The following is a 144,179-nucleotide window of genomic DNA, read 5'->3' as shown; positions in this document are numbered from 1 at the left end:
TATCTGCAAAACGAATTGCCAGAGGGAACAGTAAGTGGGCATAGAAGTGGGAAATATTAGCATACCATTGCCACACAGATTACAACCAAAGTCATTGAAATGTAAAGTAACACTGTCCTACCTGTGTGTCATTGGAAGTATTGTCGGATCACATATGTTCTGTCGTCCTCATCCTCATCCTCTGCCTCCTCATCCTCACTGTCCACAGGGTCCACTGATGGCACACGGGCATCTCCAGCCTCTTCCTCCTGCATCAATGGGACATGGCATCTGAGGGCCAGGATATGCAACATGCAGCATGCCACCACTATCTGGCAGACCTTCTTCGGTGAGTAGCACAGGGAGCCACCTGTTAGAAGAAGGCACCAGAACCTGGCCTTCACGAGGCCAAAGGTCCTTTCAATGATCCTTCTGGTTCACCCATGTGCCTCATTATAACGTTCTTCTGACCTTGTCCTGGCATTCCTCACAGGGGTCAGCAGCCATGATAGGTTTGAGTAACGAGAGTCACCTGCAAATATTGAGGGGCAACATTTAGCCACACACTATCCTATATGGCCCACACCATACCCATACACCAACATCTACTGGGTGGGAACCAGGGCTTACCTATTAGCAACACACTGTGTCTGAGTAGTTGGGCCATCACATTTGGGATGCTGCTATTCCTCAGGACAAAGGCATCATGCACCGGAATACTTAGCATTGACGTAGGAGAGGTACTGGTCCGCCAAGCACACCATCTGCACATTCATGGAGTGGAAACTCTTACGATTCCTGAACACCTGTTCATTCTGCCGGGGCGGAGGGGGGGCGGACAAATGCAATATGTGTTCCATCAATTTCCCCAATTGCAATATGTGTTCCATCAATTTCCCCAATTGCATAAAACGCGGCCTTCACTGTGGCCAAATCATCAACCGGGGGAAAACAATGTAGCTGCACATATGTTTCATCAGGGCAGACAACACTCGTGTCAGCACGTTTGAGAACATTGGCTGTGACATTCCTGCTGCCAAGCCCAATGTCACTTGGAAAGAACCAGTTGCCAGTAAATGGAGTACTGATAGCACTTGCACAAGAGGGGGGAACCCAGTGGGGTGACGGATAGCAGATATCAGGTCAGGTTCCAACTGGGCACACAGCTCTGTGATTGTGGCCCTGTCAAGTCTATAGGTGAGGATAATGTGCCTGTCTTCCAGTGTTGCCAAATCCACCAGGGGTCTGTACACAGGGGTATGTCTCCATCTCCTATTCATCTGCAGCGGTAGGAATCTAAGGGACAAAAGAGTGAGGAGCCGGTCACAAACTGAACAATGGAGCAACAGCAGTAGTTTGTATCCAGTAAAAATGTAATGGGTCAGTGTAATGGGTCAGTGTGATTTGTCCAGTATGTGCTAATATCTCTTGTGACGCAGCATTATTCCAGGGCTCCCCCCTCCTGAAATGGCATCCGCCTGTCCTGTGTGAAGGGACAGGTAGAAGTGAGGTAATTCCGCTGACGTTGTGCGCCGTTGCAGGAGGCGGTCTGGAACTGCCGTGCAACTCCTCATTGGACATTGGGCACTATGGGGTACAATGACCAATGGTGATCTACACCAGCGGTGACGGTATGCACCGCCATGGACGTGACCACCATTTTCTATCATATTCCTCACTTCCTACCTGACCTTCCATAGGAGAGGACCTAAACTGCATGTGCTGCAGTGACCTGTGTCTGGAACCTACCATGGCCCGTGTGACCGGGTAAAGTGCCCCAGCCTTCACGTCAGAAGAGTTGGAGAGACTGGTGGATGGGGTCCTACCCCATTACGGACTGCTGTATGGGCCTCCAGCCCAACAGGTGAGTACACTGTGGGCATATGGTACAAAAACTAGGTAAAGTCCCACTCAAACAGTTCTTGACGTTATCAAATTAGAGATTTATTTCATTGTTGTGCTGACAGAAGTATTGATTCCATGTGTTCAACAAGTATTTTTGTTCAAAGCAAAAGCATTATCCAAAACGATGACAGAGAAAAATGGTGATCAGCCGACACGTGTTTCGCCCCCTCTGGCTATATACGCCGGGGCTTTCTCAAGGCGTTAAAGATAAGGCAACCATTTATGATTTCAATAATAAGTTAGACATGTTCTTGAAAAGTGCATAGAAAAGCGGAAAGCCGCATGTACGCGGCAATCCTCTGGAAAAACTGGACGGGCGCGTACGCGTCGGGGTCACGTTTAAGATACCTGTGGCTAAAAGTACACTGTGGGCAGGATGGCATGAATGTATGGAGTTGTGTGTGTGTGAAGGCCTCGTATAAGGGGGGTGGGTGGATGTCCTCTTGGCGGCATACAGGTTGTGTGCAGGGCCACGTCTGTGGCAATGGTGATGGGAACGGGTATGGTGGGCCATATGTGTAACAGGCAGGACTGTTTGTCTATTGGTATTTTCCTGTGTGTATTGCCTCTGCAGGTCAGTGCCCATCAAAAGAAGGGTATATGGCGTGCCATCGCCAAGGAGGTGCGGACCCTGGAGGTCTATGGCAGGCGGAGCACACACTGTCGCACACAGTGGGAGGACCTGAGACGCTGGGCTCGGAAGTCGGCCTCCCAACCAGAAAGGGGTGCCCTAACCATCTTGATGGCCCGCATGTTGGCGGTGGCCTATCCAGAGCTGGATGGGCGCTTGAGGGCAACACACCAGCCACAAGGGGGTGAGTACAGTGGTCATCATTAAAACTTACGCATGGTAGGGTGGTATCCGGGTGGTGGTTGTGTGTCAGTGGGTGCCCCTAGGCCAGGCCAGACATTGCAGCGTAGGTCCCCTGGAGCTAGGGTTCTGAAGGGATAATTCTGCTACCTAGCTCGTACGCATCCACTACTGGTCAGGGCTGCGTGGGTCCCAGGTGTCCTGCATTTGGCGGTGTGTGCCCCTCCCCGTGCGTTGGTGGCTAGCAATTTCTCTGGCAGTGCAATGCATAGTGCGTAGGGCTGTTCCCTGTGTGTGAGTGTGCGGTGTACGCCAACTGTGGTGTTCGTTCAGTCATTGACCCAGTGTATTCTTTGTCTCTCTCTTCACCTTTCTTGTTTTGTTATCCTGTCCTTATGTGCATTAGCATCATTTGGCAGAGGAGCAGAGGCACCGGCAACGGAGGGACCTGCATCCTACAAGGACCCAGGAGGCAGAGTCCACCGACGGTGAGGGCACCAGTGGGACGGAGGGTGAGGGGAGCACCAGGGCGGAGACTGGAGAGGACACTTCTGACACAGATACCTCCTCCGATGGAAGCTCCCTGCTACATGTACAGTCACCACCCCCATACCAGCACCACCCTCCCAGCAGCCCCTCATTGAGTTGCCCGTGCCCGCTCACCCAGGAGGGTGGGCATCGCCTTCGCCCCAGGCACCTCAGGCCCTGTCCCAGTGAGCCCTGCTGCCCTCAGTGAGGAGGCTATTTAGCTCCTGAGATCCATCTCTGTAGGGCAGTCAACCATTGTGAATGCCATCCAGGGGCTGGCAGCCCAGATGCAGCAATCTAATGCATTCCTGGAGGGCATTCACACTGGATTGGTGGCCCAACAGAGATCGATCCAGGCTCTGGCCTCCTCTGTGATTGCAGCCATTGTCCCTGTTTCTACCGTCCCCCCCTACAGCTTCCACTGCCCAGTTCCATTCTCCTCAACACCAACCCATCCCAGGCACACATACAGATGAGAGATGAGCATGCACACAGGACAACACCCAAAAGTGTCACAGGCAAACACAAGCACCACACTTCATTCCACAGGTACTCACACAAACAGCATCCAGTTGCAGACACAACAACATCCACTATTTCCATTGTCTTCCCCTCCTCCCCCTTCACCACCTCCCTCCCAACCATGTCCACACTCACACCTGCATGCACTACATCATCATCCACAACCAGCATCACCACACCAAGCAGAACACACAACTCACTGGCAGACACTGCCACAACATCCATGCACACGTCCCCTGTGTCCTCTTCCACTGTGTGGCAGCGGATGTGCAGGAGCCTCCCCCACCAGCAGCACCACCACTGTGCATCCATCTGAGGGTGCAAGGGATGTGTAGGAGCCTCCCCCACCAGCAGTACCACCACTGTGTATCCATCCGAGGGTGCAGGGGATGTGCAGGAGCCTCCCCCGCCAGCAGCTCCACCACAGTGCAGCAGTCACTGCCGGCGGAGGCAATGTAATCTGCCTCCATGGGCTGCTGTGCGGGCTGTCCCCTCCAGGACCAGTGGACAATGCACCCACTCGAGAGACTGTGGCACGTCACTCCCCAGGATCAAGCACAGGGCATGTTGCCCCCTCCAGAACCAATGGTCTTGTTTCATCTCCCGGCTGAGGTGCTCCCCCTGTTCCCCCTGAGGTGCCTTCCTATTTGCCAACTGATGCCCCTGCAGTGTTCTCTCCGTGTTGAAGCAGGTGACAAGTGGGGCCTTGGACTTTGGCCTGTGGCCATGTGGCCCACGCAAATTGAGGACTATGCTGTGTCACTTTTTCTGTAAATTTGTATATATCTGTTATATTGCCTACCTTATTATTTCTATTGTGTTGATCTTATTACAATTTGGCGAAATTGTTTTGTCCTTGCATTTTTTAGCCGGTTTAGGGGGGTAACTTGTTTTCTTGTGCATTTGGTTGTGTGTATGGGGTGTGTGTGTTGCGTGTGTGTGTCACTCTCCTTTTCCTCCCCCCCTCCTTTGTGTGCTAGGCGGCTGTACTCACCATTGTCGTCTTCGCAAGCATTGGTGTTCGTGGTGGAGAAGAACAGAGAATATCATCGGAAAGACATGCAGTTCAGTTTCCATGGCGGCGTGGTTCTTCCCTGTGTCTCCAATGGTGAGTCCTTTCACTTCTGTGCAGTGTTTCTGTCAGGCTTTTGATGTCATTGGTACCGCCCTGGAAAAGGTGGCGGATTGTCTGGTCATAATATGGTGGACGGAAAATTGACTTCCGCCTGGTTGTAGGCGGCTACCGCCGTGGTGCCTGTTGTTTCCGCACTGGCGGTCGATGTGGTACACTGGCTGTCTTTCGGAGATCTTTCTGCCATGGTCATAATTTGGCGGTAGTTAGCGCCAGCCTGTTGGCGGTATTACCGCCACTTTATCACCGACCGCCTGGTTGTAGGCGGCTACCGCCGTGGTCCCTGTTGCTTCCGCACTGGTGGTCGATGTGGTACACTGGCTGTCTTTCAGAGATCTTTCTGCCATGGTCATAATTTGGCGGTAGTTACCGCCAGCCTGTTGGCGGTATTACCGCCACTTTATCACTGACCGCCAGGGTCGTAATGAGGGCCTATGTATTTTTTCACCATTATGAATGGGTGATCCTGAAGAGGTCATAAAACCTCTCTGGGGCCATAACTGCCTGAAGTCATGTACAACACTAAATCCATATTGTGGATATTGTTACTTTGAGCCGCTCAGAAACTCAGCTACTTGGGCAGAAATTACTCCCTGAAACAATGAAGCTTCGAGTACTCCTGAGATGGTGCAACTGCATAACCATCTCTCAGAGTTCTCTCATTGTCTCTTAAACAGGAGCCATCAACAAATACAACTTGATCATTCTCCTCTAAAAGGATATCCTGAATATGAGGTCTGGGTTTGATGCATAGCTCAGTGACATCGAGGCAGTCATGTTCCATTTCATTAACATCATTTGAACCATCAGCATTCAAGATTGAGCATCTTCTGTTAGTCACATTTGAAGAACCAAGAATTAATAACTCATAACGGGTAAGACGGGCATTTGTCAAGTATTGGGTTTTTGTACGGGTCAAAAAGACCTCAACTGAATGTGGGACATAGACAGTTAAAGGATGTCCTATCACAGTGCCTTCTCATTGACTCACACCAGTGGCAGCCACATTCTTTAAGCAGCAGGGCAAAGCTGCAGAGACATGATCCAGTGTGGCAGAAAAATATGCCACAGGTCTGTTCATTCCTCTATGCAACTGTGTCAAAACAAAATGAGCACAACCATCACATTCATGACAAAACAGTGAAAAACATTTAGTGTAATCAGGCACTCCCACAGCAGGGGCTCTGCACAAACTCTCTCTCAACTCAGTGAAAGTTTTCATGCATTATTCATCAAATGGGATTGAGTTGGTAATGTCTTTGTGCGTTAATCTCTGCAGAGGTTTAGAGATTACTGAAAAATTTGGGATCCATTGGTGACAGTAGCTCACCATGTCTAAGAGCATTCTGACATCTCTCTGTGCAACTGGGGGATTCATCTACACAATAGTCGCAACTCTCTCCAGGGACACTTTCCTTGCACCTTTCTCAAACTGGTGACCCAAAAACTTTACTTCCTTCTGACAATACTGTAATTTAATAGGAGAAACCTTAGGTCCATTTTTGCCCAAAGATTCAACAATGCTATGGTATCCTGTCTGTAAGCTTCACACATTTTGGACACGACCATCCAATCGTCAATATATTGTACCAAGGCAGACTGATATGTCATATTTAAGGACTCTAAGTTAGTTTACAGGATCTGATTAGAAATGGACGGTGATTCTGAGAATCCCTGTGGAGTACAGCACCATGAATACACATGGTTGCCAAATTGGAATGAGAATAGAAATTGGCTTTCTTCACACAAAGGCACTGAGAAGAAAGCTTGGGACAAATCAATAACAGAAAAATGTTCTGATTCACATGGAATCTCAAACAGTATTACTTGTGGGTTTGGTTCCACGGGACAACATGATACCACAATTATGTTCACCTTTCTCAAATCCTGAACTATGCAGCATTTTCCACTGGGCTTTCGCAGTCTCATAATAGGAGAATTACATGGGTTGTGCATCAATTCTTTTAGAACTCCATGCTCAACAAAGTTTGCAATTATCGGAGTGATTCACTCATTCACTTGCGGGGTCATATTATATTGTGGCGTTCTGGAGAAGACTGCATTTGGCTTTATAGACACCTTGACTGGATCAACACCTCATATGAGTCCAATATCCTTTCCGAAGAGATCCCAAACTCTCAACATTACTGTGTCTGATAATTCATCAGGCAAGTCTCTGACTGTCATGGCAGGAAACAATGAAATGAGAGGATACATATCATTAATTTGGCTGGATGTTTCATCATCACTATTTGTTTGGATTGCTATCCCTTCATCAGTGCAAGTAATGGAGCATTCTAATTTGCATAGTAAGTCTCTTTCTAACAGACTCACAGGGCTTGAATCACAGCCCTCAAATTGTAATTGGTGTAAATCTTCAAAGGTCCCTATCTTGACTGGGATGTACTCTGTAATGGGGTTTACCAGATGCTGATTTGCTACTCCTACTACTTGAACTGTCCTTCCAGAAAAGGGCATTGTAGGAACTTTTGCAGATCTGACAGTAGAACGGGTTGCTCCAGTGTTATCCAGAAACGAGACATCATGACCCATAATATTTTCATTCACAAAGGGACAACGCTGATCTACCTCCAGTGAGGCAACCAACACACATTCTTCCTCTTCTGAACTCAGATATTCATCACTCATTTTATTATCACTGAAATCCATTAGTGGGTATTGTGTGATTAACTTATTTACATTTGCATTTGTTCTCTGGTTTGTGTTGCTGTGCCATCAAAGCTTGTGGAATCTGCATTTGCTGTGGAACCTGAATCTCCAGTAGGAACATTTATGTTTTGATTTCAGGGCCTTTGAACTCTTTCAGTTTGAAATTGACTGTTGTCAACCATCTGCACAACACCACCACCTTGCACCAAATTATTTACACCACTGTATGGGCACTCCTGTTCCTAGTGTCTAATGTTGCCGCATGCATGACACGGAAGCCTTCTCTTCATATTCTGAATATCAGGCACATTGGCATCCTGATCTGCTTGAACTCCACAGCTTCTATCCCTAGACTGAGGCACAATATTGCCCTGCTGTTGTACACCCTGCATTCCTACTGTGCTCATCCTCCCTTGAGATCCCTGCCTTGCTGCTGCTTGGGCAGACTTAATCTGCATCACCATCACCTTAACCTTTCATTTCTTATGCTTCAATTCAATTTCATCACTATAGTATTTTGTGTACGCGGTACTTCATCAGTAGGTTTACCCTGCCAACAAATGAAATGATTTTGAATCCTATTTTTTATTTCAGGCCTCAATCCTTGAACAAATTTGAACACAAAATGAATAACATATCTTGGTTCAATAATCGCTGCACCACTGTATTGTTTAAATGCTTACAACAGTCTTTCCTAATAAACTTGAATGGACTCCTTTGATACCTGAGCTATCCTGTTAATTCTCTGCCAATCAACATGTTTAGGAGAAACTCTAGTTTTCAGAAATTCAGTCACCTTATAATACCTTTTCATCACGTCTTCAGACGGCGCACCTTTCACTAAATCTCTTGGTGGCTCACGAGTTGGCCAATCAACACTCGACTTCCATTCAACCCACAAATCTGCTGGAACCACAGTTTCAAATAGAGTTAAAATCTTCCGCCAAACACTATGCAAGCTTAACAAACCCCTCTGTTTGTTGGCACCATTCTACTGGCTTCTGCCTCAACTTTGGGAAATCATTATTAAATGACAATATGTCACTCCTACTCCATGGGATGAAAACAAAATTCCCTACCCGGAATTTCTCTCATTGGCATCATTTTTACAGCTCTCCCAGGATGCTGCACACTATTTGAGGGTGCAATTGGCTTTTTCTTCTGATATCTTTTATTTGCCCATTTGCCTTCCCATTTATCCAATGCCCCCCCATGCCTGGATGCTCTGAATCAATTCTCTGTGAATTTTCATACCAGGTGATCTAATGTTTGCAATCTCTCTAGAATCAAACTCTAATCTATAACTCCTTTTCAACTGTTTGGATTTATTCATCTCAATTTCATATTTCTCTGCAAATCAGCTAATTATTCATAGATCTGTCCTGCACGATGTGTGACATCCTTGCACACACAGCGCTACTCATTTTAAGAATCCAATCAGTCCAATTCAAGTGTTCCCTTAATTATTTCATTTTAGTCTAGCCATGTTCAGTTTCTTCTCTCCCTCTGGCATGTTTCTTGAAGCTGATGCTTCACCCAAACTGTCTAACCTTTCAGTTAGCTGTTGTGCTGTTAATCCTTGCAATAACCTGTAGAGCATAGGGGACATATCATATCAATACGCAGATCTACTTTATCACATATCTAGTTAAAACCGGAATTATTCATAGGGGTCATTGCTGGCACAGTGGTGCTCACTCTTTCCATCTCTGCATTAGTTCCCAAAGGAGAATACACTGCTGATAACGGATTTGGAGTCTGTTGACCACTCCCATTATTTCCCTGGACATACAACGGGATGACTGGCCCTATTGTCACAGGAACTGTCAATGCATCTTGTCCTGGAAAATCTGTTTGACTTGGTAGGAACATCAGTCCTGTACCTTGACCAGTTAGTACTGTACCAAAAGTCTGATTAGACTGGTTAGGGACAACATTCTGCAGTGTTGCTACTGGAGAGTACATAGGTATTGTCTGTCTCTGATTCATAATTTGTGTAGGTATCATTACATTAGGCATTGACTCTATTTGGGTTGTTCCTGAATTCTGAATTGGTTGTGGCATAACTGGAACTGTGACATTCTGGATTGTATCAACAAATGGAACAATCGGATAAACGGCTAGCACCTGTGCTACAGTAGCAGTAGGTACATTAGGTGCTGCTTGAACCTGTCTTTGCACAACTGGAGCTGTGGCTATAGTCTGGGCTACATTCTGATTTACTAATTCAACTGCATTATATGGTAAGGGACGATTCTGCAAACGCTGAGTCATATATTTATCATCTGAATCACTTTCAGTAGCTGTTGTCCTTTTTTGCTCATCTGACTTTTGCTCTAGGTCTTCTGTGGGCTCTTTTTTTGGATTTAGGTCTAATACATCACCCGCCTGTGTTAATGCTGGGAATAATTTCACTTCATGTAATGTTTCTGCTTGCCACATTTTCTGTACCATATCCCATCTAGCTTCTTCCAATGTATTTTCTGCTTTCCTCATTCTCTTCTCAAATTTCTGAGCTTCTTTCTGTCTCACAACTAATTCCCAAATGGGAAGTGTTTCAAATTGTGCAGGTCGAGGAAAGGGTTTTGACTCATACAACACCCTTCTCAGATTCTCTAATACCCTTAACTTGAAAGTTCTATAACTGGAAAAAGCTAATTTACCTTACGTCTTGGTGAGTTTGCACCACTGTTTTATCCAAAGACATGCTGAAACTCTTCTTTCCTCTAATATTTCAAATGCTGGTGTGCCCTGAGGGATGTTCATCCTCCCTAACTAGAATAAAAATATCTCCTCTCACCACACTCCTTAAAGATTTGATAAACTTAATTTTAACACAAATGTAATTCACAAACACAAATTCTATGAAACCAGGAAGTACTTTTCAATTCCACAATCCTTTTCAATAGCTGTCCTCAGCCTATAGCAGCACAGTCCTGTCCACCAATCCATAAGCAGCTCTTTTGACTAACCATGCTATCCCAGCACGGACCAAACTACATCACACTCACTTCACTCTACAGCTGCGACTCACTTCAGAGCCGTCTCATAGACTACTCATGCATACACCCTAAATGCAAATATTGCAAGCATAAAAAAATAACAAACCTGTCTGCTCACTACGGGTAGGACTAAAACGCTTTGAAAGCTGCACAGCTACACTTCCGACTGTCGCTTTCGCACATATGTAAGTAAGATTTGTCTAGCAAATGTCACTCCAGTTGATACGGATTCTCCCTGTGCATTCAGGATTCACCTAATATCAACCAACAACTTACACACTCAAGGAATTTACTGGTATTTTCAACAGCGCTCAATCGACTAACATCCCACTGCAGACAATAAATTAACCAAGTGTCTCCATATACTTGTGCAGTACTCCGGAGTCTTAGGCCCCGCAGGACCCGTAAACAACAACAACCACGTGGGCAATTTTAAGCGCAAAGCACAACATTCACTTTGAGTATCACGACTTCTCAAAAATCTCACACATTAACGCAATTTACCCAAAAGCATTGCAAGCACAATCTGACTCCCCTCCTCATGAGGCAGAACCATAACTTTGCTACCAAAACTGCTGTAGCAGAGGTCTTCTTCCCTCCTCGGGCTTGGAAACCACGAGCACACAGGTGAGACACCACAACTCATCTCACATATATAGAGGTCGACCAGATCTTTGAACTCAGTGAGAAGTGTGGTAATTAGATTCAATCAACATAAACCAATAACATGAGAAACACAAACAATGTTACACACCATGGCCAATTTGGCCACGGAATTAAGACTCCAAACTGAATAAAATTTCAAAGCTTTATTGAAAACACAAAGCCAAAATAACATAAATATGTGTGCAAGACTAAATTATAAACATACATAAAAATAATAACCTGACTAAAACATCTAAATAGATTGAGCAGAGGTTTTCTTCCCTCCTCGGGCTTGGAAACCAGAAGCACACAGGTGAGACACCATAACTCATCGCACATATATGGAGGTCAACCAGATCTTTGGACTCAGTGAGAAGTGTGGTAATCAGATTCAATCAACATAAGCCAATAACATGAGAAACACAAACAATGTTACACACCGTGGCCAATATGGCCACGGAATTAAGACTCCAAACTGAATAAAGTTTCAAAGCTTTACTGCAAACACAAAGTCAAAATAACATAAATATGTGTGCAAGACTAAATTATAAACAGACATAAAAATAATAAGCTGACCAAAACATCTAAATAGATTGAGTCTATTAAGCAGCAATACTATTAGAAACCCTAAAAGAATAACACAAACCAATAGAACAATAATATGCACATCAAAATCAGATTTCAAAGTAGATTATGGTGAAATCAGTGAATCATCAACGTCAATGACAATCAATAATTGGGCTGGGCCATCCTTATCCCTAATACAAATTTGAACTTGGATGTATGGGGACACACTAGCACATGCAGGCAAAAACAAAGGAAGAGACAAAAATAATTTGGAAAATCTTCTAACTTGGTTAACAACAATACAAAATCCACTGGTGTAATTATCTAAAGCTCAAAGGAAAACAACATTGCGAAATATGGGGGTTATTCCAACTTTGGAGGAAGTGGTAATCCGTCCCAAAAGTGACGGTAAAGTGACGGATATACCACCAGCCGTATTACGAGTCCATTATATCCTATGGAACTCGTAATACGGCTGGTGGTAAATCCGTCACATTTGGGACGGATTACCACCTCCTCCAAAGTTGGAATAACCCCCTATATCTCTTCTTATGGGACAGGAGACAGGAAGGATTTGTCAGTCAGAGTACTCACAGCATTACAGTGTCAGTATATAGCAGCATCAGAGGCAGTGCAGAACATGAGCTGCACACAAGGGCAGCAGTTCAGAGTAGAGTGAACATATAGCACTGAACAGCACTAGTACAGGGGCAACGAGGTTAGGTGACAGAGGCTTAACATTGAGGATGGTTCATAAGGAGCACCTGTGAACATCTCAAGGCAAGGGCAGAATAAAAATCAGAGGATGGTTAAGAGGGAGAGACAAAGAGTAGAACTGGATCTTAGGATGGTCATCAGCAGACTCTCAGAAGACTCACTCACAGAAGACTAACTCCTAATTTCAAAAGTCTCCCCCCAACTATAAATGTACGTTACGTTCTGATTGGACCTCAGGGTGGACTCATCTTGCGTAGACTGCCCCTCCAGTTTGCAACTATTCAGAATTTTCTCAGGGATGGTGTGATGTTGTCTTGATGAGTTCATACAGTTTTGCCAAAGTATTACATTTACGATTTTTGAAACATGGAACATCTTTCCCAAGTTTCTACACGGCATGATTCTAACAATTCTCATGTTACTACACCAAAGCTTTCTGTCTTGTTCAAAAGCTAGAACAAATACTGTTACATTTGTTATTAACTAAACGTCTCTGCCTTCAATACAATAGGACATTCACAAACATATCAGCAGCGTAGAAAAAATATTCAGGTCAACGGAAAAAGAATGAATTAGGACTTTTCCATTACTGCTGCAAAATGTATTTTCAGGCCTAGTCTGGTTAAGAAAGCCTAAATACATATTAAGGAAAATAAATACATATAAAACCTATTGTGCACCTTACAATTTAAAATCAAATATGCAAGGCCAATTATTTAATTGCAATAATTGTTATGCCTTTCAGTTTAAACAGTTTAAGCGTGCATTTATGTTTCTGCACACGTGTAACTCATGTTAATGAACACATTTAATTCAATATAAGTATGATTAGTGTACATTTAATACTCATAATTTTCTTCCCTACCGTTTCTCTAAAAATAATGTTTTTACTATTAATTCATGTCAGTAATTAATTAAAATCTAAATGTGCAACATTTTTCATGGTAAAACGTGATGTCGAAAATAAGTGGAGATCACAATGTCCATCATTATGCAAAAGTGCACATTTTTACATCTCGTTAATTTCTCAGTTAGGCTTTTAAATGAACCTTGTAAGTCACCATATGCTAACTTCTATGCCACTAAGGTATTAGTAAAACTCTAACAGGGTCCTTGAGGAATTCACAGATGTTGTTGATGCTGAATGGCTGGCCACTGTCTGACTCTACAACAGTCTTTCCCAAACGTTTTAGAACCACAGCCCAATTTTCAGAACAAACTTTTGAAACACACCTAACTTTAAAGGACATGAGGCTGGGCAATCTTTTTAATGTAATAACAGTATATGTTTGTAAACATCACAACCTTGACCATGCCCTTCAGTATTAGGTCGTGGCCAACATATTGATCTGCTCATAAAACTAGCAGATGGTGAACTGCACTGAGTATATATAAAATCTACTGCCAGTTGCCAGTAGGTAGTATATATATATATAGGTAGTTATAGTTAGGATCATGTTTAAAAAGAAAATTCATTTTTTGACTTGCCTATATCTTTGGCACTGTTTGACGAATCCTCACAAACGTTTCCCAAAAAAATTGTGCTGGTGATTCTTGTTGCACGTGGGAAGTTTCGGAGTGATCCATCAAGCGGGGGCCAAGAAAAAGGCGGGGTCAAAAACTTGCATTTCCCATGTGAATTCCCATAGGACGATTAGACACGGCTATAGCACGAACCGCTAGGCGGAATGACATGAAATTAGGCAGGAAGGTAGGTTTTGGTGCGCAGATTATGCTTTTGCAAATCTGTTGTAAATCAGTTCAGTAGTTTACCAGAAACTCAAGAAAATCCAGATTTGTGTATCTGAGATAATTCATGAATTTTCGCGACAGTGAACTGGCTGGCCACAAGCTGAACAGAAAGTTGTGGCCTCCATTTTAACGTCCCTGGAGACGGTCCCTGGGCCCGTAAACTTAAATGAAAAGTAGCATAAGGGTTCAGGGTGGAGGTACCCTGACCCCAATGGTGTGATATAGGAGTGTTTGAGGGTCAGTTTAAGATTTTAAAATGCTTATTTTTCTTCACCCTGTGTGATATTCGTGATTAATCAACATTAATTGAGATTAATCAAGATTAATCCAGATTAATCACGAATAAGCAAACAAAAAATTAAAAACCTTTCACAGACTCATTCATTTACTAATTCTTTCACTCATACCTGCACTGAGACTCACACACCCACCACAGACACTCATGCACCCACTCAGACCTACTAAAGAGACTCCCACACCCTACTCAGACACTGACACACCACTCACAGATCCACTCAGACACTGATGTACCCACTCACAGACCCACTCAGACATTCATGCACCCACTCACAAACCCACTCAGACCTTCATGCACCCACTCACAGCAGACACTGACGCACCCACTCACAGACCCATTCAGCCACCAACGCACCCACTCACAGACCCAATCAGATACTTATGCACCTACTCACAAACTCACTCAGACACTGATGCTCCCACTCACAGACCCACTCAGACACTGATGCACCCACTCACAGACCCACTCAGACCCTCATGCACCCAGACACAGACCCACTCAGACACTCACACACCTTCTCACAGACTTACTCAGACCCTCAGCCACCCACTCACAAACCCACTCAGACACTCAGACACCCACTCACAGACCAACTCAGACACTGATGCACCCACTGACAGACCCACTCGGACCCTCCCACTCACAGACCAACTCAGACACTGATGCACCCACTCAGGCACTGACACACCCACCCAAAGACCCACTCAGACACTTATGCACCTACTCACAGTCCCACTCAGAGCCTCATGCACCCACTCACAGAACTACTCAGACCCTCACGCACCCACTTTCACACCCAGACAGACACTCTCACACCCAGAGACACACTCGAACACGATTCTCACACAAAGAGTGAGAGGCTGTTCAGCTGTGCATGGTGCGAGGTTGGGTGGTCATGGGGAGTTGCAGGGCCTGGCTGCGGCCAACCCCCAGGTTTGGGTGGTTATCAGGGGTTGGCCGCAGGCCAGCCCTGCGGCCAACCCCCAACGCACATGGCCTTCAGCCATGCGCAGCATGGGGTTGGGTGATTACAGGGGTTGGCCTGTTCAGGCCTGGCCACAGGCCAGGCCCTGCGACCAACTCCTGCTGCACATGGCCAAAGGCTGTGAGCAGCATGGGGTTGGGTTTTTATGGGGGTTGGGTGCAGGCCCTGCAGTCAACCACCGCAGCACACAGGCAAAGGCCGTGTGTGGCCGTGGTTCGATTAATGTATAGTAATGAAAATTACTTTACGTTAAAAAAAAAATAGAAATTCACAGAAAAAAACAAAGGTTACAGGGACACTATAGCTAGGAAATAGAATTAAAAAAAACATAGAAATTCCCTGAAAAAACAAAGGTTACAGGGACGTTATAGTTAGGAAATAGAAAGAAAAACATACAATTCAATTAAAAAACGAAAGGTTACAGGGACGGTATAGTTAGGCTCACATTTCACACATACAAAACCATAGAAATTCAGCATTTATAGTTACCTCAGCTAACTATAACTTGCACTTCCGTAATGTACTGCTTATGACCTCACATATTACATCACTCATGGCATGGTCAGTGACATCACTGATGACATAATTGATGACATCTCAAATGACATCACTGATGAGATCATCCAGTGAGTGTAATTGGTTGCATGGATGTGTGAGTGGGTCTATGGGTGAGTGAGTGGTTGAGTCATTTGCTATATAGGAGACTGAGTGAATGTGTAAGTAGCACTATGGGTGAATGGCTATGTGAGTGGCTGCATTGTTTGAGTGAGTGGGTGTGTAAGTAGGTGTACTGTGACTAAGTGGGTGTGTGAGTGCTTGTGTGGGTGAGTGATTGGGTGTGTTAATGACTGTATGGGTGAGTGAGTGGGTGTATGAGTAGCTGTATGCATAAGTGAGTGGCTGTGTCAGTGACTGTATGGGAGAGTGAGCGGATGTTTGAGTACCTGTTACAGTGAGTGAATGGGTGTGTGAGTGGCCACATAGGATTAGTAAGTGAGTTTGTGAGTGCCTGTACAGGTGAGTGAGTGGGTGGCTTTTGTGTCAGTCTCTGTTGCCTTACTCCTATTTTATCTTATCTGAGAACAGGAACCGTTTGATTTTGACGTCAGTAGATCAGTCAATCTTCCTAAGACAAATGCAACATTGCGAAGTCCATGGTTAAATAACATCAGTTTGCTGCCTTTTAGTGCCACCTAGTGGTCACAAGAAACATTTCAGCAGAAATGTGAAAGGAACAACATCGATTTGACTACTAAAACAAGTATTGGCAGCGTAAATCGGTCTCACTGGTATGAATAGTTAAGCGTGACTGATTAGCATTGCTAGTGATTGTTCTTATAATTTGAAGCAAAGCAACCTGCGTATTTAAGATGAATTGATCCAGAAGCTTGAATGTTCGGCAACACGGCCTCATCACGATGTTCTCCCTTATGTACATCAAAATAATGTATTAGCTTTAAGTGTCACTGTCTGTAAATCGAAGCTTTAAATCATCTAATTTAATTCACATCATACAAAACATTTAAAATTAACTATTGCTTACCAGACAGCCTGCAGCCATGGAGCGACTCACATCCAAGATGTGCAGCTGAATGTCTTTCTTCATCCTCACCACTTTCACATTTTTCACTTTTTTCACCATGATTTACTCTTGGAATATCCCAGAAAGAACTGCATTTCAAACTACGCAGAAGCTGGGACATAGCTACCACTACTACAGCAGATGCAGTCACACTGGGGCCCGGGGATGCGAAGGACTCGCTGCACCTTAATTAGGACTGTTTTTGTTCATTGACACCAAGAACCTCGGGATCATCAACAGCAAACTCGGCAAGACCGCTCAAGTCAGTTCTGTCACCGACTCATCCTGCTTCCTTGCGCTCTATTACAATGCTGTCCTCTGAGGGTTGTAAGCCAAAGTATAATGTTTACCATTTTAAATAATTTTAAATAATTTTACATATTATATACTGTTTTCATTTACTTGAAACCTTCATGTTAGTTTGTCACGGTTAAATTCATTGTGCTTTTGCTGAGGATTGTAATAAACCAGACCTTTCTTCTACTTGTCTGTTTTCTTCAAACTTTGGCCCATATTTATACTTTTTGATGCAAAACTGCGTTTGCACAGTTTTGCGTCAAAAAGTATAGTGCAGACTTGCGTCATTCCAGGACGCCAGCTGGGCACCAAATTTATGGGATGATGCAATCTGGAGCAAAGGGTGGGCTAGCGTAAAAAACAAATGCCGTTAGCAGGGTGGGGTGTGGCGGTATGAGAGATGGGTTTTTGCACCAAAAAATTATGTTAGGCTGGTTAGAGGCAAAAAATGCCTCCAACCAGCCTAGTGTCCTTTTCAGATGCAAAACCTTCCATACCACATTGCCCACCACCCCAATGGCCAACACACAAGGGTCCCATGGTGATGGCCTTTGCACCCTGCGTCATGCAGAGGGCCCCAATTATGGGCCCCCAATGGCACTTTATTTAAAAAAATAAAAAATACTTGCCTATACTTACCTGAGATGGAGTCCCCCATCCTCTGGTGTCCCTCTGGCGTGGGCAGGAGTGTTCCTGGGGCTTGAGGAGGGCACCTGTGGACCCATTACATGGTGTTCAACCATGGAAATGGGTCCACAGGTCCTCTAACGCCAGGAATGACCCAGGCGTTAAATAATGATGCAAAGCAAGCTTTACAACATTATTTAGCCCCTCCTCCCATCCGTGCGTAATTTTAGCATGGGGGATGACTATGGGGCTATGGCAGTGGTTCCCAAACTTTTGACTCCCGAGGACCCTCACTGAATCACTTTTGAAAGCCAGGGACCCCCAAGCAATTTGTACAATTTAAATTTCAAGAATTAAAACAGTAATTCGCAAAAAATACACAAACAAGAACACACCAAACAAATACTTAAATTACTACAGATATAATTATTTTAATTTGAAAATATGCACAAAAATCGAAACATTTTAATGGAAAGGTCGATACTGCATCTCGATGACTAACTTTTCAATGTTTGGTTTTATGTAGGGAAGCAGAATCCTCTGGTCAGATTCTACATTTCCCAAGCCATTTGTTTCTATTTTTAGGTACATAAGATCTGAGAAGCTGTTTCACATATAAATGTGGTGGGGAAAGGAAGTAAAACCATAAGGGCCTCTCTTCTCTCCTTAACCTCTCTGTCACATCTAATTCAGTTGTTTAATAGCACCTCTCATACCACTGTAGTGTGTTGGAGCACTTTACAGTGGACTACAAAGTGTAGGATTCACATGTCATCTATACTGGTAGGCATTTTCTAAGCGTGCTTGGTTTGGAGACGTGCAAACTCGGTATTCAGAACATAACACTGTGGTTAGCATTGACTTTAATAATAAGAATGTATGTCTATGCAAGCAAACATTTTTTACAAGCATTAGGATAATGAAAGACTGGGTAAAAACACAACTTACTAATTTCTGCCATGCAGGTTGCATGCAGCTCTTTGACCGCAGTTCATAGCTCACTGTGCTACATTACGATTGTAATTTATGAAATGCACAGTGACAAAATAATCTGTCACAAAAGCAGTAACCCACTGTGCTATGCACATAGAATACTGTTCTTTGCATAATATCCGTTCTTTGCAGCAGGCATGTTAACACTCTGCACTACCTTAGATGAGTCAAAACTGCCACTAGTCAAACCTCCCATCTCTCTCCTGCAGGAACATTAATCACATGAGTTCTCTTGACGCTTTTATAATTTGCATTTAAGTTGGTGGATGAATTTGCAGTGCTTTTTAAACTGCTGCATAAATGAAGTAATGAATAGAAAAACACGCTCGTGTTTCTGAGAGGCCCCAACTGGAGAGGTGTCTTCCTGCCAGCTCAGGCCTGCGGACGCCCTGGGAATGTATCACGGACACCTGGGAGTCCGCAGACCACAGGTTGGGAACCACTGGGCTATGGGGTTAGCACCAATTTTTAGAGGGGAACGCCTAACATGCATCTCATTGACACAAGGTAGGTTCAAGCATCTGAAAAATGATGCAAACTCTAACATTTTGGCGTTAAATGGGTCTAGCGTCAAAATATAAATATGGAGTTAGTTTTGAGCTAAATTTGTGTTAAAAAAGACGCTCCCCTACTGCACCTGGCCACACCACACGCAAGTGCTATGACTGACTAATTTCCAAATTGCACAAAGAATTTTATGAGTATCCGCATTGTTTTGACCACAATCTGGTTTTGATGCAGGATTTGAAGATGTTCAATAAATGTTCCTATTGTTAATATATTTATCAAACAACATAACAAATGTTACAAGTTACTTAATTAACTCTTGAAAATGATCATGTATTTATTGTATTCATATCTTTTGAAGCAATAAACTCCACTCTTACTTAGCAGTTGTGATGCACAAACATATTATTATTATTATTATTATTATGATTCGTAATGTGCAACGCTACCATAAAAGGTTTCCCAGCACAAACAGCATAGCAGGGGTGGAAAGAGATTACAGCTTAAAGAGTAAAGTCTTCAGACCTTTACAAAAATCAAGCAGTGATGTAGAAGCTCTAAGATGCTCAGAGAGAGAGTTCCATAATTTCGGGCTCAGGTACAAGATGGAGCGCTCTTTCATGCACACGCGGCGGAAGCTGGGTACTGAAAAAAGAGCGAGAGGAGGGTCTCAAGGGCCAACAGGGATAAGGAGCCACCAGTTTTTTTATATAGTGGGAGCCAAGGCCCACTGTAGCTTTAAACATATAGCATAAAGCTTTGAAAGTGATGCGTTTAGAGATTGGGAGCCAATGCAGCTCTTGAAACAGATGGGAAACAGAGGCACATTTCTGTAAGTGTAAGAGTAGTCTAGCGGCCACATTCTGTACCAATTGCAAATGGTGCATGGAGGCCTTGTCAATGCCCAAGTATAGAATGTTACTGTAGTCCAATTGGGACAGCACCAGGGCCAAAATCATAGTTCTTAAGGCAGAAAAAGGGAGTATCCACCTTATTTTCCCAAGCCATTAAAGCCCCAAAAAGCAAATAGAGGTTACTACCTGGGGCAGCATTGATAAGGTGCCATCCAATACAAAACCTCAGAGAAGGGGTGGGAAGAGGCCAGAGAGGACTTAGAACATAGAAGTCCTAATTCACATAACTGTAATTTGCTGATCCACCCACCCTCATTTTGACTACTGTGAGGACCCCAAACTTAATTCTCTATAGAAGTGCATAGTAACAGTAATTTACTATTGCATTTGGAACAGTGCTTCAACAGAGAACAATGCTCACAAACTGGTTTTGCCAAAGAACATCCATCAACATATATAGTCCAATTTTCCTTATGAGACGCTATAGTGTAGATGTGTATTTTCTCATTAAGAACTTCACGCAATTAACATTGATATTCAGTGATGTTTAAATCTTTTTCTTGGGTGAATTGAGAATTTGAGTATGAGCCACATTGTTAGAAATTGGGTCTTTGGTTGGTAGTCAGGTTACCCCCTGAAAAAGCAAGGATCCTCACTCTAGTCAGGGTAAAGGAGAATCACCCTCAGTTAACCCCTGCTCACCCCCTTGGTAGCTTGGCACGAGCAGGCAGGCTTAACTTCAGAAGCAATGTGTAAAGTATTTGTACCAACACACAGAGTAACTCAGTGAAAACACTACAAAATGACACAACACAGGTTTAGAAAAATAGGTAATATTTATCCAAAGAAAAGAAGATCAAAATGACAAAAATCCAAAATACACAAGTCAAGTTATGAATTTAAAAAGAGTCTTAAATCCTTAGAAAACAGTGAGAATGCTGTTATTGCACAAAAGTACCTGGGTAGCATCAAAATAAAGCTGAACAGACGAGTGTGCATCGGAAAAGGCCAACAATGCGCTGATTTCTCACTCGCAAGCAAGACCGTTCCTTCTCCGGTTGGCTCCGCGTGCGTCGTTTCTTCTCTCCCGCAAGAGAGCGATGCGTCGATTCTGGATGGGCACCTCGAGTCTGGGTAGGCTTTGCGTTGATTTTCCACACCCAGCTGCACCTTTCAAGGGCCCAGAAACAGGTTAGGGCACCACTTGGCAGGCAGGACTCTCAGCATAAAGCCCAAGAGCTGGCAGAGAGAAGTCTTTGTTGTCCCTGAGACTTCAACAACAGAAGGCAAGCTCAGTTAAAGCCCTTGGAGATTCTTCACCAGTGGGAAGTCACACAAAAGTCAGTCTTTGTCCTCTCGCAGGCAGAAGCAGCTACTGCAGACCAACCCAGCAAAGCACAGTCACAGGCAAAGGGGCAGTACTCCTCCTCCAGCTTCTCCAGCTCTTCTTCCGGGAAGAGGTTCCTCTTGGTTCCAGAAGTAATCAGATTTTCAGGGGTTTTGGATGCTCTTCTTATACCCCTTTCTGCCTTTGAAGTAGGCCTACTTCAAAGAGGAGTCTCTGTTGTTTTTAAGATCCTGCCTTGCACAGGCCAGGCCCTAGACACACACATACACACACCAGGGGGTTGGAGACTGCATTGTGTGAGGGCAGGCACATCCCTTTCAGATGTGAGTGACCACTCCTCCCCCGTCCCCTCAGCCCAGATGGCCCATCAGAATATGCAGGCTACACCCCAGCTCCCTTTGTGTCACTGTCTAGAGGAGAGGTGCAAACAGCCTAACTGTCAAACTGACCCAGACAGGGAATCCACAAATGGGCAGAGTCACAGAACGTTTTAAGCAAGAAAATGCCTACTTCTAAAAGTGGCATTTTCAAACACACAATCTAAAAACCCACTTCACTAAAAGATGTATTTTTAAATTGTGAGGTCAGAGACCCTAAACTCCATATTTCTATCTGCTCCCAGAGGGACTCTGCACTTTAATAATATTTAAAGGCAGCCCCCGTGTTAACTTATGAGAGAGATAGGCCTTGCAACAGTAAAAAACATATTTGCCAGTATTTCACTGTTAGGACATGTAAAATACACAAGTATATGTCTCACCTTTAACATACACTTCACCCTGTCCATGGGACTACATAGGGGCTACCTTAGGGGTGCCTTACATGTATAAAAAGGGAAGGTTTAGACCTGGCAACTGGGTACACATGCCAAGGTGAATTGGCAGCTTAAAACTGCACACACAGACACTGCAGTAGCAGGTCTGAGCCATGTTTACAGGGCTACTAATGTGGGTGGCATAACCAGTGCTGCAGGCACACTAGTAGCATATGATTTACAGGCCCTGGGCACCTCTAGTGCACGTTACTAGGGACTTACTAGTAAATAAAATATGCCAATCATGGATAAGCCAACATACACATATAATTTATACAGGGAACACTTACACTTTAGCACTGGTCAGCAGTGGTAAAGTGTCCAGAGCAAATAAAAACAGCAAAAACAGAGTCCAGCACACAGAAGCGACCTGGGAAGTAGAGGTACAAAGTTAGAGGATATCATGCCAATGATGCCAAGTGTAACACACATGGTTGTGTTATTGTGGCAATGGCTGTGCATTTGCATTGGTGACAGTGATTGTACCCTTGCTATCTAGGATTGTGTCCTGATTAATGTCCAGAATCAGCAGTCATACTTCAGTATATGCTCCTATTGTTGTGTATTTACTTATAAGATTGCAAGACAGTGGGATGGCTCAACCGCAATCAAAATGGCCAGCTGCCACTTGTGCTTTCAATGATTCCACCACCCATTAGCTAGTAACTATGGCTACAAGTCAGACGCTGTCCAACAGACAGCCCTGAAAGGCTTCCAACATGAGGTGTGCACCCTAGATATTGAATCAACAATATAGATGCAACAGAATATCGAGATCAGAACATCGAAATAAAATATCGGAAGTTAGGTAAGTCAAGATTTTCTATAAGTAATTCCACATATATGTACATATGCTGTACATTTAACTTCACAATACATAGATATGGAGTGAGAAATAGTAAGTCTATATATTTCTATATGCAATTAGGTTTCGATATTTTGTCCCTCGATATTCTGTCCTTGATAATATTTTGCTACCATATTGTTGGTATCAATATGCAGTAGTACAATCCCAACATGAAACATGCTGGACATGCAGTGTGGAGTTTGATGGCCAACCATCATCCTTGGTACAGAGGTGTGACCTGTTCTGCGCCCTTCTAACTTTAATGCTTATTACTTTCCTGTCCATGAAACTTTGGGCCATATTTATACTTTTTGACGCACAACTGTGCCAATGCAGTTGTGCATCAAAAATATCACCGCCGGCTAACGCCATTCCAACGCACTTTGCAGGAGCCTTATTTATGGAATGACGTTAGCCGGTGCTGCGGACTGGTCTGAGTAAAAAAATATGACTCACACCAGGCAGCGCCAGCATATGGGAAAAAGGGGGTTGTGTGTCAAAAAATGCAAGTCAGGTCTGAGGCTAAAATCAGGCCTCAAACCGGACTTGCGCCATTCTTTTTGACGCACAATCCCCATTGACATGACTCCTGTATTAGCAAAGACAGGGGTCATGCCCCCTTGCCCAATGGCCATGCCCAGGGGACTTATGGGCATGGTCATTGGGCATAGTGGCATGTAGGGGGGCCCAAATTAGGCCCCCCTATGCCACCTTAAAATAAAAAAAAATTAATTACCTGTACTTACCTGGGATGGATCCCCCCATCCATGGGTGTCCTCCAGGGGTGGGTGAGGGTGGCAGGGGGTGTCCCTGGGGGCAGGGGAGGGCACCTCTGGACTCCTTCCGAGCCCACAGATACCTTAACGCCAGCCCTGACCCAGGTGTTAAAAAATGGCGCACATCAAGCTGTGCGCCGTTTTTTAAGGCCCACCCCCTCCTGTGCATCAAAATGACGCTGGGGGATAAATAAGGCGCACAGGCCTTAAAGTAATTTTTGGGAAGGGAACGCCTACCTTGGATATCATTAATGCAAGGCAGTTTCCCGCTTCCAAAAATGACGCAAATGATGGAATTGTGACGTCTGCGGGGTCGGGCGCCAAAGTATAAATATGGGGCATGGTTTGCGCCGAATGTGTGTCAAAATTTTTGACGCACATTCGGCGCAAACAGAGTATAAATATGCCACTTTGTGTGTCTTGGGGCACCACCTTTGATTTTCCCCTTGCACTGAAGAGCACCATAATTTGTTAAGAGATGGCTGAAATTGCTCCTATTGCCACAAAGGCTGCAGGCAGAAATGTGAAATCTGACATGCTTGATGTCCACCTCTTCAGTGTCTTCATCCCTTCTAAACTGCTTTGGGCCCTGCCTCTAATTTGTGGATTTCTTGAGCAGTACGCCCAGAGCATGTTACACACAGAACATTCACTCAGAAAGTGGCAGAGGCTCCAAAGCCCATTTCCCATTTTACATGTATCCTGTGACATAGCACATAGAGTTGGCCGAGCAACTTCTGCCTCATGTTCAAGCCTATATTGACCCACCAACTTCTCTTTACAGAGGTGGTCACAGGGAGACCTGCCATTACTGCACAAGCAGTCCTGTCAAAAGATGCGAAGGAAACCACGCTGGAGACTCTGCTTAAGCATACATCAAATATGACCATTATGTGAGTCAGGGAGGAAACATAGATGACAGCATAGGTGAGGTCCATGCACACTGATCTCGTATCCTTTTAGAATTTTCTGGAATACTCAAACAGGATGCTCGTCCCAGGGAAAGACCACATAGAGCTGATAACCAAAAGCCCGCACCAGGATCAGGAACTGTAGGATCTGCAGAGAAACACAAATTAACTTAGAACAAAGAAACCACCAAAATAACTTATGGTTCTCAAGGATACCTATGAACGCCAAGAAAGATTGATGTATGCTTTTTTGGCTGCTTTTATTTACACCACATTTTACACCAGTCATCAGAAAAATACACCTTCATTCTGGGGAAGTAAACTGCAACTATTTTTTGCACCCACAACCCTAGTACATGTAGCCCCAATTCCCTTGACAGTGTTTTTGAACTGCGAGGTTTATCACACAGTACATGCAATGCTGCTCTGTTGAATAGTGGCAACTACCACTGGATTAACGTTCTGCAAAATGTATCTTCAAATTTTATTCAGCTCTTTAGCGTCAGACAAGTAAGGTTTGTGCGCTGTCACCACCTCTAGTGCTTAAATTGAGCCAATGTTTGTGGGTAGGGACCCAGAACAAGGGGCAGAAAAGCAGATAAGAGGTAGAGAAAACAGGAAGGCGTCACAAGGGGAGAAAGCAGGGATGAAAATAATCCGTAAGAGTGAACTAAATGTGCAGGGAGAGTCTGGTGGTGGAAGAACGAGGCATGATGCAGAATCAGGACCATGCAGTCTTGGTACTCAGCAACTGGATATACAGCAGCACGGTTCGTGGGCTTTGAGAAAAACTTTGGGTAGTGGCACCTATTGTTTCACTAGTTAAGCACTGACAACCCTAACAAATATTTTCAATTGTTTTTCACCTTCAATATTCCCGTTTTAAACGCCATTGTAGAAATGTGAAGTCATGGACCAAAATAGACGTTTGTCAGCTTTAGAGAACTTTAGGTACTTGTAAAAAAAACTGAAAATGCACAATGCCTTTCCTTTCTAGCACAAGGAAGAAAAACACTAAAAAAGGAGAAAAGAGCAACTACAGTAAAGTGAGTGACAAACAAATTGGAATGCTGGAAGCTCTACTGAAGTAGAAGATGGACAATAATGACTGGAGAGGGTCTGCTGCTTTCTCTTTCAGTTTACATTAGAATTTTCTACCCTAAGAATATGTAATACAACATAGTAATTATTTCTAGGGCTAAGACAATAACAGCACAATAGCATACTGACACTACAAAAAACAACACAATAACATAAGACATCAACTACATACCAAACACAAGATAAACATAAACCACAACATGGCATAGTATAGCATGGCATGGTATATGGCATAGGAAAACAACAGTATATCACAAAATCAGCTCATCCCAACACAAAAAACAATAGCAATCACAAAACAACAACACCTAATAACAAAAATTAACAATACAAACAATACACCCTAACATAATAACACAAATACATTTGCTTTTGCCTTTTGTTCTGTTGTTGTTTTGTCTTGGTGTGTTACTTTGTTGGGATGGTTTTTTGTTGTGTTGTTAGTTTTGTATTGTGCTATGTGGTGTATTATATTGCGGTTGTGTAGTTCTTTTTTGCAGGACAGTGTTGTAGTTGTTGTGCTGGTTTGTGATGGTGTTAGATTTTGTTTTGCTGTGCTGCGTTCTTGCACTGTCATTTTGCAATTGTGCTTAGTGGACAGTTGCAATTTTTTGTTGCATTGTTTTGTTGTGACAGTGTGTTGTGTTGTAATTATGTTCTGCTGTAGCAGTGTTGCAGAATTGCAACATACTGCGTTTTCTTGTTTGTCGTTCTTCTACCTCATCTGTATGTACAAGCTTTATTGCCACGAGTTTGCACAGATTCGCTTTCATGATTCAGCCGTAAAAGGTGTTAGTACCAAGCATCGCACCATTTCTTACTAGCAATTACAGGGTTTCATATCTAACAACACTTCTCTTATTTGTTCACCTAATTTGCAATGCTGTAAAGATGGTGTTGCTCCTGATCATAAAAGATATTTAATAATATGGTATATCGGGGTAATAGTAGCACATCTATAAATTAATGACGGTCTAGACAAAGTATATTTAACTAGAACTGTTGATATTTAATTGGATAGTTCAAAAATATAGACTGTTCTTTTTTTTCTGTAATCTCACATTCAATAAATGGAAAGATATACGATAATTTTCATGCCCAACTATATAGTTCGCAACCATATGACAGAGAGATTAGAAAAGTTACCAGCATTTTAATTTTAACCAACTGTGACAACTGAAAGTTACTATTAATAAGAAGCTGCCACTTGCCTCAAATGGTCTGTACATTCTATGGCGTTGGCACACATGCAGGGACACACCTGAAGAACAAGCATTGACAAAGCCAATAGGTCTGCTGTCGCCCACCAGCCTTTTGAGAATTTTTTTTTGTCATAGCTTTTGCAAAAAGTTAATATTTAGGAAGCTGCCAGGAGTTTGTCAATCTAAAAAACATTGACTAACGGCAAAAATGTGTTTTGGTCTCAACGAAGGGCACATCACCATAGTAGTCTCTGGCAATGAAGGGAACTACTTTGTGTGTGGATGTGCTTCTTGTGAAAGGGAAGCATGCCATATCTAATAGTGAAGTCAGCCAAAGGCTGAAGTGGGGTGAAGTGTTGCTCCTCCATGTATGCTTGAATGAGTTGGAGAACAATGTGAATGGCACAACCACAGGCAAATGCATGATGTGTATATAAAAAAAACTAAATGTAACTATGTCATACACTTAATTTTAATAAAATCAAAAGGACTTGGTTAACACAGACCTAAAAAAGCTAATTGTTCTTCCATTGGCTGCCTGTCTTGTCCAGGAAAAAAGAAGGAAAGCAGGAAAAAGAAAAAGAAAGCAAGAATGAAGGAAAGGAGAAAGGCAAGAAACAAAGAAAAGCAAGAAAAAAGGAAAGAAAGATCAAGCAACAAAGATGGAAGGCAAGAAAGAATTAAAGAAAGACCACAAGGAAGAAAGAAAGAAGGGTAAAAAGACAAACAGACAGAAGGAAAGAAAGAAAGAAGGATAGAAAAACAAAGCAAGAAAGAAGGAGAGACGAGATGAAAGCAAAAAAGAACGAATGAAAGCAGGTAAGAAAGAGAATAAAACAAAAAGCTAAAGAAAGAAAGAAAAGAGAAAAAATGAATTAAAAAGCAAGAGAGAAAGAAACGAGAAAGAAGAAGAGAAAGAAAGGCAAGAGAGAAGGATGGAAAGAAAGTATGAATCAAAGAAAAAAGAGGGCATGAAAACAAGAAAAGAGGAAAGAAGGAATTCAAGCAAGATTTAAGGAAAGACTGAATGAAAGCATGAAAGACGGAAGGAAGGAAGCAAGAAAGAAAGAAAGAAAGAAATAATGAAGGAAAGAAAGAGGGCAAGAAAGGAAGCAAGAAAGAAGGAAAGAAAGAATGAAAGAAAAGGAAAGAACAAGGGAAAGCAAGAAAGAAAAAAGAAGAATAAAAGGAAACAGAACACAACAAAGAAGGACAAAGGGAACGAAAGAATGAAAGAAAAAAGGAAAACAATGAAGAAGTAATGAAAGACAAAGTGAAAGAAAGAAAGAAAGAAAGAAAGAAAGAAAGAAAGAAAGAAAGAAAGAAAGAAAGAAAGAAAGAAAGAAAGAGATGTTACAGGTGCTGCAAATTGAACATGATAAAGTCTGATTTTCTTCCTGTGCAAAGATTATTAATGAACCATCAATGAAAATTAGTCTAAAATAAACTTGTTCTGAAGAATTGGTGGCTTATAAGTTCACATGTATAGCATTAAACTGTCTATAACTTTCGAGAACCTAATACAGAAATGTTTCAAATGCACAAGGTCTCTTATGCTGTAAAATACCACCAGTCAAACAGTAAACAAAGGACACTCCAGAAGGAATTTACAACAGCAATGGTAGGAGATAGGAACTGATAACGTATGAAATGTGGCCTGTGCTCACATCTGGTAAAGCGTTCTGTTGTCACATCAGTCTCTAAACACAAAGGCAATATCAAAGTAATACATTTAAAAAGTCACACAATGTGAAGTTATCTAGTGCCTGAAGGGGACAGCCCCCCAGACAGCCCCCCAGACCCATGTTGTATTTTGTAGTGGGCCACCAACAGACAAATGGATGAAGAAAGTTGGGTAAAAGCCCCTTAAATAAGTATATTGTAGATAGATTTCTTTTTTTTAAATCAAAAGGTCTTGGCTAACACCAGACCTAAAAATAGTGCACAGGGGCATATGCGCCCAGACCCAAGAGCCCTAGTGTCAAACTACAAACATAGTAGTCCTACTTTACCACTTTTCCTGTACCTTTATGACAGTCTCAATCATACTTCAACACTTCCTTCAATACTCCGAAAAGATACATAAAAGTCACAATGAACACAATCTGTATGTCCTGTGAATAGTCTCTCTAGAAAAGACAGAACATATATGAGCCATGTAATATAACGTGCAAACCCAGACATTAAGCCCTCAGTAAAGCAGGAAATGTAACACTAATTTATAAACTGGCACTTTTGAGCTTGGGACATATTTCTTAAAAATGGATAGTAGATATGAAATGTAAGTACAGAGCTCCAATTTCTGTATATGTTGAATCCTATTGTGTACAAAAGTGTGAATTAGTTATTCCCTCGCACAAATGACTGACGCAACACTTTTGAGTAATTTACATGTGTACTCTTGCACCTTTGAGTAACTCTACTACTTTGGCCGAGTCACAAAATCCAAGTGTAAAGTTACTCAGTGCAGACCTACATATATCCACCCCCTAAAAAAAGGGTGGAGTAAATCGTACAAGTGGAAGTTACTACTGAATAAAAAAGAAAGCAGTAAGCCTAGCCCCACACATGGCTATCCATTGGTACAGCAACACCCTAGCCTAAAAAAAATAATGGAGGTAGGGACTTCAATTATAAAACATGTAGGAAACAATGATAAATTAAATTAAAATATTTAAAATAGTTAAAAATAAGTATAATTTAATATTAAAAATGTAAAGAAATACAATGTATGTATTACCAATAACCTTTAACAATTTAACAATCAATGCAACAATAGATTTTATTAAAATATAATTAAATTACTTTCAATTAATTCATTAAAAAAAGAGAAAAGTGCAACTTTCAATTAATTCTGTGCATCATTTTAAATAATTATTAGTCTATAATAAAAATATTTATTTTTTTACTTTAGGTGGGAATTTTTTTTTTAATGTAAACATAAGAAAAACAATAACTTTCAAATTAATATATTTCTAAAATGTCGAACACTCTTACCACCCACCTGCGCCAGACCAAAGACCTCCTGACAGTCTTCTCAAGACCTGGCTGTTTGAGCAGTAGCGGCACTTTACCCCCCCCCCTTCATCTCCCCCTCTCCTCTTCAGCGCCTTGAGACCTTCATGAGTGAGTAGTGTGCTTTACAAATCCCTTGATTGATTGATTGATTGCTATTTACATTAATTATGAATTTAATTAATGTACTCTACTACATGCCACTCCACTCTATGCCACTCCATTCTACAGCACTCCAACAAACTCTATGCCACTTCACTCTACAACACTCTTCTTCACTCTACGCTACTTCACTCTCTGACACTGCACACCACTATCCTTTAAGTCACTAACTTTTAGCCATGCTGAACAGCAGCCACGCTGATATACAACATGGCTAAAATAAAGCCAATAGCTCTTGCCTAGACAAGACCTATTGGCTTTGCCAATTCTTGTTTTCTCTATCGCTGGTCTCAGGAGAGGAGCCAAATCTTTATGTTTGTTTGAGAGAGAGAGTGTGTGTGTGTGTCTGTGTGTGTGTGTGTGTGTGTGTGTGTGTGTGTGTGTACGTGTGCATGTGTCTGTGTGTGTCTGTGTGAAACACCTCATCCCAGTGTCCATTTGTGGGTATCTCTCTATGTCATGGTGCATATGTCTTTGCCTCACGGGCTCACTGCATTTGTATTTCACTGGTCAAGTATTTTAGACCTTGTCTCTCTCTCTCTCTCTCTGCTCTACTGTTCATGTCTCCATGTCACAGTGCCTCTGTCTCTCTATTTCAGTGGTCTTGCCTACCTGTTTCATATTTATTTAGGAGTTGGAGATTCAGGTCATCACCCAAAAATGATGGATGTCTTATCTGCTGCCCTCATGGCCCCCCTGTCTCATTTAGTATTAGGGGAACCATGACGTTTTCTACCAGTGGACCCACAGAAGGCTTACCAGCACAAACCCTTGACCTAGTATACTTCCACCACAGGATTTACAGGTAATGTTGGCAGAAGGCCCAGCTTAATAAAGTGGGACTACAATCACTGGATTTCCCTGCCTGGTACCACGGTGCAAGCCATGTGAGCAAAAGTCAAATGAGCACAAACATTTGGATGAATCCAAAATAAATACCCAATAATCACTAGTGGCACAGCCTTTATTCAACTCCTTTATTCCAAAGGCCACTAATCACCTAAAAGCACATATGGAGTATTCATTTTAAAGCAGAGAATGGTTTCAATAGAAAGGATTACGAGAGACTATTAGGAGGAATTGTGAGAGCAGAAAGCTGGCTCCAAGCAAGACTATGAAATTAGTTCCTCTGTGAGAGGGTCAAGGAAAACTGTGAAGGTGTTCTATAGAAAAACTGAAGTCAAGCAACCTCATGTCACATTGAACAAAAAGATGAGATAACTAGTAGAATATGGCACTACTCTCCACAAGAACAGAATCCAACTCAGTCAGGAAAACGATCCAAGCATGAGTTTGAAATTGACTTTTAGAGATCCAACAAACGAATGTTTTTCAAAATGTCAGAACCGTTATTGTCTCTATCCAGTGTTCTATAATGGGTTTCCGAGCTTCTATAAAGTTGATTGTCTTTCCTCTATGGTTTAAACTCTTTGGCCCTGGCTACGAGTGGCCCAAAGTTAGGTGTGATATTTCATCCCACCTCACAAAAAACGATTCTGCATCAAAATCTGCATCTCATGTGATTACCATGCATTTTTCTCTCTTTAAAATTCGGAAGGTTTAAACATCCGAAATGTAACCTGGGATCTGCTATGACAAAAAAAACACACACACGCACACACAATTTATAATTACGATTTGCGTGATAACAAGAGCTACCGCACGTATCTTTAATAGTCGGCCAATTCGTACCCAGAGCCTTTGTGTTAAGATGAGTGGACAACTGTTACAGGCAGGCAGCAGAAGACTGCGCAAGAGAGCTTTACTTGGAAGAGTTCGACCTTTGCGAACTCTGTGAATCGAAATTAACATTGAACCCCAGAGAGAATGTTAGAGGCAGTTAAAGACTTATATAAGTATGCAACTAAACTTTAACTTCCTGATTTCTGCTCCTTACAAGTGGTCTGACCAGAGTACAGATAGATCTATAGAACAAAGCATATGCATGTGCTGTCAAAATGGCAGTTTGGTGGCTGTTTCTGACCCAAAGTGACTTGTGTCAAGCCATGCGTGCCCTAGTGTACGGCACGCAATATAAACCAGATGATCTAATTTGCAGCAGGAAAGCAACATACGAAACAGCCAAAACAACATATTTCACAGCTTCGTGTGAAGCGAACAAACAAGCTTGTCACATACATTTTTTCTGCTCTGTTTCAGTTGGCAATGGACTGGAAATAAGGACTGTGGTTCAGTCAGGAATCGGGACAGTACACACAGCAATAATAAACACAAACCTCAAACCACAAATGGAGCGTTATGTAGAAAAAGCTAGAGGCACAGGCCTAATTTAAAATGGAGTTGCTTTCCTCCACCCACATTGCACAAGAGACAAGTTAGTTACCAGAAGGCGGAATGAGCAATACTCTGCAGTTTAGCTGTTTAATAAGAACGTCTCTTAAGTGAATGATGCATTTGAAAACGACTGACATTGGAACTTATTTCCCTTAAAGAAGTAGAGAACCCGTTAATGCACACATTTCGTGTATGGGCTTCCTCGCTGAGAAATGGTTTGTCTGGTGACTGCAGTAAATACGTCACTGGAATGAGCTCCATCATTTACATGGTGAGACCCCTGTGCGCGTGTTCCTATCCGAAGTCGCTGGAGGCAGTGCTTTTTACACGCCCATGGGGCAGTACATAGCAACAGTAGCAACGTCTAGATAGCAACAGTAAGGTGGTTGAATGGATTGGATGGTTACCCAGATGGACCCTGTTGTCTGAGTGAAGCAACCACGGCCCTGCATGCAGGGCCGGCTTTAGTGCTGGTGGCACCCTGTGCGACAGTCTTTCTTGGCTTCCCCCTCCACCCCATGACCACCTCCTCGGATTCACTCACTGCCATCCGGCAAATGTGTCCATCATCTGTCTATAGCCCCCTTTTCACATACATTTAATTTGTTTTAAAGCACTTGTAAAGGCTGGCATTACTAATCCACACAGTTATCCACATAAAATATAATTCTGTTTGTTAAACCTCACATATTAACCCTCTGTGCTACTTGATGGCGAGTCAAAACTGCCACTGGACAAAACTCCGATCTCTCTCTCTAGCAGGAACATTAATCACAAGAGGTATCTTGACATTTTAATTGTTTCCTGAAGGCTGGATGCACAAGGAACTTTTCAGCAGGTGCTTTTAAATCTCGAGTTTCATAAGTCATAGCTGAACACAGCGCCCCCCCTGAGGTCAGCACCCAGTGCAGCCACACCGCTCAAACCACCCTAAAGCCGACCCTGTCTGCATGCTACCAACAATAGATGCGTCTCAGAGCACAGAAGAGCTCAGAGGATCATAGGGAGGTCAGCTGGTGCAGTAAGCAACAAAGGGCCTCGAGGAGATAGAGCCCCATGCACCACAGTCTGGTCAACTGCATCTGACTGTCAATGAGTGGTGTCATGGCAGGAGTCCCATAAAAAGTGGTCGCCCAAACAAGACAGAGGGCCAAATGAATGAAGCCCCGCATTTGTGATTCCCAAATAGCGATTTTTACTGAACCTCTATTTGGGATTCGCAAAATAAAATGTAAGAAGGTAATCGCAAAATGTTTTGCTATTATCAAAAAATCGCAATTGCAAATAGCGATTACCAAATAGCGATTTGGTAAAACAGTGAATTGGCAGCAGGCAATCGCAAATAGTGAGTTTTGCATTCTGGAGCAGCATGATGACATCACAACCAGGAAGTGTCAGGAGTAAGGCTGTGCGCGGTCCAGGTCCCACCCGAAACTCCGCTGCGCGTATTTGCGGCACTTCAAGCGCACCACTTGTCATCCCTTCCTGTTCTAAAAGTGGTCATCAGCATCGCCTGCCCTGTGGTAAAGCTCATGTAGCTGCAGGGTCAGGACATTGGTGGACAAGATGCACTTATCAGTGCTATTCTATGAAGGGACTACAATTCCCAGGTTTTTAGAGGCAGCAGCCATCTTGGGGTGTGGCAGGCCTCTAAAGCCCAGCCACACCCAAGCACCTTGCTCTCTGTTTTGAAGACTTCGATGCAGTCAGACCTCGTGGGGGTTCCTCTGAAGAAGAGCAGATTTCCTGTATGGCAGTTTGACAGCAAGTCGGAGTATCCTTGTTTCCATGGTGAATTCAGATACGAGTAGGTCGTACTCGTAGCGGTAAGGTCTTGATGAGCCCAATCTTGAAGGAAGTGGTTACTTCCAAAAGTACAGCGCCACTTAGCACAACGAGCAAAGCGTTTCCAGTTCTAAGAATAAAGCAGCCTTGGTGCGACGATCAAAGCGCTTCGGATCACAGGAGTAAAGCGCCCCTTAGCACAATGAGCAAAGCGCTTCAGGCCACACGTGTAAAGCGCCCTTGACACGATAATCAAAGCGTTTCAGTCCACATGAGTAAAACGCCCTTGGCACGACAATCAAAGCATTTCAGGCCACATGAGTAAAGTGCCCTTGGCACGACAATCAAAGCGTTTCAGTCCACATGAGTAAAGCACCCTTGGCACGACAATCAAAACGTTTCAGTCCACATGAGTAAAGCACCCTTGGCACGACAACCAAAGCATTTCAGGCCACATGAGTAAAGCGGTCTTGGCACAAGGATCAAAACGCTTTAGTCCACTTGAGTAAAAGCGCCCCCTTAGCACAACGAGCAAAGCGCTTCAAGGTACAAGAGTAAAGCACCCTGGGTACGACAATCAAAGCTTTTGAGGCTATATGAGTAAAGCAATCTGGGCACGAGTATCAAAATGCTTCAGGCCACATGAGTAAAGAGCCCCTTGGCATAACGAGCGTAGCGCTTCAGACAAAGCATGTAAAATCGCTCTCTGGCATAATGAAAAAGGGGCTTCACGTATGATGATCAAAGCACTTCATGAACAACAAGCAAGGCGCTTATGCCCAAAGAATAAAACGCTTCAAGTTCAATGAGTAAACTTTCAGGCATAGGTAGTAAATGTGAAAACGTTTTAGAGATAAGCAAATTATAGTTTCATTGTTTTTTGGGAAACATAATATGTGAGATACATATTTAAGTCTTTGAGAATTACTAGGCTCAGATCAAACGTTTATCTTATGAATACATATTTGTTACATGATTGATATTTAGAGTATGATCATAGTCCAAAGCTCTTGCCATCTCTAGGTTTAGAGGTTGCAGTTTGTTCTTGTTCCATGATTCAAATAAGGGGCTACGCCCAATTCAAAAAGGGTCTCAATCTGATATCACGGAGACGCCTTTATTCAAGAGTCTATTGGTGAGTTATACTGTTCTGAATGAATGTATGCATATTTGTTCTAACCGTTTCTTTTCAGATCTCTCTCCCTGCAGTTCCCTACCCTAATTCCCTTCCCCCCATCTGGCTTCATCATAACTCTGAGCTATAATAGTCTTCTGAGTTGGTGATGCCGGGAGGTGGGCCTTTTGTTCAGCAGCATGCAGATCCAGAGAAAAGGGCATTGTGACAGAATAGTGAGCCCACAAGTTTATACTTTCCTCTTGGTCTGTACGTGAGCTGCGCATAATGGCCACCTTAGACACCCTTATGCAAGTAGTCACTGAAATGCAAAGGGATTTGACAGACTAAAAAAATGTTACAGGCGATTTAGTTAACAAAGTAACCCAGTTACAGAGTAAGGTGGATGGTTCTGAATCTGAGTCTCGTCCTACGCATTCCACACCTACTAACATAGCTGTGAACGTGCCGACACAGATTCCGCTAGCTGCATCAGAAAGATTTTCTGGGGACCCCAATAAGGTTCAGGTTTTTCTCACACAGGTGGAATTACATTTCATGTGTCGTCCCAGTGCTTTTCCGGATGCACAATCTAGAATTGCATTCTTTATATCATATCTGAATGGTGATGCAGCTACTTGGGCAGTGCCATTAGTCCGATTAGACAGTCCCCTTTTGTATAATTGGCATCATTTTGTAGAAGAATTTGTAAAGGTATTTGACAGGCGCACAATAACCATGTCTGCAGACAAAGAGTTACTAGAACTACGTCAAGGAAACAAAGACTTGACAACGTATTTGTCACACTTCAACCATTTAGTAGTGGAAACCGCTTGGCCAAAGGAAAAAAGGTCAGCAGTATTTTATCAAGGGCTAAAAGACGGACTGAAAGACGTATTGGCCCAAGTTGAACCGCAACCGGAATCTTGTACTGATTTAATTAATCTAACCCTGCGGATAGATCATAGACTTTCAGAGAGAAAAGGAGTAAGGAAAAAATGGGAAAAACCCAACTGGCGAATGGACACCTTCAGTTGTCCTCAGATCCTATTATGGAACCGATGGATATTGGAACTGTTCGCCCATCATTGACCAAAGAGGAGAAAGACAAGCGACGAAGAAATGGAGAGTGTCTGTATTGTTGAAAAAAGGGTAATTTTGTAAAGGAATTACAAAAGAAACCCAAAGTTAAAATTGATCCAAAATTTGTGACAAAGAAAAAGATAGCGAGTGCTTTGGAAAATTCACAGGAAAACTAAAGTGCCCAAGAAAAAACGAAGTGGACCTCTTGGGCAAATTGACAATCCCTTCAGTGTGTTCTTGCACAAATCGCTATGTCGAACATTTTCAAATTTTAATACAACTGACTGTACAGGGAAAAAGACACAATGTACAAGTTCTAATTGATTCAGGGGCAACAGGAAATTTTGTGGACCAACAGACTGCACTAGATTTACATATACCCAGTGTCAAGAAAAAGGTTCCTGAAGTTGTTTATGCAGGTGATGGTAGTGAATTGGCAGGAGGCCCCGTTACTAAACAAACCTCACGAATAGAAATAATTTGCAAAGATGATGAGAATCTGAACCACTGTGAGATAATTCGCTTCGATATAATCCAAGCACCCCAAGATGGTTTTATCTTAAAAATGCCGTGGTTAATGTTACACAATCCATGCATAGACTGGCGCAACCAGGTTTTGCATTTTTCTTCTTCTTCTTGTTAAAATAAATGCCTTCAACCAAGACGAGACAAAGAAGGAAATCTTCAACAATCTATTGCTATTGCAGTCGAGAAGGAAATTGAGCTGCCACCACAGTATTCCGAATATACTGACGTTTCCTGTGAAAAGAAAGCAAGTTCCTTACCACCTCACAGGCCGTACGACTGCCACATCGACTTTGTACAAAGCGCCAATATACCAAATTGTAGAATCTATGCATTGTCAGAGAAAGAAAGTCAAGTCCTACGAGACTACTTGATCAATGCTTAGCCAACAAGATAATTCGGCCATCACGATCTCCAGCGGCTTCTCCACTGTTTTTCATCCCCAAAGCTAATGGTGAATTGAGACCTTGTATTGACTTCAGAGCGATAAACAAGATCACTGTTAAAAATAAATATCCACTACCTCTCATACCAGTCTTGTTAGACCAGGTGAAAGCCGCCGTTATTTACACCAAACTTGACTTACGAGTTGCTTATCACCCAGTTCGAATTCGAGAGGGAGAAGATTGGAAAACAGCTTTTAAGACTCGTTATGGTCTCTTTGAGTATCTAGTCATGCTGTTTGGTCTATGTAACGCTCCAGCAGCTTTCCAATATTTCCTAAATGATGTTCTGAGAGAATACCTCGACATCTTTGTCATAGTTTATATTGACGATATATTGATCTATTCAAACTCTGAAGAAATACGTGAAGAACATGTAAAAAAAGGTATTACAAACTCTACGAAACCATACTTTGTTTTGCAAATTAAGTAAATGCGAATTCCATACCAAAGAAGTAGAATTTTTGGGAGTCATTTTTAACACCTGATGGCATGCAAATGACTGAAAGAAAAATTCAAGCAGTATCAGAATGGCCCACACCAAAATCAGTATGTAACAACCAATGTTATTTGGGTTTTGTGAATTTTTATCGATGCTTCATTCATCACTTCTCCCAAAAGGTGGCACCAACTACCAAATTGCTAAGGGAAAAAGCAGTCTTCAACTGGTCCCAAGAGACAGAGGAAGCATTTCAAGACTTAAAAAAGACTTTTACTTCAGCTCCCATTCTAGCTCACCCCAATGTGGAGGAACCATTCATTGTGGAAGCCGATGCATCCGAGGTCGCTGTTGGGACCATCCTATCCCAACGTCATCGAGAAACTGGACAATTGCACACCATAGCATATGTGTCAAGAAAACTGAATGAAGCAGAAAAAAATTACATCATAGCAGAAAAAGAATTACTAGCAATTTGCAATGCTTTCAAGGAATGAAGACATTATTTATTGGGAGCAAAACACACCATAACTCTATATTCTGATCATAGAAACTTACAATTTATGAGCTCCGCCAGACTACTAACTCCCAGGCAACTGAGATGGATGCTATTCTTTGCAGAATTTGATTTCATAGTGACTTTTAGACCAGGAGTAGATAATCATAAGGCTGACGCATTGTCTAGGCAAGATTCTTCGATCACACATACTGAACAAAAACCCATGCCTATTATAACCCCTTCAAAAGTCTTGTGTTTAATAGCAGCCGAGAAGTTCTTTGATCTTATTCGTAATCATTTTCACATCACCAAGTGGCAAGAGTGGTTACAGCAAGACACCAAAAGGTCCATTCAACAAGGCCTACCTCTACACGAATCTCGAGTATTCTTGCCCACTGAGGAGTTAAGAGAGACAGCTTTTTATTGGTTGCATAGTCATCCTCTGGCAGGTCATCCAGGTCCTCAAAAAAACACTAGAACTCATGAAAAGGTATTTTTGGTGGCCTACATTCGTTCATGACTTAAAACAAATGCTACAATCATGTGAAGTATTTGCAAGATGCAAAAGCAAACATTACAAGCCCAAAGGTCTATTGATACCTCTACCCATTCCCAATCATCCATGGGAACATAGCTTTATGGATTTTATTACTGGTCTTCCTCAAGTAAAGCAATTTACAACCATTTTAGTGGTGGTGGATAGTCTTACCAAATATGCTCATTTCATTGCCTGTAAAGGTCTCCAAACCTCTGACACCTTGGCAACTATCATCTTAGAAAACGTTGTTCGCCTTCATGGACTTCCAAGAGTTATCCTCTCTGATAGAGGAACACAATTTTCTGCACGTTTTTAACAGCGATAGTGCAAGGCTATACGAATTGATTCGACTTTATCCACTAGTTATCATCCACAAACAGATGGTCAAACAGAGAGATTAAACCAAACTCTAAAATAATACTTACGATGTTAAGCTACAAAGTCTCCTAAAACATGGCTGGATCTTTTGTGGCTTGCAGAACTGGCTTATAACAACTTTCACCACTCTTCAATAAACTCAACTCCTTTCTATGGTTTATACAGGCTTCATCCGCACATTTTGCCAGTTAAGCTACCTGTTTCTACTCAAACCACTCCAGCAGTCATGGACATATTAACACACATGAAAAAGGTACATTCACAATTGTAAAGAAATCTACACCAAGCAAAGACACAATATGAAATGCAATATGACAAAAAACACCAGCCTGGTCCACAGTATACAGACAAAGATAGAGTTTGGTTATCCACGAAAAACGTTGTATTAAAAAATAAAAATATGTTTCATCCAAAATTCATAGGGCCCTATGAAGTACTGCGACAAGTGAACCCAGTAACATATAAACTAAAATTGCCATCGTCCTTGAAAATTCATCCGGTGTTTCACACTTCACTTCTTAAACCTGCTTTACCCTCAAGTATCACACAACCTGCTCCTCCATTAGTCCAAGGTCATTGGGAGTATGAGGTGCGATCTATCTTAGACTCCAGATATTGTGGGCCTTCCCTTTGGTACTTAGTGTCCTGGAAAGGATACAGACCAGAAAATGACTCCTGGGAACCTGCAAGACATGTCCATGCACCAAGTTTTGTGCAATGCTTTCATCTCCTCCATCCTGATAAGCCGGGCCCTGGACCGCACTTGGGAGAGAGGTGTAATGTCAGGAATAAGGCTGTGCGCAGTCCAGGTCCCGCCCAAAACTCTGCGGCGCGTATTTGCGGCGCTTCATGTGCACCACTTGTTATCCTTTCCTGTTCTAAAAGTGGTCATCAGCATCGCCTGCCCTGTGGTAAAGCTCATGTAGCTGCAGGGTCAGGACATTGGTGGACAAGATGCACTTATCAGTGCTATTCTATGAAGGGACTACAATTCCCAGGTTTTTAGAGGCAGCAGCCGTCTTGGGGTGTGGCAGGCCTATAAAGCCCAGCCACACCGAAGCACCTTGCTCACTATTTTAATTACTTCGATGCAGTCAGACCTCGTGGGGGTTCCTCTGAAGAAGAGCAGATTTCCTGCATGGCAGTTTGACAGCAAGTCGGGGTATCCTTGTTTCCATGGTGAATTCAAATACGAGTAGGTCGTACTCGTAGCGGTAAGGTCTTGATGAGCCCAATCTTGAAGGAAGTGGTTACTTCCAAAAGCACAGCACCCCTTAGCACAACGAGCAAAGAGTTTCCAGTTCTAAGAGTAAAGCGGCCAAGGCACGACGATCAAAGCGCTTCGGATCACAGGAGTAAAACACCCCTTAGCACACCGAGCAAAGCGCTTCAGGCTACATGTGTAAAGCACCCTTGGCACGATAATCAAAGTGTTTCAGTCCACATGAGTAAAGCGCCCTTGGCACGACAATCAAAGCATTTCAGTCCACATGAGTAAAGCGCCCTTGTCACGCCAATCAAAACGTTTCAGTCCACATGAGTAAAGCGTACTTGGCATGACAATCAAAGTGTTTCAGGCCACATGTGTAAAGCGGTCTTGGCACAAGGATCAAAATGCTTTAGTCCACATGAGTAAAAGCGCCCCTTAGCACAACGAGCAAAGCGCTTCAAGGTACAAGAGTAAAGCGCCCTTGGTACGACAATCAAAGCTTTTCAGGCTACATGAGTAAAGCGATCTGGGTACGAGTATCAAAACGCTTCAGGCCACATGAGTAAAGCGCCCCTTGGCATAACGAGCGTAGCACTTCAGACAAAGCAAGTAAAAGCGTTCTCTGGCATAATGAAAAAGGTGCTTCATGTATGATGATCAAAGCGCTTCATGAACAACAAGCAAGGCGCTTATGGCCAATGAACAAAACGCTTCAAGTTCAATGAGTAAACTTTCAGGCCTAGGTAGTAAATATGAAAACGTTTCAGGGATAAGCAAATTATAGTTTCATTGTTTTTTGGGAAACATAATATGGGAGATACATATTTAAGTCTTTGAAAATTTCTAGGCTTAGATCAAACGTTTATCTTATGAATACATAATTGTTACATGATTGATATTTAGAGTAGGACCATAGTCCAAAGCTCTTGCCATCTCTCGGTTTAGAGGTTGCAGTTTGTTCTTGTTCCTGGTTTAAAGAAGGGGCAATGCCCAATTCACAAAGGGTCTCAATCTGATATCACGGAGACGCCTTTATTCAAGAGTCTATTGGTGAGTTATACTGTTCTGAATGAATGTATGCATATTTGTTCTAACCATTTCTTTTCAGATCTCTCTCCCTGCAGTCCCCTGCCCTAATTCCCTTCCCCCTGCCTGGCTTCATCATAACTCTGTGCTATAATAGCCTTCTGAGTTGGTGCCGCCGGGAGGTGGGCCTTTTGTTCAGCAGCATGCAGATCCAGAGGAAAGGGCATTGTGGCAGGAAGTGAGTCAGTACATGCTGTTTCCAGAAGCCTCAGCCACTGGAGCAAGCAGACATACCTAGCACATCACCAGGGAGGCACTCAGGAGAGTCAGCCAGGACCATAAGACACAATAGCCACTGAAGGGAATGGCAAGGACACAGGAGGAAGAAAGAGAAAACTCAAGTTCAGTGAGCAGGAATTGAAGATGCTCACAGAAGAGGTTGTTAAGGACCATGATAATTTATTTGGTTAAAACTCACTTCATGTTCCGGAAAGTGAGAAGAGAAAAATGTGGAGTGACATCTAGGGTAAAATCAGCGAGGTGGGTGTTGTGCAGTGTACGACTGAGGAGATTCTCAAGCACTGGTACGACTTAGGGTCATGTGCCAAGGAGAGGGTAGCAAGCAGATTGACGGAGTCAAGGAGCACTGGCGGAGGACCATCCACCCAGACACCGCCCACCCCCTTGGAGGACATGGTGGAGTCAACACTGCAGCTTGAAACAGTATTTGATGTCACTGACATAGACACCTCATGCACACCAGCCACCAGCAAACGTAAGGGCAGTAATGAATTAAATCATCATATGTGCATGTACCATCAGATTAATGCAATGTTACCATGTACTGTGAAAAAGAGTCCATGACACATTTTCCATGCTACCCAACAATGCTTTATGTGAGTTGAAGTCCATTCTCAACAGTGCACCTAGAATAAACAGTGCAGTATTGTGTATAACCAAACAGGGATACAATACAAAAGGCACTATGCCAGGGAAAATGTTTACTAAAAATTGTAACTGAGAAAAGAAATAAGTACTTTCATGACTGACGTGTTGCATGTTGATGTTGCAGATGTTCCTGAACCAGATGCCTCAGACACAGAAACAGGGGGGCATAAGGAAAGCCAGCCACGGTCTGAGACCAACATCATCAACTCTATTAAACCAGCACCACTCAGATGAATGGCAACAGTGAAACCACTCCCTGAATTTACACAGGACTCTGATGACTTGCAAGAAGACTTACACACACCACCTTCTGATGGTAGACGCACCCACAGACATCTATACCTTTTCCAGCACCAGTATACTCCCCTCGGGAGGCCTAGAGCAAATGTCAGACAGAGCTCAGATAAAGGTGAAGGCTTATCTCTGTTTGGCGGTCTGGAGGCATCCATGTTAAAGGTGCAGCACCTACAAGGTAAGCAGATGAAATCAATGACAGGTAGCTGGTATTTTTTCACTCACAACATGTGCCAGCTGAATGCAACAATGCAGGAAAGACAGAAATCTACAGCAGAAAATCCAAGGGAGATGACAAATGCAATCAAGGAACTCTGCACTGTAATGCAGTATGACCATGTCACCAACAATAAGCGCCATCACCAATTGATGGGTAGGTTTGATGGGTTCAGCAGATCTGTAAATCACCTCACTAATGCAACTGCTTTGCTGTCACAATGTGCTGTGAGCATGCAAGTGGAAATGCCACATTGTAGTGGGGACATTGCATGGGGATTGGTGAGGGTTACCAATGCATTGGAGACCATGCAGACAGCCTAGAGTGCTGCAAACAGCGAGCTGGGTGGTGGGGAAAGTGAGGAGATGTCTAGCCTCAGTAGTGTCATAACCCATGTGATAGATCTTTGGAGTTGCAGTTCCAGACACAGTACTGTCTCAGAACCCACAACAAGAGATGCAGCTGAGCCCACTGAGCATTCTAGTGGAGTGTGTGGACGCAAAAAATAATGTGGGCATGTGCTGGGCCTTGCATATTTTGTGACATTGCACTGATAATATGATGTAACTAGTATAACATTTGATTTGAGTACAGATAGTGCTTTCGGACAATTTGCTATTGGTTCATGCATTTCAATTGTGATTCCTTATTTGCAAATTGCACTTTGCGATTTGCAAAATTGAGTCGCAATTCTAGGGAATTGCTATTTTAGCGATTCCTTAAAATTGCACTGTGAATGCCTTTCATAAATCGTGAAAGGCTATTTTGCATTCGCAAACAGTGGAATTTTATAATTCGCACCATTTGCGAATGCAAAATACTTTGATACATCTGGCCCCTAGTCCTGAACCTGACTGGTGGTTACTAAAGTCAGAAGTGGAGCACAGGGGCTCCAACCTATGAGTCTGGGAGGTACTGACTGGCCAAGGGCAGAGGCAAGAAAGGGAGGCAGGCTCCCTGGGCAATGGTGTGATTCCTTGGTGTGTGGAGCACTCGAGATTCGCCCTAACTCTTCCCTCTGCAAGGCAAAGGGCTCTTTGGGTTGGGGTACTGAACGGAGCGCCTGAACTGGTTCAGATTGTTGCCACCAGCACTGAGTGCCAGGGAGAGCCTCACCCCAATTAGAAGGATTACGAACTTTGACTCAGGAGGAAATTCATTGAAAGATGCCCCAGCGGGAGAACGCTTGGGGCAGGAGACACCTCACCACCTCAAGACGACCACCTGAGCCAGGGGGTGTTGACATTTCAGATTCAACAGGGGTCCCCTGAAAAGCTGGACTTCATCCTAAGTGCCGTCTATATGATTTGTGAAGTAGTGGATGGCAAAATTGATAAGGGTTCCATCGACTTGAGCATTCTCCATGAAAACCAGTGGAAACTGGCAAAATCAAACAGAATGCAGACATCATTGGCGAGGTGCGACTGCTTGTGAATGTACTGCAGGACTGAATGCAGGAGTATTGTCAAATGGGTGGAGATACTGGGTCACAGGGCCGAGGATGCAGAGGGATGCAGTCACCACAATAATATACAAATTATCTGACTGAGAAGATAGAGAGAAAGGACATGGTCAGTTACCTGGAGAATTGGCTATTGAAGGAGGTGCTGTCGTAGTTTGGACTCTTGCTCTGAGCAAGACTGCTGGTCTCAGGATGACAGTACTTTCGTTTGTAGGTGACTAAGTTTCTTCCTACAACTAGTTGTAACTGTTGTCCAAACATTACCGGCTTACTAGCAGTACTTCACCAGAAACACAATAGTAAAAAGGTGATTTGTAGCAGTTGCTTACGCATGGACTCAAAATAAGATCTCTCAGGGTTGTCGTGGTTAAACGGATATTACCCTTTTCTCACAGATTATTATGTCTCATACAAACAAAGGCAATAACACAGATGCAGTGAAGTTATAATAGTTTTTATTTAACATAACTGCAATTTGTGATAAGTTGCATGAACTGCATTGATTAGGATAATGAATATACCAAGCAACAGTATTGTGAAGAGGAGAGTCATTGTTATAAAGACCCCCACCATTATGCAATATATGAAAGAAATATATGTATAGGTAAAAAATGGAATAAGCCCTAATACCCTAAGGAGAGTAGGTATAACCTCCTACCTAAAAAAGGAGAGCCCGGTTTGTTAAACCTAATCTGCCAAAGCCATGTCCATGAGAGGAGCCCCCAACCCTCGTTACCTTGGAATGAGGTCTCTATCTCAGACTCCGCAGGGACACGAAGACTGGGTCAGCCTCAAGATGACTGCAGCATCGGTATCAGCGATGGTGGCGATGCCCTCTGGTCGGAATCCCTCTGATTATCTGTCTAAAAGTGTGTTGTATTTATACAGATCTACAAGGTCCCTTGACATAAGTGTTATTCATAACAATAGATAACAGGCATGCTTGGGACGGCAATTAATATCAACAATCCCTCGAAAGTATAGAGAGGGAAAATCCCTAAGTGTGAATGCCTACTGTATGTTTGTCTTTCGTGCTTGATCTTGACGCCTTGGCGCAGTGACACTGATAATAGAACCCACAACAAGTGGCCTAACTATAAACAAGGCCGCCATTTTAAAGGAAATAAATAATTAAATGGACTAAGACAGAGCAAGCTAAGTAGGTTAAAAGTCACTGGGTGACGGGGGCACGAGTTTACAAGCCTACGGCTAAGCTAACTCCTGTTATCCCGTTAAAACAAACCAGGATTCACTACACCCTCCCCATTGCCGTAACAGGTATGATGAAGGTAAAGAAACCCAATAGCTAAAAAAGCTGCTACTGAACTAAAACGAAAACTCAAGCCAAAAAAATGTACTTAATGACAAAAATAAATGCTGTGTGTTAAAATTTGTTTAAAAAACATTCAGAGATGTTAATATCAACCATGACAAGTATAGCAAACTTTTAGTATAATCATTAGTTTTTAGAACCGGGAACTGGCAAGCAAATTCATCAAATTAAGTGCTATATGCAGGATCTTGAAGAATGTCATTGAAGTCACCATTCAAGGATCTTAAAAATGAGTCAACATCGTCTGAAGTGAAATCGAGAGCTGGACGGACAAACGGATCCACTGAGCAGAAGTGAGCCATATTCATCGGTGTATCGACACTCGCTGCAGCGTCCTCATCCATGTTAGTTTGTATAACAGAAGGCTCATAGGTGGCCTCGCGGAGCAACCTCAGTCTCAAGGGGCATGACCGTGTATGAACCCTCATCGGGGACATCAGCAGTTCGTGGTCCACAGGAGATGTTGGTGCAACAGCAAGACAGACCATAGGCAGATGTTCAAAGAGACACCATATGCAGCGGAACACCGGTTGCACACACCAGAGTAGAGGCCGGAATGACAATGACCAGTCAAACTCTAGTTCCACCAGCAAAGGTGTACTGAAGATCCGAACCATGCGTTCACGGCACAGCGGGGTTGACGGGAGCGGCTCCATTGCTCTGTGTCGCTGGAAAAAAACAACCACCGCGAATCAGAAAAAATAGCAGTAGTAGTCCGCCAATTAAAGCCAAAATAATTGGAAAGCCACCAAACACACTGGAAAAGAGAGAATGGATGGCTGATGGGATGACTCCGAAGACAGTCTGGAAGATGGACACGAAACCAGACCCGACAGCCTTAAAGAAATGAACAATCCCAGTGGTGCTTGAAGCATTGAATATTCTGGATACCAACTCTCCAAAGTGTTTGGGGAAATCGGTATTTAAAAGGGATTGTATCTCGGCTGATGATCTCGCAACCTGGAGAGCATACGTCTCTTTTGCGGATGTCAAGGCGACCTGTTTTTTAAACAATAGCGCCTTCAGTCTACTCAACTTGTCATAGTTCACATTAATAGTATCAATGTGGGGCCACATTTCAGATACTTGTATCTCTTGTGTGGGGGGAAACAAAACATGGCCACAACACGTAACGACCTTCGTGACTGAGATTGCGTAGGCAATTCCAGGTCGCAAGCCGCAACAGCTGTCATCGCTCAGTAGAACATAACTCCCATTAGAAAGTACATGAAACACTGAACGAATCAAGGGGACGGGAGTAACCTTTAGAAAACAGGCCAAATTCGCGACCCCCGCATTGCAAAGACCCTAAAGAGACACCTGTTTGCATATCATGGAATGACGAACATTAGTCTCACATTCACTTCCGCTAAGAAAGACCTCCTGTTCGCCGTTCAGACATCGATACTCAAAGGGCAACTCCCACTCTTCCTTAATAAAGCTATCTCCTAGCCGTTCAAATCGTCCCACTGCAAGATGTTTCGGGCAGCTTGAGAAACAAAAGGTCGAAAACGGTAAATTAATAATGCTGTGTAAGAGCCAGATAGTTGAAGGACTCTCTGCTACCGTGAAGGGCAACTTATCTAATTTTTCTACTTGAAGCAAGGTGAAACGAGCCTCCCTTTTAGCCATTGTCTCTTGTTCCCTGGAAAAATAAAAAGCAGCGAATAGTTCACTCCCATTAATGTATTTCCATGGAATGTGGCCACTTCTCAGTGTCTGCAATGCCCAACCCAGCTGCATGATGGAACGTAGCTGTGTTTGCCCATGATATAACCGGGACAAATCAGTCTGAGTGATATCAATAGCAGATGACACTATATTCGACAGTGAATAAATCCTGTTCGATAGCGTGTTCATGCCATTGTCGACAACAGCCAATGTTTTTTCTAAATTCTCTTTATCAAGTTGCCGTGAACGTGCAGCAGCCTCAATTTGAGAAAGTTTCCAAATTTCATTATACATAGCATATAAAAACCGTTTTGAGCGTTGTTTCCTAGGACCTAATAGGAAATCTTGTAATTCTACACTGTCAAAAAGAGTGTTCAGGTGTTGTTTTACCGCTGTTAAAGTGTTCGTCTGCACCCATTGCTGGCACAGCTTACCCACACTGTATGTTGTAATGATACCAGTATGTTGACCTGATAGAAAGCGAGGGTCTGGCCTATGAATGGAAAAAACCCTTGAAGAGTTAAAAAAAACGCCTCTGACACTCATCAGTGTCGGCGGACCATACCAACCATCCCCCGGGACGGGAAAGTGAAGAATTATAAGCACCAGCCTTAACCAATGCATCTAGCCTATCCTCTGAAACATTAAGAAAGTGTTGCCAATCTCTAAATTTTGTCGGTGTAGGAATATTGGGCGTGTTTAGATCTTTAATTTTTGCTAACCCCAGACATGATGTCTGCTCAACAGTGTCATTCAAGAAAATCATTTGTACAGGAATTAAGCAAGCTCGAAACAAAGCCTCTCTACCCTGTATTTGCCAATCTTGTGTTCCCCATACACTCTTCAAAACGATAGTGTTCTTCCAATATTCATAACCTTCAATTGAGAGTCGGGAAACAAAGGGGTCTGAATAAATCAGTTTTGTATCTGTTAGCAAGAGTTTTCTAAATTGTGTTGTTGGTAATTTAAAATAATATGAGTCAGCTTTCTTCGTATCATGCCCAGAAAAGTATGTGAATTTTTCACTGTAATACTTCGGACTCCCTACCCGTGGTGTTGAACAGTGTTCCCATTGTGTGTAGTTAAAGAGAGGCCTATATCTAGTTGCACGGTGCAGGTAGTGATGTCCCCAATTGTCATAGCAGTACATTTCCCCATAATTCATTGTATAATCATATACATCATCACTTCCAAAAGCGGAGTAGTCCTTCATCTCAGTTAGCATGGAATCAACTGTTTGGATATCCCAATCATCAAAGACAACATTAGGTGTAATAACATCAGACATAGAAATTTTGAACACGTATGGTATTTGAATTATCTCTGTAGGCCCGTAGATATCGAACGTAACTTTGTCCCAAACAATCCCATAAGGAATTGGAACAGCTGTAATATTGACAGGGGACAAATCACGTCGGACCTTATGTGATGAATGATGTGGTGTTAAAATTACATCAACAGGCTCCACTGAGGAGCGATCAGCAATATAGTGACCATTAATTAGTAAAAAGAAAACAGTCACAAACCCAATCCATAAAAACAATGCAATAAATGTCAAACAGAACCAGAGATAGTTCCATGGATGTATCAAATAGTTCTGCTTAAGCCATCAATAGAATTTGCTACCTCTCGAAAGTTTTTAAGTCTCAGTAGAGGATGAATCTGAAGAAAAATCATCAATGTCTACAAAATAGCCAGAGGAAGTCTCCGCAAACACAGGACCCATCGAATGCTCATCCACTGCTCGTGGAAGTTCTTGATAGACAACGTTATTAGTCGTGGAAGTGTTCGTGTAAAATACAGCCAAATCCTGCAGCGGGGAGTCCTCCGAAGGTGTTACTGGAACCAACAAAAGTTCATTTTCCGCCCTCCCCATGGTCGAGGAAGTGTCCGGAACAGCAGCTGACATAGTTGCATAGTCAGAAGTAGCGATGGTCATCCTACTATGTAGAGGGATGTCCTGTTGGGTAGTGAGAGGGGATCGGGAACTACCCAAGGGACCTCCTGGTTTACTGTGAAGAATCGGCCACATGGTGTAATTTGATGTCATCAATGGAGATAAATCTGTTGGATTTGGAACCAGACAACGGTGGAAGGATGACAGTCCTGGTGCCTTTTATCCCCAAGACCGGTACAGGTGCTCTGTATGATGGACCAAACTCTTTTTTCACAGCGATCTTCTCACGAACCAGATCCCCAATGTTAGGAATCCAGCCAGTCGAAGTTTTCGCCAAGTCCCTTATTCCCAAGGTGGCAGCACTTGCAGATGATTTATCATCACGGAATTGTTGAAGCTCCTGCAAAACAGCGAGACATTCTTTTATGTCAAATGGTGTTTCTGCTGCCACCATACCAGGGGCATCAAGATCGGGAACATACATAGTTGTCCCAAAGAGAACCTCATATGGAGACTTTCCCCCCAAGGACCGTCTTGGCAGATTATTCAGTGCTCTCTGGACTCCATATAGGTGATGTAACCAACTGCGGCCTGAACCTAATACTCGAGCTGTTGAGGACTGCTTTAGATCACTATTCAGCCTCTCCACGACCTAATTTCCCTCGGGATGGTATGGTGAGGAGTAATGGAGTTCAACACCCATCGTCCTCATGGTGTCCCTGAAAGCCTTAGAGGCAAATGCAGGGCCCTGGTCCGAATGGAATGCTGCAACCGCATATGTACCGATAAAGATCAGCAAATCTTTAATAACAGTCCGGGCGTCAGCCGACCGCTGTGGCCATACCCACAGGAATCTAGAACAGGAATCTACAGCCACTAAAATGTATTTGTATGCACCATCAGGTTGCAAGGGACCACAGTGGTCCAGGTACACACAATGGAGTGGCTTGTCTGACACTAAGAGAGATGTCTGAGGAGGGCGTCTGATATTTGAGCCCTTAATCTGCTGACAAATGTCACAGCAAAGGACATACTGTTTGGTCCGTCTGCATAGACCAGGCCACCAGTACCGTTGTTGTAGAATGGTGATAGTGGCCTGTATACCAGCATGTGCAGAAGCGACACCCTCATGTGCAGCTGTAATCAGTCCCAATCTTTGGTCTTCATTTGGGATCACTCGATCACCAACATCAGGAATTGTTGCAAAAGCAACATTCTGTGCACTGATATGATAGGTATAGTTCGTAGGGTATCCTTTCGGAAGGGGCTTGCCTGCAGCCGAGGCTTTAACGGCAATCAGTATTTCACTATCCAACCTCGTCCGAGAACGAGTCACTGCAGCCAAAGAAGCCGTAGCTACTGATGCTTTGGCTGCTTCGTCAGCCAATGTATTACCGGCACCATGTATTCCTACCCCAACTGGGCTGTGCAGTCCCCTAAGGTCTGAGTGTAGGTATTATGAGGATGGAAAACTCCGTCCTCCATTACCCCGCACACGGCCGCGCAAGCTGCAGAGTATTGATGTTTAGTGCCCACAGACGGTTGTGCCGATCCGTCAGTGTAAATGATGGTATCATAACTGTCTATTGGTAATATGTGTAAGGGAGCGGGGTACTCCTGTTCATACTGGAGAAATTCTTGTGTCTGAAGTCTTGGGTCAAACACATAATCAACATCAATGGCGTTCAGGGACGTAGCCCATTGAATCCAGCGTCGATGTAACGCCTTAGCGTTTGGAACGCTTGCTTTAGTGACGGCCTCTAAGGCCGGTACCGGGGAGACAACAATAATGCGCTTCCCCTGGGCAAGTGGCCTCTCCTTTATGACGGCCATCTGAACTGCTGTCAGAATTTTTTCAGTAGGAGCAAAACGCTTCTTTGCATTGGAGTACAAATGTGACATGTATGCTATCGGCACTGTGTCACCCTCATTAAAGGTGACATAGGTAAATCTAAGGGCACCAGCTATTATTCTGATGACTAAATTTGTTTTATTGTCACGTGTGTACAAGTGTCTAGCTTCCAGCATGTCCCGTTGTATGTCCCTAAGGATGTGTGTGTGTGCAATTGTCCATCGCCTGCTAGAAAAATTGGGCTGAATTAAGTCATATAGTGGCTTGACGCGTTCAGCATAATCTGGAATGTATGTTCTGCCAAAATTAAAGAAACCCAGTAATGACTGTAATTTCTTAAGCGTGTTCGGAGGCTGTAGCTGAGCACACTTTTCTTAGAAGTGCGGGGCCAGGCTCTTCCCTTCGTTTGATAGCTCATATCCTAGGAACAATACACTAAGAAATGCTATCTTGCTCTTCCTAAAATTAAATTTATATCCGTAGGCAGCAAATCCCATAATTATCCGATCGACCCTTGCAAGATGAATGTCAAGGGTGTCATCAGTGAGATAGATATCATCCACATATGATAATGCCTCGGAATCAAGCTCGTGCAAGATTGATGTTACACGGGCCCTAAACAGTCCTGGGCTGTTTTTATAGCCTTGGGGTAAACGACAAAAGCGTTCTGAGAGCCAAAGGAAAAGGCACTTAGGTCCCTACTGTCATGTGCTAAATTCTGGCAGAAAAATCCATTAGATATATCCAATGTAGTTTTGTATTTTTTACGCACTATATTATTAATCAGCGCTGTGCTGTGTGAATTTTGTATAGCATATGTGCGTGTATGACTATTCAAGTGTCTATAATCAACCACTATTCTATATGAATGATCAGGTTTCACAACGGGAAACAGCGGATTATTCATTGCCGATGTACAGGGCTCAATTACTCCCTGGTATTCAAGTTGTGACAGTATCTCCGTCACTGGAGCTTTTGCTTCATGTTTAACAGGGTACTGTGGCTGCGGGTGTGGTGTAGACCTAACGGGAATAACATGACAAGGAGATTCCTTGTCCCAACCTACATTATTACAGTATAATGCAGGTGCCTGCGCTAAAGCCCAATCAGCAGCATAGGCTTTTTTGTCTGCCTCTGGAACAAGATCGGAGAAAGAAGGCAAAATGACATCTTCCCCATGTGGGAGCTTGCGGACATGTTCAGGTGGCCAGTCTCTCTCGGCCAACAGGATATCACTAGTAAGTTCATCCCAAAATATTACACTAATAATGCGTTCCACGTCCCCCTCTATCTGAATTGTTAAATCATAAACCCGATCGGGTGGGAGAACGTGGCCATCCGCCGTTTCAACTGCGATGTAATCGCTAGTTGCTGTCGCAACCAGATGATCTCTCAGACTCTGGCAACATATCGTGACCTCTGCCGCGCTGTCCAACAGAGTCACTGCCCACCTCTTGTTCCTCAACAGTGTTCTCAATACTACTGGCATTTTTAACTGTCAGTGCTACCACTTTCTTCTTTTTAAACTGTGGCTTTTGCTGAGGAGTCTTTTCTTCTTTTTTAATGGTAGACTGCGGCGAGTCTTTCTTTTCTTTCACGTATTCCGGATGTCGATCTTGACGGCCCCCTCTCTCGCTACGTTTATCCGGTGCGTCCTGAAAGGAACGAGAAGGACGTGAATCAGTATATCTGTCTGGAGTTCTAATGTTATCCCTATTCCTGAAATTATACCTCCTGTCGGAGTACTCCGGATGCGGAGAATCAGCTCTTTTATTTGTCCTATCTTTGAAATCTTTTTGTTTGTCCCAGCGTTTTTTAGAGCCCTCTTGTGCTTGCTTTGTACCTTCCTTATGGGTGGTACTCAGTATGTCCAATTTTTTAGGTTTGGCTCCCAGCCCATCCCGTCCTATACTAGTATAGGTATCAGATATTATTTTCGGTAGCTGTCTCTCCTGTTCCACATGTGGAGTTTCTCGGAGACGCTGGCGTATCGCCAGTGCCACTGCTTCCCCTTTAATATTACTTAATATTATCGAGGAGACGGCGTCAAAGTTACGCATCAATTTCATCCCCAGATCTAGCGCCGGTGCAGCCCCATGCTCAGTTTGTATTTGTTTCAACACTTCCGGTAAATTGGCAAGTGTAGGGGTACCATGTGTGGTAGTATAAACGGCAGCGAAGACTGTACCCCAAGTGGCACATTCATCCACCGAGGGAACCATCCCGAATGGTAAGCACATAGGGAGCAATCTATGTTTCTCCTGTTGCCCCGTATGGGGGAACACAGCTTCCAGCTGATTTGTTTTTCTGAGCAATCCAGAACGGTATTTTTTCTCGATCCGAGGGCCTTTACCCATAATGGTATGCACTGTTTGTGGATTAATCCCAGTAGCCAATTGATATCCACCAGCTACTGGTGGTGCTGGACGCGCTGGTGTAGTGTTCAATGTTCGCATTACGAACTGGACCAATCGTCTATATAATGCCACTAATTCATTATATAATATCCTTAAATCTACAATCAGCATAGTCTGTATGCCTGGGTGAGGTGTATATGTGGCAAACGTGGGCCACGTAGGCCCTTCATTACTTAAAGGACCTAGCCTCACCTGTCGTAGTATATGTGGTAGGGCGCTTTCAAACCAGTTTTGATGCTCTTGATATGTGAGCGATATTTCATGATACTGGTATGCTTCGTACCTTACGGGTACGTCCGCAATGTCATAAGTGTGAAATGTGTGCGTTCGTTGGTCAGCCTCAGGAAAGGCAACCCAACAGTAAAACGTTTCTGTTTGGTATGCTTCAGTCGCTTCTATTATCAGAGTAACATCCCCGCCTTCTTCCGTAAGGCCATGCGCTAATAAATGTTGTGTAAGTGCATGTCTAGCATTTGCAGGAATGTCTATGGTATTGGCCATAGTTGTTTAGAGTAAACGGAACACCAAAATAGGGGAAGTTTTTCCTTTTGTGAGTTCGAGCTCGAACAACCTACAGCCTAATTAGGTGTTACCTGTTTGGCTGAGGAGGATTCTCCCAAAGACCACGGACGTCTGCGTATAATGGTACTGAGGGTACCTATTGTCTGTTAGACAGTGATAGTCAGGGCATCCGTAAATTAGTGCCTAAACACCATCGTTGGTGGCGCCATGTCGTAGTTTGGACTCTTGCTCTGAGCAAGACTGCTGGTCTCAGGATGACAGTACTTTTCTTTGTAGGTGACTAAGGGGGTCATTCTAAGTCTGGTGGGCGGTGGAGGCCGCCCGCCAGACTTCCCCCCTCCAAAATACCGCTCCGCGGTCGCAAGACCGCTGAGGGTATTTTGGCTTTTGCACTGGGCTGGCGGGCGACCGCCAAAAGGCTGCCCGCCAGCCCAGTGCAAAAACCCTTCCCACTAGGACGCCGGCTCAGAATTGAGCCGGCGGAGTGGGAAGGTGCGACGGGTGCAGTGGCACCCGTCGCGTATTTCAGTGTCTGCAATGCAGACACTGAAATACAAAGTGGGGCCCTCTTACGGGGGCCCCTGCAGTGCCCATGCCATTGGCATGGGCACTGCAGGGGCCCCACGACAACCCATACCGCCATCCTGTTCCTGGCGGGAGAACCGCCAGGAACAGGATGGCGGTATGGGCTGTCAGAATCCCCCATGGCGGCGCAGCAAGCTGCGCCGCCATGGGGGATTCCCAGGGCAGCGGAAAACTGGCGGGAGACCGCCGGTTTTCCACTTCTGACCGCGCAAAACCGCCGCGGTCAGAATGCCCTGCGGGGCACCGCCAGCCTGTTGGCGGTGCTCCCGCCGACCCTGGCCCCGGCGGTAAGGAACCGCCGGGGTCAGAATCACCCCCTAAGTTTCTTCCTACAACTAGTTGTAACTGTTGTCCAAACCTTAGCGGCTTACTAGCAGTACTTCACCAGAAACACAATAGTAAAAAGGTGATTTTTAGCAGTCGCTTACGCATGGACTCAAAATAAGATCTCTCAGGGTTGTCGTGGTTAAACGGATATTACCCTTTTCTCACAGATTATTATGTCTCATACAAACAAAGGCAATAACACAGATGCAGTGAAGTTATAATAGTTTTTATTTAACATAACTGCAATTTGTGATAAGTTGCATGAACTGCAATGATTAGGATAATGAATATACCAAGCAACAGTATTGTGAAGAGGAGAGCCATTGTTATAAAGACCCCCACCATTATGCAATATATGAAAGAAATATATGTATAGGTAAAAAATGGAATAATCCCTAATACCCTAAGGAGAGTAGGTCTAACCTCCTACCTAAAAAAGGAGAGCTCGGTTCGTTAAACCTAATCTGCCAAAGCCGTGTCCATGAGAGGAGCCCCCAACCCTCGTTACCTTGGAATGAGGTCTCTATCTCAGACTCCGCAGGGACACGAAGACTGGGTCAGCGTCAAGATGACTGCAGCATCGGTATCAGCGATGGTGGCGATGCCCTCTGGTCGGAATCCCTCTGATTATCTGTCTAAAAGTGTGTTGTATTTATACAGATCTACAAGGTCCCTTGACATAAGTGTTATTCATAACAATAGATAACAGGCATGCTTGGGACGGCAATTAATATCAACAATCCCTCGAAAGTATAGAGAGGGAAAATCCCTAAGTGTGAATGCCTACTGTATGTTTGTCTTTCGTGCTTGATCTTGACGCCTTGGCGCAGTGACACTGATAATAGAACCCACAACAAGTGGCCTAACTATAAACAAGGCCGCCATTTTAAAGGAAATAAATAATTAAATGGACTAAGACAGAGCAAGCTAAGTAGGTTAAAAGTCACTGGGTGACGGGGGCACGAGTTTACAAGCCTACGGCTAAGCTAACTTCTGTTATCCTGTTAAAACAAACCAGGATTCACTACAGTGCCACCACAGGGACTTTATCCCACTAGAAAGAGTACACAGAGTGCAGGCGATACCTCCTCCTCCCGGCATGTCACCCCATCTGAGGAACTAGCGAGGGGCAAAGCACCTGGCTCCTATGGTCTGGTGGTAGAATTGTACCAAACATATGAATCCTTCCTGGTTCAAAGACTAATAGAAATGAACACAGAGGCATTGGAATATGGGTCAGTGCCTGACACCACCAGTGAAGCTTTAATAGTATCTATCCTCAAACTTGCTGGCGATGCTTTGGATGTGGCATCCTATCGACCTCTCTCCATGCTCAGTTTGTATTATAAAATCTTCAGTAAAATACTAACCAAATGGTTGCAGCCCTACCTACAAACATTGGTGTACGAGAAGCAACATGATTTTTGACACGGAGTAATTTTCTTAATATCGTAGGTCGTTTATTAGCATCCACCATGAGGCAATACAGCACAGCACAGCCAAGCAGCTCCTTCCTTCAGGTCCCTATCAACTATCCCCACTAGAAACCCCACTCCAGGAAAATCCACTACCTGACATCATCATTTAAAGGAGTACACATTACAGATAATACACAACACATCTCCCTCCTTTGAATGACACAGTCTATAGATATCTCTGTCTACATTAATAAAGCAATAAAACAATAGCAAACAAAAAACATTTAATTATAATATTGAGAAACAGAAAGAAAAAAAACTAAATTTTATGGCAAGACCGGAGGCTCTATTATGCGTTCTTTTCCTAATTTATTTTAAATAGCAGCAGTCAAGAAACTACAGCTCCCAAAAGGCTCAGCAACAGACTAGCCAATGGGAGCAAAACAGGAACTAAGGCTGGACCAATCAGCAGAAGCCATAAACCATAGAGTGTACCCTTGACTGCAAACAGCCCTCTTTTCTTGCTGCTCGCAGTCAAGATAAGTACACTCTTCTGGTCTTCCGTCGACTTATATGTTTATTTAAACGTTTTATTATGTAGTAATGTTTCTTTAAGCTTTTCTATTGTCTGCATATTGAGCTGCCTACTTCTTTGCCGCTACGCAGCATATTTGTAACCCCTTCCCCCCCACCTTCGTGCAGCCGTTTGTCGTGCTTGCGCGATATCCACCGCGCGTTCTATTTAGCCTACTTTCGCCGCGTTCTGTCAGCGTGCTCTAAAACTACTGCACGTCTGACAGACGGGCCGCCCATACCTTTTTGTGCGCCGTGGCTCGTCCCGAAACGGTTTTTCTGGACTCGGGCTACACGTTGGATCCTCCGGCTCAGTTTCCTTATCCCGACGTGCCTCTTCGCAGCTCCGGCTCTCCCTTTTGTCCCCACCCTAGGGGAGGAGCCATTTCGTACACCGGAGAGCGTGTTGCTCTCATTAACCCCTAGCTATCCAGGAACTTGCTTGGGCTAAAGTACTCTTGCTTATACTTTTGTGTTTTACTCTATTATTACTGCATACAACAAATTTATATTATGGATCCTTGCAGTTCATCCTTAAGGCCTGACTCTGAGGAGGACGAGGAATCCTTCAAACAGGATTTAAACAAATGTATTCAATCCTCAGTACAAAATGCTCTGAAAGCATCAATGGATAAAATGTCTAAAAACATTGAAAGCTCAGTAATGTCCATGGTGTCCAATTCTATGGCCCATTCTGCGGGGGAAAGCAGAAAACGAAAAATAACTTATTTTAAATCAAGTAAAGGCGCACTGACAGAGGGTGAGCTTGCTTCACACCAGACTGAGGACTTGATTCCTCCCAGGCCTCCTACTAAGGAGGGGAATTCCGCAAAAAAAACGGCGTCACAACTAAAATGTAAATCAAAAACGAAACATATCCCTGCGCCTAAAAAGATTGTTATTTCAGAAATATTGGACACAGATGATGAGGACATGGACGACTTATCTCAGTCAGATAATCCTGATGATACGTTTTCCCCTGCCTCTCCTCCGCCCAAAAGTATCAAATTTTCTTCAGGTGGCCCCTCGACCAGCGTGGTTGATTCTGAGGGTGTTCCTATGTTCGATCCGTCCCTCATTCACCATCCTAACTCAACTGAGTGGCTCCCATTGGACCACGTGGGTGAATATATTTCTTCCCACCTACGTCTACCGTTAGACAAACAGACACGTTCCAAACTAAAATCTGAATGTCCTAGACCATCGTTGGATTTCAACATTACTGTAACTCCAGCTAAACACGAGTCTCTCATCACGTTCTTTACCAAATTCGGTAAAGACCCCCATAAAGGGGTAGACAAAGCCTGGACCACGTGCCAGGATAAACTCCTGGACGGGGTCGGCCCTCTAGCAAGAATATTTGATTTAGCTGAATCAGCCAGACTAGAGGACTCCCCAATCGATCCCTTAGATCTTTGCCTTTGGACCCAAAGAGCCTTTTGCCTTTTGGGCAATGCAAATTCAGCTATCATTCACGAGAGACGCAAGGGTCTCCTCCTCAGAATGGACCCTAAGCTGGCTAACCTGGCTACTTGGGATCCCGGCATTCAGGCCGATGGTAAACTCTTTGGCGACTCATTCATCAAAGATCTTAGCCGTTTCGTCTCGACCTTCTCGTCTCTAGACAAGGCTCAACAATCACTGAAAAAAGGTTTTTAACCAACGTGTTTTTACCCGGGCCGGTAGAGGTAGGAGCCGCTTTGCCGGCCGCTCATATAGGAATCAAGGCTCAAGAGGATATTCCAACACCCTCAGTTCCTACCACCAAGAATTTAAACCCCACTTTTACCCACAAAGATCAAGGGGCTTCCGCAATCGTGGTCACATTAGTCACATTAGTGGCTAAGAGAGACATTGCTCAGTGATGGAATTCCCCCAACGCCCAACCCTAGCAAAATGGACGGTGGATATGGACTGGTGTGATAAACATGAAAAATCTATCTACATTGCCGGAGGCTGTCCATGGAAGCATAACAAGATATGGTTGAGGTGGGTGGCATATTATGGAATGGGCATAGGATTGGTTTATGGCTGATTGCATTGTGTAGGTATAATGCAACTGTATTTGTACTTTATTGGTGGTTTCAAAACTAATAAAATTGCCTCATTCCTCACAGGTTAAACACAGTGCTGTATACTACTAACCTGAGCTGCCCTCGATGTGTGGTGAATGATGTGGACTTTATACACATGGTCTGGAGCTGCCCACGGACCCCACGTTTTTTGGACACAGGTCATGGCAGCACTGGAATGAACACAGGACAGGCAGGCACTCCATACTTTAGAGGTTTGCCTATTGGGCCTCTACAGCAGACAGGCAACTAGAAAAGCTGGCAAACGATTCTTAGACCTAGCCCTGGACTTAGCTCACTGAGCCATTGTACTGCATTATAAGTTATCAGACGGTCCGCAACACTTGCGGAACAATGGATTGAAACCATGGCTAGTTTTGCTAAAACAAAGATACATTAAACCAAGCAGTTGACCTAATGTTGCAGTATGGAGTAGGCTTAAACCATTGGAAAGCATAATGGGCTTGCCCACAATTGTAATATAATTCGAAGTCAGGAGCTTCAAAACTACCCCGACTAAAGGGGAGGGTAAGGGCATCCCATCTGATTCTGGCCTGCCCCAACCGATGCCAGCCTCACCATCTGAGTTCAGAGTGCCTGAACAAAAAGCTCACTTAGGTCTGTATGGTATGTTTAAGAAAAGGTAGAGAAGCTTAGGGAGCACAACCAACTACATCAGGTTTATCTGGCCTGCTAAGGACAGCGGCAGGGATATCCACCTGTTAAGGCTATCAGTGATGGTAGTTCATGTCACTCCGTAATTAGCCTTGAGCATTTCCAGCTTGTGCAGGGAGATCCACACTCCCAGATACTTCAGCTCAGCTAAACACCACTGCAGTGGACAGTCCAGGTCAAATGGTTGCGTATTATGCATCAGTGGAGAGATCTGGGATTTCCCCCAATTGATCAGTATTGCAGATAATTCACCAAACTGGATAAACTCCCGCAAGTTAAGGCTGACTCGAGGCTCCCTAAGATACAAAGTGATATAATCTGCATACAGTGACACCAGGAGGTGCCTTGAGGGATAGCGGAACGCATATTCTGGATGATTCTGCCAGAGCCCAGCTGCCAGGGGCTCCACTGCCAGTGCAAAAAGAAGCAGCGACAGTGGACATCCCTGTCTGGTTCTCCTGGACACAGCTATGGGATCCAACACCCCACCACTCATGTGCACTCTTGCAGTGAGGTGTGGGTATAGAAGTCGTGTCCACCCCAGGAATCTCCCCAGTAGTCCCATATGGCGCATCACCGCCATTAAAAAAAACCATTCCAAGTAATCGACGTCTTGGGTAGCATCCAAAAAGATCGCCACCTCCTCTAGCTTCGGGTCTCTATCCTGTGTGACTGCAAACAGAGTTCTCAAATTGTGCAAGGTTGACCTCCCGGGGACAAATCCTGCCTTGTCCAGTTTGACCAAGGATGGGAGTTGCAGATAGAGTCGATTGGCAAGTAACTTGGCTAGTATTTGTGTGTTGCAGTTTATGAGCAAAACAGGTCTTATGAATCACACGCTTCAGGGGGCTTTCCAGGCTTCAGCAGAGCCAGGATCTGCGCCTCCCACATAGCGGGGGTAACTCATCCACCTCCTTTGACTCATTATACACCTGATGTAAAACAGGTATCAGTATGTCTGCATAGGCTTTATAATATTCAGCCGGGAGGCCGTCAGGCTTTGAGGCTTTTCCCGTTGGCAACTGAGCAATCAACTCTCGAATCTCATGCGCCGCAAAGTCTGCAGCCAGAAACTTGCGCTGTGTGTCGCTGACCCAGCATAGCATCCCATTATCAAAATAGCTAGTGTAATCCGGCTGTGGCCCTCCACGCGACCTATAGATGTCTGCATAGAACTTTGCAAATGTTGAACATATATTCATTGAGTCCCTGTGTATTGTGCTCAAAGGTGTTTTGATTTCTAGGATGTCATTAGCTGTGGGGTTCCTGCCAATGATAGTGGCCAGTGCATGTCCTGTCTTTTCCCCTTCCCCATAGGCATGAGCTTTGGCATATTTACCCTGAAATAGGCGTTCTCTCTCCGCAACTTCCTTATATTCCAGAAGGGTCTCACGGATGTCCGCAGTACAGCGGGTTCCACCCCTCCATCACTCTGGGGCTCCAAACACTTATGCTTAATTTCTAATCTCTGGAGGTTGGCTTCAAGGGTCCTACCCAACCCACAGCTTTTCGTCAAGCAATTAACTCTCATGGTGATATTGAGGGCCTCTCACACCGTGCCAATCTTGGGGACAGAACCAAAGTTTCTGTCTGATTAATTGATGTATTTGCAGGTAGCAGCTTGGAACACCGCAGCATGGAATGCAGGGTCTTGGTGCAGATATACATATGTTTAGAATAGCGATTTCCAAATAGCATTTTTTTCCAAATCGCTATTTGGTAATCGCTATTCTTAATGTATGAAACTTTTATTTTAAAATCAACGATTCCTAGTGGGTGGCAAATTGACCTGCCTCATGAGTTTGTGACCCATTAGGAATGACAGGCATTAGAAGAAGAATGGCGGCATGCAGGGGTCAGCAGACCACCATGCGTATGATTGCTTTCAAATAAAGCAATTTTTTTTAACAGCAATCCATTTTCCTAAAGAAAAAAACGGGATGCATTTTAATAAACAAAATTAACTGTTTAACTTTCATTTTTTAAGAGTAGGTAGTGCTCCATGGTGTCATTGCCAAATCTTAAAAATACTTTAAAAATGTGTTTAAGGGGGAAGAGATCTCCTGGGAACCCCTCCCATATGCAAATGGCTTGCCACCTCCTTTGAGGTGGTAAAACATTGATTTGCCACATGTGTTCGGTCACAAAACATTAATACATACCATAAGGAATAGCTGTTTGAAAGAGATGCCTTAAACAAGCCTCTTCCAAACAGTGATTCTTTATGGTTTCCCAAACCCATTTAGCAATTCAGTAACATGTTACTGAATCACTAAATGAGTTTAGAACATTTGTACAAGTCATTTAGCAGTCACAAATCATTTGATTTAGTGAATCGCAGGCTTTGCGTCCACTAAATAGCTTCTAAGATCTAGCCCTTGAACACCTAATTCGGCACCTCTACTGATGGCTAAATCCACTGATTTGTGCCCGCAAATTCAGTAACAAAATATTAATACATAACCTAAAGAATTCCTGTTTGGAAGGAATGCCCTAAACATGTTCCTTCTAAACAGCAATTCCTTATGATTTCCTAAACTTATTTAGCGATTCAGTAATATGTTACTGAATTTCTAATAAGTTTAGTACATTTGTACAACCCATTTAAAGGTTGCAAATCCTTTGATATAGTGAATTGCAGTCTTTGAGACCACTAAATAGCTCCATACATCTAGCCCTTGAACATCTAAATCTGCACCTCTACTGATGCCATCATTTTGGATAGAATCCTCGCCTGAATTGAGATCTGATGAGAGTAAATGAGTGTCCAGGCTGCTGAACATCACAGGCTTTGCCTCAGCATACTCTGCCACCAAGGCAAGCTAGCATCCTCAGGACTGCGTGCCATCTCTCCACTTCTCTGCATTAGTATAATCTGAGACCCTGCAAGTCATGGAGCAGAGCTTCACACCACAATCACTCTTGAAACAGAGAAAGGTGCTAACCCCATATCTCAGCTATCAGGGACGTCTGCAGAGTGTAAGAACTCTGAAGACCAGGACTTGGCTCCTGGGATAAAAGAAAGTCAAAAGGAGAAGTAACAAAAGGGAAGAACAGTAGCAATCTGTGCCTAAGGTCAGGTTGTTCACTCAGTCTGGGCCCACCAATCAATCAATCAAAGTATTTGTAAAGCGCACTACTCACCCATGAGTGTCTCAAGGCGCTGAGGGGAGGGGGGGCTGCTACTGCACGAACAGCCATGTCTATAGATGTCTCCTGAAGGTAAGCAGGTCCTGTGCCTGACGCAGATGGGTGGGAAGAGTGGTCCACGTCTTGGCGGCAAGGTGGGAGAACAATCTGCCACCGGCAGTCGTTCTGTGGATGCGTGGGGCGGTGGTGAGGGCAAGGTTTGTGGAGCGAAGCTGTTGGGGTGTAGAAGGAGAGCCATCTGTTGAGGTATTCTGGTCCGGTGTTGTGCAGTGTCTTGTGAGCGTGGGTGAGGAGTTTGAATGTGATTCTTTTGTTGACGGGGAGCCGCTGTAGGCCTCTCAGATGGGCTGTGATGTGGCAGTTGCGGGGGATGTCCAGGATGAGGTGTGTGGAGGCGTTCTGTATGTGCTGCAGTCTTTTCTGGAGCTTGGCCGTTGTTCCTGCATAGAGGGCATTTCTGTAGCCCAATTTACTGCTTACAAGGGCTTGGGTGACCGTCCTTCTGGTTTCAGTGGGGATCCATTTCACCACAGTTGAAAAGAATTTGCAAAGACTCATCATGCTGTGTAAACTGCTTTAAATGTATTAGCAGCAATGCTTAGTATGTAGTTATTCACATGTTTAATAAAAAGGCCACTCTAGTGAAGTTCACAGGGGCAGGTGCAACTTGCTATCAGCCATTGAGCCTGCCCCCTGCTGAAAGCTCTGGTAACATCAAGCAAATTCAATGTCAAAACCCTGTTCAAGAATATTCCTGGCTGGCTTGCTTACTCTTCCACAGTCTCCCCAGGGACCCCAACAGTATACTGTCTTACCCATCCCTGATAATAATATGCTCCTTGTCAACCCCTAAATAACCATGCCCACCAAACCACCCTCAGCACTTTTTTCTCAACACTCCATGCACCTTTTCAGTGAGTACAGGACTTTCCAGAGCGTTCTCCTTACCATTTCCTACTCCAGAATGATTCCTACAGGTACATCTAACTGCTAATGGTGTTAGGCACTGTACCCCATGGGCTGGTGACTATCTTAGTAACTGGTAGTGCATGGCCTAGTGCATAGGGCTGTTCCCTGTGTGTTGTGTACGCCAACTGTAGTGGTGTTGCTGGTATTAACCAAGTGTATACTCTGTCTCTCCCCCCTTTTTTGTTTTGCCATCCTGTCCTTGTGTGCATTAGCATCATCTGGCGGAGGAGCAGAGGAACCGGAGACGGAGGGAGCTGCATCCCACATGGGCCTGGAGGCTGAATCCACCGAGGGTGATGGCACCAGTGGGACAGAGGGTGAGGGGAGATCACAGACAGCGACTCCTCCTCCGATGGAAGCTCCCTGGTGGTGGCGGACACCTCTGTGCCCACCCCAACAACAGGTACAGCCGCCACCCCCATACCAGCACCGCCCTCCCACCAGCCCCTCATCGTGTTTCCCGTGCCCTCTCACCCAGGAGGGTGGGTATCTCCTTCGCCCCAGGCACCTCAGGCCCTGCCCCACTCAGCCCTGCTGCCCTCAGTGAGGAGGCTATTAACCTCCTGAGATCCCTCATTGTTGGGCAGTCAACCATACTGAATGCCATCCAGGGTGACGAGAGGCATTTGCAACAAACAAATGCATACCTGGAGGGCATTCACTCTGGCCTGGCGGCCCAACAAAGAGCATTTCAGGCTCTGGCCTCAGCACTGATGGCGGCCCTTGTACCTGTCTCTAGCCTCCCCCCTCCAGCTTCCTCTACCCATCCCCTAAACCCCAGCCTATCCCAAGCACACCTTCAGACCAGCATTCACCCAAATCAACACACAGAAGTGGCTCAGGCAAACACTAGCAACACACTTCATCTCACAGGCACTCACACAGCACCATCCCCATGCAGACACACCAACATCCACTGCCTCCACTGTGTCCCCATCTTCCTCCTCGTCCACCTCCCTCCCAGTAGCATCTCCACTCACACCTGCATGCACTACATCCTCATCCACTACCTCCATCACCAGCACGCCCATCACAACACACCCCTCACGGGCAGCCACCACCACCACATCCATGCACACCTCCCCTGTGTCCTCTCCCAGTGTGTCTGTGACCCCTCATCCCAAAGTACACAAACGCAAGCACCCATCCACCCTACATCCATCCACCTCACAACAGCGTCCAGCCCATGCACCTTCACCCAAGCTCAGCAGACAGACACCTCCTACAACCACTCCCTCTTCCTCCACTCCCAAACCGTCTCCCTCTTCCCACCCCAGTGTTTCTAAGAAGCTTTTCCTGGCAAACAATGACCTCTTCCCTACCCCACCCCCCAGTCCTCCAGCACCTCAGCCACCAAGTTGACGTCCGCTGTGGTATCTGCAACTCACAGAGGCTCAAAGGGGGCACCCGTCAGCCCAGCCAGTGTGCCACCAACCCCTGCAAAGGACAAAACCATTCCACCACCTGCCAAGGTGAAGAGGGGGACAACATGCAGCAAGAAGCACGAACCACCCAGCAAGGCCTCCTCAAAAACTCCGGCTGCCAGACCCAAGGTCACACCACCATCTGCCAAGGTGAGGAAGGGGCAGAAAACACCAGGCAAGGCACTTCAGCCGTCGGAGGCTGCAGGTGAAGGCCTGGTGGATACCAGCACAACCGCCAGCCCCGCCACCTGCACCGCGGCCAGCACCGCCAGCAGCCCCACCTCTAGCATTGCCACCTGCACTGCCGCTAGCACCACTACTGTCAGCAGCAGTAGCCCCAGTGGGCAGCTGTCCGAGGCTGAAGGAAGAGGGCTGGAGCCTCCCTCCACCACTGGCAGCACCAGCACCTGCACCATGGCCAGCACCTGTACAGCCGCTAGCACCGCTGCAAGCACCACCACCTGCACCACTGACAGTAGGACAACTACCAGCAGCAGCAGCCTCAGTGGGCAGCTGTTCGAGGCTGCAGGAGAAGGGCTGGAGCCTCCCACCACCACTGGCAGCACCCCCACCAGCACCGGCACTATCACCAGTTTGCAGCCTTAGCCGCCGCAGGATGGAATCCAGCCCTGCCTCCATGGACTACTATCATGCAACCTGTTCCCTGCAAATCTCGTGCCTTAGACACCCAGGTGAGAGACTGTGACCTTGCACCATCCAGGATGAAGCACACTGGGCACAAAGCCCCCTCCAGAACCAGTAGAGATATGCATCTACTACCTTATCCTTGGCAGGATAAAGCACAATGGGCACCAAGCCCCCTCCAGAACCAGTGGAGATATGCATCCACTCACCCTATCCTTGGCAGGATGAAGCACACTGGGCGCAAAGCCCCCTCCAGAACCAGTGGAAGAAGGCATCCACTCACCCCTTCCTTGGCAGGATGAAGCACACTGGGCACAAAGCCCCCCCAGAACCAGTAGAGATATGCATCCACTACCCTATCCTTGGCAGGATGAAGCACAATGGGCACCAAGCCCCCTCCAGAACCAGTTGAGATATGCATCCACTCACCCTATCCTTGGCAGGATGAAGCACACTGGGCACAAAGCCCCCTCCAGGACCAGTGGAAGAAGGCATCCACTATCCCCTTCCTTGGCAGGATGAAGCACACTGGGCACAAAGCCCACTCCAGAACCAGTGGAAGAAGGCATCCACTCACCCCCTCCTTGGCAGGATGAAGCACACTGAGCACAAAGCCCCCTCCAGAACCAGTTGAGATATGCATCCACTCACCCTATCCCTGGCAGGATGAAACACACTGAGCACAAAGCCCCCTCCAGAACCAGTGGAAGAAGGCCTCCACTCACCCCCTCTTTGGCAGGATGAAGCACACTGGCCACAAGGCCCACTCCAGGACCAGTGGAAGAAGCCATCCACTTGGAAAACTGTGGCCTTGCACTCCCCAGGAGCAAGCAGTGGGAAAACCACCCAATTGAGAGACTTGTGAGACTGTGGCTTTGCACTCCCCAGGGCCAATCAGTGGGCAAACAACCCACTTGAGAGAATGTGGCCTTGCACTCCCCAGGACCAAGCAGTGGGCATGGAGCCCCCTCGAGGAGCAGTGGCATTTTTCCATCTTCCGGCTTAGGTGCACCCCCTTCCCTATCCCACTGAGGTGCCTGTGTGTTTTCGACCTGATGCCCCTGCAGTGTTCTCTCCGTATTGAGGCACTGGCCCATGATTTTTGGCCCAGTGGCCCACGGACATTTTGAATGGACAATGTACCGTCTTATGTACATATTGTATATTTTTGTAAATACTGTTTTTCTATTTATTACGTATATCTGTCTATTTCTAAAATATCACTGTTTAACTCAATTCCTTTTGTTCTTGTGTTCTTCCAGGGGGTTGCGGGGTTTAAATGTAATGTTGATGCATGTGTTTGTGTGTATGGTGTTGAGGGTGGGGGTGTTGCTTGTGTGTGTCACTCTCTTTTTCTCCCCCTCCCCTGTGTACTAGGTGCAGTACTCACTGTGGTCATCGCTGCCGCCTTTCATCTTCATGGTAGATGAGGAGGTCAGGCTCCATGGCATCCTGGTTCTTCGTTGAGTGTCGAGAGGTGAGTGGTTTCCTTTACACGTACTGTTTCTGCCGTGCTTTTGATGGCATTGGTACTGCCCCAGAAAAGCTGACAGATGGGCGGGTTGTGATGGGGTGGGTGGTACATTGTCTTCCGCCTGGCTGTTGGCGGTTACCGCTGCAGTGTTTTTTGATACCACCGTGGTCGTCGTGTGTTAAATTGGCTGTATGTTTTGGCGGTTTCCGCCATGGTCGTGATCCCATTTTTTTTGCTGCAGGCCTGTTGGCTGTATAACCCCCGCTTTAACACCGACCGCCAGTCTTGTAATGAGGGCCATAATGTTGAAACTTCGACACAGTCATGGTCAGGTTCATTGTCATCATCACATCATTGTCCTAGTACTCACATTCTTTGTTTGAAATAGGAAGCAATGGTACAGGGTTCAGTGAAGAGCACCTTTTGATTGAGATGTCTTCAGCTGCCTGAATGACTTGATCATATCTGGTCAGATGCCTGTTTGTCATATGTTAAATTATTGTATGTGTTAGCAAAATTAAGTGTGGGACATATACAGTTAACATATACTCAAAGAAACATTGTTCAATTGCAATGCAAACAGCTGCAACCAATTTTAAATAATCAGGAAGACTTAGAGCTACTGGATCCAAAACAGCTGATAAATAGACAACAGGACTCATCACTCGCACATGTTTCTGAGTATCGATAAAGCACATCTACCTCTTTTTAGACAAAAGAGAAAGTAAATTTGGAGTCAGGAATTCCAAGGATGGGTGTATTACACACACTTTCTCTCGATCTCAGGAGGTCTCTGAACATTTTTTGTCAAATGATAATGGGTCCTTTATGTCACTACGAGTTGTTAAAGGTTGCACAATCAAGGAAACGTTTGGAATCTAGTGACAACAGTAGCCAACAACATCACCTCCCTCAGGGTGGTTGGAGGATTAATTTTCAGAAATGCAGAATCACGTTCTTTGGAGACTTTCCTTGAGGCCTTCTCTATATGAAGACCAAGATAAATCACTTCCTTTTTACAGTACTGCATCTTTGGTGGAAAACCCGTATGACCACTGTCAGCTAAATGATTCAGAAAGGCAACTGTGTCATGTTAACAGTCTTTTTGAATTTTAGATGCAACCAGTAGGTCATCACTATATTGCACCAAGACTGAGTTATAGAGCAACCTCAAGTAATTTTCTAGATCTTTCTTCAGGTTTTGACAAAAGAATGAACGACTTTTAGTATACCCTTGTATGATCCAACACCAAACGAGAACTTTATTTTGAAATTGGAACACAAAGATTACTGTCTCTCTTCGTGGGGCAGCAAGGAGATGAACATTTGGCATAATGACTGTATACCATCCAGGAAAATGGAACTGGAGTTCATGGGGGCACCTCTGCTAGTGCAGGGGTGCCCTCACACACGGGTACCTGCAACCTGCCCTCTGGGATAGGAGAGCATGCCATAGGGGTGACTTACAGTGACCTGGTGCAGTGACCTGCAGTGAAAAGGGTGCATGCACCCTTTCAGGCAGGCTCCAATGCGGGCCTGCAGATACACTTTGCATGGGCTCCCCATGGGTGGCATAATACATGCTGCAGCCCATCGGGATTCCCTGGTACCCCAATGCACTAGGTATCTGGGTACCATATATTAGGGACTTACATGGGGGCACCAGTATGCCAAATGTGGGGTGTAAGTAACCACGTTACCAAGTTAGAAGGGAGAGTGCATAATCTCTGGGGTCCTGGATAGCAGGATCCCAGTGAACACAGTTAAACACACTGACAGCAGGCAGAAAATGGGGGTAACCATGCCAAGAAAGTGGGTACTTTCCTATATGTGTTCACACTACGATGAATCTTCAGAAATTGTAATCTAATATATAAGAATAATGTATATGTTTTTGAGGGTGAGTCAGAAGACTTTCCTGGAGACATAGATGCTGCTAGGGATGCTGTCTGTTTTTATGATTTTGCTGCTTACTGAGTATTTTTTTCATTTTTACATAATATGTATTACTCTGAAATTGAAAGCTTTCATTGGATTGACTATGTGCCACTTATTTCTGAATTTTTGGTAATAAAACCATTTGAGTGTTCATTGATCTAGAACTCAAGTATTGGTTGGGCTCATTTAATCCAGGATTATTATTGTGCTGTATTTAGCTTGATTTTGATGTCTTGTGAAGGTGCCTTATTGACTCAGGAAATTGGGTTTAACACTGTCTCTGATCCAACAAATTGTGGGAGATGATTTGAGGTACATTTTTGGGGTGTTTGGAGTGTTTTTGGTCCCACAACAGCACACCGAACATGTAAACTGTAGTAAAATCTACTGTAGTTGTTCAAAGTTTTGAGAGTTTATGATCAGCAAGTTTGTTGTTACACTACACGTGGGAGTTTAAGGATCCTTAAAATTCCAAGCATGGTGTCAGACACCTCTCAACAAGTTGACAAAGAATTCTCAGCAGGTTAATGCATCTGCTGCACTTAATGGTGAACCCCCAAATTAGATCAGCCTCTAAATATAAACAGCCCACTTCTTTTACATTGGTGTGACAAAATAAAGAAACAAACAATAAGGTGAAATCGTGTGTGAATTTTAAACGAGCCTTCGGTATTCATTGTGCAACCATGGGGTTTGAATCCCACTACACAGGCTCAGATTGTGATGCTCCGAAAGTGAATAACAAGGATATGGCTGAGATACAATAGCAAAATGTTAGTTACAATCAGTGCTTTAAATGGGCCGGTACTCTCCGGTACTGAGTACCGGCACTTTTTTATTTTGAGAGGGAGAGTACCGGCATATCTCAAGAAAAACGTAATACTTTTAATTGGAGAGTACCGGCACTTCTCAGAAACAAGCAGGTACTTTATTACAGAGTACCTGCACTTCTATTTTTCCATTTAAAGCACTGGTTACAATGCTGGGAAGTCGCTAAACTATCTCAGGAAGAGAAGCATAAAAACAAGCTGGCCTAGTAGCCCAGGATAGGTGTAGTTATTTTAAATGTAGAAAGTATATATTACTCTTCCCTAAAAGAAATGTGAGTGCAGTAATGGCTGATGCGGATGTTCTCCTGGAAAGGGTATGGCAGATCTGTGCTTTACCTTAGTTTTGATTGAATTGAAACAGACGAATTAGAAAGCCTCAGCTCCTAGCCTTCAAGGAGGCGTTTCTGTCTTTTCTTATGATAAACTGGGCTTTTGCTGTGTGGCAGCTTTGACCAGTTGTTGCTTCTTTACTTCTTCCGAGGAGATAACAGCCATCTCTCCCAGTGCAGTGGCCAAGGTGCTCCCCTCTCGCCCCCGTGAGCTGGTCTGTATGGGCCTTCGTGGCACTTTGCAACACAGCTCCAGAGTCTTTCCATCAGTCCCCATAGGCAGGAGTTAGCAAAGGTGGTTTACCCGAGGTCTTCAGGGCCAAACTGCACTAACATATCATCTGTTCAGCTAAACTAAAAATGCACTTCTTCTCTCTGTATAACATGCTCTTTCTCACAACATGGTCCTTTTAATTTAAAATACTGGCTACTTCATGTAATACCATAGTTTTGGGACTACATCGTTAGCTTTGTAAAATGACGACTTAACTCGGGGTACATGCAGAACATTGTCATTCACAGATTTTTTTACATGTGCAGTGCAACCAAGAGAAAGCACAGCTTTAAACCTGCTTCGCTGACCAAAATGTTTGACCCTGGGCAAAGATGTTCTTTCCATTTGCCTCAGTTCCCTAATAATTTGAGAGGACTCGCAAGCAATGAACCCCGAACTTGGTTCTTAATATCTTGAACATTTTACATTTAGTGTTCCCAGAAAAATTACATAAACTAATCGTTTCGATTGCTGAGCCGGTAATTGCACCCCTCCTCATCCGCGCCCTCAGGGACGATGTAGAACCCGCATGTGATCCTCGTGTCAGCTGTTATTCAGTCGACGACAGTCGAAATAAACAATGATTATTTGTTGAGGATCGCCATTCAAAGCCAGAAGGCGAGACCTAATGGCTCTGCCAATGCTCGTATACAGAAGTCTCTCATTTTCCAGACTCCATACGAGGGACGTGAAAAAAACTGTATTTTGCAGATGTATTAACGTCGAATTCGGACTGTTCATTCTTGAGACACTTCCACGCGAACCGCCGCCGTGAGACTGGTTACAGGTCCTTTGCTGCCATCTGCTGTTCACATGGGGCTCCTGCCAGTAGTGTTCCGTTCATTAAACTGGTCGCAGGTTTGTGACATCACGATCGTGAGGCTTGTTGTGCACGTCTGAGAATACTTCCGCTTCCGGTGTGTACAGTTACCTGGAGCTGTCGGGGCCAGTGCCGGTTGTCACAATGTCTTGGGACGGACACGCAGCTGCCGTTATGGCGGCCAACAACATCAACAACAACCTGAACAAGCAGCCGCCAATCCAGTCCACGGCGGGGGCCGTGCCCATCCGCAATGAGAAAGGTGACGACTGGGGAGCTGGGCATGTTGTGGAATTGGGATGAGACATCTGTGAGAAGTAATCATTAAGTATTGGTCGAGGGTCGCAGGTTTTGGCTTCGACCGATAATCTATAGGATAGATGAGAAAGCGCCAGGGGATTAGAAAGAGGATGGTTCTCGAGGAGAAGCAGTGTAAATGTACTTACACAGCAGTAGAAACAGCAGGGACGTGGTTAGACAGGAGTCTTACAGGAGTATGCCCCACTTTAGACAGAACTTGAACGGATTAGGCATCTTTTCGGCCCTGAGTTAAGGATCGAAGGAGGGGTGAGAGTGTTTACGTGGTCAGTGTTCCTGGGGATGGAGTTACCATAGGATTTTGAAAGCAAGACCGCATGATTTGGTTCTTTTTAGAGACATACGTGAGGATTCGAGCTAAGCACGCAGTATCCCTGACTTTTGAATAGGAGACTAGAGGTTGCCACTTCCATTAAAGGAAGTAGTAAACATTTCCTCTTGAATTTCAGGGGCCTGTGATATGCATTGTACATCTAAGAAATCGGTGGAAACTATAGTATAATCTATATCCTGATGTTATATCCTCTTCCCCTGACGTACACATTTGATCAGCTTCCGTGGTCTCTGCCACTCACACCCCCACTCTTTTCCCATTCTGCAAGTGATCATTGAAGCACAATCTTGCTAGTCACATATAGTCAAATAAATGACAAGCAGCGCAGAACACTCTTTCACTGACTGACTCTTGAGTATGTGTTTTCCCTAGATACATTCACTTAAGTAGACGTTCAAAGACGTGCGTGCAACTTAGCGGAGCTGTTTATTACCTCTGTCAGTGTTTGCAGTGATGCTAGCCTGTGTTGATTAGATCTGCCTTACTTCTTTGGTTACGCTGTTTCATTCCTCCTTTTGTTTGCTTTCACGTGGTTTTTCAACGCCTAAAGTGCTAGTGTAAGGAGACAGAGAATCTCAGGGTAATTAAAAAAAATCTGAGTAATTTCTAGAAGTTGCCGTCATTAAGAAATCTAAACATTAATCAGAAAAACTTGCGACGCAGATTGTAATCGTCTCTAGACATGATGATGCTCAGAATTTTACTTTATCGATCTATGCATCTTCTTTGGAGATTCTAAGCCCAGAACTAGCGATGTCCCATGGAGCGAAATATCCATCACATACTTTTTTGGACAAGTCTAAGCAACAACTAACTCGATATAAGAGACACAGGGGTTTCAGAAAGTAATCGATTGTGAATGTGTTAATAACTCGTCATCACCTGGCTTTCTCTATCGATACAGCACTCAGCTGTATAAAATATTGTTCATTATTGAAAGCAGTCACGCATGTTTTAACCCCCAAAACATATTCTTAAATCCAGCCTCCGAAAGGGGTGTTTTTTCCAGAATAATTATCTTCCTGGCTTTTCTGTGGTGGGAGGGTGATGGAGTCTTCTCTTAGGCACAGTATGATGTGCTTAGTGAAGCAAGATGGTTGTAATGGTACAGCCCATTACACCCAGGAGTAACGTCGTGACAGGTGCCAGCAGGGAACTGACAAGGGCCCTTTATTCAGTGCATAGGAGACCATTCACATCCTCAGGGATATCTGCATTTTAAGATTATGGATGGCACAAGAGGGGCTCTCAGTTCTGTTCTGGCAGGTCGCAGATGCTTTCCTTTTTGTTTCCCTTTGCTCCTGTTTGTTAAGGCATGTGGGCGTCATGCCCTCCCCAGGAGCAGGGACCAACTACTTGTGTATCTGCTGCCCCTATTTGTGGAGCTACTTTTCTCTGTGTCCAAGCCCTCCATATGAGTGGTTTTTTTTTTTTTTTTTTTGCCTGTTAACCCCCTGGTCCATGTTACTTCTCTTTCCTCCTGCACCTGTCTGTTTCTTCTGCACCCCTACCCCTGTTTCATTTTCGTTCGTGTTTGGCTTCTGCTTCCGTTAAGGAACGGGGGACTCTGTAGCTGAAAAGAATGGCTTTGTTTTGTTATTTTCGCTTCTCTTCGCTTTCCTGTATTCTTTCAGTCATGCTAGTGAGGCGCTGTGAAGTTCTTTTAATCCTCGTTCCTAGGCAAACGTGTTAATGATTCGATATTGAGGACAGCGACAAAGGCGAGTTGAAAGGGTGAAATAACAAGTGTGCAGTAAACTGCTTTTGAACAGCCCCTTTCCTCACTGCTCTCTAGTGATGCCACTTGGAGGATGTGTTAACTGAGAAGTGAAGGCAAACAACATGAGGTGACATTCAGAAAGATACTGCTATTTAGTTACAGTGCTTCCATGAAAGTTGAGTTCACACCAACTTTCACGCTTTCGAGTAATATTTCACTTCTGGTTAGCATTGGTGATCACTGACCGCGGAGAATTCAGTGCAATCTCAAACTGGATATATATATAAAACCAAAAAACAAAAAATGATTTTTTTTTTAAATGCTATATTTAATACTGGATGGCAAAATCTCTTCATGCGCATGAGAAGATACCATTGCCATAGCGTGGTCATACCGGTTGTATCATGTTCTCGTATTCGTCTCCTACAAGATGGTGTATTTAATCAAAAAGTGCATGTTGGAATAGGGACAGCTTTAGGTGGAAGCCCACACTGAGTAGTGTTACATCGCTGGACTTTTTTTGTATTTAAATATAGCGCAGACTCAACCCAAAGGTATTGGAGACCTTTACATGAGCATCAGTTACATTACACGCGGGCAGATATGAGCGTTTGTCTTTCAGGCCGCCCATATTCCATATCACTGTCCTTGATGCTTTTGCCTCCTATCCAACCATCATCCATGTTGCTTCTTTTTCCTCCCGCCCGTTGCCCCGTCTTTATCTCCTCCATTCCCCTCCCCCCCGCCGACCCTCATATGTGTTTCATTTCCACCCCACCCACTCTGGTTTGTGTTTGGCTTGTACTTCTACCAAAGGCTGAGGGGATCCGCTGCTGAAAAGAATGGCATTTGTTTTGCCCTTTTTCCCTACTTGTGCATCGACTCCACAACAGAAAGGTTCCACTTTCAATCTTATGTTTAGTACCAAAGAACTCAAACTACAGTAACAGCAGCCCAGTAGGGGCTGTAAGTGGGCATGGTTGTACATTTTTCACACTGCCCCTTCATTAGGGAGTGTGGACTGTTAACAAACGTATGGAGTTTGAACCGCAAAACACAATGTCGAAGAGATGATTCCTGTTGTGTGCTGTTTTCAGAGTGTGTGTTTCATAAAACTGAAGCCTTGTATAAACATGTCCATACTGTGCCAATAATCAAAGGTGGTGTGGACATATGCTGTAGGAAGTTGGCTCTGTATGCACTATTTCAAAGTAAGGAATAGTATGCACAGAGTCCAAGGGTTCCCCTTAGAGGTAAGATAGTGGCAAAAAGAGATAATTCTAATGCTCTATTTTGTGGTAGTGTGGTCGAGCTGTAGGCTTATCAAAGGAGTAGTGTTAAGCATTTGTTGTACACACACAAGCAATAAATGAGGAACACACACTCCAAGACAATTCCAGGCCAATAGGTTTTTGTATAGAAAAATACCTTTTCTTAGTTTATTTTAAGAACCACAGGTTCACATTTTACATGTAATACTTCAAATGAAAGGTATTGCAGGTAGGTACTTTAGGAACTTTGAATAATCACAATAGCATATATACTTTTCAAATAAATCACATATAGCTATTTTAAAACTAGACAGTGCAATTTTCACAGTTCCTAGGGGGAGTTAGAGTTTGTTAGTTCTTGCAGGTAAGTAAACCACCTACGGGGTTCAAGTTTGGGTCCAAAGTAGCCCACCGTTGGGGGTTCAGAGCAACCCCAAAGTTACCACACCAGCAGCTCAGGGCCGGTCAGGTGCAGAGTTCAAAGTGGTGCCCAAAACGCATAGGCTTCAATGGAGAAGGGGGTGCCCCGGTTCCAGTCTGCCAGCAGGTAAGTACCCGTGTCTTCGGAGGGCAGACCAGGGGGGTTTTGTAGGTCACCGGGGGGGGGGCACAAGTTAGCACAGAAAGTACACCCTCAGCAGCACGGGGGCGGCCGGGTGCAGTGTGCAAACACGCGTCGGGTTTCCAATGTAAATCAATGGGAGACCAAGGGGTCTCGTCAGCGATGCAGGCAAGGGGGGGGCTCCTCGGGATAGCCACCACCTGGGCAAGGGAGAGGGCCTCCTGGGGGTCACTCCTGCACTGGAGTTCCGATCTTTCAGGTCCTGGGGTCTGCAGGTACAGAGTCTTTTCCAGGCGTCAGGATCTGGGAGTCAGGCAGTCGCGGTCAGGGGGAGCCTCGGGCACAAAGGCCCTCACCACATGGGGTCAGAAACTCGGTTCTCAGCAGCAGGTTGGCACAGACCAGTCCAGTCCTGAACTGAACAATTGGGGAAAATACAGGGGGCATCTCTAAGATGCACTCTGTGTGCATTTTTAATAAATCCAACACTGGCATCAGTGTGGGTTTATTATTCTGAGAATTTTGATACTAAACTTCCCAGTATTCAGTGTAGCCATTATGGAGCTGTGTAGTTCGTTTTTGACAGACTCCCAGACCATATACTCTTATGGCTACCCTGCACTTACAATGTCTAAGGTTTTGCTTAGACACTGTAGGAGCATAGTGCTCATGCACCTATGCCCTCACCTGTGGTATAGTGCACCCTGCCTTAGGGCTGTAAGGCCTGCTAGAGGGGTGACTTACCTATGCCACAGGCAGTGTGAGGTTGGCATGGCACCCTGAGGGGAGAGCCATGTCGACTTAGTCATTTTCTCCCCACCAGCTCACACAAGTTGGCAAGCAGTGCATCTGTGCTGAGTGAGGGGTCCCTAGGGTGGCATAAGACATGCCACAGCCCTTAGAGACCTTCCCTGGCATCAGGGCCCTTGGTACCAGGGGTACCAGTTACAAGGGACTTACCTGGGTGCCAGGGTTGTGCCAATTGTGGAAACAAAGGTACATTTTAGGTGAAAGAACACTGGTGCTGGGGCCTGGTTAGCAGGGTCCCAGCACACTTCTCAGTCAAGTCAGCATCAGTATCAGGCAAAAAGTGGGGGTAACTGCAACAGGGAGCCATTTCTTTACATATGCACTTTAATTTTGTTTATTTTTTTTACATCGCAAAATGAAGAGTGATTGCAAATTTGTGGTGTAAGGGACCCCACCCACCAAGGTTTTCACTTTTAAAACAAAAAACAAGGCTTGTAGGTTAGAATTGGTTTTGATAGCATATGGATTTTTTTTTTTACATAGCAGTGTCAGTTTTGGTGGTTGCTGTTTGGAGAAAAATAACTACAAAAATCAAAACCTGTTACTTCCTGGCCGGCCAGATATGCAGTCTTTATAAAAGTACTGTGTGATGAAAAACGCTTTTTGCACCACTTGTCGCAGCAGTCTAACAGCTATTTCAAGGGCATTGGCTACACAACTAAATAGCATAGTTAAAATATCCAGTCAACAAGGATCTTCAAAGCCCGTGGGTCTTGCCTATGCCAGAGCTATTGACTTTGCTGATGTCTTTTAGCCTTGTTATACTGCAGCATGATTGTGCACCATGGCTAATATTAAAATTTGGAGAAAAAAACATGACGTCACAGCACTTTTTTTTCTTCTAACTTTACCTATAGCCATGCTGCAACTCACGCAGGTGTACATTATAGCTAAAAGACATTGGCAAATGTAGTAGCACTTGAATAGAGCTTGTTTTTTTTATTGGCAAGCTCTTTGGTCCTTTCCTAAAGGGGTAAAAAGAAAGTTTCATATTATAATGTATGTCATTTCATTGGTAAGCCAAAGGGCACAATCTCTTCACATATTCAAGTGCCATGTCCTATAAAACGTATGACTCGGCTACTTTTCAGTAACTGCTTCTGTGGCATCCATGCAGACTATAGGGGGTGATACAGAGAAGTAGTAGTGCACAACAGTCACTTTCAGCATGCCCCACATTTATTTCTGAACGCTTATGGCCTTTGCTTCCTTAATCAGTCTTTGTGTTACTTTCTGTGATGGATTGCCTGGGATTGACAGTGATTTCTTTCTTTATATAGATTTAAATAGGCTTTTAATTGGCATGGCGGAGAATTTGGTAAACGCATTCCATTTTTTAAGCCTGTAAGGTACATGGTCAGTCCGAATATGCTCTGTCAAAAACTTAGTCTCTCATTGAACACTGTTTTTAGGTATGGTCTCTATCACTCTGTAACTACTCGATATAAAGAAATGACCTGAAAAATCATGCTCATGCTGCATCGCTGAAAGTCGATTCACATGACTAAGCACCTTCTTCTTCTGTGGTAAGAGATCCATATCGCCCTGTATATGTTATCTCTATGGGGGGGGGGGAATCCAAATTACCTGTTGCATACTGAGTTAGAAAACAGTCCATATTACTTACCATTGGTGATTTTTTACAATTATGATCCACATGGGCCAGAAAATAGATTTTTTTTTTTCCAGACAAATCTGTTTGTTCAGGTTCTGCGTATGTTGGCCCACTGAACAGGCCACTTCTGTGTATGACAATGACCACTGTCTAAACTTGCAGTTGTACAATAGGTAAGATTTTAAAACCAAGACTGAATCACCAACAGCTCTCCATTCTTTAACAAGGATTGCGTTTTTGGTTTATTTTCTGCAGTTTAAGCTTTCTCAGGATATGAAAGTAAAATAATTGATAATCGTTTGTGCCCTGTTGATTGCAGCTCTAGTTGACTTTAGGTGATGCTTGTTACCACTTGGATCAGTGGGACAGTCAGGTGTGAGTCTCTGAATCGCCCTTTCTGTCACTTATTTATCATGGATGGTTGGCTTCTAGCTAGATCATTATTTAAGCACACAACATAAAAGACAGAAATTGTTCATTTGATTTCAACACTTGTCTGCCAGTACGTCACTGGTCTGGTCTTTTTCAATAGCTGGCTTTTTTGTTCTCCAGCGTGCCATGATTTCTGCCTCTTCTCTCTTAGGATTAACCATTTGCAAGATATGCCACTTTTTATTTGATGTCATGCCATGCTTGTTGACGGACGCCCTGCAGTGATATTGTTGATAAGGCTGTACCTTCTAACAGACTTTGCTGTCTTTCATTCTCTTCCGCCAAGGTATCAGCAGGGTCTTGAAAAATCATAAAACTGTCACTAGACCTGCAGGTCATGTAGCTTGAATAAACTACTCGACCTAACTAATGTTCTTGACCCAGAAACGCGTCTCAAATTGTGTGATCCTGGGCAAATATTGTATTTTACAGTCACCCTTTTCTTCATTCTCAGGCGAGTGCACGTTCAAATATGTGAGTTCAGCATTTCTGCTGTAAAAAAGAAAAGCCTCCTTTGTTTGATTAAATACACTAAAAATGTGCTCCGTGTATAATAAACCTAGCCCACATATAGGGTACACATGATCCATGCATGACTTGCCTGTTAGTTTACTAATAGCTTTGCCACCGGGGCAGGAATGCTTCTCTGTTTGTTTAAACACTCACTTCTAATAAATATATTCCTAAAGCATGATGTGGTAGCGCACTGTCATTTACAGACAGTAAATTCCAAGAAATGTCCAAAAAACCTTCCCACTAACTTGCAGCTTTACTGATAAAACTATATAGTACATTAACAATAATCTGTAAAAATTGGATTTCAGAAAACATTTATCATTTGCACGTCACCACATAAAGTGTTCTGACATTTGTTTTCATTCTATCACACAGAAGTAGAAAAAATGGTCTTTCACAGCTACTGAAATATATTTTGAAATGTTTGTAAAGTGGACTTAGTTATATCAATGTTGTGTGTTAGGAAAAACCTGATAACAAAAGCCTTTCATTTCACATAAGTCAGACAGTTCACCTTACAAAATCCTGGAACTCTGCAGTCACAAGGAAAAGTATTTACATTGCAAGAAGACCGACTTTTGACCTCCGTCTCTGAACACAGATCAAATGTGACAAGAATAAGATTTAAAGGCATATTAATTGCTAAGTCAGTTTCTGACTGAACAAAACACCTGTTCTTTGTCCACTCGCCAGAAGGGTCAAGTTGAATCTGAAAATAGCTTGGCCACATAAAATAAAATTTGCCATAGTGTGTGGTTGAGTTGATTTTTTGAGCCCTGATCAGGCAGTGTTTACCTGCTAAGAAGAGCATACTTGTGCATGTGTTCCTATTACTCAGTACCTGCTGAAACAATTTACCAGCTCATAGTTTGCTGCTACACCTTTGCTTACTTACAGACTGTTCCTGCTTAATATTATTCCTATGTTGTTTACAGTTGTTGGTCTTTCGCTGTTTGTGTATGCTGTTCACTCTGGTTACCATGTCAGTCAGTCTTCACTTTAAATGAAGAAGACTACAGGTTATCTCACCTCGCCAATTCAACTCATTTTAGGTGAAACGTACTGTTGCCTTTTCCTCCTTCCTCTATCAAATAGTGCTTGACAGTTTCTGAAAACAATGCTCTCATCAGGCAGTAGTACTTTTTCCTTCAAAGAATTGGGTTACCTTTCATAAAAACAGGGGTTGTCTTTGAAGTAAGACATGGATTAGAGAGGCACAGATTTTTTTTTTTTTGTTTTTTTTTTTGTTTAAAGGTGGCTTTTGTCTTCAAAGGGGTAGGTTTTGAAATTCAGCAGTAGGCGGCAGACCTGAAAAAGGATTCCTCAGTTGTAAATGCAAATCTGTATTGGAAAAATACAGCAATAAGGCATGATAGCAGGAAGTACTAGGGTTTTGGTCTTTGATTAGGATGAAAAGTTATCCAATTACATTTCCTTTAATCCTTCATGTTTTTCTTCTCATTGTACATGCATAGTTAGTCATATTAACCACCTGACAAGGGTATACATTTGGTTGTGTTGACACAGAAAAGGGACAGCTGAGCAAAGTGATTAATAAACTATACTTTATTGGAAAGTGCAATAAACCAATGGCTGAAAAAGGTTGTCTGTCTGGTTAGTGATTGTTGTTTTCATCATGGAAATAAAGTGTTTCAGAACTGAATAAAGGATAAGTTAAAAGTTACCTCAATGACTAATATAAAACAACAATAATCTCATTGAAAATGTTCACAAGGCCTGAAACTGGGATTAAGATGATGAGCTTTTTGCAATCTTTGAACAGATCGTGACTTAAAAAAATGGAAACATGTGCTCCAGGCAAGCCCAGAAGCTCTTTAGTTTACTTGTAAGTGTTCCTCTGTGTTCATAAGGCCCATGGTTTCCAACTTCTTTTCATGAACATGCACCCATTGTGTACTGTGTGTCACTAAGTCTCCTAGCTTTAAAATGTATTTGCCGATGCAACTAATGATCTGAATTATGTCGAGTGGCTCGTTGGCGGTATGTGCTACCCTCTCTTTAACAGTTTAGCATGTCGTTTTAAAAATACAGTTAGAACATATTTAAAGGTTTGCTCGCACTTTTAACACTGCTAGTCCTAAAGATCGCTATTGCGAGGAATGGGGGGCAAATTGGCGCTACATTGGCAGTTGAAAACAAGCGTTGTCTGCAACCCCATTTACTCTCATCAGCAATGCTGAGGAGGCAGGGGCTAATACAAAAGTGTTACTTTATTTGCGCCCTCCCCCACTGCTCACTTGTCACTTTTGGATCCGTAGTGCCAAACTGCAGTAATTTAAAAAAAAAAATTTAAAAAAAAGTAAAAGTAACCGAAAAGTCTTGGTTATAATGGCAAGTTGATTTGATTGCAATGCTGTAAAAAAAAAAATCCAGTATTTGTGAGGTGCATCACAAAACTTTATATATCTCCGATGAAATAACTGCTTATGCAACACTTCTGGGGATTAAAAGCTGCTTGGCTGCTATGAATTCAGCAGTAGACCCTAGATTGCATTATAGGCATCATGGAACAATGTCTGACCGTGGAATATAAAGCTGACATTTGCTTCCTTTTTCTAGGTGAAATCTCGATGGAAAAAGTGAAGGTGAAGCGTTATGTCTCTGGTAAAAGGCCCGACTATGCTCCTATGGAATCCTCTGATGAAGAGGATGAGGAGTTTCAGTTCATCAAAAAGGGAAAAGAGCAGGAAGTTGAGCCTGAAGAGCAGCAAGAGGAGAGCACCAGCGACCCCCGTCTAAGAAGATTACAGAACCGTCTGAATGAAGATGTGGAAGAAAGGTAAACTTCTGTGGTTATCAGGCTGCTTCTTAGTTCGTGTGGGAGCCATGGATCCACTTGATTGTGATGTGAACTTCTGAAATCCATCTCAGGAAATTCATGTCGTCCATTCGGATTGTCTGCAGAGCCAGTCAGTGTCTACCAGGAAGTTCCACACGACTTATTAAGTCCAAAACCGGCCTGCATTTTTAGGGACTATCCCTGAATAGAGTGTTGTGAACACTTGCTTGTCTTGGAATGTTGTTGCATACTATTCTCTACATTCGAGAAGTTTTTGATTTCATCTTGGATAACACTTGCAAAATGTTAGTATAGGACTATTGTTTTGCTTCAATTGGCGAGAAAGCACATTAACATGATTTTCATATAGCCCATAATGTAGTTTTTCAGTTTCTCTCTGCAGTGTGAGCTTCAAATCACAATTAAAGACACATCCTCCTGTTTTCAATTATAATCAGGCGTGGCAGGGCTGATTCTGATTTCTTTAGTAAGAACAGGCCTATAACAATGTCGCTATACTACTGGCAGGGAAAAGCTTAAAAAGTGAACTCCAGGTTGTTTCAATTTGTATCCTACATAAGGTGTAAAAGCGAACGCGATGTTTAAAAAAATGCCATCAAAGTGTATTAGACAACATAGCTTTTATTTATGTCTTTAATTATAATGTTTACTTGTCTCTTTGCTCTGGCGTGTCAGTTGTTTAATCTGTCTCCAGTTCAGTGTTGGGTGTGGCTACCAATGAAACAACACATTACCAGTATTGCCTCCGTGCTCAATACAGTGGCTGTTTTAGAATGGATTTACTGTTCAGTCACTCCGATCTGATATATTTAAATAATAAAACTAAAAACGCACATTTTCTATAAATCTTTCAAAATTCCACAATGGGCACCTAGTTTTTGGCATACATTTATAATTGTAAATTTAAACTGTGTTCAATACAACTGCCAGACGTATGTGCAAAACATGAGAGCTGGATAAAGTGCCAAAATAGTTTAATCGGTTTGTTTTGAACTTTGCCTTTTGGTTAATGGAAAGTGGTGGAAAATCAGTATGGGAGCTCCATTGGTACAAGTATGGGGCAAATGTATAGTGAGCTACAGCTTTAGTCCATCTGTCTTTCATTACTTCTTTACTTGGGTTCTATACATAAATTGAACTTTTAGACACTATCCGGTATGGATTAAATGTAGAATATGACTGGCATTTCAGTTTACAGTAGCGACATTGTTCACAGGGAAGGGCACTTTTAGGTAGTCATTGACTGGCGTAGGTTAGAGAGCTTTGTTTCATCCTGAGACCACTTGGTTACGTTACCCACAGCCACCCATGTACAGTATTGCTTAAAAGAGTTGACTAGCTCGTTGGCTAGCTTGGTATACCTATCAACTTCGTTTGCATTTATTAAGTTTACTTTTGTGGGACTTTTGGACTCGGAAATACAGTGGAAAGATGTTATTAATAGTTTGATAGCCTATGTCACAATGCAATTGACCACTGCATTTAGATTGTTGTATGGTGCTGGCTATGCTCGGGGTATGCAGCATAAAGAGTCCAGGCATCCCCTTACAGATGGACAGGGTTTCTTTATAAATCCCAAGTGTTTTGTTTGTGGTAGGGTGGTCGAGCAGCTTAGGGTAACCAAAGGGGTGGGTTAAACATTTGCTGCATACACGCAGTCAATACATGACGCACACACACTCAATAGGGAGATCTACACCAATTTAGCATAATAACGTATTTTTTAAATTAATATATATATATATATATATATATATATATATATATATATATATATATATATATATACACACCCACACCCACCAAGACCTTTGTAATTAGGTAAGTACTTTTTAAGTTAGCAGTTTTGAAGGATACCCCAAATACACTTGCATTGACTTTAATGCAGTAATGTAATCCAGTGGGGGAAAAAGCATATACTGCTTACGAGTACTTGGCAACAATTTATAGGGCTGTTCTTCTGGAGTCAAGGTAAGTATGGGGCAAGGTCCAAGGCAGCACCAACAGGTCACCTCAGTCGGCGCCAGAGCATCCGGGTGCAGAGGTGCTTTTCAGCATCGCGTGTCTTAATGCTATCCTGTGAGAAAGAAACATATACTGCATATGGGAACTTGGCAACAACTTACACAACTGTTCTTCTGTAGTTAAGGTAAGCATGGGGCTAGGTCCAGGGCAGCACCAGCAGGTCACTTCGGGAGACACTGGGGTGCAGAGGTGCTTTACAGTGTTGGATGTCCCATTCACTTTAATGGGAAATGGTCCTGCGAAAAAGAGACTGCAAGTAGGGACTAGGTGACCAGTCCGGCTGAACCCAAAGGGGGGCCAAGGCCTGAGGATTTTGAGCAAGCAGACACACTGTCGGTCCGCAGCAACACGGGCTTGGGGGCACGTGTGCAGTGGGTCTTTGTCCAGTGGGTCTGCGTTGCTGAATACACTGACAGTTTTCGGTTGCCTGCAAAAACAGGCTGCAGGTGGGGACTGGGGAATCAGTTCAGCTAAACCCAGAGGGATGGGGGGTGGGCCTCAGCTACCAAGGGTCTTAGGAACTCGTTGGCCCACTTCGACTCAGGTGCTTTCAGGTGTCTGGTTTTTCCGGCCCAAGGCTCTCGCAGTTTTGATGTCCTGCACAAAGAGGATAAACCTAAAGGAGGGCTCGGCTCTGGAGGGTCTCTGGATCTCGTTGGCACTGTCAGTTCACTCCTCCTCGTGGTCTGGGGCTCAGGTGCAACGTTGCTTTGTCTGGCGGTGTCACACTGGCAGAGACTTTCGTGTCAGTCTTTGGTGCCTGCAAACATACAGGGAAGCAGCTCCTCTGCTCCAAGGGAGATGCAGGTTGCCCCTTGAAGTGCTGGAAGCCTTCCCAGTCTTTTGGAAGCAGATCAGCTCCCAGGCGAGTAATCATTGGTGCAGTTATTGAGGACAGTAGGCTGGCCAGCAGGGTTGGTGCCAAGTAATTTGCTGCTGCTCAGTTCTTGCTTCTTGTGTCTCTTCAGTGCCTCCTTCTTTGGTCCAACGAAACTGAGTTCCTGGTGTCAGAGGGCCACCTCAATACTGAATTTAGGGGGGGGGGGGTGCTAAGGGAAGTGTAGGGTAGTAGCCAATGAGCTACATTCCCTTGGTATCACTACACCCCCTCATATGACTACTTCCTGTGGGGAGTGTGCATATCCCTGTCACAGAGTGCCTAATTCCACTGTACACAAGATGGAATTCCTATTTTTATGTTCACTTCAGGTAGCCTAACTTAGGGCTGTGACTGTCCTGGTATTGTAACACCCCTCCTGGCTATCTAATTTCCCACCTATCCTGGTCCAGATGGGCCTCATGGTAGGAGATTGCATCTCCCAGGACTGGGGAAGCTGGGGTTGCATATCAAAGACTACAGGGACTTTGAAGTCCCTGGCCTTGGTTTACTAATTAACTCTCAATCCTGCTGTAGGAGGTGTGAACACCTTCCTCTGGAGCAAGCATTGTTTCTGGCCTCCCGGAGCATGGGCTCTCACCTGCACGGAGTCAGAAACCTGTCTGTGGTGGCAGGCTGGACTGCACCAGTCAGCAAGCACACTAGAGGACTAGTAGGTTTCAGAGGGTATCTCTAAAGTACCCTCTGGATCCATGTATCAATAAATCCATCACTGGAATCAATGTGGGTTTATTAATATGAGGTGTTTGATACCGAATGCCATAGGTTTCAGTGAAGCCACTATGGAGCTGGGAAACTCATTTTGACCAGTGCCCAGTACATACCTTAAGATGGCTTCCCTGTTCACTTATAATGTCTAAGAATTGACTCGGACATCACAGGGGCATATCGGCTCATGCAGATATATCCACACGTGTAGCATAATGCTCCCTGCTTTAGGGCTGAAAGGCCTGCTTTACATATATTGCATGCAGTGGCTGCAAGCGTGACACCCAGGATGTGTGCCATGTAGTTTTTTTTACTTTTGTCTGCACCATGTCATGCAGCCTGCATTGGCAATCTGCATGAGTGTAGTGCGGAGTCACTTAGGGTGGACCAATACATGCTGCAGCACTTGGGGACCTTTCTTAGTACCAATGCCCTAGGTACCGGGTGTACCATTTATTTACAGGTACTTACAGGGGTGCTAAAGTTAATTCCAGTTGGGGAACAATTGCACAGTTTTAGGGAAAGAGCTCGGGCACTAGGGATCTGGTTAGCAGCAACTCAGTGCCACATTCAGACAAGTAATGAGAGTTTGCACCTTGACCCTCAACCGCATTACTATTTTCAGGGAAAATCCTATTTGTTTCAAGCAGTCAAACTGTGGTACACTTTACTTCGCAAACACAACTATGCAAATGCGTGATTGAGGCATCCTTGAAAAAGACTGTTTTAGAGGAGCATTTCAGTAGAGCCTGACACACATTACAAAAGAGTTTTGAAACAAAAGTGAGTTTTGGGCAATTTCCAGTTTTTTACCTACATTCCAGTATAGGAACCACTATGCAAAGCTACTATAAGAATAATCCTATAGTATACAGTATATCATAGCATACACATATTGGCTTCTCCAAACATTTTATCCATTGTTCCCATTGCTGTTCTAAATTTAGGGGTGGCGTTTTTGTGCGCAACTAGATGCAGTTAAGTTATTAAATGCTGATAGGTAGTGAGAGTTTCTTGCTTGTAATATTTTCCCCAATTTCGAATGACTCTTGACTTTGAAATAATTTTGTACTTCCAAAGTGTGTGTACATTAAGGTTCTAAAGGTGTTATATATAGTTTTCAACTGAGATTTTTTTTTGTTTCTAGATTGGCACGTCATCGAAAAATCGTGGAGCCCGAAGTTGTGGGTGAAAGTGAATCTGAGTCTGAAAAAGAGGAGTGGCATGTGGACAGAGAGGACAGTAGTGAGGAAGAGGAGGAAGAGATTGATGATGAGGTGTGTATTTCCTGATGCAAGTAAAAACACTTCATGGTAACATAATTGTGCTCTGTTAATTTGATAAAAATGAGTCCACCCTTGTCTGCACAGTAGGCAGTGGTATCTTGCTAAAATTGAGACAGTGAGCCCTGAAGTCAGGTCTATGCAAGGAGTGGACTCTGCTCTTTTTTCATAGAACAATAGGATACTTGGTGGCATCTGTTAAGGATACCATGTAATCGGCATTTTAATTTAACTTGGCAACACAGTGAAATGGGGCTGACAGGCCTCTGATACAATAAAACATATTTCTAAAGGCATGATAATGCCTTGGAGCAGCTCATCTAATTTATAGATTTTCTGAGGTGAATCATTCTGTCTTTTCCTGCTTTAGGAAATTGAGAGGAGGCGTGTCATGATGCGTCAGCGAGCTCTGGAGCGGAAGAATGAGGATCTGGAGTTAATGGAAGTGGAGGATGAAGGCCGTTCCGGGGAAGAGTCCGAGTCCGAATCGGAGTATGAAGAGTACACTGACAGCGAGGATGAAGCAGAGCCGCGACTTAAGCCGGTGTTCATCCGCAAGTAAGTGGCGAGATCTATGCACTGCAAGGTGAAGGGAATTTTAAACTACGGGTTTCCGTAGAGAGATTCCCTCAATGCCCTATACAGCCCCCACTGCTCACAAGTGATGCTGGTCGGTCCAGATATAAAACTGAATAAAAGTAATAAAATCATTCAGAATGGTTCATTTGTGCAGGTTGTGTAATTTACTTTCTACAGTCAGTGCTATAAGAGAGATCATAAATACTATTAAAATGAATACTTAAATAAGCTAACCCAGAGTAAAGGGTGAATAACAAGTAAAGCTACAATTGTGCTCTCCGTTCATCCTGCACCCAATGGAACAAATCTAGGCTACTGTATAAGTGTTTTTATTTGTATTTACCATTATCATCTCATCTGCTAGGTAAAGAAGAGGATTTTGCTGTTATTAACTTAGAATTATGCTCCTTCCTTACTACTAAAATGAATAAAGCAGAAGCACCAATGCTAGTGGGGCCATAGATCCTCTGAATACTTTTAGCACATATAGTTAATACCCACCATTATACTTAGTAAGACACTAGTCCTAAAGAAGCAATTCAGTCTAAACTACGAGACCACATTCTTTCTGCGTGAGATAAAAAGGAATCCAGGTGTTTTTCTGTCTCATTGGTCATCCTCAGTGGGACAACACCTGTGTAATTAAGTGCGTCTTGCAGGGTTTTGGTGAGGGTTGGAGGGAGGTTGCCCAACCAAGACACTAAAATATGAAACATATCTGTAATTATTTTCTGTGGTGAGGCATAGCAGATAGACGTGGACAAATTTAGAAGCTTTTGGTCCTCTCCTACCAACCTAATTATGGATTGACTGGTTCTCCGAGCACACACAGCTCCAATAATTCGGAAGCTTATCCCTTGCGTTTTCTTTATTTTTTGTATTTGAAATTAGGTAATGACACTGTCCCCATTAGCATCAACCTCCCTTTGCTTCGTTTTTTTTTACCAGTTACCCTCTACTCCAGTCTTGAGACTGCCACTTGAAACCAGATGATGTAGTCAGTTTGGAAATACATGTTTTGTGAATAAGGGATATAGGCGTGGTTAAAGCAATTAATGATTAGAATCTGTAAGTTCAAGAACACGGGCATACGTTGAAGTTAGCTCATGAACAGTTGAGCATGTGCCCATGGTTATGGGTTTCTTGTGTTAAAGTAGACTCTTATGTATGTTCCTTTTTAGGTCAAAGCCTACCAGACATCGCAGCTGTCTGGTTTGCTAATGAAATCTAGGGGATATTCGAAAAGCTTCCCTGGGAATGCATCCACCCATTGCTTACTATAGGCTTTGTAACTCACCTTTGCTTTCTTTCTATTGGGTGGCTTTATTTGTTCTAGGCTGTCCAGCTTGAGTATGTCCCTTTCTTGCTCAAACCCTAATTACTGCATTCTTCCACAGGTACTACATTTCTAGCCTTTAAATCTTGTTCTTGTCTTGTTACGTTTTGCTATGCCTTCAAAGACCGAGGTCTAAAGTCAGGCTCTGTCTTTTAGGGAGCTTGGTGTTTACTTTTTTTTCTCTCACTTCAAAGTGAGAAGATTTATGTGACAATCATGCTGGCTACTCAGCATGTGCTGTACAATGTTATTTTTTTTCTAGCACAAAATACAATGCAAATGAGTTTAAATTACCTGTGCAGATATTTCAAAAAATGGAAAGCACAAATGAAGCACTTTTTTTTGTTGTAATTCTGAAGTGTGGTGGAAACATATGTTAGTTGGAATGTGTGGCTGTAGATACACATGCTTTACAGAAGTCCGCCATCTAGTGTTGGGCTCGGAGTGTTCCAAGGTGTTTTTCGGCAAATAATTTTTTCGAGTCCAGAGATAGAGTGACTCCTCCTCTCGGTGATTGTGTGCATGGGCATCGAGTTCTGTGTTAGATTGTTTTTTTTTCTCCACCGTCGAGTTCGGGCGTGTTTTTTCTCGCTCCGGTAGATCTCGGTTTGGTCTCTTTCGAACTTTCCTTTCCATCTTTCTTTCAAAGACAGGATAGTATTTCGGTTGCGTATTTCCACACTTTAATCAATCCGATTTTCAGCGTCTGGGTCGGTTCAACGCTCTAAGGGGTATTCACGCCCTTCTTGGGCCTACTCTGTCAAGTGCTGTCAAAAAATGCTGGACTAATGGAAAAATATCAGTTTAGGTTCTGTCATCTATGCCACTGCAAGTTCCCACACACAGATCAACACTTGATGTGTAACTTGTGCTTTTTCCCGGAACATCACGAAGAGACCTGCGATGCCTGTAGGTTTTTTCGATCTAAGCGGACTCTCTGGGACCAAAGAGCGTGTCCTTTGGAGATGGTGTCGAAGACACCGGACAGCACTCCCAACATTGTTAGTGAGGAACAAGCACAAGAAGAAATTGGACATCAGGCAGCCCTCTCGATCTGAGTCGGACGGAGATTCTGACATCAAGAGCTAGTCAATTCCAGCAGTGCGGTACCCGAGTACACCAGCCCCATCTTCACACACATAAATTTTGAAAAAGGCTTCTAAGCTGGTCATTAGTCCACCACTACCTTCGGAGGATGGTAGAATCTGAAAATTATATTCAGATGCCCCACCCTCTGGTTTGGCACCAAAATCTGCAAATATCAAAATGTCTTCGGCACTGACCAAAGACCCAAGGGTATCCCAGCCAATATCGGGTCGAATTTTTGATTCCAGCACTTCGTCTCCAGAAAAAACAGCCTTCAGCATTGGCTTCGGAGCTAACACCTCCAGCTTGGAAAAAATACATCAGTGCCGAAAATTTCAGAACTGAAAATTATGCTTACCAAAGTCTCCACAATTTCAGCTGAATGTACTTCACCAGTGGGGCCCATTTTGTAAGTCACGGACACTCATCTGCACAAGATTCATGTACAGTAGGGAATGGGGAAAATAATTGCTTCTCCTCCTGTTCCAATTAAAAGGAGGCTTACCTTTCAAGAAACATTGGACACTGCTCCTCCTCCTCCTAAACAAGTCTCCAAGGACAAAGACAAGGATGCAGATGAACCTCAGCGTTCTCCCCCACACTCTCCTGTACTTCCTCCTACTCCACCACCACAATCTTCTAAATCTTTCATACAGCCACAATTCTCTCCACAAGGATCACCATCACCTCATAGAGATGACTTAGGTGATGCTCCACAAGATGTAGATCCTTGCGATTTATATGATCCAGATCCCATTCCCTAATGACCCTGATTTATATCCAGAATGGCCTTCATCCCCTGAGGATACAACAGCATACAACTAGGTTATTGCGAGGGCAACAGCATACCATAATGTACACACGCACACTGATCCTATCGAAGAGGATTTCCTCTTTGAAACTTTAACCAACACTCACAAAGAGAGTCAGTTCCTACCCATGCTGCCAGGTATGCTTAGCCACAGAGTTCTTCAAAGAACCAGTTAAGGCAAGAGTGATTACACCAGGGATGATTTAAAATAAATTAAAAAAAATAAAAAAAGCTGCACCCTCAGATGTAACATTTAAAAAATCACAACTACCACCAGATTCTATAGTAGTTAGTGCGGCAGAAAAGCGTGCTAATAGTCCACAGGAGGTGCTCCTCCTCCTGATAATGAGGTCAAAAAACTGGACGCAGCAGGCAAAAGGGTAGCTACTCAAGCTGCAAATCACTGGAGAATTGCAAATTCTCAGGCACTCCTAGCAAGGTATGATAGGGCCCACTGGGATGAAATGGAGGAACTGTTCCAGGATCTTCCACAGGAACATCAGAAAAAGGGGTCAGGAGATATTCTCAGAGGGCAGGCCATCTCAAACAATTAAATCAGATGTGCCATTGATGCAGTGGATACAGCAGTATGTGGTGTAAACACCAGTGTTCTTACAAGAAGGCATGCTTGATTAAGGTTCTCAGGCTTCAAGCCAGAAATACAACTGTCAGTTCTCAACATGCCTTTCGATAAAGAACAGTTATTTTGGCCCAGAGGTTGATACCACTATTGACAAGCTGAAAAAAAGACTCAGAAACAGCTAAAGCATTGGGGGGCCTTACTAACAACACCAAGTAGGGGTACTTTTTGTAGGCCACAAGGGTTAGGTGTATATTTCCTATACATCCTATCTTCCTTATAGCTAAGAAAGATGGCTCATTAGGTTCATTTCTGGATCTCAGACCTCTCAATCTATATATACTTTCAGAGCATTTTCATATGGTCACTCTGCAAGATGTTATTCCCCGATTACAGCAATGAGATTACATGACAGCATTAGATCTCAAAGATGCTTATTTCCACATTCCCATACATACAGCAGATTGCAAATCTCTTCGATTTGTCATTGCATAAAACATTATCAATTCAAGGCTTTACCATTTGGGGTACCAACTGCTTCTAGGGTATTCACAAAATGCTTAGCAGTAGTGTCTACATTCCTCAAGACAACATTTTCACGTTTTTCCGTACTTGGACGATTGGCTCATCAAAGCCAATACCATACAACAATGTCAAAAGCATACACAGTAAACTTTCTGCACACTCTGGGATTTACAATCAACTTTCTCAAATCCCATCTCCATCCCTCACGGATGCAGCCTTATCTGGGAGCAATTCTGAGTGCTCACTAAGGGTTGACATTTAAAACCCATCACAGATTCAAGCTTTCCAAACTCTTCTTTCTCCCTAGACTAGTGATGATGGCTTCCTGCATTGCCATCATTCCTCATGCTAGACCGCACATGCGTGCATTACAGCAGTGTCTATCTCGTCAGTGGTCTCAGTCACAGGGTCATCTTCAGCATCTAGTGTTGTTGGACTGCCAGACTTGCCGCTCTCTGCAATGGTAGAGTCCCACCAACTTTTCAAAGGGCTGCCCTTTCAAGACCCTGTGCCTTAGATCACCTTCACTACAGATGCATCACAGATAGGTTGGGGAGCTCACCTCCACAACCTTACAATACAAGGCAGATGGGATCCCATTCAACAAACTTATCACATCAACTTCTTGGAGTTACCAGCAGTCTTTCTAGTGCTCAAAGCAGTTTTGCCACAACTCTCCCACAAAGTACAGACAACATGACACTCACTCATCTCAATTGTCCCTTCTAGCGCAGACAATTTGAAAGTGGGAAACTTGCAATCAAATTCAGTTACTGGCAGAATATCTCCCAAAAATGGTCAATCATTTTGCAGACCTTAGCAGAATGCAGCAACAAGTCCATAAATGGGAACTTCACCCAGAAGTACTTTACCAATTCTTTCACCTCTGGGGAACACCAGAAATGGATCTCCTCGCCACCTTAGAAAATTCAAAATGCAAAAACTTCACGTCCTGATACCCACACCCTCCGTACAATTGCAATGCTCTATGGATGAATTGGTCAGGGATATTTACTCACACTTTTCTGCCACTCCCACTCATTCCATGTCTGGTTCGCAAACCGAGACAAACATCACTCACCATGATCCTTGTAGCCCCTACATGGGCACGCCAACCTTGGTACACAACACCATTGGATCTGTCTGTGGTTCCCCACCAGAAACCTCCCAACAGACCAGATCTTTTGACTCATGTCAAATAAGACATTTTAGACCCATAAACAATCAGTCTTGTGATATGGCACCTGAAGTCCTAGAGTTTGGATATTTACAACTTCCCTCTGAATGTATGGACTTTCTTAGAGAGGCACGTAAACCTACTACTAGACAGTATTATGATGCAATATGGAACATTTTGTATGCTAGTGCCAACCTAAAGACATTGATCCACTCAAAGCATCAGTGCACAACATTGTTTGTTATCTGCTACATTTACAAAAGGCAAATTTAGCATACTCATCTGTTAAACTTCATTTAGCAGCTATAGCTGCTTACCTCCAAAACATAATTAAAGCGTTTATGCACTCTGCCTCTGCACTCTACAACATTGCACTCTTACAATTTACTCTGCAAGTCTGCATTATATGCCACTGCACTGTACTCTGCATCACACAACTCTGTGCCTCTCTGCTGCACTCTAAGCCCCTCAACTCTCCATCGCTCCACTCTTCACCATTCCAAACTATTCTTCACCACTACACTCCATGCCGCTACACTCTTCACCACTCTACTGTATGCCACTGCACTCTACACCACTCTTAATCATTTGCACTCTACCCTGCACCACTCCACTCTATGCTGAAACAATCTACTCTATACCACTGCACTGTATGCCACTCTCCTCCACTCTGTGTCACTCCACTGTATGCAATTGTAACATGCTCTGCACCACTCTGCTCTGCGTCACTGCCATTACGTTAATGGACTCTACGCCACTGTAGTCTACTATGCACCACTGTACTCTGTCACTGTGTTCTACACCAGTTTGCTTAACCCCATTCTATTCAAAGCCTGTACAGTCTACTCCAGTCTTCTCTGTACCACTGTAGTGGGCACCACTCACTCTAATCTGCTCTATGCCACTACACTCCACAGTAGTTCACCCTATGATGCTCTACTTCACAAAACTCTACTCCACACTTTGACAGTCTATTCAATTCACTCAACGCCACCTCATGCCATTATACTCTACTCTATTCTGTGACACACTACTCAACTCCATACTCCACATTCAGCACTATACTCAACTCTGCCATTCCACTCTCCTACACTACTTCACTCTGCCATGCCACTCTGTTCTACAACAATCTATTCCACTCTCTCTACAACTCTACTCCACTCCAAACACCCTCCTCCATGCCACTCCACTCTGACACTTGACGTCACTCAACTCTGTACCACTCTTTGCCCTTTCAACCTAACACACTACTCCCTCCTCGACACTCCGCAACCCTCTATGCTCCTTCACGACACTCGACCTTACTCAGCTCGACTGTACTCCACTACTCTGTACGCCACTCCATAACACTCTACTCTACTGCACTTTACCACACTCCACTTCACTCTCCTTTACTCCATTAACTTTTAGCCATGCTGAACAGCAGCCACACTGGTGTACAATATGGCTAAAACATATTGGCAAAGCCAGTAGTTTTTGCATTAGCGAGACACATTGGCTTTGCCAGTGCTTGTTGTATTAGCCTACTTGTTGTTACACATATGCTCTGTACTGGATGGTCTTCCACTCTATCAACCTGTCAGTCCTTTGGCCTTGTTTGCAGTACCATAATTTAACCAGACTGAGTCTAAAGCAGAATCTGGAGCAGAACACTTGAAGAAAATAGGCTACATCAGTAAATATGTCATAAATAAACAGTTTAAAAAAAATGTAAATTAAGGCTAGGCACAAAAAACTCTAACTTTACTTCTAACCCCTGTTCCCCACAACCTTTTCCACAACCAGAAATAATAGATATTTTTCAGTTGTGTTAGCATATCTGTACAGTTAGTGTGGCAGATTTCCTGAAGCTTGCAGGTGCTTTTATAGATACATTGTGTGTTATGGGGAAAGCTGAAGATGTGAAGTGTTTTGTATTTTGTTGGACAGAGGATAGTGTAGAGATGATGTAGTAGGTAATACTAGAACTATAGGAGGAGAGAGATTCTAGAATGTGGGAGAGGAAGCTGGGAGCTGTGCCAGGGATGCTGCTCATGGCTGTGCTGGAGATGCTGTACACTGGATATGAAATAAAAGAAAGGTGGAACTAAACTTTGTTGAAGATTCATCTTTACATTGGCGACGAGGATCACGCCGTGCAGGAGACGGATTGTAATTAAATAGAGCATCTCCACTCCTGGAAACAAATTCAGAGTCTTAACCTATGAATTCAAAAAGAAAGATACGGAACAAGAAGGAAGGAAAAAGAAACTACTGATGGAAACTTCAAACATTCATTCAAGGACCTCGTGAGAAAATTGAAGCGGAGGCTGAGCGGCTCTATAAGTGTAATTAACAAATCTTTTAAACCGTCTACGCCCGCGCGCCTGTATAAGGTTGTGTATATATATTTAAATATTCAACCGAAGCAAGCGCGTGCTCCTGCCAGCGCGTCTCTGCCAGCGTATGCACACAGCAGTCGGTATGGCGCTCGCGGCAGTACTCGCGGTCGGCATTTTCATAAACAAACACACCGCGAGCACTGTCAGTGTTGCTGTCGGCGTTTCCTTAGCAACGGGCGCACACAGCTTTTGAATACAAGCATACTACGAGCGCAATTAATGCGAGTGGAAAACCTGCACAAATAAAATACGGATAATTAAACAAATAAAAGAAAAGAACTCACGTGCACACCTAATGTCTCTATCTTTCACTTAACCTTCATCTGGAAAAATTGAAATTGAAAAGGGACTTACTAAAAGAAATTGAAGAAAGACTTTACATAGGTTCTATATTGCTTTAAGAAAAGACTAAAAAAAAAAAAAAAAAAAAAAAAAAAGAAAAAGTGTATAGATTGAAATTATTAGTATTATTGACTAATATTTACAATATTTATCGATCTAAACAAATTATGGGTGATCAAAATATGTCTTCTCCACCACCCTTTTTGCCAACCCCTGGAGATCCATCCATTCCATGGAAACAGTGGAAAAAGATGTTTTCTACCTACCTGCTAGCAATTGGAGGTGATCGTTACAGTCCAATCCGAAGACAAGCAATTCTTCTTCATCATTTAGGCATAGAGGGAAGAAGGATCTATGAGGATCTACCTGAGGTTTCCTTAGGTATGGGCGATGGTCAGCCTTCCAATCTATTTGAAATGTCCTTACAAATGCTAGATTTGCAGTTTACACCTAAAACTAACTTAGTCTTGGAACGTTATAAATTCTTTTCAAGGATGCAGAATGCTGATGAAGATGTAGCATCATATGTTGCAACCTTACGTGGTCTTGCATTGTCTTGCCGCTTCGAACAGTTATCTGATTCTTTGATAAGAGACCAGATTGTAAGGTGTGCCTACAACAAAAAGATAAGGGAGAAATTACTAATGAAAGATTCTAATTTGGATGAGGCAATACAAATTGCTAAGACTATGGAGCACACGGCTGTGTGGCTACTGGAAATGGATGGTTCAAATAAAGATGGGAAGCAGAATATTGTTAATGAAGTAAGAGATAAGAACAAATTCCCAGTTGAGGAAGTGAAGAAAAAAGTGACAAGAAATTGGGAGGACCTGAATCGTGGAAGATTTGCTGCAAGGGAAGTGAAATGTTATAGATGTGGAGCACCTGGGCACATTGCATCAAGCAAGATGTGTGCTGCAAAAACCGCTATATGTCGCAATTGTGGGAAAAGAGGGCATTTTGCCAAAGTCTGTAAATTCAAAAACAACGAAGGTGGCGGACGTGCAATTCAGGAAATACAGGACGTATGTGGAAATTTGGAAGAAATAATATTAACAGTGGAAGGAAATTTTATTGATGCAGCGTCTATGGTTATAACTGCTAGTGGAAAACATTTTATACACAATGTTGATCTGGAAAGTACAAGTATTTTGGAGAAACCTCATGCTCAAGTGTTATTGAATGACATACCAGTTAAATTGTTGGTAGATTCTGGGAGTCTGTTTACCCTCATTGCGAGAAAAACTTATGAGGAATTGTGGAATAATGAGGGTGAGGAGGAAATGCTGGAACCCGATATAAAAGCTATGGGATATGCAGGGAAAAGAATAGTGATGATAGGTATGATTTGGATGACGATCGTTTTCAAAGGAAGAGCAGTGAAAGGAAGAATATATATCACGGACTTTGGTACCAATCTATTGGGTTGGCGTCACCAGAAAGATTTGGGGATAGTCCTGAATCCCAATGCCAAAGAGCCTGTGATGTTAATGGAAAAAGGAAAAATTTGTGAAGTTAATGAAAATTCTCGTCATCCTTTGATTCAAAAGCATCCACAAGTTTTTTCTCTGAGATTGGGAGTCTTGAGAGGATTTTCTCATAGAATTGTATTAAAGAAAGGTGCAAAACCGGTTGTTCATAAAGTACGTGGCATACCTAACTTAATGAAAGACTCTTTAAAAAGTGAATTGGATAGATTGTTGCAGGATGGCATCATTGAACCTATTGAGTCTTCAGAATGGCTTGCTCCAATTGTAGTGGCACCCAAGGAAGGGGGGAGGATTCGTCTGTGCATCGACCTTAGAGATTTGAACAAAAATATTTGGGTGGACAGACAACCGTTGCCAAATATTTCTCAGATGTTGTCTGTAAAAGGTAAAGGGTGCATTTTTAGTGTGTTGGATATGTCTTCAGCATATCATCAGATAAACTTACATGAAGACTCTAGGCACTTGACTTCCTTTATCACGCCTCTGGGGGCATTTCGTTATAAGAGGATGCCTTTTGGATTAGCCTCTGCCTCAGCTGTTTTCCAAAGACTGATGGAGGAGATTTTTGGGGATTTGGAAAAAGTGTTATGCTTTCAGGATGACATTTTAATTGTGGGTAATGATGAAAGAGAGCATAACCACTTATTTGAGGAAGTGATGTCCAGATTGGAGAAGAGAGGCTTAACCATTAAGGAAGAGAAGTGCCAAATTGGGAAATCTGAAGTCACTTATCTGGGACACTCTATTAGTGGAAATGGTATTAGACCTAAGAAAAGTATTGTGGCTGCAATTGAGAAAGCACCTGAGCCAACTAATAAGGATGAATTGAGATCTTTTTTGGGTCTTGCAGAGTATTGTGCCAAATTTATAAGGAACTTCACGGAGATAGTAGAACCTTTAAGGAGATTGATGAAGAAAGGAGTAATATATGAGTGGTGTGAGGACTGTAGATGTGCGTTTCAGGATGTGAAAAAATATATTTTGAGTGCTCCTACTCTAGGCGTCTTTGATGTAACAGCAAAGACGTATGTAACCTCGGATGCGAGCAATGTAGGAGTGGGAGCGGTCTTAACGCAGGTAAAGGATGGTGATGAGTATGTTGTAGGTTTTGCTTCCAGACGTTTGCAGGGTGCAGAATTATCGTATTCTGTAATAGAGAGGGAGGCCCTGGCTTGTTGCTGGGGAATTAATCATTTCAAGTTTTACTTGTGGGGAGTGCCTTTTAAATTAAAGACGGACCATAAGCCCTTGATTTATATTTTTAAAGGGGGGCGAGGTTTAGAGGGGAATGTAACACCGCGAATTTCAAGATGGTTGTTATCTATAATGGAATATAATTTTGAAGTGGAGTTTGTAAAAGGTAAGAGGAATGTGGTGGCGGATTGCTTATCAAGAATGCCTGTGGAAGTGGATGAAATCGGAAGTGAGGTAGTGGAGAATTTTGTGGGAACTATCTTGGGTGAACTGGCCTTGAGTGAAAGTGAATGGGCCAATGCTAAGGCGAGCGATTTGGTTATGAATAAAGTGGAAAGTAAAATAATTAATGGGTGGACATATGAGGATGAACATGATGGTGATGTGTCTTCTTACTTTAGGATCAAGGATCAACTGAGTATATTGGAGGGTAGGTTGTATAGGAAGAGTCAAATGGTACCACCAGAGGGGGTAAGAAAGCACATTATTGACATAACACACCAGGGACATTTAGGACGAGGTGTGATGAAAAGGAAAATAAGACAATTGTTCTGGTGGCCAGGGATGGATAAACAAGTGGAAGAGACAGTGAAACATTGTGTGCCTTGTGGTAATAGTGACAAAACTAAGATTTTAAGGCAAGCACCTCTAGCTCCCATGACTTTTCCAAAAAGACCTTGGGAAAAACTAGCTGTTGATTTCATTGGTCCTGTCTTTAAGTTGGGTGCTAGGAGTAAGTTCATTATTGTACTTGTTGACTACCATTCAAAGTGGTTTGTAATCAAAATTGTTGACCAGGTGGATACTACAAGAGTCATAGAATTCTTTGAAGAAGTTTTTTTAGAAGAAGGAATTCCAAAAACTATTGTATCCGACAATGGGGTACAGTTTGTGTCACGTAGAATGGTGGAATATTTACGGAAAATGAGTATTAATCATGAAAGAGTTGCTCTATTTCGGCCACAGGCCAATGGTTTGGTTGAAAGGGTTAACAGACTGATAATGGATAGTATTCAATTATCCTTGGCTAATCATCTCTCTTGGAGAAGTGAATTATGTAAGATGATGTGGACATATCGCACAACTCCACATTCAGTCACTGGGGTGGCACCGTTTGTGTCTCTGAAAGGGAGAATGCCTGGTGTGAAAGAATGCCCGGTGTGGTTAAAGATTAAAAGGAATGTAAGAGTGTCCAGGGAAGCAATGGTAAAGAGAGTAGAGGAGATGCAAAGGAAAAGTATCCAACAATATAACAAAAGAATGTGTGTAAAATATGGCCACATAAATAAAGGAGATTGGGTAGTGACAAGGAGAAGTGGAATAGTTGTGAAGGGGGACAGCAAATACTCCACCCCTCAACGTGTGAAGGAGGTCAAAAGAAATGTAGTAGTTTTAGAAGATGGCTCTTCCTGGAGTATGGGAAGTGTGTGTAAAGTTCATCATTAAGTTGTTAAAATGCAAAGTTCTTAGTTATTTATAGAACTTATATTGTAGCTTGTGTCAATGTTATTGTCTTATTTCTATGTATATAATCTTATTTATGCTTTTCTTTATTTGTTAGGTGTGGTATATTATATAAGGGGGGGGAAGTGTAGAGATGATGTAGTAGGTAATACTAGAACTATAGGAGGAGAGAGATTCTAGAATGTGGGAGAGGAAGCTGGGAGCTGTGCCAGGGATGCTGCTCATGGCTGTGCTGGAGATGCTGTACACTGGATATGAAATAAAAGAAAGGTGGAACTAAACTTTGTTGAAGATTCATCTTTACAGATACCTTGAATGACTTTAGATTCTGTGTGTGATTCTTTCCAGTTGCTTGTAGGAGAAAACATCCATTTCTTATCTCCCTGAATGCCCACCTGGTTTATGGTAGAAAAGCTTGAGTATTTAGTTTGTCGTGGGGCTGACCATAGCGCTGAATGGGGAACAGAGTGAGCTCACCATCAGTGAGAGTTAAAACAGTTGGCAGTTGTGCATCGTGCTTTACATGCCTTCTATCCTTCTTTGATTGGGAGTGGTATGTTTCCTTCAATGGTGAGCCAGTATTTCTCTGCCTCTTAAAATAAAAAGTTTAGCTCTACAGATGTCTACTGATCATAGTTATACTGCTTGTAATAGGCAACAGATTCTTACATGGCCAATGTGTTCAGCTTTTCTGAATGCACTACTGGCCTTACCGTCTTAAGTGTCCCACTAAAATTTTAACCTGTTCCAGTTCACAATGGCAGCATCTTATTAGTGTTGCATTTAGTGTGCTATAAAAATATCTCTTGCCTGAATTAGTGTGCTGGCCAATTAAGCGGTTAATTACCATTTCACTTGCCCTTTTCAGTAAACACTACTGTTTTTACACAATATAAATGCCCCATCCTCATCCTGCTAACCCGCTTTCATCCCTTAGTTGTGTTTGGTTTTTGGCAGTCCAACTATTGTTTTTTTGGGGGTGGGGGTTTCCTACCAGCTTTTGCCTTGAAACTTTATCAATCATTCCTTGGCTCATTCAGCAGAGTAATTATCTCACCTAATGCTGCTAGCCATTTCAGGGTATTCTTCCATCGCCACTCAAGAGCTTGCTAAGAACTGCACAGCAGTCAAGTCTGTGAATCAATCAGTTTTACAAGTATAGCCCTTATTGTTTGCTCCAGCTGGCACCCTCCCCTGGGCATGACTAAAGTGTGTCAGCATTGCATGCATTAGTGCTGTAGACCCATGCAAATGTAATTTGCTAATGCTTGTTTATAAAGTACACACAATTAAATAAATAAGCTTTAGCTATGGTCCTCGTAAGGAGAATATGAAAGCATACAGCAAAGCTGTAAGATAAATGAGGACAAGAATGAGAAATTGAGGCAGATAGCAAGCAAAGGAGGATGAGTTGACTTTTTGCTGACCCTTATTCCTGAGCTACAAGGATTATTGCTCCTCTCTAGTTAAGGTTCTTATCTACTGAGTGTGCTGTCTTTCTGGGAGGACAGATGCATTGGGCATTGTGGGATAAACCCTCCCTATTTTCTAAGGGACAGGCCCTGACAGTTCTTTCATTTGTTCCAAGTAAAACTGCACTGGTTTCTCAGCATTGCTTTCTTGACGGTGTTTTGCAGCACATGCACTGAGCATGGTCTCGTTTGGTAGTGGTTGCATTGTCCCACCCATGAAATGTAAAAATCTTGAATAATTGAATCTATATCTTGGTTATTTTGAGATGACTTTAAGGTCATGTTGCTCTCATTCATGCAGACTTGCCGTAGCAAATTCTGGTAAGTGAAGTGAAAGGTCCAAACGGAGTAAGTAGTTAGGAATGCTTGAGAAATATTAGAAGTGGCGTAGATTCTCTTCAGAGTGGAAAGGTGGAGTGTACTTACTTGGATTTGTAGAGTGACTAGAAAATGAAATCTAATAATCCTGTGCCTAGTTACCCATTCTTACCCCTCCAATCCCACCCCAATAGATTGCTCTTAACTACAGTACTACACAAAGGGACACATGTAGATATATGTAAGTAAACAATTACGGTGAAACCTGAACAAAATATCTATCATAGGTTGTTGCCTAACTGGCCAAAATGATTTCTGTCTCTAACTTCACTTCCCTCAGGTGATCTAAGGACTTTGAGGGCCTACGAGGGCTATTGCCTTTTGTAGTGTAAGTCGACAATTAAAGCTCTTAAGTATACATTTCTTTACCAAGATAGTTCTCATTTTTAATTGTCTGGTGGACTTTGAACAGACCCAAAAAAAGGTGCTTTCTTAACTTGTGATTTTGCTTGTGCAATTACATTAATAACAACTTTTACAGCATACAATAAATGCATTGCAATTGTAAAAATGGTTATGTTTTATTTATATGCTACTTGTAGGAAGGATCGTGTGACAGTCCAAGAGAAAGAAGCTGAGGAGCTTCGTCAGAAGGAGATTGAGCAGGAGAACAAACGCATGGCAGAAGAAAGACGAAAATACACTCTTAAGGTAATCCACCTTTCTTCCTCGGGCAGTGAACACTTTCTAATAAGTCAGTTGACCTCTGTGAGTTAGGATTTACTGGTGATGTGCTGATTCGGTGTAGTACATTAACATTTAAGTTAAAACACAACATGTTGAGCTCAACTGCAAAACTACACACCTTTTCTTCACTGGGCAAGGTGCTTAATCACGCGTACCTGACTAGGAATCCTTTTGTGGCTAGTTTCATGATCCTTTGTCTCCGCCATCCTCATCTGTAACTGGTAGTAACAGATTATAGTCCATTATGTGATAAATAGTAACACTATTCTCCTTTTTCAGTCACTGAATGGCAGTGCCTACTCATCTCAATAGATTTTTTATTTTATTTTTTATTACTGGGCATAGTGATGGAAGGCTTGAAATGATTTACGTATTTCTGGATAAACAGACGTGAATCAGACTTGAGCCCATCTATATTCTTCTAAATCCTACAGGAGTCCATTTTAACACCCATTATATTCAACATTTACGGAACCTCTGGAATCTTTCTTCACTTCAGGGAATCTACATAAATTAGAACAAAAATAGTGAATTATATCCAATGGTATCATAACCCAGTGACTCACGTCGTCTTTGGTCTGTACAAAGATTAAGCCTACCAATTTACACTTCTTTCTAGCACCTGCCAGCAATTGGGCTCTCATTATCACTCATTTTAATGGTGGAAATTAAGGTATTTTCTCGGGGCAGTTGGTGGATAATGTTGTTTAACGTTGGTGTCTCAAATTCTTGGGCATTCCAAGTGCATAACCTAGATAGTCTCTTTGTAAACTTTATTGTCCCATGGTAGTGTGTGTTTTTTTTTTTTTTTTTTTTTTTTTTTTGCAGGGTTATCCCCAAACATTTTGCCTCTGACCTCTTGTTTTTGGCTGTGTGCTGCATTTCGTTTTTGCTGACTTTGGGACACTGGGCACTTTACCACTGCTGACCAGTGCTAAGGTGCAAGTGTTCCCTGTCTAAATTGTATTAGTGATTAGTTTATTCATGATTGGCACATTTGATTTGCTAGCAAGTCCCTGGTACAATGCACTATGTTTGCAGAGGGACTGTAAATCAAATGCTCTAGTGCACCTGCAGCACTGATTGTGCCTCACACATGAGTAGCCCTGTAAACATGTCTCAGACCTGCCGCTGCAGTGTCTGTGTGCAGTCGACCTGGCTTCCTTTTATTAGCTGTAAGTCACCCCTAAGGTAGGCCCAAGGCAGCCCCATGGGCAAGGTGCACTGTATTTAAAAGGTAGGATATGTACTGGTGTGTTTTACTTGTCCTGATAATGAAATAATGCTAAATTTGTTTTTCACTATTGCATGGAGCGTCTCTCCCATAGGGTAACATGGAATTTACCTTGAAATATATATGTAGTTTCCCATTGGGAACAGATAGAGATCTGAAGTTTGGGGTCTCTGAATTCATATTTTAAAAATACATCTTGTGATGAAGTTGGTTTTGAACTGTAAGTTTGAAAATGCCACTTTTAGAAAGTGGGCACTTTCTTGCTTGACAATCCTGTGCCTCTGCCTGTCTGCTGAATACACTGCTGAATACACTTCTGGGTCAGGATAACAGTTAGGTTGTGCATTCACTCTAGACAGTCACATAAATGGAGCTTATGTGTGCCCTGCATATTCTGATGGCCCATCACCATACTGATGGATCTTCCTGAGATAGAGTTGTGGGAGGAGCTGACACTTGAACCTGAACAGGGCTGTGCCTGTCCTCACACAAAGCAGTCTCTAACCCCCTGGATTGTCTGGGGTCAGGGTAGGGAAAGGCAGGGTCTTGTGCACTACAAAGACTTCTCTTTAAAATGGGTATAAGTACTGGACCTCTGACACCACATAGTTAGAATCCTTCTGGACTGAGGAAATTCTGCCAGGAAGAAGAGCTGGATGCTGTAGGAGGGACTGCTTGTTGCTTAGTTGTGCTGGCCTGCTGCTGGCTGCTTCTGTCCTGGGTGTGAAAGGGCTGTACTTTGCTTTCTACATCCTGCTTCTAAAGCTTCTCCAAGGGTTTGGACTGAGCTTGCCTCCTGTTAAGAAGTCTCGGGGACATCAAAGACTTCATCTGCCAATGCCTGGAGTCTTTTGTGGAGAGTCTCAATTTGGCAAGTGGTGGCAACTTCAGTCCCTGGGCCTTTGGAAGAGCAAACTGGTCATCTGAAGAAGAAAATCCACACATCAATGCTCCGGAAGAATTGATGCAGCGCCTGCCACCTGTCTGCAGAATCGATGCAGCGCCTGCCCCGCGCTGGAGAATCAACACAGCACCTGTCTTGCAGTTGCAGAATTGACACACGGCATCTGTTTCACTGTGATCCCATCAACACAGTGTGTCTGGAGTTTCCATACATCATCCCTAGGCGCCAAATTTTCATCAACTCCCACACTGCAGTAAGACACTGAGGCTGCATGTCGAGAAATGGACACATCGCCTTTCCGGTGAGGGAAGAATCCATGCATCACCTCCCTTGCCAGTAAGGAACAGATGCATCATCTGACCTGCGAGGAAAGAATAGGCGCATCCCCTCCCCTGCGCAGTAAGGAACCAACGGATCACTGCTTTTCCGGCGCCTCACCTCCCTTGTGGCCCACATCATCTTTTTTTTTTTTACGCATCCCAGGTACTTTGTGCTGAAGAGATACATCCATTAATTCCTATGAACTAAGACTTGCTTAAACTTTTAAATAGAGATATTGTGGCTTGAGTATGTTGGATTTATGTTGTTTCGATCTTTCTTTACTCAGATAAATATTGAGTGTTTTTCTAAGCTGGTGTGGAGTCCTTTTGTAGAAGTCAAGGGTTACAGGAGAAGGTGGTTTATGTGTGGAACTTGCATGCAGTATGACCCATTAACTAGAATCAATAAATCTCTTGTCAAGGCAGAACTAAAATAAATAGAGAGGTAAAATGGCACAAAATGAGAATGCGCTACTACCTTCTCTGTGGTTATAAGGCTTTAAATTGTTTTGTAGTATAGTAGGGCACCTTCAAATACCAGGGGACTCAAAGAATGAAATACCTGTGGAGGCAAGTTCCTGTTTGTCTATATCAGAAACTGTTTTTGCAGTTCTTTGTAGCATTGTCAGTTCCTTTCTTTGTAATAAAGAAATAGTATGTTACAGTATGTGCTTGATCAGACGTCCAGAAATTATGAAATATTACATGACCAAATTGTGCCCGAAATTTGTCAACTCATAAGCAAGGAAAGGAAAATTATGTGGCCTATTATTTATTTTATAGTCTAAATTTGTGGCTATGATGATGGCGTTATTTTACCTATGTGAGTCGGGTATTCAAAAGAGAATGACCATTTCAAATTTAACAGATGCTATTCAAAATGTTTTTCTCTGCAAATTAATGGTTTTGTTTTGCATAGAAGGAGGAGCGTGCAATTTTATAAGCATCGCCCGTTCTGCCTCTAAGAATAAAAATAATTTAACTAGAATGTTTACGGTCTTTCAGTCATCTGTAAAGAAACCTATGTACGTCTTCGTGGGCTCCGATGCTTATTTCCTGTATCTGGAAGCACTTCTTTTAACAAATTATATTGCACTCTTAAGTAAATCCATTGAGAGCAGACCTTATGTGATCCAAAAGATTTTGCTTTTTAGAGACACATAATAGGTCATTCTTCTAAATCTATGCTACCTTTTGATCTGAAAAATGGTAATGTAAAACTGCATAAACTGTACAAGAAGACATGTTCATGTCTAAGAACTCATTTAAATAAGTGAGGCTTTTGTTTGACTGACGTCGATCTATGTGTATAAGCACCACCTGGGAAACAATTCCACCTCTGTAATGCTGGAGTACAGCCTGAATCACCAGGGCAAAGGCGACCAATTAACTTCAAAGTAGTTATGTTGCATTTCATCTGCAGCATTCTTATTAATTTTATTATTTTTTTATTGATGTTGGTGCTAAAAATAAATGTATTTTTTGTTAAAATCTGCAAACTGTACATGCAGATGGTGACCAGTATGTCAAGTGTAGCAAATCCATAATTGTGTGGCATATCATGTGGCCACATATTCTCACAATTTCAGTGGTTCTGGATACAAATCTTTCTTCTCGGCAACTCTATGTGTTTTAGGGAGTTTGGATCTCCGTTGCAGAGTCTGCCAAATATAGTCATGACCCAAATAGTTTTAAACACTCACTACTCAAAAGTGACTTTGATACCCGCAAAACTATTTTTTTATGGTGCCAAAGAAGTGGTCCAAAGTTTAACTGGTGGTGTCCAGTTATCAAAGCTACCAGACTTGTGCCAAAGTGCCTTCCTCTGAGGATGCTCAAAGTCTTGCACATTTTGAAACAGTTCTACCGGTTGTTAGGTGAAACATTTACTAACAACGTAACATTTAAAAAAAAAAAAAAAAAACAGAAGTTCACCAATTAAAGCTATCCTAAGTAACTATAACTTGTGCCAAAAGGTAACTATAACTCTTGCCCTCGTCATGCACTGTTAATTACCCCACATATTATATTACTCATGACATCTTTAATGAAATCATTGATCGTATCACTTCAGTATTTGCAGTGAGATTATTGATGAGAAAGCACTGCATGGCGGAGGCGCGAGTTATCGTTACATGAGTATACAGGTGAATTTCAGTTTTTTGTTTTTTTTGTGTTTTTTTTTTTATGGTTAAAAATGTTTCGTTGATACTGAACATTTCCCCTAATTATAATGTTACTGTAACATATCAGTAATGTATATGCGTGTATGTGTGTGTGTGTGTGTATATAATATATTTTTTTAATATAAAATAAAACCAAGCAAGACCCCACCCCCATATCTTATCATACCTTATGAGATATTGGAATTCAAAACCAAAGAAATACATGAATATGTGATTAATTGCCTTTTGCAATAAACTGTTGGTGGCTTTAAGCAGGGTGAATGATTGGAACAGGTGAATACTGCGCACAACATGAAATGTATAAACACACAACTTACCTGCATTGTCTGAATGCACTGTTCAGGAAAAGATAGTAATGAAATAGGTGAAATGTATTTAATGATTCTTGCACCAACTCTTGAACCTTGTACTGGTTATAGCTAAAACGTAAGATCATTAAAATCGCAAGAAGCAGGTACATCATAAAACATCTTATAAAGTCAGAAATCTTAGAACACGCTGCTAAAATGGACTGTTCTGCAGAATCCTTTTGTAAAAGAACTCCCTGCAAGAATTTTTAATAAAATCATTCAAGCAGAGGAATCGCCTGGAATCTGCCCTTTATATTCCTTCTCTCTTGATGAAGGAATTGTGATGAATATTTGTCCATTTTTTAATCTGGTTAATGGCTGCTCCTTATAGATAGTGGAAGAAGAAACAAAAAAGGAGATTGAGGAGAACAAACGCTCTTTGGCCGCGCTCGACGCCTTGAACACAGATGATGAGAATGATGAGGAAGAGTACGAAGCCTGGAAAGTCAGAGAGTTGAAGCGCATCAAACGAGATCGTGAAGAGAGAGAAGCGTAAGCAGTTCTTATTTTGTAACACATTTTACTAAAGTCTTCATTATTTCTATAACCTCTAAAGCTCACCTGTGGGTTACGGCATGGAAAGGAAGTCTACTCAACAAATAAAATTACTTTATGTTAAAAAAATAAAAAACATAGAAATTCACTGAAAAAAAAAAAAAAAACACCAAAGGTCACAGGGACATTATGGTTAGGCTCTGAATTTACTTTTACAAAACAATAGAAATTCAGCAGTTATATTTAGCATATTCACTGCAATATTTACAATAACATTGATAAGAAAACTGTGCATGGCAAGGGCGTGAGTTATAGTTACCTTGGGGTGCGAAGTATAGTTACTTGAAATAACTAAAACTGAATTTTCGTTATTCTGTACGAGTAAATTTGAGACCTAACTATAAAGTTCATGTAACCTTTTGTTTTTTTCACTGAAAAAAAACACATACATATATATTTTCCTGTAAAATACTTGCCTTTACATGGTAAAGGCATACACGGTAAAGGCATATGCTTTTTAAAACATGTACAGGTAGGTACAAACACTTTTTTTTTTTTTGTATGTGTATTTGTGTATGTTTTATATATTTACACACGCATAAATACATAAGAGCATGTGTGTATAGTAAATACATTAATATCCTTAAAACCTAACACCCCTCAACCCATATCCATCCTAAAATTATCCTTCCCACCCAAAAACCCATACCCTACCCTAAAATTACCCTGGCCACCCAAAACCCATACCAACCCCAAAATTACCCTTGCCACCTAAAAACTGATAGCCACCCCAAATTACTCTTTACACCCAAAAACTAAAACACACCCTAAACCCCCAAAATGCCCACCCTAAATCCTTTAAAAAAACATTTCCCTAATAAATATATATTCACTGGAAAAAAAAACAAAGGCTACAGAGACGTTATGATTAGGCTCACATTTTAAACGTACAAAACCATAGAAATTCACCTGTTATAGTTAGTTATCTCAAGTAACTATAACTCGTGCCCTAAGGTTAATATAGGAAAACGGGCACACCTGGAGTAGAACCCTCAGTTTTTAAGTGTGAGGGTCTGTGACTGTAAGGCCATAAGTGACTCCTTACTATGAAGCTTCCAGACAGACCTAAGACAGTCGAACCCACGCAAGTGATTGGAAAGAAATATCTTTCTATCCCTAGGAAGGTTTAACAGTCAAAAGACTTTGACCATTAGTCTAGAAGCATATCTATATTATATTATATATATATATATATCCTCTCCTCAGCAGCTTGCAGGAGCAATGTTTTCATCTGTTTTTCCCCCACGTATATTTGTGTGCAAGAAAGACAGATGAAAACTCCATTTCTGCAAGTGAGAGCTGTCCGACAGGGTGTGTGCTATGTCCCACCACCCACCCCTCTTCCCCATGCATTAGATTAAATTAGAGCACTGGGGAGGTAGTGTTCCCCGGGGCTGTGTGGGGAGGGAGGGGGGACCTCCTGCATTAAATGATAAACATGCATTGATGAGATAGTGGTCCCTGGGGCACTGAAAAGCTCAGGAGGGGTGCTGCGTGCTCCCCCTCCTCATTTGTTTCACCTGGCCCATCCAGTTGCTTTAAAAATATATATTTTTTTAAAGTGTGAGAAGCCTGCGCTTGTTTTTTTTTTTTGTTTTGTTTTTTTTCTTCTTTTTGGCTGGAAATTTGCGGCACAAAATTAAAAATAAATAAAATAAATGCGAATTTTGTCCTGCCGGGGTCCCCAGATCCCTTTTTCTTTTATTTCACCTGTTTTTTAAATTTATTTATTTATGTATTTATTTTCCCTCACATTTTTTTTCTTTTTTTTTTGAGGAAATCTGCCAAAGCTGAGTCCCAAGATGGCTGCCAGCGCTTCCTGGTTGAAGTGTTGGCAGCCAATCAGTACTGTGCATTTCTCTGCACAAGCTCATCATTATTCACAAAGGTTTCGCAGCCAGAGATAAACAAATCTGGATTTCCTTAAATTTCTCAATAACTACTGAAAGGATTTATACCAAATTAGTGAAAGTGTATTCTGCATACCGAAAGCTAGCTTCTTGCCAAATTTGGTGTAATTCCATCCAGTGGTTCAGTCTTTAGTTGTGTCTAAATGCCCTAAGGGAATTAACATGGGAAACTCATCTTTTTTCACACCCACACCTTCCCCTCCACCCCCCCCCCCCACCACCTAATACTTATATTGATAACGTAAGCCAAACTCGCCCTAAAAATGCCCACCCTAAACCCTTTAGAAAAATAAAACCTATTATATATGTACTTACCTAATACTTACATTTTAACACGTATTCCTTTACCAATCATTCCTTTACAACAAAATTTCTTGTAAAGGCATGCATGGTAAAGGCATCTGCTTTGTAAATTCCTGCGTGGTAAAGGTAATGCGTGGTAATGGCACTCGTGTTGTAACAGCTGTGTTATAATTGCAGTGTGTAGTAAAGGCCGCGTTGTAATGGCGGCTTCCCTTCTCAGCCTGCTGGCAGGTTGGACATATAGTACTCAGGAGGCAGCCAGGGTTCCATTTTGCTTTTAATGACAATAAAGGTAAGGTGCCATATCGAAATATGCTCCTAGCAGCAGATGAGGTAAATTATAGTTTTTAAAAAAAGACGCTCAAAACCTATCAACAATAGACCCTTCTGAGACATTCCTGATTTCATCAGTATTCGTGTGCTCTCAATAAGCTTTCTTGAGAGAAGGCCTAAATAGATGGTTTGTAGCAGGGCAAGAGGACCAAAATTCACCTAAGCCAAGCCTGGATAAAAGGTTTTTAATCTTAGATAGCCATTTGATTTTGCCAAAGGTGTCCTAAGAAACTACATCCTGAAAGGAACTATAATAGCCCTCTAAGGCGGGTGAATATTTGAGCCTTGCCCATATAGGAGTGGTCTTGGTGTCAGTCATAGGGTCTAGGTCCAAATCTTGTCTAAGAGTGATTGGGGGATGTTTTTTGGTAGATTAGTTAAGGCTCTTATAAAATATTATTCTCCGCCACCCCCAGCATGGTCAAGTTAGAGTTACCCCATATTTCGGCCCCATACAACGTGCTGCCCTCAGCTTTGGCTCTATAGACCCTCAGAACAGGAGATTTCAGCCTGACACAGGTGGCCTGATATAGTCTTAGAATAGCAGCAGAGTGCTGGGTAAGATTCTAACTGCTTCTCTCAAACTGAGACATCCATCCAAGATATTGATTTAGTTAGCATGATCCTCAAATAAGTGAACTCGGATACTCTACCTTCCAGAGTAATTGAACCCCTAAAATACTTATGTGGGCTAATGGTCACAAATTTTGTCTTACAGTGGTTAATAACCAACTCTCGCTCACTACAGAAGTCTGCAAACTTGTCCCTTAGTTGCTGAAAGCCACTTGGGTCTTGGATATCAGGAGAGTTTCATCTGTAAATAGTAGAAAGGGAATATTCCGCCCATCTAGATATGGGACGTCACTTAGTGCACCCTTTAGAGGCTGTCCAATGTCATTCAAATATACAGAAAATAGGGTTGGGGCAAGGAAACATCTCTGGCGTACTCCATTTTAAATAGGTATATGCTCAGTGAGTTCCCCACTTCAAACAGGGCATGCAGTAGGTCGTGTTGGAGCCCTTTATCTTGAAGGACTTCCCACAGCTTGCTTCGTGGGACAAGGTCGAATCCAGACTATAGGTCTACAAAGACCAGATATAAGTGTCCTTGTTGGAGAAAAACTGCCTTCCAATATATCAATAAAGGCTAAAAACCTGGTCTGTTGAAAATCCGCCTACGGAGGTGATGGTCCTCAATCCAGCCTTCCAGAACCCCCAAATTTCCTTTTCTGTTTATGAAAACTATTTTGGTATGAAATATGTACCTGTTTACTTATTTCTTATTATGTTTTTTAGGATGTGCCACATACGACTCACAGTGGAGATCTAGGGGAAAACATAGTTGCTGTGAGCCTATAGTTTAAACATCTTGTTAGATTGAGGTGATGTGGGACTCTTATTATACTGTACTCAAAGCAATTCAATGAAGTAATCTGGTGCTTCCAAAATCTATTTACTTCGAACTAATTATCTATATCAGCTCATAATGTCCTATTTTTGAGTATTCCAAACTGATATGGACCGCTCTCTCACTCTGCAGAATTGAGAAAGAGAAGGCTGAAATTGAGCGCATGAGGAACATGACTGAGGAGGAGCGTCGGGCTGAGCTACGAGCCAATGGCAAGGTCATCACCAACAAGGCTTTGAAAGGCAAATACAAGTTCCTGCAGAAGTACTACCACAGAGGAGCCTTTTTCATGGTAGGACATATTAGAAGATTTCTTATAAATGGTCAAATGCCTCCAATCAGTGGGTTGGTTATGCTTTTTGTCAGGTTAAAACTTAGAGCATTGGGTTGTGGAGGTTGATTGAACATGATGTGAACAGTAAACCTTTAGTGTTTTTGTCTTCATTTATAATGAATGTCTTTATTTGTGAATGAATCTTATCTATTAGAAATGCTGCCCATATTAACATTTAGTTTGTCTCAATTTACATAGATCAGTACCTGCTTGTGCTGAAAAGGAAAGGAAATTGCACACATTTGCATTTTACACTACACACAGTTACATTTTAAGGCAAAGGGAGACAGTGATTTGCACCAGTGTTTTCATGTGCCAGTGGACCCAGTTCTGAGGGTTCCAATTTCAGCAGCTCATCTACTAGACCACATTTCTTCTCCATACTTCAGTAATTTGCTGTAGTTTTTTTCTGCATCAACTAAAAAATATTAGTTTACTGTAGAAATTGTGATTTCCGTATCTCAGTGAAGATTAAAATACCTTGTTTTAGACAGTTAGAATATGTGATAATCCTTAATTTGTGTCAAAGCCTAATAGGATTTAGTTTTTCTTCTCTATTACTAGAAAACATGTGCTACAGTTACAAGATGTTGGTCAGCCTTTATATACTGCCTGTGGAGTTTCTATAATGTGCCCTATAGTATTATGTTACTATGACGCTAGCTGACTAGTACCTTGCATCCACCTCATCTATCTCTATGTAATCTAGTCTTCTTTACTGCCTCCCTCTTCTTTCCTCCTCTCTATCTTCTCTTTGCACTTTCAAGATCTGAGGAATTTAGTTGAAGCCAATACTTTATTCAGGAATCAAGTTATTAAATATTTTATTTTTTTCCAAAAGGAAATGTGTGCCTTTCTAGTTTGTGAAGAATTGACCCCCCAATTAGATGCTTTGTTTTAACACTACACGTGAATGTTGTGGGAGCCCCACCCAGGCATCAGTCCTTAGAGCCATAAATAAAGTCCCACTAGTCTTTCTGTAAAAAATGTAGGTTTCCCTAGATAACACCCAAACCAGGTACACACTATCACAGCTACCCCATCACAAGAGTGGGTCCGTTTGCACAGCAAAATCTGGATGTCTCCACGTTGCATTGTGGGGCATAGCCTGATGCAGGCAATAGGCCCAGCCACACACATGGGTGCCGTTTTTTTCTTTTTTTCTTTCTTGAGTATGGGAATACAAAACAGTAGAACATTTGTTCTCTCGTAGGGGAATTTCCATGATAGTCATAAGCATTGAATAGTTCCGCGCGCCTGCGGGGACCCCGGAGCACTGATGTGAAGTATATTCTTAAGTGCAAACACCAGCCGTTTAAAGAAAAGGTCTGTCAAAAAACACTTAAGAATAACATTGTGCAGCCTATGTGAATAGCTACACAGGCCAAATTGTTGAAAAGAAAATCAATAGTAGTGTAAATTCATGTTCAAACACCTATTTATTCTAGAAATGTAATAACAAATACATTCTCATACTTTATTTACACCTCTGATGAGAATAAAACAATGCAGGGCAGTGTAGCCCATAGGCTGCCATTATACAGAATGTAAATAGAGCTGTGCCTTTAAGAAAAGCAAAGTCTTCCTGTTTCCCATCATGCACAGCAAAAGGCAGTTGCCTCAGTTCTTTTTTCCGGCTCCTGCTGACAGGACCCTGAAGCATTGAGCTCTACCTCACAAAAGCTTTTGTGACAGAAATTCATTGAAATATCTTCTGAATTTCATTTTCACTCGACGTTTTTACCTTTGAGTGATCATTTTCTACTGATTTCTGTTAAATTCTGACAGAATTTTGAGGTTTTTCTAGTTAGAAATGCCTTCACTTTTTGATAAATGTCCTTCTTGTGGAAGAAAGAAGGCTAAAACAGATCCACATAGGGTCTGTATAATTTGTCTTCCATCCAGCCACAAACCGGAGTCGTGTGACATCTGTAAAACCTTCTCTAGAAGAACCCTTCGTGACAGAGAGAAGATCCGACTCCAGGCGAAAGAGGACAGGAGAAAAAGTGGCCATTCCACTACAGAGCGAGGAGAAGGTCAGACTTCTACCAGGGCTCAACCTGTTTCCTCCATGACTCCTTCCAGACCTGCTGAAAAACGACATAGATCTCCGACGACGTCGAGAGCGTCGACGTCGAAGCAGGGAACGGCGCCAACATGTTCGCCGTCGAGGAGTGCTTCGCCGGCGAGAAAACGACATCGTTCGCCGTCGACAGCTATTTCGCCGTCGAGGCGGCGAAGACACCCGACGTCGAGAGGATCTGGGTCGCCGTCGACACGGCGAACACAGTCCACGTCAAGGAGATCCGAGTCGGGCTCGCCGTCGACACGGCGAGGGAGATCGCCGTCGAGAGAGAGTGTTCGCCGTCGGAGGCGTTCACCGTCACTGCACCGACGTCGAGGTTCGTCGTCGAGAGGTTCTCAGCGGCGAGACGAGTCGACGTCTAGAGGCACTCGGCGTCACCGCAGTTCGACGTCGAGGAGTGCTTCGACGTCGAGAAGACCATCTAAGAGGCCTAGAAGGGTTTATACAACCTCAGAATCCTCGGCCTCGCTTATCCTACTTCCAGCATCACCACAGCTCTCACAAAGGCAGTCGCCTTTACCACAGACGCCGGTAACACCTACGGCTCCTCTTCCGGCGCCTCCTCCAGAACCTGTTCCGAGGACTCCAACGCGATCTGCAGGGCGTTCTGGTTATTCCTCGAGACGTACATCTACCTCAAGGCACCGTCGTCAATCACATCATGGACATTCTTCATCGTCCACACGAGACTACTCTCCAACCTTATCAGACTCACCATCCCCAAGAGTGTCTCCCATAGATGATGTCAACACATTTCAGGAGGTCTTAGTGAGAGGGGCAACCAAGCTGAATATCCCGCTAGCAGCTCCAGCCCAATCGACATCAGTAATCTTTGAGACCTTGCATCAAAGGACATCTTCACGACCTTTACTTCCACTGGTTCCGGGTCTTATTGAACCGGCAATGGACATTTTTCTCACGCCGGCTACAACAAAGTCTGCTCCTTCCAGACTCATTAAAAAGTACCGTCCACCAGAGCAAGATCCTCTATTCTTGAGGTCGGACCCAGTACCAGACTCGGTAGTTATAGTGGCAGCGAAGAAATCGCATTCGACGTCACCGTCTTCCTCTGCTCCCCCAGACAAAGAAAGCAGAAAGATCGATGCTGCAGGAAGAAAAGTATGCTCGACGGCATCTATCACCATGAAAGCAGCCAGTGCCACTGCTTTATTAGGGAGATATGATCGATCCCTCTGGGACTCTATACTACAGTTCTCAGAGCATCTCCCTAGGGACAAAAGGGAAGATTTCCTAGAGGTCGTGAGCGAGGGAGCAATGGTTTCTAACCAGATCATAAGTGCTGCGGCAGATGCTTCAACTCTATCCGCACATAACTATGCTCATGGTATAGCGCTCAGGAGACATGCATGGCTGCGGCTTACATCGCTTAAACCCGAAGCACAGCAGAGGATACAGAACCTGCCTTTCTCAGGCTCCACTTTATTCGGCTCTCATGCCGATGATGAGATGGCCAGAATGAAGTCGGAGCTGGATACCTTAAAAGCGGTAGGCATAGAGCGACCTAAAGAACAGCGAAAGGGATTCCGCCCATATCAAAGAAGACTGTTCACCCACAGGTATCAGGCTCCACATTGGTCGTCTTCACGCCCTCAGCAACAGCAGCAGCAGCATCAGAGGGGCTTCTCCAGAAAGTCGACAAGGGGTCGTTCAACACCTCAGACCCAGACACCTCGACAAACTCCCACGTCTAGGCCCTGAATCTTTGCTTCCCCCTCCTCCGTTACCCACTCCGGTAGGGGGAAGTATCTCAAATCATCTAGACGAGTGGCTACGCATCACAACAGACGCCTGGGTATTGAATATTGTGAGACATGGTTACGCTCTCAGATTCACCAGTTCTCCACCATCTGTTCCACCCAAAACAGCCAACCACCATCTCGAAGCTCTGCAGTTAGAGGTCAATATCCTATTGCAAAAAAGAGCCATAGAACCCGTTCCCATCAGCCAACATGGGAAGGGGATTTATTCGAGATATTTCCTTGTACAGAAAAAAGACAAACAAGAGTTTCGTCCCATCTTAGATCTGAGGACAGCAAACAAATGGATTCGCAAAGAAAAATTCAGGATGTTAGCCTTACACCAAATTTACCCACATTTACGTCAGGGCGACTGGCTATGTGCGATAGATCTTTGCGACGCTTACTTCCATATCCCAGTAGCCAAGAAACATCGAAAATTCCTAAGGTTCACTGTCGGAAAACGCCATTACCAATTTGCAGTTCTACCGTTCGGCCTAAAATCAGCGCCAAGGACTTTTTCCAAATGCATGGCGGTAGTAGCCGCCCACTTGAGGAAACAGCGAATATTCGTCTATCCCTATCTAGACGATTGGCTCATAAAGGCCTCCAGCTATCTCGAGGCACAGCAGCATTTCGAATGGACTCTACAACTGCTACAAAAACTTGGTCTTCAAGTCAATCTTCTGAAATCAACAGCAACACCTGTTCAGAGGTTGCATTACTTAGGGGCCATTGTAGATACCAAGCTAGGAAAGGTGTTTCCTTCGGAGGAACGACGGTTATCGATTCTCCAAAAGTGCAAACAACTGCAGGAAAGACCTCAAGCCACTGCAAGAATAATAGCTTCTCTACTGGGCTCGATGGCGTCTTGTATCCATCTGGTTCCCAATGCTCGTCTCCATATGAGACCATTGCAGGAAAATCTAGAGGATCAGTGGTGTCAACTGAGGGACGATTGGGAGAACAAAGTCCTGCTGTCTCCTCACACCCTACAATCCCTCAAGTGGTGGTGTTTGCCCAGCAATCTCTTGGTGGGGATTCCGTTCCAACAACGACCTCCATCTCAAACCATCGTAACAGATGCGTCACTGCTCGGATGGGGGGCGCACATGGAACATCTTCGAGTCCAAGGCGAGTGGTCACAGAAAGAGAGTCTCTATCACATCAACCTGCTGGAACTTCGCGCAGTCCACCTTGCGCTCAAAGCCTTCCTTCCCTCTCTGAGAACGGAAACTCTCCTTCTTCAGACAGACAACGTGGCCACTATGTACTACGTGAACAAACAAGGAGGCACCAGGTCCAGAATTTTATCCAGAGAGGCCCAGACAATCTGGCATTGGCTTCTAGCCAGGAACCTGTCGCTAGTGGCAACTCACCTGCCCGGCATCCAGAATGTTCAAGCGGATGCCCTCAGTCGGGTAATAAGCGAGAACCACGAATGGGTACTACACGACGACGTCGTTCATTCCATTTTCGCACTCTGGGGTACCCCTTCTACAGACCTATTCGCAACCCCAGAAAACAAAAAATGCCAAAACTTCGCCTCCAGATATTACCATCCAGGGACACTGGGGAATGCCCTATGGATAAGCTGGTCAGGGGCATTTCTTTACGCCTTTCCACCGCTTCCCCTGATTCCGGCAGTTCTCCAGAAGCTGTCCAATGCTCAGACCAAAATGATCCTAATTGCTCCGGAGTGGCCACGCCAGTGGTGGTTCCCAGACCTTCTTCACCGGTCACTCAAACCACACATCAGGCTACCATATCGCCCGGACCTTCTCACGAAGTTCAGAGGGCAGATATCTCATCCCAACCCCTCATCGTTGAGTTTGGCAGCATGGCTCCTGAGCTAGTGCAATATGGACATTTGAACTTACCTCAGGACTGTATGGAAATTCTGAGGGAAGCAAAACGCCCTTCCACACGATCAGCCTATGCAAGCAAGTGGAAGAGATTCTGCATTTGGTGTTTACACAACAACATTGACCCGGTTTCTTGTGGAGAACAATCTATCTTACCATACTTGTTAAGTTTGGCAAAATCGGGCTTACAACTGTCGTCAATAAAAGTTCACTTGGCGGCGATAACAGCATACAGAAAGAGTCCTTCACAAACTTCCTTTTTTCGGATTCCGATTATTAAGGATTTCCTAGAAGGTTTAAAAAAGGTTTTTCCTCCCATTAGAAAGCCTTCTCCTCCATGGGAACTGAACGTTGTCTTATCACGTCTGATGCTGCCACCATTCGAGCCGATACACAAGGCATCGCTGCAGCATCTCACATGGAAAGCTGCTTTTCTGGTGGCAATCACTTCAGCGCGTAGGGTCAGCGAAATCCAGGCCCTTTGCGCTCAGGAACCCTACACGGTTTTTCATTCTGCAAAAGTGGTAATGAGAACTCATCCAAAATTTCTACCTAAGGTAGTCTCCGACTTCCATGTGAACCAAACAATTTCATTACCGACTTTCTTTCAGAATCCAGCTACTCCTGCTGAGAGAACTCTGCACTCTCTGGATGTAAAGAGAGTATTGAAATTTTACTTGGACAGGACAAAAAGCTTACGAAAATCACAACAGCTTTTTATTAACTATGGCCCAATCAGAACAGGTTTGGGCACATCTAAACAATCTTTATCCAGGTGGATTGTTTCATGTATAATGTTATGTTATCAGTTAGCAAACAAATCCCTTGGTGGTAGACCAAAAGCCCACTCGACCAGAGGGAAAGCAGCTACTGTAGCCTTGATGAGAAATGTCCCTTTGGCAGAAATATGCAAGGCTGCCACTTGGAGGTCGGTCCATACCTTTACTAAGCATTACTGCCTTGATACAGACGCTAGGGCAGATGCTCAGGTTGGACAGGCTTTACTCAAGAATTTGTTTGCATGATTCATGTTTTTCTCAGTATTCTTATATCGACTCCACCGCGGTTATGGGGATGGGCTTGCTACTCTATTCAATGCTAATGACTATACATGGAAATCCCCTACGAGAGAAGGAATGGTTTCTTACCTGTAACTCCAGTTCTCTCGTAGGGGTATTTCCATGATAGTCATAAGCAACCCTCCCTCCTCCCCGGTGGAGTTGACATAGAACATGAATATTATGGAGGTGGGTACTCCAACAAATGTTTTGTTTTTTCTTCATGTCAGGTAATAGCCTCCAAAAAAGAACTGAGGCAACTGCCTTTTGCTGTGCATGATGGGAAACAGGAAGACTTTGCTTTTCTTAAAGGCACAGCTCTATTTACATTCTGTATAATGGCAGCCTATGGGCTACACTGCCCTGCATTGTTTTATTCTCATCAGAGGTGTAAATAAAGTATGAGAATGTATTTGTTATTACATTTCTAGAATAAATAGGTGTTTGAACATGAATTTACACTACTATTGATTTTCTTTTCAACAATTTGGCCTGTGTAGCTATTCACATAGGCTGCACAATGTTATTCTTAAGTGTTTTTTGACAGACCTTTTCTTTAAACGGCTGGTGTTTGCACTTAAGAATATACTTCACATCAGTGCTCCGGGGTCCCCGCAGGCGCGCGGAACTATTCAATGCTTATGACTATCATGGAAATACCCCTACGAGAGAACTGGAGTTACAGGTAAGAAACCATTCCTTATTAATTGATTATCTCTCCATGTTTGGCTTCTAAATGCATGCTAGTGTGCGATGCAGAGCACATTTTTCAAAATGCCCTCTCAATCATGATAGTAGGGGTAACTCAAAATTCAGAGTTGCACAAATTACCCCCTTTCCTAAAGTCAATATCTTGGGAACATTTAAAAAATGCTTAGATTTCTTGAGTCCTTATTTTTCAGTCATTAGATTTTACCATATGAATTGATGGATAGTCCATCCACAATGAAAAATCATTTTAAGTTGCTGCTCGTTTGCAGGCTCCTGATTTTCAAATTTCTTTGGTGAACCAACAAACACTGTAACCTGAAAGGTGTGACGGAGGAAACAGTGTATTAGTTTTGTAAATTAGCAATTGGAACAAAAAAAAATAAACATTGTAATTTGTAGGTTTTTTTTCTTCTATATTTTCATTATTTTATTTTTTATTTCAACAAGTAGTTTCTTTGGACAAACTGTTGGTGATCTACACAAATGAGTGGCCTTGCTGAATGCCAACTTTTATCTACTTTTCAGAAATATGTAGCTTTCCAAGTTTACACATGGGTTTCACACATGTTTCTACCGCAAACTACAAGTAGGTAGAACCAAAAAAAGGAATAAAGAGTACCACTTTCGTAAAAGGCAAAGGCGGATTTTTTTAAAATGTTGTGTTGTTTTTTTTCTTCACAACTTTACCTGTCCCTCAAAGCTGTGAAGAAGGTAATCTCGGCAAAGCAAATCTTTTGTTCATGCGGAAAAACCCATAAACAACACTTTCCTCCCCATATAAAAAAAAAGAAAACATACACAATTTCGCTACATTTTGGTTAATTTCTCGGTTCCCTCCAGGGGAAGTCCCAACCCCGAGTTACCTTTACAATCCAGTCTCTAAGCAGTCTAGATACGGTTTGTTACATAATCATCACTAACACCAGGAGATTAACTCTGATGCTTGGATGAGGTAATCAAATAAGAGTACTTTTATTCGCTTGGGTCAGTCTCTGATTGGATTGTTGTGGTAGTACACCAATGCTAAGTGAATTTATTATAGTGTCTGTTCTTTGAGGGGTTTTAAAAAACAAATCAAGGCTATGTTGACTGGTTGAAAATGCCTTCCACCTTCAGTTGAAATTAATGTTTGCGATCTCTGAGTGACTAGATGACTGTATGTTGGACAAATGAATGCAGTTTGGGTTTTACATATTTTTATTTGTGGTATACCGTATGAAGGTAATTACTAATTGTGATCTGTTTCGTCTTAGGATGAAGACGAGGATGTTTATAAGCGTGATTTCAGTGCTCCTACATTGGAGGATCATTTTAACAAGACCATCCTACCTAAAGTCATGCAGGTACATTTGGCTTTCTAATGTCTTTTTTTCATATTCACATATGTGAGTTTTACATTAAAGGGATAATATGGTATACTTTTGCATGTATTGTTACCTTATCAGTTCTATTGTATGGAAAATTAATTCAATAAATGTTTGATTCTAGTCTTGATGTTGGTGGAACCACTAATGTGGCCCCTATAATCACCAACAACAATAATGCATCTGTCTTAAAGTATGCTTGAAAACCCCATGTCACTGTTAGTGTGATATATGAGGGTTTCAAGTAGTGTACTTAAGGTGATATCGGAAAAGAACCAATGTTTATTTCTACTTACAATATAAGTGCCTTTTTTTTTTTTTTTTTAGAAGGGCCAATTTTTTAAAGTATTTATACATGCTGGGAAATGCATTTTGTCTCTCTTCCTCCTTACAGACATAATTCACTTTTCTGCACAATTGTGTGAGCCCAATATAATTTTCTGTTAATGCACGCCGTACAGGCAAGTTATGTAAGTGGGTCTTTTTTGTGGTCCAGGTTATTAAAATGGCAGCAGCTTTTTTTAGTTGAATCGAAAAACCAATGAAAAACTATAATACGCATTTAACATATTGAGATACAGTCTGCACTCCATTTCATGTCTGGGCCCATCTTCTCCCTGTTGCTCTTCATATTGTCTTTATTAGAACATTGGAATGTTGAGAGCTCCATTGAAGACAATAGAGCAGCAGCACCTATGAGTTGGTATAGGCCCGCTGCTGTTTATGTCAGTGTCCTAATACACAGCCTCTGCTTCTTCAAAATCTATTAATTAGGCAGAGGAGAGGCAGTGGAGTAGGACACATGCAGCCTGCATTCACCCTTCCCTCCACCTGCAACTCAGTGTTGCTAAGACTTCAGAAGAAGGGAGGGGTGAATGCTGCTCAGCTCATGGGCCTCTCAGGCTTGGCTGAACTACAAAAAGCTGTTCAGCAAAGCTGGAGAGAACAGGGGCTGGCCCCCTATCGCTGCTATTTTTGTGAATGTTCAACAGCTAACAGTCGTGGCCCTGCACACGGCTGATAACTGTAGAACATTCACAGCAAGAGCTGTTAACAAAGGCTTCAGAGCTGAGGAGAATTTCAACCCCCTTTAGGCTCTGAATCGCCTTGTTTTTTCTAATTGGAATATTCTGCCATTATGGGACGAAACGTTGTTATAGCTTTAAAGTCTTTTGTAAGGGGGATATAATGCCCATTAAATACCTGCTCCCTTCTTAGAAGCCTTGCCTTCAGCTCGGGCCTTTAAGGCTAGAGCAGGTCTTTATTGGCCGGTATCGCTCACTACAGCAGGTTATAAAGCTTTATTCAACCAAAATGGAGCATTTGAGTGTTTTGGACAGAGTCTGAAAAATAAGTGTGCATGTTACCAGGATTAAAAGATGTGCATTGTGTGAGATTTTAACTTTTTGGGGCAAAGTTGACTATACTTGGACCTTTCTAGAGAGTTCGTTTTCCTGATCTTTTTTTCCCTTTACTTTTTAGGTTAAGAATTTTGGACGCTCTGGCCGGACAAAATATACTCATCTGGTTGATCAGGACACAACATCCTTTGACTCTGCTTGGGGACAGGAGAGTGCCCAGAACACAAAGTTCTTTAAGCACAAGGCAGCTGGAGTTCGAGATGTGTTTGACAGACCATCAGTCAAAAAGAGAAAGACCAACTAATGTGTCAAAGCTGCCTTCTCGGAAAGTGTGAGGACAATTGCAGATGTAAATACACCACTTACGGGACATCTTTCTGAGATGCAGAAGATCAGACTATAATCTTTCTCTTATTCGTTCAGGATTATTGGAAGCCAGATTAATTGCAGTTATCGGACCTCCACTTTTTTTAAAATACTAAAGCAAGAATATTCCTATCCATCACAGAATGGTGCAGATCGCATTAGAAGTTTGTGTTCTCTTTTATATTTTTTCCTTGTATTGACCGTCGTTGCATTCCTGAAGAGTATGTTGAGACAGACTTGTGTTTTATCTTCAGTGAAAGAATGTCCTTAATGACGTTCAAAATAACATCCTCATTTGTTGTACTTGTGGAAAGCAGAATGGATGTGCAGTTTCATGTTGCTGAAACTATTGCGGAAGCTGGCCTAACTAATTCATATTTATAAAATGTCTGTAGCTTTGTTTTTTTTCTTAAAAAAAGAAAGATAACCGTGTTCTCTCTTTATTTGCATTTCAAATGATCCCCATCGAATTTGAGCTGGATTTAGGTGAAAATAGCTCCTCTACCATTCCTGTCTCACAAGAATTCCATTATGGGGTTACTATTGGAATATTTTTGTACAGTACTAAAGTTTTCAAATAAACGTGTTCATTTATGCCACAGAAGTCACTCAACTGATGCAAACTTGTAACATGGAAGTGTGAGGAACGAGTAAATTATCTCGAATTACAACCTTGTTTTGGATTCTGTGCAGTTTGTTTTGTTAGTATGTGCAAAACAAACTGTATGAATTAAAGGGTAGTGGAGGGTCTCAGTCTGACCTAGGCAATATAGCTTGCCTCCCTTCCGGAGTAGCCATAAAGTATTCCAAGGAGGATGCAAATATTACATTACTGCTAACACTCTGAATTATGGTCCATCACATGCTTAACAGTGGTTTTAAAGTGAAAAACGACTTCTCCTGAAGAAGAGAAACTAAACCCTTTCCTTCGAATTAAATGTCATATGTCACAGAATGTATTTGTGTTTTTGAGACTGGAGCCAATAATTCTTTCTAAACATTTTAAAGAATATGACGACTCCATTTCACTGTCCCAATATGAAATATTTGCAAAACCATTTTGAAAATATGCCCAGCTTTTTTTTTTTTTTTTTTTAAGCTAAATGATAGTTTCACAAATCATTGCCAATTTTGAAACATTCCGAACTCTGGTAATCTCTACTGTGCATTGATTTCTACTTTTGTTGCAGAATACATTTCTGCAGACCTTTTAGGTCCCTGTGACATCTCAAGCAGTGAACAATGTCCACCATTAGTCACTAGGGGTGGTTCAAACTTTTTTGTATATATATATATATATATATATATATATATATATATATATTACACATGAACTTAGAGGAGTAGTTTTTATACAGTTGTCTATACATGTATTATGTTGTGATGTCAAAACGTGCTTGTAATAAACTGACGCCACGTTTGGCATAATACAAGGTCAATACAAGTGAGTAATGACGCCACAGAACCTTTCTGAGTATTCCTGGCACATTCTTCTTACAGCAAGAGCAAATTTATTGTTTACTGTGAAATAGGCTTGCCAAGTCTCGCCTCAACTTACATTAAGATCTGCATTGCTGTTCAAAAAATATAAAAGTAATTTCCTCAGCTGCTGTCACACTCACTATGTGACACCAGTTGCCTGCAACATAGACGCAAGATAACTAAAAAGCCCACCTTCCTAAATCATATATGCAAGAAAGTGAATTATGGTGTGGTGTGGTGTGGTTGAGACCTCACCATATAATAATGCCACAATGTCTTGTCAGGCAGGTCCAGCTGAGGTCTTTAACAAAACCTTTAAGTCTCCTGGGTAGCTGTGGCACAGGGCAGTCAGACTTAGTTAAAGGAGCATGTGTAAGCATTTAGAAGTGCCAAAACAGCCAATAAGTAAGAAACATGACTCAATAAAAATTCAACTTCAGATTATAAAAATAGAGTATATTTTCATCTTTATTTAGACAGCAAAACAACACAAATCTATTGAGGAAAACGGGAAATGATTTTGCAAAGTTAAATCACTGCAGTTCACGCTTCAAAATGTATTAAATCATGACAAGTAGTTTAGCAGTCTTGATCCAACGAGCTAGAAGTTATTAAAACTCTTGGGTGGGCTACAACGGGTTGGGAACCAGTCACGGGTACCAATCGGGTCCTGGGGAACAGTTACGTGTGGGGTCCAATAGTTTCAGGGTCTTTTCTGCTCTCTTATCGTTCCAGCAAAAAAGTGGTCCTAATGCTGTTGCTGTGGATTAAGAAGGCTGAAGAGTGGTGAGTCTTCATGTGGCCTCGCTGCGATCCATAACCGTCAGGTGTTGTCTCCAGACTCAGGACTCTATCTCCAATGATGCACAAGCAGAGTCCAGTGCAGGTCTATCACAGCTGTTCTCACGGTTACAGTAGTCTTAGCGGTTCCTGGCAGGTAAGCAAATCTTTCTTGTCTAGAGCCCACTGTGACTCCAGTCATGGGTCCAATGGCTTTAAGGACAGTCCAGACTTGTTTTCCAACTTCGGCATCCAGTGCAGGCTGGCATTCCTTGGCAGCTGGGCTTCAAAGGATGGAAGTTTCTTTAGCTTTTGTATCCCTGGTGCTAAACAGGGGGGCTAGCTGCTAGCTCTTGGAGTCACTTCTACTATCCTGGCCCAAGTGGAGTTCTTTTACATAAGGCACATTCCTTTTTGCTGGCTCCTCGGGTCCAACAGGGGATTGTCCAGTGTTTGGTGCAGCCTCTCTTTGCTGGGTCCAGGGAGCAGCAGTGCAGTCCTTCTTCTGTCTTCTTCCCAGCCCAATAGTGATCCGAGGACTGAGTGCCAGAGTGCCTCTTTTATGCCAACTTCGTGTTTGGAGGAGGGGGAAAACTCACTAGCCAATGGCCAAACATCATCCTAGAGTACTCTTTTGTGCATGAATCCAACACTGATCAAATCTTCCCCCTGTGTGGAACTCTGGGCACACCCCTAGGGTATACCCAGCATAATGAGCCACTCCTCATGAGAAACCAGTTCTGCACTTGGTTCCCCCCGCCAGCCTGTCTGCCTACACAAAGGAGTGGGCAAGATCACAATCCTCTCACAAGCAGTATCCTCTTTGAAGCTGGGCCATCTGTGGCCAACTTTCAGTAGCCATCTTATTGAAGGAGGTTGTAGGAAGCTGGCCTGTGTGGTGAGCTCCTATAGTATTATCACCTTGTACCAAGTCCAGGTATCCCCTATTAGTGAAGTGTATGCAGTGTCTAGGAAGCCAAGGCTCTCAAGAGGTAACTATAGATGAGTAGCCAAGACTTATCTAGGAGACATGGAAAGTTTATGCAATACCACTATAGCCACACAGCACTATCACACATGAAAGAACCACACAGTGTTTCAAAAATAAAAGGTGAGTAAACACACTATTATATACACATTAGCAATCAGTAAAGAGCATTAAACGCAATAGGCACTGGCAAAAGCAATAGATAGATAATAGTGTATGCCCTAGGGCAGGGTTCTGCAAAGTCTGTCCTGGAGAGCCGGGTCCATGCCAGATTTTACGCATATCCACATTTAGAAAAAAGATGTTTCAGAAATCTACATTTTTCTAAATGTGGATATGCTAAAAATCTGGCATGGACAAGGCCCTCCAGGACCGACTTTGCAGAACCCTGCCCTGGGGGAGGGCCAAACCATATACTAAAAAAGTGGAATGCGAGAAACAGTCCCCCACCCAAGGATATGGAATCATTAGAGGGGAGCTGGAGGAACTAGGAACCCCAAGAGGTGAGTACCAGAGTGAACCCCACGACCAGAAGAGCAGAGGTAAGTACCTGGTTTTCCTCAAAACTAACAGGAGGACTATGGAAAAGGATTGTGCAAGACCCAGTCACGACTTGAAGAACCTAAAGGTGGATTCTGGCATAGGAGGACATGCAAAGGAAGGGGACCAAGTCCAGTTCATGGTGGAGTGTCTGGTGGTGGCAGAAGCCACTACCCACCCTTCTGTGGATGAAGGACCAGGTCGACGGTGGACGAAGGAGACCAGCTGTGCAGCACAGGAGCTGAAGAGGAGCCCCTGAAGTGATGCAGATGGTGTCCCACGTCGGCAGTGGGTCAGTGGTGCTGAAGAACCACCAACAAGCCTTTTGCAAATGTAAGAGAGGAAGAAGACGAATTGCAAGTATGTATTTGTGTGTTTTTGAGACTGAGAACCAGCAAGGCCCAGGGGACTCGATCGAAGGAGGCGAGTCCGGGGTGACCCTCAGCAGTCGGAAGAGTCTCAAGAAGAGGAGGCAGCCCCCACAGGCAACTCACTGACAGCAGGCACAGTAGTCGCAGTGAGGCCCACTCGGCACACCCGAAGAAGAGTCCCACGTTGCTGGAGAAGCAGAGAGGAGACTGTGCTTGGCAGGGAGAAGTCCTGGGGGGGGTGGGGCTACACAAAGCCTAAAGATCCCTTGGAGCAGGAGCAAACACGCCTTAGTAGCTGCAAGAGACGCTGTGCCCTGGGGTAGTGTCCTGCAAGGAGAAGCAAGGGCTTACCATCTCCCAAGTTGGACAGCTGACAGAGAGGACCAAGGGGACCACTCCAAGCCACCTGTGATGCAGTATCCACGCAGCTCCGGAAGAGAAGATCCACGCAGCCTGTCGTCATTGCAATTGGTGCCTGCAGATGCAGGGGAGTGACTCCATCACTCCAAGGGAGATTCCTTTCTATTTCTTGGTCCAGGCTGGAGTCTTGTCAACCTCAGAGATGCACAGCCGGGCAAATATTGAAGTTGCTGGAAGGAGCCAGAGAAACAATGCTGCAAAGCAGAATCATCGCTGAAGTTGCAGATTGTTGGTTCCTGGAGAGTCAATTTGCGGGTCCAGTGACCAGAAGATGAAGTGCACTATGCAGAGGAATCCTGCTGGAATCTTACACGTCGAATCTGAGGACCCACCCAAGAGGGAGACCCTAAATAGCCCAGGAAGGGGGCTTGGTCACCTGCAAGGTGACCACCTATCGGGAGGAGGCTGTGACGTCACCTGCCTGACTTGGCCACTCAGATGCTGCCAGGGTCCTCTGTCCACCTTGTATTCAAGATGGCAGAATGAAGTGGTCACCTGGAAGAGCTCTGGGCACCTCCACTGGGGCAGTGATGGACAGGGGAGTGGTCACTCCCTTTTCCATTGTCCAGTTTTGCACCAGAGCAGGGACCGGGGGTCCCTGGACTGGTGCAAACCGGTTTATGCAAAGAGGGCATCAAATGTGCCCTTCAAAGCATACCGGTGGCTTGGGAAGGCTACCCCTCCTAAGCCTTCTTACACCTATTACCAAGGGAGAGGGTGTTACCTGCCTCTCCCACAGGAAATCCTTTGTTCTGCCCTCCTCTGAATGAGCTATTCAATCAACAGGAGGACTGAAACCTGCCTGAGGAATGGCAGCCGCGCGGACTGCCCGGAAAACCCCAGAAGACTGGTAGGAGCAATACTGGGGGTCCTCTAAGGATCCCCCAGAGTGCATGCAATCCTACAACCAATACTGACAACAGTATTGGGGTATGATTCCGGCATGTTTAATACCAAACATGCCCAGGTTCGGAGTTACCATTATGTAGCTGAACACAGGTAGTGAGTGACCTGTGTCCAGAACACGGGGAAAATGGCTTCCCCACATTTACAAAGTCCAGTATAATGGGGCTGGAGTTTATAGGGGCACCTCTGCTCTTGCAGGGGTGCCCTCACACACCGAGACCTGCACCCTGACCTCTGGGCTAAGTTCTGTATACTAGGGACTTATGTGGGGGGGGAGGGTGGGTTAACAGTATGCCAATTGTGGGGTGTGCAAAGTCCTAAGCAATCAAATTTAGGGAGAGAGAGCACAATCACTGGGGTCCTGGTTAGCAGGATCCCAGTGAAAACAGTCAAAGCATACTGATAGCAGGCAAAAAGTGGAGTAACCATCCCAAAAAGAGGGTACTTTTCTACAGAGGTCACACCTCCTCCCACCAGCAATTCCCTATTCCTGGGAGCACGTTACACTTGCTACCAAAGGAAGCCTGTTGTTTCAGGTAACAACTGCTGTAGATGATAAGCAAAGGCTACCAGTGGTTTAGGCAACAAAGTGTTTACTTTCTAAAGTGGCCTTCCTATTAAACCAGTGGTCTTCAAGAGCTTTAATGCTGCCCCTCCTCCAAAAAATTTCACGATTATTCTGTTAAAAGGGCAATGTTAAAATATCTCGAGACTTATATAAACATTGCAGTTAAGCTCTGTTACTGTTTGTCAAATACATGATGCCAAACATACTATTGGAGAAGTGGGGGGTTTTGAAGCGTATGTGGAGTCGCTTCCCTTTTAATTCAGAGCCTGGATATAAATAACATAACATGTTAGTAATGGCCCATTATAGCATGGTTTACTGCTGCTCATTTTTTCAGCTTAAAAAAAGTCCTGTTAGCAGCATGATAGGCCCACCTAGGGGGACTGCCTCCCAGTTTGAAAACCCTTGTATTAAACGGTAACTTGGATCCGATGTCTCCAATGGAGTAATATCTCTGGTGGTCACAAATGGAAATTAGCAGTTAGTGTTGTGGCTAGTGTGACTCCGGGTCTGGCAATGAGGCCGCTAGCCTCACTACAGTGAAAACAAAAATTTAGAGTTTTCACTGCTAGGGCATTTTGAACACAAAATTATCTAGCACTCTTCCTTGTAGGCTACCAAGGCCTTCCTTAGGGTTGTCTTATTTATATAAAAAAAGGAAGGTTTTTACTTGATCAAAGGGTTTATTTTGCCATGTCAAGTTGGCAGTTTGGGAGCTGCCCGAGTAGGCTGCAGTAGTACACCTAGTGTCACATTTTCACCTTGACACTGCAGTGGTGGCACAATTAAGTGCTACAATCCACTAGTGGCATTTACCTTAACAGCCCTGGGACAGCCCTTGTATCATGAAATGTAAGTTAAGTTTGCCAGTCGGAAATCTGCCAATTGTACACATAGTTTGAGGGGGTCAGAGCACATTCATTGGGAGCTGGACAGCAAAAGCCAGTGCACTGCAGTCAATAAACCAGCAGCGTTGGTCCAAAAAAGAGGCATTTTCATAGAGTATAATTGATGGGAAAATTCATTAAAAAAAAAACTCTAGTGCCGACACTGGCATTACTTTTTGTAGCTTTAACAACTACTATGACTTCCCTTCGTGACAGGCACACGTCCAAAATCTGCACTAATTTGCTTCCAAAACCCCTTTGCTGAGTTCTGTAAACTGTCACAAATCTCTGCTCCAACAAGCACCCGAGGCGGCATCCACAGCATTACAATACGTGCAAAATGCAGTGAGTGATGGGAGCAACTGAAATGTTTCACTTTGCTCGGATGCCAGCTGTGAGCTTTCTGCGCTATATGAACATTGCGATACTGCCTGAGCCACCTATTCTAAATCATCCGAAAAGGTATCAATATTGCCCACCGTCAGGCATTAAACTACTCATCCTTTTCCACTACAGGAAGAATTAACACATTCTTCGTTATTAACAAAACAATAACCCTGCAAGACTCTTCCTTCCCCCTCCACACCCCAACAAAAAAATACAAGCATTGACAAATCCAATAGGTTTGCTGTGTGCGTACTATGTGCTGTTGGCTTTCCCGCTGCTTGATTCTGTTCTGGGAGCGAGCATAAACAAATCAACTGAAAAATAGATGATCCAGGAAAAAATGTATTCTTGTCTATAGAATCCATTTTGTAGATGTTATTGTCTGTTCTTACTATCCATAGCTTTGAGTCTGCTTCTGTGGTGTCTGGAATGCTAGTTGCCATAGGGATTGTGGGTTCTAGACTGTGGGGGAAATTGGCAGTTAGGAGGAACAGGAGTTAAAGGTGGACGTGTGCCTGCCCTCAAGTAAACTACTCACCACTACCTACGTGTCCAGTTTTCTCAAGTTGGCGAAAAGGAACTGGTCTGCCTGTATTGCAGTCGGAGTCCTTCCCGGCCAGTCTGTGATGTCGGTGGTTCCAGTGTGAGGGCAAGCACGAAGTTGGCCGAACCACTGGCTATTAGGATTGTCGGAGGAAAGCTCACTCGCTTTCACTAGTTGAGAGTTTGTTTGTCGCTTTGGCCGTGGTCACGTGTTCTGCTTAGCCGGATCGTGAGAACTGTGACCGCGAGCTCTGGCGTTCCTGAGCCCTGACACTCCCGCTGGTCTGCAGAGCGCCAGAACTCCTGCAGCAGTGAGCTTGGGTCTCAATCAGCAAATGTACATCAGTGACTCCCATTGCGAGGTCATGATATGTGTCCCCACGTTGTGACCATCTTGGATTGGGCCGTGGGGTGTGATAGCATGCCCCTGCATTAAGGACTCTTTCTGTGATACACCTCTACAAAGCGGATTGCTATAGCTTGTGTAACAGAGATAATGGCTGGCAGTTTCATTGATGCGCACCCCCACTCAATTATTCTTGTTAAGATGCTCACTAGTTATTGTGGCGCACATCAACTTTTTAGGTGAAGTACATTGTTGAACTTCACATATTACAGTTCAGTTTGGAGTGTTATTCCAGACCAAAGACTCGTGATGCCCACACCTTTGTAGGACCTCCTACTGTTTACAAAAAAAAATATATATATCATCACATCTTCTTCTATGTGTACTCAAAACTTATTTACTAGGTATCTTGCGTAAAAGTTGTTTTAAGTACAATGATATGTGTCCAAACATTTAGGGCCAGATGCAGCAACTTCCGCATTTGCGATTCGGAAATTGCGAGTCTGTGCGACTCGCAATTTCTGAATCGCAAATGCGGATGCAGAACGGTGTCTCAGACACCGCCTGCGACTCGCTATGGGGTCGCAAAGACCCACCTCATTAATATTAATGAGGTGGGTCACATTTTGCGACCCCATAGCGAGTCCCTGCACTCACAGGGATGGTGGCCTGCTGGAGACAGCAGACCTCCATGTCTGTGACGGCTTTTTAAATAAAGCAGTTTTTTTATTTTTTTTATTTTGCAGCCTGTTTTCCTTAAAGGAAAACGAGTTGCAAAATAAAAAAAATAACGGAACCATTTGGTTTCGTTTTTTCAGAGTAGGCAGTGGTCCATTGGACCACTGCCTGCTCTGAAAAAACCTTGTGGGCAACATTCACAAAGGGGAAGCGGTCCCATGGGGGACCCCTTCCCTTTTGCGAAGGAGTTACCACCAGTGTGACACTGGTGGTAACTGCGAATTGCAATGCGAGTCGCAAATAGGAAAGGAAAACCCCTTCCTATTTGCGAGTCGCATTCACAATTTGCGAGTAGGTACCGACTCGCAAATTGTGAATGTTCATCGCAGAAGGCTGTTTGCATGGCGCAAACTGCGATTTTCGCAGTTTGCATCATGCAAACAGCTTACTACATCTGGCCCTTTAGTCTCACATCTCCTTTGCCTTTCCTTCCTTTTCCTGGCGAACCACAAATGAAGCGGCCAGAATGGAAACATATATACTTAATTATACATCCACTATAGGGGGAAGAGGGTCTGAGGACTTCATTCTGTAGTGGAAAAAGATGATTTTGCCACATTCTGGATCTGAAAGTGTTGCACATCTATGGTTAGATGAAAAAGAAGGCTAGGGCTGAGGGCGATGTGGATGTTTTTAGATGTGCATTGGAAGTCTTAGACCTTTACCACCAGCCTATGGTGTGTGCAGCTATTGGCAGGTGGGATTTCTTTTAGCACAAGCAGGATAACTCCGAGACTGTAGAGGAAAATGTGACTTTTCCTAAAAATTGCCTGTTTCTTTTGAATTTGTTGTCCTACATGATGAACTTATAAGAGACCAGATTATTATGCATACAAACAATCCTAACACTCAAGAGAGGTGAGGTTAGTGGGAGAGCGGAAATTCCTCACTCAAAGAAGGGACTGCAATTGTGAAGAAGGCTGAACTATCCAACAGATGCACCAAACTAGTTGTCAACAATACTTCCTTGAGCAGACTCTTGAATGTTTTTTAAAGCTTCTGGGTGTTCTCCATCTTCCATATCTAAGGGTGGAAATATGTTTAAAAAAACGTACTTCACAATTGTATGCTCCTAGAATATCAAATTACGGAGGGATAAACAATTTAGTAGTTTGGCATGAGATAAAAGTTGCCCAACTGTTAGAGAAGTACTCTTGCTGTAGGGTTAAAGGTCACTTTGCTAAAGCATGAAGAAAAAAGGTTGCTCAACAAACTAAAGTATTTATCTAGGGAGTCCGAGTCTGAGCAGTCAGATGGGGATGTTACAGAGAGTACTGAGAGGGTTTTGAGTATTGAAAGTCCAATACTGCACTTAGAACTGAAATATAAAGACAAACCAACATGTAAGATGAAGACTGGATGCACTGATATAATTATTGCCGCAGACTCAGGATCTCCTTATAATACTGTAGACAAGAAGGTATGGTCAGACACATTTGCTCGTGTTTTAGGGGATAATGTGCTTCTTACTGATGTTCATCCTGTTGCCTTCACAGGTAAAAAGATTCCCATGGTTCTGGTTAGGACCTTGTACTTTGAATTAAAACGGAGAAGAGATGTGGGGAAGTTGTATGTGGTGGAAAAGGGGCCTTCTGTCCTAGGGTAGATAGACTGAAGAGCCCTAAACCCCAAGAGTAAAAAAACAGGTTTTACTGTTGAACGATTCAGACTCTGGAATTTAAGGAAGGCTGCAGAATGAGTTCCCGAACATATTTTTGGATACAGTGGGGGAAACAAGGGATTTTCATACAAAATTGTGCACAAGAGAAATGACAAGCCAGTTACAGTGTGAGAAAGCAGGTTGCTAGTGAGTTGGAACATAATAGAATTATTGAATCTGTGGAGTGCGTGGAACAGTTGGCACCTCTTGTGGTAGCTAGAATTCCAATGGAAAAATAAGATTGTGCATAGGCCTGATGGAGTTAAATAAAAACAGTGGTAGCTGTTACATTGCCAAAAAATCAAAGAGATGGTTTTCCTTGATCAACCTTATCATCAGATACCACTCCATCCTTCTGGTAAACGTGACTGCATTTAATCACTCCTTTTCGTTGTTACAGGTTTCTGCATATCCTGTTTGGTCTGGCCTCAGCAGTAACTGTTTTTCAAAGACTGATGCAGAGTTGACATACTAAGGACATGAAGTGAATGAAGCTGGTATTTCTCACAACAGGTTTATTATTAAGTCAATTAGGGATGCCCCTACATCCACCTACAAGGAGGTGAGATCTTTTATTGCTCTGACAGAATTTTAATCTAAAGGGCAGATTTATGGAAAGTGGTGCTGCACTGAGTGGAGCGCCACCCCACCGCCACCATGTGTGTGCCGTATTTAAAATACTGTACACCGTGGCGCAGGGTAGGGGGCAATAACATCATTATTTTTGACGCTTTTAATGTACTCTGCAGGAGTAGCACCAAACTGTTGGCGCTACTCCTGCAGAGTACATAGGGGCCCATTCTGAAGAATAGAAGCCCCCTTATAACGCCTGCTCTGAGCAGGCATTAAAAATGCTGTAAAAAATGGCACAAGGAAATCTCAGATTTTCTAGCACCATTTATTCGGCCCCCCTAACAGGGGAACGCACCCTTTGCATACATTATGCCTGGCACAGGCATAATGTAGCGCAAAGAGTTACAGAGTGGCGCAATGCATGCATTGCGCCACTCTGTAAATACGGCGCAGAGATTTCGGCCTCGTTGGGCTACAATTACGTCAAAAATAATTATGTTAATGTGGCGCAAGGTGGTGCTAGGGGATTATAAATACGCCCCTAAATTTGTAAAGAACGTCACTGAGATAACACAGATTAAGGCAACTTTTGAAGAAAAGACAGGAATTTGTGTAGGATGTGGAACTACAAAAGGATTTTGAAAGTATTAGAGATTTGTACTGGTGTCCCTTTACAAGGATTTGAGTGTCACCTCGCAGCCTTATTTTAAATACGAATGTGAGTGGTAAAGAGTTAGGTGGGGTCTTGTCACAAATTTCAGAAAAGGGTTGGAGTGTACCGTATATTTTGCCTCTCACCCCTTATCACCTACTGAAGAAAAATATTAAGTGTTTCGAGAGGGAAATGTTGAGTATCTTGGCCATAGGTGTTTAGGCAGTATCGGAGGGGATCAAAATTCTCATTGTGTACTGATCATAGACTGTTGATTAACGTTTTGACTCCAGAAGGGACCCTTAAGGCCACTCCTTGCATTGCTAGAATGTCTTTGAAACTTCTTGACTACACTTTTGATGTTGAGTATTTGTCGGGAATCAGGAATAGAGTTGTGAACCTCCTGTGTAGGTCCAGCCTGTCCTTACAGGAGGTTAGTTCAAACGATTTGGATGAATACAGTCTTGCATGAATGAAGATTATGAAGCTATCATCAAGGAACATTGGGATACAGGATAGGCAAATGATCATGTGTTGAGTAGGGTGAAGAAATTTGTTACTGTTCGCTGGCCTTGCAAAAGTAAGCTACCAAGAGAATGTAAGATGTTTTGGGAATTAAAAGATAAACTGTTCTGTGTCTGATAGAGGCTGAAGTGTAGTAAGTACTCTAAAACCTTGCAGGTAATAGAACTGTTTCCAAATTCAGCCAAAATGGGTGTTGGTGGGGTGTGGCATTTGGCAGACTGTCTAATTGTAATAGTATAATGCTTGGAATCAGTTGAGAAGGAATTGTGCCAGTCCAAGGAACTGCTTGTGGGGTGAGGAAATTACAGCTCTGATTTCTACTACTGGTAATGGGAGTCCTGCTCTGATCCCTGCCACTTGTAATGGCAGTTACTGTTGATGGAGTTCCAAGTGAGTATGTGTAACCAAGAGGGTCTGATGAGAATTTGAGCGGCAAGACATCAGAAGTGAGTTCTGCTAAATCCTTGGGCTGGTTCCTAAGTCTACTACTATACAATCTGGAAGGGTTACAGTTCTTCCTGAGAAACTGAAGGGCTTTTTGGTTGGGCTAAGTTACTTTTTGGGTATGAAAATGTAGTGTTTTTATATAGTTATTTATTATGATTATCAGTTTTTATTGCATCTTTTCTATTATTGAGCTGTATAGTCATATTTATTTTTTTCATCTGTGTGATGTAATTTAGATTGAAAATTGACTTCAGTATTTTATGTGATCTTCATTGTAGTTAACCTTTTGCTTGTAAGGGAATAAGTGTGGTGTCTTTACAGCTTCCAGACGTCCAAAACTATTTTGTGGTCGCAAAATGCAAAAATCACTGTTTGAGACCGCAAAATGGCCTTGTGGGATCGTTATCCAGTTACTGACTTGCAGAATAGTGATTGTGACTTGCAATTAGGAAGGGGCGTCCCTTCCTAATTGTGACTCACAGGGCCATGTATGATTGTTTTGAACCGTGAAATTAGTGGTAACCCATTTGCAAACAGAAAGAGGTACCCAAGGGACCCCTTCACCTTTGTTAATGGGGGGCACCAAACATTTTTCAGAGCAGGCAGTGATCCTATGGACCACTGCCTGCTCTGGAAAACTTAAACAAACGTTTCATTTTTATTTCTGAAATGCATCCTGTTTTCCTTTAAGGAAAACAGGCTGCATAAAAAAAAAAAACTGCTCTATTTAAAAAGCAGCCACAGACATGGTGGTCTGGTCTGCTGACCCCAGCAGGCCACCATCCTAGTGAGTGTGGCCATTCATTAATGGGTCACAATTTGGCAGGTCCCTTGCAACCCATTTGCGAATTGCAAACAATGTACTTGACAGTGTTGCAGATTTTGGGGTATATTTATACTTTGTGCCGTTTTAGCGTCATTTTCTTTTTTACGCTAAAACGTCGCAAACTTAACTCCATATTTATATTTTGACGCTAGAACCATCTAGCGTCAAAATGTTGGAGTTTGCGTCATTTTTTTGGGATGCATGAACCCACCTTGTGTCAATGAGATGCAAGGTAGGCGTTCCCATCCAAAAAATTCCACTACGCCCTTAGCGCCATATTTATCCCCTGTGCAAAAATTATGCACAGGTGGGACACCAAGCCTGCTTAGAGTCATTATTTAACGCCTGGGTCAGACCAGGCATTAAGGTACCGGTGGACCCATTTCCATGGCCAAACGCCATGGAATAGGCCTAAAGGTGTCCACCTCAAGCCCCAGGAACACCCCCACCCACAGCAGAGGATGGGGGGGCCCCACCCCAGGTAAGTATTTTTTTTTATTTAAAGTGCCACTGGGGGGCTCCTGTCTGGCACTGGGTGTTATGGCCATGCCCAGGGGACACTAATCTCCTTTGCTGGCCATTTGGGTGGTGGGCATGACTCCTGTCTTTACTAAGACAGGAGTCATTTTTGGGTGGTTGTGCGTCAGGAAATGACGCTAGGCTGGTTAGCAGAATTTGTTTTGCCGCTAACCAGCACAGTGTCATTTTCTGACACACAACCTCTTTATCCTGTACCACCGCCCCCACCCAGCTAGCGTTTTTGTAAATTTTTTTTTTTAACGCTAGCCCAAGCTTAGCGCCATTCCTTAAATATGACGCCCGACTGGTGCTCTAGAATGACGCAAGCCTGCACTAAACTTTCTGACAAGCAATTTGTGATTCACAAAAAAAAAAAATTTGCAAAGAGTGAGTCGCAAAACAAAATGGTTGTACATCTGGCCCATAGTCCTTTATGTAGTCCACTAGAGGCTGAAAGAGTCACCTAAAGAGCCAGTGAAACAAACATTAGCAAAGCCAATCGGTCTTGCCTATGCAAGGGTTATTGGCTTTTGTCAAATGTCTTTTAGCCATGTTGTAAAGTAGTGTGGCTGAAGTTTATTTAAAAAAAAAAAAAAGAGCCCTGTGATGCGGCCAGTGATCCATTTTCTTTGTATGGGATTATTCTCTGCATTCACAACAAAAGAAAATTCAGGAGTGAATTATAATAACATTGTCAGAAAACTTAATGTGATAAGAATTTAAACTACATCAATCTTTTTTAATTGGGGGGGAAGAGTATGTATGCCAGAGGCTAAGGATGCTGGGCAAAACACAAATTAAGCGATAATAACAAAAATAAATTATAACGGACATCCATAAATGGGTGCAAGTCCTGCAATCTACTTAAAGCAGTCTAAAGTTGTTAAAATCGAGAAAGATCATGGCATAGCTATGCCGTCAAACTCAAATACATAAAAAAAGCATTCACGGCCGGAACCCCCCCCCCCCCCCCAAAAAAAAAAATACTTGTTTAATTATCTTACCTCTGAGCTGAATTTCACCTTATTGTCCCAGCATGTAAAGGGTGGCAAAAAAGTCCATGCAGAGCGGGGAGTGCAGCGCAGTCAGCATCTTTGTAGGATCTTAAAACCAGCTGGCACAACTTTAGGGTGCATATGTTTCTGGCAGGATAGGAAGTGGGGGGAGGAGATGGAGGAGGCAGACGGGGAAAGCAGCAAGGGTGTGTTCTACCTGATGGAGAACAGCCTTTACCATGCAGGTAAGTATTTTAGGGCTAATTTATGAGAGGTGTTGCAAGCCCAAAATGAGATTGAATGAGCCATGTAAAGCCAGCTTGTGGGGCCCTGGTGGCTTGATAAATCCAGAGTAATGCAGTGCATATCACTGCATTGCGTTACTCTGCCCCCAGGGAGGCGTTCCATAGGTGTTTCAACCAAACATCCATGGACTTTGACGCATTTCCACATTTACCAAAAGTGGTAGACCTGGGAATGCACCAAAATACTATGCTTCCCCAGGTGAGGCACAATGAGGAGAAATATCTTTATTTCTCCCAGTATTGTTTTCCTCTATGTGTCATGCATTCTGCCACACACATAAAAAGAGAAAAATGCCTATGGGGATTGTTTTTATGCAGGAATGTGCCATATTCTTTTAAATCTGGCGCATTCCTGCGCTCTCCCTGTCAAGCAGCTGTGTCACTTTCTTGAAAATATGAACCTTTTGTTTTAAATAACATACCTTTATGTTGTTTAAAAAAAATATATATTTTAGGGTTGAGTAGACGTAAAGGAATGTAATTGTGATTTTAAGGTTCATGGCTGGTGGAGGTAAGGGTTATTTTAGGGTTCAGAGGCGGTAGGAGGTAAGGGTGATTTTTAGGGTTCAGGGGTGGGTGAACTGAGATAAGCGAGTTTAGGAAAAGGGAGGTAAGGGTGATTTTAGGGTTCAGGGATGGGTAAAGGGAGTTGAGTGATTTTAAGCTTCAGGGGTGGGAGTGGTAAATGGAGGTAAAGATTTTAGGATTATGGGGTGGTTAGAGGTAAGGGTGATTTTAGAGTTCTGGGTGGGCAGAGGTAAAAAGTAGGAAAAATTATTTTAGGGTTCACTGATGGGTAGGGGTAGAGGGAAGTAAGAAAGTAGTGACAATGAGACCACCCAGTGGTTAGAAATGGTTGAACTCCAAGCCCTTTTTCTTTTTTTTTGTAAGTGACAAGAGATACTCTCAAGCAACAGCACATGAACTGTCTCAAGTGAAACTTAAAAATGGTTACACCAACATACGCCTGTGGGCTGTACCAAGATGTGATTTACAATGATGCAAGCCAGTGGCTGAAGATTCCAAGGTAAAAGAAGCCAATGACTGAAGGAGGCTGACCCAAAGCCATATATAGAACACAGTGCGATCACCATGAAGGGTGTAAGAGCTATACAGATCAAACCAAACCAGCATTGTCAATGCAAATAGGTCTTGCTTTTTTAAAGTACCTCCACAGTCATGTGATTAGGCATTTAATAGGTCATCATACATGTCACTAATCTTAACATGCGTGGTCTCATTCATCCATCCACCCACTCACTCTTAGTTATATTTATATAATTTATTGTGCAGAAGTTGTTGAGTTTGTAAGTTTATTGTGGTTGCACGTGCAAGATAAATGAAAAGAATAACATCAAAAAAAGAAAATGTACTGGCTGCCTAAACATGGCACGCATATTATTGAAATAAAAAATAAACATGGCAGCAATTGATCAATTTGTACTGGCATTCTGTAGAGTATTTCATTGTTCTGAAGTTCCAGCATGGCTGCCATGTTTAGTACCAATGTGTTGGCCAATATGAAATGGTAAAACAGTGAATCTACTGGCAATACCATTTCATTACTGTTGCCTGATCCAGGGGCTGTGGTGCACTGTAGATTAAATGAAAAGCAAGAAAGCAGCCTGTCAGCACTCTGTAGGGGGCTGTAGTATACTCTGAAATAAGTGACAGAAATATTCTGATCTGATTGCTTCTCCTCTTCTCATATTTTAAATGGTTTTATTGGAAGATCCTGGCTGACAAGAATTATTACAATGTAAGTGTCCCCAGAGTTAAACACCACAATCCTTATCTGCCAAGTTAACCCATGAGACTTCATGCAACAAAATGCATGTCTGCAGGCTTACAGTATAAAACCAATCCACCCTTACATGCTATATGTGTTTCATAATAAATAAATTAGGCCTATTGCATGTTTATAACAGATCACACCTATGCCATAACTTTTTCCAATGGACCAATCAATCATGTAGCCTTTATCAGTTTATTTTTTATTTTTTTTGTTATCATAACCAACTCAAATGGCTGTATTGAGCAAAAGCTCTCATATAAGGCAACCATCAGCTGCACATTGATATAATTAAAATATTTAAAAATTACAATAGTCAAAGCCATATACATCCCTCCTAAGAGCTCCTATCAGGATTATTACGTTGCAAATTTATCCCCCAAGGTCTGTTCAAGTAATTCACTAACTCCAAAACATGTATCTACTATGGTGATTTGCAAAATTCAATTTAACAAAATACTTGCCTACATGCTTTGAGTGTAGTAACAATCAACCTTTAAAAGACTTTTGTCTTTAACAGATACTTTTCACAATAAAATAAGTCAGGCCTTCAGGCTTTCTTACAACCTTTTGTAATATCAATCAAGAGGTACCTGTATAATGCGGTTTATCACCCTAGAGGATCTTCAGGCGAGGTGCTGGAGGGGGGGATAAGGGTGAGAGGGAGGGATAAGAATCACTCAAAGAACTAGGTTTTGAGTCCCTGACGTGGGTCAGCGAGGCTGACATGCCGAGGTGGAGGGGAAGGGTGTTCCAGGACTCGGTGGTGAGGTGGGAGAAGGAACATCCTCCAGTGTGTTAGGGGTGTGTGTGTGAGGGCAAGGTGGACGGAGCAGAGGCTCGTGATAGGTAAGTGGAAATTCAGGCAGTGGTTCATGTAGGTGGATTCTTGACCGTGAAGGGCTTTGTAGGCGTGGGTCAGAAGCTTGTATTGGCATCTCTTCTGGATTTTGGGCGGGGGGGAGAGTGGAGGACTTTCAGATGAAACCTATGAAATCTGCCATAACTTTTTCCAATAAAGCCTCTAGCCTTTACCCATGGTCAGCATAGATCTACTGTAGTTTGCATATGCTAGCAGCCATTATGCATACAGTTATAAAATTACAAGTATGTGCAAAATTACAGTTGGCAAAACTATATGCAAGGATTATCACATTGAAAATCTTCCAACCCAGGGTATTCATAAGAGATGGCGAACACCAAAATCCTTCCATACTATGGTAATCTTAGATTTCAATTATTGTTTGTTTTGTCCACAGCTTGTAACAGCGTGATAACAGCCCACTGATAAAAGCCCATTTGTATTAACAAATGCTTTTCACAATAAATAAGTCACACCTACTGCCTGTTATAATGTTTTATTATAATAAAGAGATCATATCTATGGCTTCGGCATAACTTTTACCAATGAAGCAATCAGGCCTATGCCCTTTATCATTGGCTTGTCACCATAACCAACTCAGGCCTTCTGAATTGAGTGTAAACTTTTCCACATACAACCATCACACATACAGTGAAAAAATTAGAAATGTAAACATTACTGTTGGCAAAGGAAAACTCTTGTGTCCAGATTTGTTAAAGACTTGCATTGTACTTGTCACCATAACTAACTCAGGCCTTCTGAATTGAGTGTAAACTTTTCAACAAGACAACCATCACACATACAGTCAGAAAATTAGAAATGTAAACATTACTGTTGGCAAAGGAAAATACTTGGGTCCAGATTTGTTAAAGACTTGCATTGTACTTGCACGATGCAGGTCGCTGCAAGGCAACAAAGCCATTAAATAGGATTTACAAAGCCATGCACCATCTTGTATGACTTTGTAAATAAAATTTAAAAAAATACACAAAGCAACAGCTTGGCCTACATTATGGAACATTTTGTTGGTGTAGGCATTCCTAGGGTACAGCATGAGCATTTCTATTTCCTTTTGGTGCGCCTACCACAGGGTATGTTTATTTCTCCTGATTACTTTCTCTTTCTATACCTGCTGCAGTCTTTATCACACATAGAAAAAGGAAATTGTCTCAGACTATTTTTGTGCAGGAAGGTTTACTCTTCTACACAAAAATCAATCCTGCCTGTAACACAGCCACTCTTGTATCAGGGTGCAATGGCTCCCATGTTGGCACTAGGCAGCCTCAAGTGCACCAAAGCAGGTAAATCTGAAGAGCGCCATTTAGATTGTGCACTCTTCTGTTCTCTTCATGTTCATGCAACATTGCTTGCTGCACTGCTCTGTGTGAACTTTTAGTAAATATGCCCCTAGGTATCTTAAGAGGGCCTATCAAGGATTATCACAGTGCAATCTATACCCATGGTTTGTTAGAGCGGGTGACTAGCACTAAAAAACCATTGCCACAGTAAACTGGGATGCCATGTAAGAAAATCTCTCTCTGCATATTTAAATTGAGTAATTACAATCTGCCCTTAAATGCCTATTGACTTTAACATATCCTTTTTACAATAAATAAGTCCAGCCCACTGACTTTATTATAACTTCCCATAATAAACAGCCTTGGTTATTGGTTTGTCACCATAACCAACAAAGCCCTGCTGTATTGAGCATGCATACAATTTCACACATGGAAGTCAGAGAAGAATAAACACCATAATTATTTAGGTGAAGTTGTTTAATAGCACCATAGAGGCATCTGTGGACCTTAAATTGCAAGCTCCACCCCTCAAGATGGTATGTGTTGACCAAAAGCCAAACATAATAGTTTTGCTTGATAAAGAACAATAGTACAAAATTAACAGTTGAATCAGAGACCATTGTCATATACAGGGAGTGCAGAATTATTAGGCAAGTTGTATTTTTGAGGATTAATTTTATTATTGAACAACAACCATGTTCTCAATGAACCCAAAAAACTCATTAATATCAAAACTGAATATTTTTGGAAGTAGTTTTTAGTTTGTTTTTAGTTTTAGCTATGTTAGGGGGATATCTGTGTGTGCAGGTGACTATCACTGTGCATAATTATTAGGCAACTTAACAAAAAAAAATATATACCCATTTCAATTATTTATCATTACCAGTGAAACCAATATAACATCTCAACATTCACAAATATACATTTCTGACATTCAAAAACAAAACAAAAACAAATCAATGACCAATATAGCCACCTTTCTTTGCAAGGACACTCAAAAGCCTGCCATCCATGGATTCTGTCAGTGTTTTGATCTGTTCACCATCAACATTGCGTGCAGCAGCAACCACAGCCTCCCAGACACTGTTCAGAGAGGTGTACTGTTTTCCCTCCTTGTAAATCTCACATTTGATGATGGACCACAGGTTCTCAATGGGGTTCAGATCAGGTGAACAAGGAGGCCATGTCATTAGATTTCCTTCTTTTATACCCTTTCTTGCCAGCCACGCTGTGGAGTACTTGGACGCGTGTGATGGAGCATTGTCCTGCATGAAAATCATGTTTTTCTTGAAGGATGCAGACTTCTTCCTGTACCACTGCTTGAAGAAGGTGTCTTCCAGGAACTGGCAGTAGGACTGGGAGTTGAGCTTGACTCCATCCTCAACCCGAAAAGGCCCCACAAGCTCATCTTTGATGATACCAGCCCAAACCAGTACTCCACCTCCACCTTGCTGGCGTCTGAGTCGGACTGGAGCTCTCTGCCCTTTACCAATCCAGCCACGGGCCCATCCATCTGGCCCATCAAGACTCACTCTCATTTCATCAGTCC

At 43.1% G+C, this 144,179-nt stretch overlaps 1 protein-coding gene across 1 annotated transcript; it reads left to right on the top strand.

Moving 5' to 3' along the window:
- The first annotated feature begins 72,067 nt into the window (after nt 1–72,067).
- Nucleotides 72,068–123,891, top strand: MFAP1 (microfibril associated protein 1). The gene is made up of 9 exons (XM_069222640.1): nt 72,068–72,262; nt 82,159–82,378; nt 87,178–87,307; nt 87,684–87,871; nt 102,671–102,779; nt 108,141–108,301; nt 112,451–112,610; nt 121,383–121,472; nt 122,976–123,891. The coding sequence occupies exons 1-9, from the start codon at nt 72,145–72,147 to the stop codon at nt 123,156–123,158; spliced, it is 1,359 nt and encodes a 452-aa protein (XP_069078741.1). The 5' UTR covers nt 72,068–72,144; the 3' UTR covers nt 123,159–123,891.
- Nucleotides 123,892–144,179: the final 20,288 nt, after the last annotated feature.

The sequence above is a fragment of the Pleurodeles waltl genome, chromosome 3_1 (genome assembly GCF_031143425.1).
Source record: "Pleurodeles waltl isolate 20211129_DDA chromosome 3_1, aPleWal1.hap1.20221129, whole genome shotgun sequence".
NCBI lineage: Eukaryota > Metazoa > Chordata > Amphibia > Caudata > Salamandridae > Pleurodeles > Pleurodeles waltl.
The sequence above is the reverse complement of the archived record's forward strand: the minus strand, read 5'-3'. Positions and strand labels throughout refer to the sequence as shown.

Bases quoted from the DNA above. Each gene is read 5' to 3' on its own strand.
- MFAP1 (XM_069222640.1), top strand. From the start codon at position 72,145: ATGTCTTGGGACGGACACGCAGCTGCCGTTATGGCGGCCAACAACATC. The intron at 112,611-121,382 runs GTAGGACATATT...GTTTCGTCTTAG, and splicing joins ACAGAGGAGCCTTTTTCATG to GATGAAGACGAGGATGTTTA. The intron at 121,473-122,975 runs GTACATTTGGCT...TTTACTTTTTAG, and splicing joins TCCTACCTAAAGTCATGCAG to GTTAAGAATTTTGGACGCTC.